The 133,737-nt window shown below is 38.5% G+C and overlaps 6 protein-coding genes, 3 long non-coding RNA genes and 1 pseudogene across 28 annotated transcripts; 4 read left to right on the forward strand and 6 right to left on the reverse strand.

Moving 5' to 3' along the window:
- The first annotated feature begins 39,149 nt into the window (after window positions 1-39,149).
- Window positions 39,150-42,565, forward strand: LOC116194949 (receptor like protein 26-like). The gene is given in 3 exon segments (XM_031523881.1): window positions 39,150-40,612; window positions 40,614-42,169; window positions 42,370-42,565. Coding segments are annotated over 2 exon segments (2,745 nt in total). The 5' UTR covers window positions 39,150-39,413; the 3' UTR covers window positions 42,160-42,169; window positions 42,370-42,565.
- A 13,141-nt stretch (window positions 42,566-55,706) lies between these two features.
- On the forward strand, window positions 55,707-57,625 carry LOC116198105. Its single transcript, XR_004155151.1, has 3 exons — window positions 55,707-56,105; window positions 56,981-57,045; window positions 57,457-57,625. It is a non-coding gene; the product is annotated as an uncharacterized LOC116198105 (long non-coding RNA).
- A 3,296-nt stretch (window positions 57,626-60,921) lies between these two features.
- Window positions 60,922-64,552, forward strand: LOC116195786 (SH3 domain-containing protein 2). The gene is made up of 10 exons (XM_031525127.1): window positions 60,922-61,168; window positions 61,832-61,954; window positions 62,049-62,118; window positions 62,219-62,370; window positions 62,828-62,929; window positions 63,143-63,343; window positions 63,435-63,497; window positions 63,584-63,739; window positions 63,829-63,903; window positions 64,098-64,552. Exons 1-10 carry the CDS (start codon window positions 61,109-61,111, stop codon window positions 64,212-64,214), a joined length of 1,119 nt encoding a protein of 372 aa, XP_031380987.1. The 5' UTR covers window positions 60,922-61,108; the 3' UTR covers window positions 64,215-64,552.
- Window positions 64,553-64,963: 411 nt separating this feature from the next.
- LOC116195785 (squalene synthase 2) lies at window positions 64,964-70,760 on the reverse strand. 2 transcript variants are annotated; one of them, XM_031525126.1, is made up of 14 exons: window positions 70,144-70,760; window positions 69,312-69,354; window positions 68,775-68,864; window positions 68,162-68,237; window positions 67,690-67,759; window positions 67,343-67,486; window positions 67,086-67,190; window positions 66,773-66,919; window positions 66,534-66,609; window positions 66,137-66,225; window positions 65,501-65,592; window positions 65,359-65,404; window positions 65,210-65,280; window positions 64,964-65,129 (listed from the first exon to the last, which is right to left on the reverse strand). In XM_031525126.1, the coding sequence occupies exons 1-13, from the start codon at window positions 70,336-70,338 to the stop codon at window positions 65,212-65,214; spliced, it is 1,242 nt and encodes a 413-aa protein (XP_031380986.1). In that variant the 5' UTR covers window positions 70,339-70,760; the 3' UTR covers window positions 64,964-65,129; window positions 65,210-65,211. The 2 variants fall into 2 exon arrangements, with proteins under 2 accessions (XP_031380986.1, XP_031380985.1); XM_031525125.1 differs by having other exon boundaries at window positions 64,964-65,280; window positions 70,144-70,759.
- A 6,306-nt stretch (window positions 70,761-77,066) lies between these two features.
- On the forward strand, window positions 77,067-78,278 carry LOC116198097. The gene is made up of 2 exons (XR_004155150.1): window positions 77,067-77,393; window positions 77,861-78,278. It is a non-coding gene; the product is annotated as an uncharacterized LOC116198097 (long non-coding RNA).
- A 1,512-nt stretch (window positions 78,279-79,790) lies between these two features.
- LOC116198096 (squalene synthase 2-like) lies at window positions 79,791-98,532 on the reverse strand. Of its 2 annotated transcripts, XM_031528436.1 has the most exons (15): window positions 98,145-98,532; window positions 89,688-90,000; window positions 89,481-89,523; window positions 82,927-83,016; window positions 82,748-82,826; window positions 82,583-82,652; window positions 82,335-82,484; window positions 82,056-82,160; window positions 81,803-81,952; window positions 81,349-81,424; window positions 81,150-81,238; window positions 80,916-81,007; window positions 80,627-80,672; window positions 80,251-80,314; window positions 79,791-80,110 (listed from the first exon to the last, which is right to left on the reverse strand). In XM_031528436.1, coding segments are annotated over exons 2-15 (1,206 nt in total). In that variant the 5' UTR covers window positions 89,838-90,000; window positions 98,145-98,532; the 3' UTR covers window positions 79,791-80,108. The 2 variants fall into 2 exon arrangements, with proteins under 2 accessions (XP_031384296.1, XP_031384294.1); XM_031528434.1 differs by lacking the exon at window positions 98,145-98,532 and having other exon boundaries at window positions 89,688-90,129.
- Window positions 92,782-96,014, reverse strand: LOC116197507 (annotated as a pseudogene).
- A 3,167-nt stretch (window positions 98,533-101,699) lies between the features above and the next one.
- Window positions 101,700-107,089, reverse strand: LOC116197970. Of its 4 annotated transcripts, none has more exons than XR_004155123.1 (4): window positions 104,359-107,089; window positions 103,777-103,894; window positions 103,118-103,187; window positions 101,700-102,004 (listed from the first exon to the last, which is right to left on the reverse strand). It is a non-coding gene; the product is annotated as an uncharacterized LOC116197970 (long non-coding RNA). The 4 variants fall into 4 exon arrangements; XR_004155125.1 differs by having other exon boundaries at window positions 103,147-103,187; window positions 103,777-103,909; XR_004155124.1 differs by having other exon boundaries at window positions 103,143-103,187; window positions 103,777-103,909.
- Window positions 107,090-115,358: 8,269 nt separating this feature from the next.
- LOC116196131 (putative disease resistance protein RGA3) lies at window positions 115,359-121,618 on the reverse strand. Of its 15 annotated transcripts, none has more exons than XM_031525708.1 (10): window positions 118,261-121,618; window positions 117,690-117,863; window positions 117,419-117,582; window positions 117,206-117,271; window positions 117,090-117,128; window positions 116,865-116,959; window positions 116,529-116,660; window positions 116,145-116,245; window positions 115,846-115,999; window positions 115,359-115,763 (listed from the first exon to the last, which is right to left on the reverse strand). In XM_031525708.1, the coding sequence occupies exon 1, from the start codon at window positions 121,534-121,536 to the stop codon at window positions 120,211-120,213; it is 1,326 nt and encodes a 441-aa protein (XP_031381568.1). In that variant the 5' UTR covers window positions 121,537-121,618; the 3' UTR covers window positions 115,359-115,763; window positions 115,846-115,999; window positions 116,145-116,245; window positions 116,529-116,660; window positions 116,865-116,959; window positions 117,090-117,128; window positions 117,206-117,271; window positions 117,419-117,582; window positions 117,690-117,863; window positions 118,261-120,210. The 15 variants fall into 15 exon arrangements, with proteins under 15 accessions (XP_031381568.1, XP_031381562.1, XP_031381567.1 ...); XM_031525702.1 differs by having other exon boundaries at window positions 117,076-117,128; XM_031525707.1 differs by having other exon boundaries at window positions 117,038-117,128.
- On the reverse strand, window positions 118,261-119,633 carry LOC116197528 (putative disease resistance protein RGA4). The gene is made up of 2 exons (XM_031527697.1): window positions 118,907-119,633; window positions 118,261-118,838 (listed from the first exon to the last, which is right to left on the reverse strand). The coding sequence occupies exons 1-2, from the start codon at window positions 119,631-119,633 to the stop codon at window positions 118,261-118,263; spliced, it is 1,305 nt and encodes a 434-aa protein (XP_031383557.1).
- Window positions 121,619-133,737: the final 12,119 nt, after the last annotated feature.

The raw sequence follows: 133,737 nt of genomic DNA on the forward strand, positions 1-133,737 counted from the left end.
GTGTGTGTATTTATTAGTAGGACTTAAATTTAGTTACTATAATGGATATAATTATTATTACAGTTGTGTATATATATACCGTATATATGTGGATAAGCTAATAGTTGGATTGGATGTGATTGTATTATTTATTTGAGTATTTGATTGTTTGCAATTAGATATATTTATTTAATAATAATTCATTTTATTTTGGAATATAGTACTCACAGAGATGCAGCTCACACTCTGCATATATTTTCAGATGAGCTAGGAGTTAGACTAGCAACATAGGAGAACTCTTTTGATATTGGGGATCAGCTCGGAGGACTAGGTAGGGACCTTAGTTATTTGATAGGTATTCTTTTGTATAAAATGTATTGAATATATTACGACCTGAAATTTTTATTTAGTTTAGTTTAGTAATGTGGTTGAGAAAAGAAAATTACTCTCTTTTGAGATGTATATTCATATTAGAGCTTGCGGGATTGGTTTTATATTTTTGGGAGTCTATGGAAAGCTGGTTTTAATATCGAGGAAATATAGGAGAAATTCAGTGGAAATTTCGGGTCGTGACAGTCAAGCATCAAATAATCTGCCCTGAATCAGCCATAGAGTTGATACATTCTTTTCCCCACCTTCATGAGCCTAGTCATACATTCTTTTGATTAATAGAGACAAATCGTTCTGGACTTCCACAGTTTAATTACTTCCCTCCAATGCGAAGCTTTTCCGTGAGATTTCTACATGTACTTGAATGCATCACAATATAGTAGTCAAGAAAGGAGTGCTAGTCCCAGAGTCAAGACTTCGACATATTCTCAAAAATAATCTCTAAAACCACTTCTCTATAAAATAATCTCTATAAAATGTATTGAATATATTACGACCTAAAATTTTTATTTAGTTTAGTTTAGTAATGTGGTTGAGAAAAGAAAATTACTCTCTTTTGAGATGTATATTCATATTAGAGCTTGCGGGATTGGTTTTATATTTTTGGGAGTCTATGGAAAGTTGGTTTTAATATCGAGGAAATATAGGAGAAATTCAGTGGAAATTTCGGGTCGTGACAGTCAAGCATCAAATAATCTGCCTTGAATCAGCCATAGAGTTGATACATTCTTTTCCCCACCTTCATGAGCCTAGTCATACATTCTTTTGATTGATAGAGAAATCGTTCTGGACTTCCACAGTTTAATTACTTCCCTCCGATGCGAAGCTTTTCCGTAAGATTTCTACATGTACTTGAATGCATCACAATATAGGAGTCAAGAAAGGAGTGCTAGTCCCAGAGTCAAGACTTCGACATATTCTCAAAAATAATCTCTAAAACCACTTCTCTACGATTATATTTCGACACCAAGAAAGGACATAGATAGAAATTTATTTACCCTAAAGCCGTCTCTCTCTTCAGTTTTTTTGGGGTACTTTTTTCCCCTAATGTTCATATTCTTACAAGTGCTTCTCAGCCTGTGGCGCCCCAGTGTCAGGGGGATAGGATCTGCTGAAGCAGAGCTTGAAACAAGGCTCCGAGTACGGCTACTGCTGGTCTTTCTCCCAGGTGATTACAAAGAGCTTGACTGATGCAGCTAATTATTACTTTACCAGTACAAAACTAAATAAAGTGACATAATTGATAAAAGAACCAAAGGAAAAGGGATGACAATAGGAGCGGCGACTGGTTACAAATCCGGTGATTGAACTCTCGTAAATCGAACAAGAGCCTTCTAACAACATGGGAGGAATTGGGTTACGATGCCAGTAGATATTCAAATGATTTAAATGGAGGAAAAACCGTCTAGAACAGAGAAACTTCATGTTTGACATTATCTCATTGTTGAATTGCCCCTATAGGTTCCTATCTGAATACCAAGTCACAGCAGAATGTTCAGGTGGAACTTGTTCTTTTGGTCACCATTTTTAGGCATCTTTAGCTTTGACGAAGTATAGACTATCAAGCACATCCCGCATCACTGTCTGCTTTGCATCAAACATGGTGTCTTGCTGTGCTGGGCTTGAGAGACGGCCGATTTTTTCCTCTCAAGTCAATGTCCTTAAAAATATGATTTTGATGTTATCTCGGGTGTAACAGACATAGACTTTTCCACTCGTTTACATGCCTATCATACATACAGACACTGCTGTAGTATATATTTTCGCTAAGAAACTCAATATCTTTCTTGATTTCCATATAAAACAAATACGCCAGTTTGTCTTAAACTTTGCTTTCTTCCCTCCGAAGCAATACCCGTTATCAGGAAAACAGATTGCTGGTTGTAAAAAATTTGGCATATTCTTGGAATTGCCTCAAGTTTGGCCATGAAAGAGTACATATCTGCAGCCAGTTCCCTCCAATTCCATTACCCAAGGACACAAAAGGCTCATGGCGGAAAGCTCATCTCTCTTCATCATGTTCGCGTACTTGTTTTTCAAACATGAATTGTGAAGGCTTAAGAGAATCCCTCATAAATCACCCAAACCCACCCATCCATAACCCACTCCATCCCATCCCTCCATAACTCATCCCATCCCATTATCCAAACAAAATGTAAATTGTACACGGCAACCCTGGGAAAGGACACTGCTGCTTCAATCGCTGCTGTTGAAGCTCAGAAACAGAGATGAACCCTTTAGAGACTTATCGCCATGATCCTTGCTTTCATATATATATATATATATATTGATTATATTGATACAATAATCATATATATTACAATGACATCGTTAAGTTGGTGTTTATGAGGAAACATACAATCTAAGGAAATATATTAACTGAAAAACAATTACTTAAAATAATTATCACAGAAAAATTAGTAATTTTCAATAGTTATCATTAATAAGACCTAATCATACCACGTTATAATCTACGCCGAATATATATAGTTTATAAATTATAAAAGGTAAAAGCGTAAGAGATAGTATTCACTTGTATTCATCATATATCTATTGGATAATGAATATTAAGGATTTGTATATCAACTCCACAAGTATCGGATTTATTACTTAGATATATACGCCTAGAGCAAAATAGAATTTTCCTAAAACAATACAATATCTAAGAAAACTAAATAATCATCAAATTAAATATATCTAATATTTATCTTTATGTATATTCGTATAGTTTCACACCATATTGAGAAAATTATTTGTGGAATTATTCGTATAATTTTGAATTTAAAATAAGTATTTTTTGAATTCTCAATATTAAATTATATAACAATTCAACAGTTCTACAAAATAGTAATTATTTTGAGCAAAATATAAAAGAATAATTAATACCCTAAAATGATAGGAATCATGACAAATCCCCTAATAACAATTTAAGCGATCCGCTCAAGAACTTTAACCAAATATAGGAAGGAAAATTGAGTCCTCTTTGTATAAATTGTTTAGCCTCTACGGAATCGACTGGATCCTCTGCCACTTGAATCTCCAACGGATGTTGAGGAGCTTAAAAAACTAATAGATTGTTACTTATCAAAAAAATTGAGCAAGATAAAACATATATATACATAGTCAGTAGAAAAAGAGAGAATCCAATAATAAAAGGGAACGTAATACTTAAAATTCTATAAGATAAATCCATATATATCATGAATAGCAAAAGGCGTAAGATATATACCTGTATATTATTTCCTTGTGGATAATATAAATATATATTCCGAAGATTTCATATCTTGGCAATTGCAATTCGAATATTTTTCTGATTTATACAAATTAAATTAAATTAAATAAATAAATAACTGTGAAATTTTCATTTAGTAACGGAGCATTCTGAAGCCATCTGCCCAGGCCCACCTCGTCCTTGCTTTAATATATATATATATATAGATATATATACACTGGCTCGCCCTTTTTGGGATTTGATTGTATGGCGTTTGTAGTAAGCTACATAAATTTCTAGTAAATTACTAATAAAGAAAGGAAATTACTAACAAAAAAAGAGTAAATTACATAGATTACAAGATAAATCTATTTATATATATGAAAACAAAGTTCCAAGTTAAATCCTTGCGCCGCCATATTATCAAAAATATAAAACGAAGCTCTCTCGCATTACTACGCCATCACTTATGCATTAAGGAAATTCATTATATTCTTTTTATCTTTAATTATGCAGTAGAATATATAGATTATACGCAATGTAGACACATATAACCCAACAAAATATATATAAGGGAACAAAATATCCAGTGAACAAAATTTAACTAAATTTTGTTTATGCACAACATGTAAAATTACTTAGATTAGTTGCAATAAAAAAATTATTCAATTGCGTCCCTGCAACACGCAGGTCATCAACTAATTACACATATTTCAAAATGAGATGTACAAATTTTGAGATACACTACCCCCCTTTTGAGGAACTTTTACAAAATTTTTTAGTAAGCAACTTAACTTTTACTCACATGCTTAATGAATTACTTGGTGGTATGGTGCAAGCAATTTTATTGATTGCACTATAGAATTTTTCTTTTTTATAAGGGAAGTTTATAAGTCTACTACAATAATAGGGAAAGTGTAATAAATGGGCACGAAAGTCCCAAAGTATCACATTTAGAGTCCGTTTGGAAGTACTTTTGCTTTTCCAAACTGGAGATTTCACATTTCTGCACGTGATTAAGGTCCGAAAATCGAGATACTAACAATATTATATACATGTAATTTATTATAATTATCTCATAGATGTATGCTGGTTATTTATGTACAAAATTCTAAATTTGTTATTTGTTAATGTACTTATTAGTCATTTCATCTTTTATCAGCAACGACAGAAGCCGTTTCCCAAACAGTTATTATATCCTAAACTGCTTTTGAGCATACGCAATTATTTTTCAGCAATTCTATTTCAGTACTTTTCTTTCGGCAACAACACTCCCAAACCAAATCTTAGACGACTCCAAGTGCGTCTGGCATTGCTTTCTGCCACCCTTGCATCAATCGCGGGTCCGAAGGTTTGAATTTGGTGTTGTGCAGGTGTAGACTTTTTCACTCGTTTACATGCCTAGTCATTGCTTTAGTAAATATCTTGGTGAAAACTAATAAGCTAATTCGTCTTAAATCGCTTTCTTCCAATCTGAAACGAGTATCGGTAAGAATTTTTAACATATACTTGGCTACATCTGTGTTGCAGTAGTAACTCAGAAGACAGATTACTTGTGGTCAAGACTTTACATGTCCTGGGAATTGCCTCGAGTTCGACCAGAAATACATACGTATCTTCTACCACTTCCCTGCAATTCCAGTATCCAAGCAAAAACACAGAAGCTTCATGGCAGAAAGCTTGTCTCTCTTTATCATGTTTGTGTACATGTCTTCGGTACTGCTTCATCTTCCTATCGCTGCTTCTCAGTCTCTGCACAAATGCCACGAGGAAGAGAAGTCTGCTTTGCTGGAAATCAAGCGAAGCTTGAAAGAAGGCCCCGAGTATTGCTACTACAAATTCTTTTCACCGGGTGATTACAAGAAGCTTGAATCTTGGAAGCCGGAGGAGGGTCAAGAAGGCGGCAACTGCTGTACCTGGAGAGGGGTCCAGTGCGACAGACACAGCGGCCATGTGATGAGACTCAACCTCGGTAATGCCTGTCTTTATGGCTCCATCAACTCTAGCAGCAGCCTTCTCCGTCTCGTTCACTTGGAAAATCTCGAACTTACAGCTAATAAGATCAGTTTCTCTCCCATACCACCCGAAATCAGCAACCTCTCGAGGCTCACCGTGTTGGATTTGAGTAAAAATGTTCTTACTGGTGAAATCCCATCTTCCTTGGGAAACCTCACTCGACTCTCGTATTTAGATCTAAGTTTCAACTACTTGACAGGCCAAATCCCTTCTTTCCTAGGGAACTTCTACAAACTCTCTCAGTTATATCTGGACAACAACCAGTTTACAGGCCCAATACCTTCTTCGTTTTGGAACTTGACTCAACTCTCTCGTTTATATTTGAGCCAAAATCAATTGACAGGCCAAATTCCGTCTTTCTTTGGGACCCTCACTCAACTCTCTGAGTTGCGTCTGAATGACAACAGATTGACTGGCCAAATTCCATCATTGTTGGGGAACCTCAGCCAACTTTCTCTGTTAAATCTCAGCCACAACCAACTCACAGGCCAGATCCCCTCTTCCTTAGGGAACCTCACCCGAATCTCTACTATAAATCTTTGGCACAATCAATTGACTGGTGAAATCCCGGATTCCCTCATTACCCTCCGGCAGCTGAAGTCTCTCTATTTGTGCTCCAACAAATTAACAGGTCCTATTCCATCTCAACTTGGAAGCCTAATCCACCTGGAAAATCTTGACCTTTCTTGGAACGGACTCCATGGCCCTGTCCCAACCTCAATCTCTCATCTTAGTAATCTTATGTACCTTGACCTTTGCGTAAACAACCTCAATGGAGACCTGCACCTGGGCATGTTTTCAGGGCTTAAGAGGCTCAAAACACTAGTCCTATCATTCAACGACTTTTCCCTGCTCCTTGAGCCCAATGCAAGTGAAAGTTATCCACTGCTCTGGGCTCTAGGTTTGGCTTCATGCAAGTTACATGAGTTCCCTGAATTTCTAAGACACCAGCATGATCCATTATTCCTGGACCTTTCCTATAATAACATATCAGGGCAGATACCTGTGTGGTTTTCAAGCTTTGTATATATGAGATCCTTGAACCTTTCTCATAACTATCTGACTGGATTCCCACAACACCTGGTGTTTCTGAATTGGACGCAGCTTGGTAGTCTTGACCTCAGGTCCAACCAGTTGCAGAAGCCACTTCCTGCAGTTCCTCTTGCAACCATTCAGTTCTATTTTGTCTCTAATAACAGACTCTCTGGAACAATATCATCAATGATATGCAACATGAGCAATGTACAGGTACTGGATCTGGCAAAGAACAACTTCAGCGGTGTGATTCCACAATGTTTGAGCAACTTGAGCAGCCCTTTGATGGTATTTAGTCTACACAACAACAACTTGCATGGAGGAATCCCTCAGTTGCATAAAGGCACTTGTAGCTTGAGGATGATAGATTTTAGTAACAATCGACTCGGAGGTCCACTGCCGAGGTCACTGGAAAACTGCACTGAGCTTGAGTTTCTCAATGTGGGAAATAATATGATTCAGGACATTTTTCCTTCTTGGTTGGGCTCACTCGCAAACCTGAAGGTATTGATTTTGCGGTCTAACAGATTGCACGGGCCGATAATGGAGCCTAAGAGCAACCTCGACTTCCCCAACTTGCAGATTGTGGACCTCTCGTGCAACACATTGGTAGGTTTCTTGCCATCAAACTACTTCCTGTATTGGAAAGCGATGAGATTTTTAAACACCAGCAGACCAAGCTATTTTGGGGAATCTTGGAATGTGCCTCTCTTTTCCTTTGTGTATTATCCCGGATACTATGATTACTCGATGACAATAATCAACAAAGGCATGGTAATGGAGTATGCAAAGATTTTGGAATACCTAACCTTTATCGATCTTTCGAGCAATAACTTCACTGGAGAGATTCCGAATTCTATTGGAAGCTTAAAGGGACTCCATCTGCTCAACCTGTCTCACAATGTACTCATAGGCCATATCCATTCTGCAATGAGTGGTCTGACCAATTTGGAAGCTCTCGACCTTTCTCACAACAAGCTCACTGGAGATATCCCCCAGCAACTAACAGAGCTGACTTCCCTCGCCGTCTTCAGCGTATCATACAACCAACTGTCAGGGTCCATACTGCTAGTTCCACGGGGCGCAACGGAAGCGAAAAAGGAACAGAAATTCAAAATTTCCTACCCGTGAAACTAATTCCAAGACCTACTAAAAGAGTAAGAGTAAATAAAAGCGTACCTGGAATATTTAAAGTTGTCGACCGAGCGTCCCACGCGTGACGCCTCTACTGGTATCCACACCGACTTTGTCGACGAGTTTTCGAGATCGGCGGTGCTAGCGACCAACACTCGAAAGAAACACCCCGATGCGACACCCGAAATTTATTAGACTAATGGACCTTATTTGAGTTGAACAATTCAACTCAAATTATATATATATATATATATATACTTATATGCACACACATGCATACACTACGTGTATATATATATATATTAGCAAATATATATGCAGCACACATATATATATATGTCTCTACTGATATCTATATATATGCACATTGCCCCCCTTTTTATAAGCAATATGGGGGGGGACAATTCAAGTCCCTGGCCGATGTGGGACTAACCCAAATTGGGTTTCCACATTACATGTGTCCATACACATGTCTATTCACGTAAAAGCCATGTGTCACCATATTGATCATGCATCAATTAGGTCCATTTAATCTAATAAATCGAGTCTAATTAATCAATAAATTTAATCTCATTAAATATCCGATTAATCGGTCGCACCATAAATCATCTAATCTCTATTAGACGATTTTATTTGTTTCAAGATATCTCTTCAATTTAGTCGTAGTGTGTGACCCTGTAGGTTCCCAATTACGTTGACAGTAATATCAAAATCTCTATTTCAATATTACAAACAGTGAGTGGCATCTAGCAATGCATCACTGTTACTCAAGTAATCGGAAAGTCAATTTCTCGACGAACCTTGTGACCTCCGTTACCGTGTAATATAATCCCTTTGTCCTCTATATCTCTATTGAGCCCAAGGCATGGTCGATGACATCCTTGTATGGCTCAATATCTCTTTTTCTTGGTTTACCGGGTAAGTCTATCAGAATAAATGAGCTCGATATCATTATATCGACTCATTTGGGTATGCATACACTTTTAGACTTAACCACCAAGTGGCCGTGAGATATCGCTCCCGTTTCGTAGGAGGGACAAATCCTATCTTGATCACTCACATTCCTCTCCATACTCTGTGGTATACCCAATAACTGTCTTTATAACCATCCTGTTACAGTGGCGTTTGACAGTATCAAAGTATATGACATTACATGCAGGAATCTATGGTGACCTCAAGTCAAAGGACCATTACACTATAGTCACTTTGAGATATGCTAATGACAGTCACGTAACAACCCATGTAGCAATCTCATGGCGGATCAGTCCTATACACATTACTCTTAATGTATACATGTGGTGTGATTTGATATCTCCATATCCATGACCTATGAGATTTGATCATCAATCAACACTTACACTAATCTAACCGTATTATCGTTGTCCTAATTAACGATAATACTTTGACTATGGACATTTAGGAATAATGTTCAGTAATTATAGGATCTCACAATCAAGTCACACTTGATGCCTATTGAACCTACTATTCCAAGGACATTATTGTGTAAAATCATATTTAGCGCAATCTACACAATAACAGATATGCCTCGTAATATAATGAAATACATGTCATATTACAGAACTGATGATAGATTGCATCTAGGGCATACACCAATTCCCAACAATCTCCCACTTGCACTAGAGCCAATCTGGCATCTGTCTAATGCCAATAGATCTAGTGTGAGCCTCGTGCTTGCACTGCACAAGAGGCTTCGTAAGTGGATCTGCGAGATTCTCATCTGTTGGTATTCTGCATATCTTCACATCTCCTCTGTCAATAATCTCGCGAATGAGATGGAAGCGCCTGAGTATATGTTTGGATCGCTGGTGAGACCTGGGTTCCTTAGCTTGCGCAATGGCTCCATTGTTGTCACAATAGAGATCCACTGGGTCTGCGATGCTAGGAACCACAACAAGTTCTGTCACGAACTTCTTGATCCAAACGGCCTCTTTTGCAGCGTTAGAGGCAGCAATATACTCGGCCTCTGTGGTAGAATCGGCTACTGTCTCCTGTTTGGAACTCTTCCAACTCACAGCACCTCCATTCAGGCAAAACACATACCCTGACTGCGATCTACTGTCGTCCTTATCGGTCTGGAAGCTAGCATCGGTGTAACCTCTTACAACGAGCTCTTCTTCGCTTCCATATACCAAAAACATCTCCTTAGTCCTTCGTAAGTACTTAAGGATGTTCTTTACTGCAATCCAGTGTCTTTCACCTGGATCTGATTGGTATCGACTCGTCATACTCAAAGCATACGAGACATCTGATCGAGTGCATAACATAGCATACATGATAGATCCAATAGCTGACGCATATGGAATCCTATTCATTCTGTCCCTCTCCTCTCGAGTAGAAGGACTCTGAGCCTTCGAAAGGCTTATGCCATGTAACATAGGCAGCGACCCTTTCTTAGAATCCTGCATGCTAAAGCGCCGAAGCACTTTATCTATGTATGCACTCTGACTAAGGCCAAGCAGTCTCTTGGATCTATCTCTATAGATCCTAATACCTAGCACGTAAGTAGCTTCGCCTAAGTCCTTCATAGAGAAACACCTTCCCAACCAAGTCTTCACAGACTGTAGGGAAGGAATGTCATTCCCAATCAGAAGTATGTCGTCTACATACAACACCAGGAAGATTACTACGCTCCCACTAACCTTCTTGTAAACACAGGGTTCATCTTCATTCTTGATGAAACCAAACTCTTTGATTGCATCATCAAAACGAAGATTCCAGCTCCTAGAAGCTTGCTTCAGTCCATAAATAGACCGTTGTAGCTTACAAACCTTTCCGGCACAATGTGGATCGACAAAACCCTCAGGTTGTGTCATAAACACATCCTCGAGGAGCTTCCCGTTCAGGAAAGCAGTTTTGACATCCATTTGCCAGATCTCATAATCATAATAAGCTGCAATTGCAAGCAAGATCCTGATGGATTTAAGCATAGCTACCGGGGAAAAGGTTTCGTCATAGTCAACACCATGAACTTGTCTGAAACCTTTTGCCACAAGTCGGCCCTTAAAGGTAATCACATTACCGTCCATGTCAATCTTCTTCTTGAAGACCCACTTACATCCAATGGGTTTTGCCCCTTCAGGTGGATCAACCAAAGTCCATACTTGGTTAGTGTACATGGACTCCATCTCAGATCTCATGGCCACCAGCCATTTCTCAGAGTCAGAGCCTATTACGGCTTCCGCATAGGTTGTAGGCTCATCATTATCTATGAGCAATACGTCATTATCTTGAGTCACGAGAAATCCATATCTCTCGGGCTCATGACGTATCCTACCAGACCTACGAGGCTCCTGTGTCACTTGTGCAGAAGATTGTGCCACAACAACTTGTGGTACTTGTTCTGCAACATCGCCCGTCGATTGGTCAATGTCATTTTGTGGTAGAACTTCCCCAAGTTCTAATTTCCTCCCACTAGTTCCTTTGAAGAGAAACTCTTTCTCAAGGAATACCGCAGTTCGAGCGACAAACACTTTGCCCTCGATGGGATTATAGAAATAGTATCCTCGAGTTTCCTTAGGATACCCCACAAAGTAACATTTGTCCGATTTAGGGCCAAGCTTATCCGAAGACAATCTCTTCACATAAGCTTCGCAACCCCATATTTTTAGAAAAGACATCTTGGGACGCTTCCCATACCACATCTCATATGGTGTCCTTTCAACTGATTTCGACGGAGCATTGTTTAATATGAGAGCAGCTGTCTGTAGAGCATATCCCCAGAAGGAGTCAGGTAAGTTTGCATGACTCATCAAAGATCGAACCATATCTAATAAAGTTCGATTCCTCCTCTCAGCTACACCATTCCATTGTGGTGTTCCAGGTGGAGTCAGTTGAGATAAAATCCCACACTGTTTAAGATAGTCAGCGAACTCATAGCTCAAATATTCACCTCCTCGATCTGATCGAAGAACTTTAATGCTCTTACCCAACTGATTCTCCACTTCATTCTTAAATTCTTTGAACTTTTCAAAGGATTCAGATTTGTGTTTCATCAAAAACACATATCCAAATCTACTGAAATCATCAGTAAATGTAATGAAGTAGAGATACCCACCTCTAGCAAGCTTGTTCACTGGTCTACATACATCGGTATGTATGAGAGCCAAAAGATCACTAGCTCGCTCACCTTTTCCGGTAAAAGGGGCCTTAGTCATTTTCCCCATTAAGCAAGGTTCGCATGTCTCGATCGATTCTAAATCAAACGAGTCCAGTAATCCATCCTTATGGAGTCTAGAGATGCGATTCTCGCTAATATGGCCTAAACGACAATGCCAGAGGTAAGTCGGGTTCGAATCATTAGATTTGAGCCGTTTGGTTTCCACATTATAAATAGGCGTATCTAGATCAAGAACATACAGACCATTACTTAAATGTGCACTGCCATAATATACATCATTCATGTACATAGAACAACACTTGTTCTTTATAGTGAAACAAAATCCCTTCTTGTCCAAACAAGAAACAGATATTATGTTTCTACTAATAGCAGGTACATAATAACAGTCGTTAAGATCTAATACAAGCCCAGTAGGTAAAACTAGGTGATAAGTCCCTACAGTTAATGTAGCAACTCTTGCTCCATTTCCAACTCGTAGGTCCACCTCGCCCTTTGTCAACGATCTACTGTCCTTTAGGTCCTGCATATTTCCACAAATATGAGTACCACATCCGGTATCTAATACCCAAGATGTAGAAGTAGTAGATACATTAATCTCTATAACATGGATACCTGAAGTGGAAGTCTCACTTCCCTTCTTCTTCTTCAACTCTTCCAGGTATATCTTACAATTCCGCTTCCAATGTCCAGTGTTGCCACAATGGAAGCAGTAATCATTCTTCGCCACCTTGGCTTTAGGCTTCAACGCACCCAAGTCAAAATTGGATGCACCTTTAGCCTTCTTGCCTTTACTCTTGTTCTTGCCCTTTCTTTTGGTCCCTTGGACCATTAGAACGGACGTCCCCTTACTGATATCATGCTCAGCTGTTCTCAACATACTAAGCAGTTCAGGCAATGGTTTATTGTAGTCATTCATATTATAGCTCATAATGAACTGACTATAACTGCTGGGCAGCGACTGTAGGACTAAATCTGTGGCCAACTCTTGACCAAGAGGAAATCCCAGTCTTCCCAGAGTCTCAACGTACCCAATCATCTTGAGTACATGAAGACCCACCGGGCTACCCTCAGTCAACCTTGCCTGAAAAAGTGCTTTAGAGATCTCGAATCTCTCATGTCGGGCCTGCTCTTGATAGAGCTGCCTGAGATGCACGATCATATCGTACGCCTTCATGTTCTCGTGTTGCTTCTGAAGCTCCGAGTCCATGGTGACTAACATGAGACATCCGACGTTTACGGCATCATCATGATGCTTACTATAAGCATCTTTCTCAGCTTGGGGGGCATCGTCAGGCGGTGGCGCAAGAAGAGGTTGCTCTAAGACATATAGCTTCTTTTCTTGGGTGAGAACAATTCTCAAGTTTCGATACCAACCAAGGAAATTATTCCCTGACAGTTTGTCCTTATCAAGGACGGATCGCAAACAGAAAGTACTAGAAGTGCTCCCTGCCATGGTAACTACCATAGAAATATACAAAATAAGTATTATGACACATCAATATTTAATGAGGACTTTATAAATATTGCTCCCACTATTTATATCAAATCAATGACCCTCAACATTGATTTAGAGAATATCATTCTCATAGTAGCTCAAGATCCATATCTCACCAAGCTCTGAGTCAACGAGGGCTGATTCACCCAGAACTGGCTATTTAGGTAGGGAACTCACTTTCCCAATTGCATCACATGCAACTCTTGATTAGTTGAGTGAATAACTCCTTATTCAAATCTATCTTATAGATCGATGCCCAACTACATGCCTCTGAACTCCTAATCCTATTAGGCTTGCTCAGTTAAGTCCGATCCACTGGTAAACACAACGTCTTACTAGGATAGATAAGGGCATCCTGCGAAGGCAAGGTCTACACACTCATCGATCTTGGTCTTGACGAGCGTTACACGGTGGAAGGATATGGACTTAATATTTTGAGGGATTTGATTAACATTTAATCGATCTCACTATACACTATTATGTAACTATTACATAATAGTCCACACGTATAACTATTATACTAACACAACTAGGACATAGTCCATGTCTAACAGTCATGCACCGCAAATATCAAACATAATCATACCAGTACCAAGCATAAAATCATATTTTATGCTATTATCTACTCAGATTCTAACTAGCTAGGCTCTGATACCAATTGCTAGTTCCACGGGGCGCAACGGAAGCGAAAAAGGAACAGAAATTCAAAATTTCCTACCCGTGAAACTAATTCCAAGACCTACTAGAAGAGTAAGAGTAAATAAAAGCGTACCTAGAATATTTAAAATTGTCGACCGAGCGTCCCACGCGTGACGCCTCTACTGGTATCCACACCGACTTTGTCGACGAGTTTTCGAGATCGGCGGTGCTAGCGACCAACACTCGAAAGAAACACCCCGATGCGACACCCGAAATTTATTAGACTAATGGACCTTATTTGAGTTGAACAATTCAACTCAAATTATATATATATATATATATATACTTATATGCACACACATGCATACACTACGTGTATATATATATATATATTAGAAAATATATATGCAGCACACATATATATATATGTCTCTACTGATATCTATATATATGCACATTGCCCCCCTTTTTATAAGCAATATGGGGGGGACAATTCAAGTCCCTGGCCGATGTGGGACTAACCCAAATTGGGTTTCCACATTACATGTGTCCATACACATGTCTATTCACGTAAAAGCCATGTGTCACCATATTGATCGTGCATCAATTAGGTCCATTTAATCTAATAAATCGAGTCTAATTAATCAATAAATTTAATCTCATTAAATATCCGATTAATCGGTCGCACCATAAATCATCTAATCTCTATTAGACGATTTTATTTGTTTCAAGATATCTCTTCAATTTAGTCGTAGTGTGTGACCCTGTAGGTTCCCAATTACGTTGACAGTAATATCAAAATCTCTATTTCAATATTACAAACAGTGAGTGGCATCTAGCAATGCATCACTGTTACTCAAGTAATCGGAAAGTCAATTTCTCGACGAACCTTGTGACCTCCGTTACCGTGTAATATAATCCCTTTGTCCTCTATATCTCTATTGAGCCCAAGGCATGGTCGATGACATCCTTGTATGGCTCAATATCTCTTTTTCTTGGTTTACCGGGTAAGTCTATCAGAATAAATGAGCTCGATATCATTATATCGACTCATTTGGGTATACATACACTTTTAGACTTAACCACCAAGTGGCCGTGAAATATCGCTCCCGTTTCGTAGGAGGGACAAATCCTATCTTGATCACTCACATTCCTCTCCATACTCTGTGGTATACCCAATAACTGTCTTTATAACCATCATGTTACAGTGGCGTTTGACAGTATCAAAGTATATGACATTACATGCAGGAATCTATGGTGACCTCAAGTCAAAGGACCATTACACTATAGTCACTTTGAGATATGCTAATGACAGTCACGTAACAACCCATGTAGCAATCTCATGGCGGATCAGTCCTATACACATTACTCTTAATGTATACATGTGGTGTGATTTGATATTTCCATATCCATGACCTATGAGATTTGATCATCAATCAACACTTACACTAATCTAACCGTATTATCGTTGTCCTAATTAACGATAATACTTTGACTATGGACATTTAGGAATAATGTTCAGTAATTATAGGATCTCACAATCAAGTCACACTTGATGCCTATTGAACCTACTATTCCAAGGACATTATTGTGTAAAATCATATTTAGCGCAATCTACACAATAACAGATATGCCTCGTAATATAATGAAATACATGTCATATTACAGAACTGATGATAGATTGCATCTAGGGCATACACCAATTCCCAACACATACCTCGAGTCAAGCAATTCAATACATTTGACAACAGCTCCTACAAAGGGAATGCTGGACTATGCGGAGATCCTTTGTCAAAAAAATGTGCAGGCCTAGAGAATGTGGCACCACCAGCACCTGCTGGAGATGATCATGAAGGCTCAAATACTTTATTTGAGTTTGACTGGAAGATCATTCTGATTGGGTTTGCTGGTGGACTAGTCCTTGGTGTGGTTCTAGGACAAGGCATAAGCATTGGAGAAGACAACTGGTTTGTGAGAAAGTTTGGCCGGAGATATCAAAAATGACATGCATAGATCATAAAGGGTTGGGTGATTACGTGCTACTTGGTGAAGTTTAGATTTTAAATGTATTAGTTTGGACAGCTTTTCCTGTGTTCTATACCATATAGAAAAGTAAGCCTATGATTTCAACAATACTGCCTGTTTCTGTAATGCTTTTATTGTCTAAAGTCTTAGTTTTCCATGAAGCATCGTAGGTGACCTTCTCTACTGTGTTGCTTTACTTGACAGAATGAGATGTGGAGGAGAATCTTGAATCTTGGCAGGACCTTTTCATTCTGCAGCTGGTATTGCTCTAGTGCTATATTGTGTTGCTCGATTTCGAGGTTTCTTATGAGATTAATATTGTAGCTAAGGTCTGTTCTGTTCTGCTCCTTCGCATGTTTTCCTCTCGCTGTTGTTGTATAGTATATTGTCTTGCAAGCGCCTGGAACCTTTCAATGAAATTTTCAGCCACATGCCAAAGGCTGACCAGAAAAAATCAGCAAAACACTGTGATTTCCGTAATAAGCATAAATATAACTCAGTTGCATCCCCAATCGCGCCCCTATGAAAAAAAAATCTGGCTACGTGCATCACTAAATAGAGTTTCATACATTACGTTGAAATCGTGGTGTGGAGTAGTTGGCAGACTCTGTTATATATGCATGAAGTTAGCCGCTGCTGAGTACACGCTTTTAGAAACCATTGGTAGCACATCGTATCAAGATAAAATATTTTCTGATTAAGGAGACTTTTCCAAATAGTCTGCCTTGAATCAACCATGGAGTTGGTACGGACTTTTCCCACTCCTTCACGAGCCTAATCACGACTCATACATACAGACACAACTTGTATAGTTTCTCGATTAATAGACGCAAACCTCTCTCGACTTCCACAGTTGAATTACTTCCCTCCAGTTATCCGAAGCTTTCCCGTAAGATTTCGACATGTACATGGATGCATCACAATATAGTAGTCAAGAAAGGAGTGCTCGTCACGAACCAAAATTTTACCATAATTTCTCCTAAAATTCTCATATTCCATTCCAAGCATCAATCTATATTATAAACTTGCAAATATAATATATATCTTGACCGACCAACGCTGGTATACATATTATTAGAAAACCGAGTACGTGCACAGCAGAAACTTTAAAAATCGGTAAAAATCAATTTTTTATCGCATGCTCATTTTTAATCAAAACTCAAGATCAAATCTTGAGACGTAAAATCACCTTTTAACAAATAGATAACAAGATATAATGAATTTACAAGAAAGTTGCTACCTTTATCTTTACTCTTGCGGAATTCAATTTGTTTCGATCGATCGATGGAACCGTCCAATTGTACGGTCTCTAGCTCATCCACACAAATGTGTTACCACCGAGAATAGCTACCTCTCGATCCGTTCACTCCGATCTAGGCCACCAAACTCGAACGGAATCGCCACGGAAAGAGGAGATCGCTTTAAGGATATCTTGGACAACTCCGACTCACCGAACTAAAGCCAGGATGTCTTTCGATCGGTAAGGGAAGGTGATGCGGCAGAAGACTTGGCAAGTCGGTACCTAGAGAAAATTAGGTTCTGATGACCCTATTTCGAAGGAAACGACCTCCTGAGCAAAACTCACAGTCGCTGTGATTTTCGATATTTAAGGCAAATTCCATCGTTTAGGGCCTCAAACATGCAACTTTATGTTGATTAGGGTGTTTTTGCAATTTTAGGAAAGTTTCTTTCTTTTTATAAGTTTTGTGTAAGCCCTAGGGCTGAATCAGTTAATTCGGATTTATCAATAAAGTTCAGAGCTTTCGTGCTCTTTGTCCAATCTCGAAGTCGATTCGAGTTTGATGCCCATTTCTTGATATTCGTAGAATCAACAGGTAGTAAAAGGTCGTAGTTTCGGTATTCGTGCACGAATCAACAGGTCTGTGATAGGTTCTTTGCGTGTCCGCTGCGTCAGTTGGTATCAGAGCTGCGTTCGTTCTTGGATCAACGATGCCGCCCAGGAGGAGGGATCGTGTGGAAGATGTTCATGACTGTGAAAATCTGCGACATCTGGAGCAAAGGCTGGATCAAATGGATCAGAGGAATTAAAGGGATCAGAGGATGGATCGTATGATGTAACAGCTAACACAGCAGGTGGCTGCACTTATGGAGAACCAGAATCGGTGAAACCCTAACCCGAATTCAGACCTTGATCGAGAGGAAACTGAAGAGGAGTCGGAATGAGAGAATTAATTTGCTGATATTCCAAGAAGACAGCAAATGGGGCCAATCGAGGGAGACAGCCAGTGATGGGAGGCGGGCATTCGGACCGATATTCCTGAATTCTAAGGGGGCTTGCAGCCAGAAGAGTTCCTAGATTGGCTAGCGACATTAGAAGAGATTCTAGAGTTCGAGGGAGTACTTGATGCTAAGTGGGTACAGCTTGTGGCGACTCGGTTGCGTGGTAGGGCAACGACTTGGTGGCAGCAGGTGAAGCTTACCTATAGCAGGATGGGCAAACGTAAAATCACGTCGTGGGAAAAGATGAGGGCTACCTTTCTGCCCTATAACTTTCAGAGGATCATGTACCAACGCCTGCAGAACTTGAGGCAGGGCATAGATCGGTGGATGATTACACCAACGAGTTCTACCAGTTGGTTGCTCATAACGAGCTTCAGGAAACCGAGGATCAGCTAGTGGCGAGATATATTGGCGGGCTAAGAGTGCAACTACAGGACACAGTTAATTTGTTCGACCCTGTTAACGTGTCTTCCGCCCATCAAAGGGCCCTGATTGTCGAAAGACAGCAGAAGCGAGCGGGCAGCGGGGTGTTCGGAGGAGGTGTTACCGTTGTAGGAACCGGTGGGGCCGTCCGAGCTGGCGGTAGTAGTGCTGTTCCTGGACGTCCGACGAGGCCTGCCAACATTGGGCCGAGCAATAGCGGGGCGAAATGCTTCAAGTGTGGAGAGCCTGGGCATCGGCAATCTAAGTGCAAAAAAGGGGGAAAAAAAGGCGATGTTTATTGAAGAGGAATTGTCTGATGACGCAGTTTATGTAGCTGGAGGCGATGGAGAGGTCGAGTTTGACGAGGAGGAAGAGATTGTGACAGGAGATGGAGTGCCCAATCTAGTGATGAGGAGGTCTTGTATGACCCCGAGAGCTGCGGACGAAGAATTGCTGCGTAACAACATCTTGCAGTCCACCTACACCATCGGGAATAAAATTTGTCATTTCATGATAGACTCGGGCAGCTGCGAGAACATCGTATCTGCTGAGGCCGTGCAGAAGTTAAGCCTCCGAAGTGAGCCACATCCCAAATCGTATAAGCTGGCATGGCCGAAGAAAGGAGGTGAAGTGAGTGTGTCGAAGAGCGCGCTGGTTACCTTCTCTATTGGCTCTCGGTATAAGGACTCTATGTGGTGTGATGTTGTCATGATGGACACGTGTAACTTGTTGTTGGGAAGGCCCTGCCAGTTTGATAGGAGTGTGAGCCATGATGGACGGACCAATAAATACAGCTTCACGCATAAGGGATTAAAGATTGTACTGGTACCGAACAGAGATAGGGACACGATCGAGCCTGAACCTGCGAATCCGGTTACCGCAACCAACTTGTCGTCCCTTGCCCGATTTCAGGAGGAGTTGCATGATGTAGAGTTTATGTTTGCTCTCGTGGGCAGGGAGGTTGTGGAGGAAGGTCTTACGTCTTGTGAGTCCTTACCGATCTTGAAAGAATTTCAGGATGTCTTTCCTAAGGAGCTGTCAAATGGCCTACTACCCTTGCGGCACATCCAGCACTATATCGACCTGCAGCCTGGCGCGGCCCTTCTGAACATACCACACTATAGGATGAGCTCGGCTGAACATGAAGAGTTAAGGAGACAGGTCAGGAAAGTATGAGCCTGTGTGCTATCCCGGCACTTCTAGTGCCTAAGAAGGATGGATCATGACGTATGTGTATAGACAGTCGAGCCATCAATAAGATAACGATCAGGTATCGTTTTCCCATTCCTCGCTTGAATGATCTGCTTGATTAGTTGAGTGGTGCTAGGATTTTTACGAAGCTGGACTTGAAGAGCGGCTATCACCGGATTCAGATTCGTGTTGGAGATGAATGGAAGACCGCATTCAAGACTAGAGAGGGGTCATATGAATGGCTGTCAAATGCGCCGAGTACGTTCATGAGAGTGATGAACCAGATTCTGCAGCCTTTCATTGGTCGGTGTGTGATTGTGTATTTTGATGACATCTTGATCTACAGCGCCGACCCCGAGCAACACCTGGCCCACTTGCGCGAAGTCCTCTCTATCAGTCGACGCGAAAAACTATATGCGGCGTTGAAGAAATGTGTTTTTATGAGGTCAGAAGTTCTTTTTCTTGGTTATGTTGTTGCCGCTGATGGTTTGAGGGTTGACTCATCCAAGGTCGAGGCAGTCAGGCAGTGGCCTAGACCAACGAGCATTACTGAAGTCAGGAGCTTCCATGGGTTAGCCTCCTTCTATAGGCGGTTTATTCCCCATTTCAGTAGTATTATGGCTCCCTTAACTGACTGCATGAAGGGAGGCAAATTCGAGTGGACTAATGGGGCAGAAATGGCATTCCAGAAGTTTAAGAAGCGTTTGACGACAGCCACGATTCTTGTTTTGCTTAATTTTCAGCAGCCCTTTGAGTTGCATTCTGATGCATCGAAGGTGGGGATTGGAGCAGTCTTGAGCCAGAACAACAGGCCAATTGCTTTCTTCAGTGAGAAGCTGACGAGGGCGAAGGTGAGATACAACACCTACGACGTGGAATTCTATGCTGTAGTGCAGGCGGTGAAGCATTGGCGACATTACCTTTTCCACAAAGAGTTTGTTTTGTATACCGACCATGAGGCCTTGAAACACCTCCATAGCCAAGATAAGGTGTCAGCTCGTCATGCATCATGGGTGGCTTAACTGGAGCGTTTTACTTTCGTGGTAAAGCACAAGAGCGGAGTCACTAATCGCGTGGTTGATGCTCTTAGTTGTAGGCGTAGTATTCTGAGCAAGATGACAATTGAGGTACCTGGTTTTAGTTCTTTTGCTGAGTTGCTTGAAGTCGACCCCGATTTTTTCGTGACGCTATCTAAAGTTTGGGCTGGAGAAAGAATGGAATACGTGTTGCAGGATGGTTTTCTTTTCAGGGGAAATCAGCTCTGTATTCCTGATTGTAGTTTGCGAGCCCACATTATTCAGCAGCTACACGGCGAGGGTCATGTGAGGAGAGACACGACCTTGCAGCTGGTCCAGTCATCGTATTTCTGGCCTACAATTCGTAAAGAAGTGGAGAAGTACGTGCAGCGCTGTAAGGTTTGTCAAGTGTCTAAGGGTACAACAACTAACGCGGGGTTGTACATGCCCCTGCCGATTCCCTCGCAGCCATAGGTGGATATCAGTATGGATTTCGTCCTCTGCTTGCCCCGTACCCAAAGAGAAAATGATTCTATATATGTGGTTGTCGATAGGTTCTCCAAGAGGGCACACTTTATTCCATGCAAGAAGACCATTGATGTTGTGCGAGTTGCTCAGTTGTATTTTCAGGAGGTATACCGTCTGCATGGTCCGCCAGTCTCTATTGTGTCTGATAGGGACACCCGCTTCCTGAGTCATTTTTGGCGGAGCCTTTGGAAGATGGTGAACACCCAGCTAAACTTCAGTACGTCGTATCACCCGCAGACAAATGGACAAACAGAAGTGGTTAACAGGTCCTTAGGCAATCTATTGAGAGGTTTAGTAAGGGAGCACGTGAAAAGCTAGGATCAGAAGTTAAGTCCGGCAGAGTTTGCGCACAATCACGCTGTTAATCGTAGCACTGGTTTCAGTCCCTTCCAGGTGGTATATTCTGTTACTCCTCGGGGTCCCCTTGATCTGTTACCCGTGCCGGATAAGACCAGGGTTCATGGTAAGGCGGCTGACTTTGTTCACGGGCTGCAAGAGATTCATGAGACTGTGCAGAATAATTTGAAGAATGCTGCCATGAAATACAAGGTTGTTGCTGACCGAAGGAGAAGCATGTGGAGTTTGAGGTTGGCGATTTTGTTTGGGCTGTCCTTACGAAGGATCGATTTTCTGCTGGTGACTATCACAAGCTCGCTGCTAGAAAGATTGGTCCTGTGGAGGTCGTTGAGAAGATCAATTCGAACGTCTATCGGCTTAAACTTCCCAGCCACATTCGTACTGCCAATGTGTTTAATGTGAAGCACCTGATTCCTTACACAGGTGATAGCTCGGATGATGACGATTCGAGGGCGAATTCTCTCAATTCAGGGGAGAATGATGTGGGAGAATACCTGGCAAGTCGGTACCTGAAAAAAATTAGGTTATGACGACCCTATTTCGAAGGAAACGGCCTCCGAAGCAAACAGGCAATTTTATGTTAATTAGGGTGTTTTTGAAACTTTAGGAAATTTTATTTCTTTTTATGCAATTTAGGTTTTCTTAAACCCTATTTAAGTTTTGTATAAGCCCTAGAGCTGAATCAGTTAATTCGGATTTATCAATAAAGGTCAAAACTTTCGTGCTCTTTGTCCAATCTCGGAGTCGATTCGAGTTTGATGCCTATTTCCTAGTATTCGTAGAATCAACAGGTAGTAGAAGGTCGTAGTTCCGATATTCGTGCGCGAATCAACGGGTCTATGATAGGTTCTTTGCGTGTTCGCTGCGTCAGAAGGGTGCGACTGAGTTAAAGCTCCCTCGGCCCACTCTCTCTTCTCTTTCTCACTTTCGGGTCTTGAGAATAATGACACCTTTAATGTTAAGCGTAAGACTATATCTATATATAGTTTCTTAGATTTACCTTAGGGATCTAATTGCAATTATTAATTATCTATATTAATTAATTAATCACAAATTAGTCTCGCATTTTAGGTCATTTAATGACTTGCCCTCCAAGTGAGAAAGAAAATCAATATTGCCATCGACACAAGTTTCCATTAATAGACAATCTATTTATAGAAACTTTCCAAATAAGAAAACTCTCGTATTTCCTTAATTAGATGTATCCTTGATATTGAATTTGACTTCAGGATGCGCTAGCACCCTTGCAACCGCATTGCAAGTCTCATCTAATAATTAAATTCTAATTAACTTCCTTAATTAGAATTAATTCTTTTATCGGCTTAAACACGCTCAATGTGTATGACTAACTAGGTTCATCTCGAAGTGGCAATAGGATTATAATATCAGCTCATTTGACATTATCAGAAACTCTTTCTATAACCAAAAACATAATTTCCAAAATGTTATCAGTTCCCAAAGTTCATGAGTGACGTCTAGCAGCATATCATGACGATTCAAATGATGACCGATGTATAATTATAACATTCTAATTAACATGTGATCGTATATACCATGCACTGAGTCCCTTCACTATAATATCCCAATCTAGCCAGGGCCATGATAAATGTCAAACCCTATAGCTGATCATATGGATCATCTGATTTCATTCTTAGATCTGTAGTACTCAAACATAAACTCTTTTTAATTCAAGTCTATCTATCTCGGTCGAAGATTTCTCAATCCAAAATAAAACTTATATCCATAGGATCTTTTCCCTATTTACTCAAGTTAGTGAATCTCATCTTGATCATATACTTTATAACTAACTATAACCATTATCTGACGAATACTCATGCTAAACACAAATATATTAGCAGTAGCAAATTCTAATTACCCATACATCAGATAGCGTTCCATCTCAGGTCTAAGGACTATATACATTAATACGGTCTAGAAAATATTCATTGACATTAGTAAATTACCATATGAATATTATCTAAACGTCACGTTCGACTACTTATCATATATGCATCCACATATCTGTCATGACAATAATTATCAAATAGCATGAAACTCACTACTTCATCTTCATTAGTATTTATATACTAATCATTGATACAGACAGAAGTGACGATCTATTCGGAGAAATAATGTCCAATTACGTCTTCTACACAGGCGAATAGTTTAAAGATACTCTTACCAAACTACTCCGTTACTCATATTCTTAACTCTTTAAGAATGAAGCATTCAAAATATCTTAAGGACTTTATTCTAATAAACATAGATAATATATGAATAATAGAATAAACTTCATTGCCATAAAAGGAATTATCTGAATATATAAGCTGGCTCTATGGCATATCACTAACACACACACACACACACATATATATATACACGCACATCTCAAGTAAGCCAACCTCGAAAACGTCTAATGGTCTTCACAAACCTACATAGACCGACTAAATAAATGTTTTTAGGTTGCGATGTATTTACAACATTCTACAAGCACTTACTACGTATATTATGAGATAGGTCTAACTTCAAAATCCTTCGCGCTGCTCCCCAATGTCAAAAGGTTTCGTCTACGATGCTAATTCTAGCCTCTAGCTCATCGATAAAAAGAAATATGCATGGGTGAGTTGCATCTCAGTGAGTAGTAAATTCCACAATAAAATGAAGCTTTGGTTAATTACTTGTCCAATCAATATTCACAACAAACACTTATATCATTTACTATACAAGACTTGTCATGAAAACAATTAATAACATACTTTTTACTTGTCAACTTCAAATCTCGCTATCTTACTTCAATATCATTAATCTCAAACAACAATTTTAATACCACATAGACTAGCCATAGGGTCACATTCCCTCACGATAGAGTTATGACGGTACCGTGACCCCTGCACCGCAATCAACTCACCCTTAATCGGTCATATCAATAACGCATCAGTGGGGGCTGCCTATTATTCTTCGGCAATAGGAGCCTAACATTCATTTTATATCCCCGCCCAATTAGCGACCCGATCGTCCATTTTATATTATACTAGTTTAGCGGCCTAATCGTCTGATTTATATTCCGCCGGATCAGTGGCCTAATCGTCCATTTTATATTTCGCTGGATTAGCAGTCTGATCATCCCATGGCCATAATGACAACAATATCACTATCACACATCGATCAACCAAACTCAATTTACCTTCATCTTAAATAAATAAGATACCAAAAATACTTATATCGTCTTTATTCAATTTAGCCCATCTAAATAATCATGAATATGATTAACCTAAATTTAGCTCATTCTATAGTGGAACAAAATACTCACAAAGACCCCACAAAACGATAACTCAACGAGCGGAGCCTTCCAGGTGTATAAGTTCAGTCTCCTTGGCCCCTATCAATCATGACCCCAAAATCAATTAATATACGCAAGAATAGCTTACAATGCACGTGCCAACCTTGTCATGTTGATCTTCTACTTATATAAAGCCCAATATTGACACTTCCACGAACAAATCCACCTAATCTAGCCAAACCAGTACATTATCCTAGAACAAATGTATATGTATATACACAAACAGTATAAAATATTAAGCATATTCAATAAGAAATCCTACCTAATTTCAAGGTAATAGAACAATTCTTTGCAAGATTTCCACTCTGACCAACTCCAAACAAAGCAACAGGAGTCAAAGGATTCAAACTAACAGTACAGAGTAACCCCACTCATTATTAATGGAATTTCAATTAATTACTTTACATAATCTAATAGGAGATAAAACCAATATCAATAACTCTGAGCATATGACAAGCTTCTCTAATTGCTTTACGAACCCATTTCATCCCTCAAGCCAATTTATACCTTACAATTCATCCAAAAGATAAATGAAGTGGTTTGATGAAAAATAAATCTAATTAGGCAACTCTAACAGCAAGAATAAATCTGGAACTTAAACACTGGAAAGAAGTCAGCTTCCATGCTTAGTTATTAATCAACCAAAAACCCCGTAACTTCAGCCAATTAACATTCCCATTTCCCAAATCATATAAGGAAGATTACGTCGAAGTATATATGCTCAACCCCAAGGAAAATTCGAAAATTATCAGTACACCCAAACTAATTAGCAATCTAACATCTATGGCTCTTTGTTACACTCCCTGCTTAAGAGGCTTCCATCAAACCTTAACCAAGCTACCACTACTGACTTCATCATTTTAGTAAATGAACTAATTCTTTTTCCTAATTCATCAAGGAAAGAACACGATTAAAAAAAGAACCTCAACACAAGCACAAGAACAACTGTGAAAACAATTGCATACCCAAATAGCTTGTTTACTATAAGGCAAGCTAAACTCCTCCACCCAAATTGGTGTCCAGTTCAGTACTTTGCCCGACTCTATTATGAAATCTCCCTCTCTCTCGAGTTCTTCCTTTGTTCTCTCTCTCTCTCTCTCAGTGTCCGATCCTGCTCAAGCCTTCACTCAGTCTCTCCTCTTCTCTCTGATTCGGACTGACAGCCACGTAATCTCCAAGGAGGAAAAAAAAATGTAAAAAATTGAAGAAGATTATTTAAGATTTATCTTTCATTGTACTAGGCCTTGAAGCTCATTTATAATAAAAAAATATATTGAAGAAAATGAAGAGGCGATAGGGATATAGCATGGTTAAAAGAAAAAATGAGATTAATGGTTCAATGGGCTTTAAGGCCAATCAACTTTATAAGCCCATGATAGATCATATATAAATATATAGAGAGAGACACACACGCGCGCACAAAAAAAAAAAAAAAATATATATATATATATATATATATATAGATGCAAGAATATATGTGCGTGAAATGCATGGTGTTCACGGTGCTAGTCGTAATCGAGAATTCAACATATTCTTCAAAATAATCTCTACAGCCACTTCTCTATGATTATATTTTGATACGAGAAAAGACTTACATAGAAAGTTATATACCCGCTCATCATGTAGGGGTGCTTTTTTCCCCTGATGTTTCATACTCTTACCAGTGCTTCTCAGCCTGCGGCGCCCCAGCGCCACGGGGATAAGAGGGTCTGCTCGAGCAAAGCTTGAAACAGGGCTCCGAGTACTGCTACTCTCGATTTCTTCCAGGTGATTACGAAAAGCTTGGCTTATGCAGCTCATTATTACTTAACCAAACTACGGACGCTAAGTTGGTTGCTAGCCGAGCCACAAAGGCCACTAGAGAATTATTTGTGTATCTGTTGTAGCCTTAATAGCTTAAAGTTAATCTGTTTCTTTCATTTTCTGCACAAACCTCGAGAAACTGACAAAATTAACAAAAGAACAAAAGGGAAGTCGGATGACAATAGGAACCGGGACTGGTTACAAATCCGGTGATTGAATTTCAGTATATTGAACAAGGGCCTTCTAAAAACATGGGAGGAATTGAATTACACTTCTGCTAAATCCGATGACTTAAACGGAGGAAAACCATCTAGAACAGAGGAATTTCCACATTTCACATTTTCTCGTTATATTGCATTATTGCCTGTAGAAGTTCCTAACTAGATACCGGGTCGCAGCAGAATATTCAAGTGGAACTCGTTGTTTCTGATACAATTCATTATCTTTATCTAGGCCAAGTTTAGATGACTCCAAGCACGTCCCGCATCACTGTCTGCCTTGCATCAAACGTGGGGTCCCGCCGTGCTTGACTTGCAACGAGAGACGGCCAACTTTGACTCTCGAGTCAATATCCTTAAAATATGAATTTGATGTTGTCTCGGTGTGTAACAGACATACTTTTTACATGCCTATCATACATAGAGACACTGGTGTAGTATATATTTTTGCTAAAAAACTCAAAATCTTTCTTGATTTCCATATAAAACAAATACGCCGGTTCGTCTTAAACTTCACTTTCTTCCCTCCGAAGCAATACCCATAATCAGGAAAACAGATAACTGGTTGTAAAAAAATTGGCCTATTCGTGGAATTGTCTCGAGTTTTGCCATAAGAAAGCACATATCTGCAGCCAGTTCCCTCCAATTCCATTACCCAAGTAAGGACACAAAAGCTTCATGGCGGGAAGCTTATCTCTCTTCATCGTGTTCGTGTACTTGTTTTCCCTACGGTTTCATCTTCTTGCCGGTGCTTCTCAGTCTGTGCCCCAGTGCCATGAGTTTGAGAGGTCTGCTTCGCTGCAGCTCAAGCAAAGCTTGAAAGAAGGCCCTGAGTATTGCTACTTCAAAATTTTCTTACGGGGTGACGACAAGAAGCTCGAATCCTGGAAGTTACAGGAGGATCAAGAAGGCAGCAATTGCTGTACCTGGAGCAGGGTCCAGTGTGGCGGACACACAGGCCATGTGATCGGCCTCGACCTCAGCAATGCTTGCCTTTACGGCTCCATCAACTCCAGCAGCAACCTTTTCCATCCTGTTCACTTGGAGAGTCTCAAACTCGAAGCCAATAACTTCACTTTTTCTGTCATACCACCCGAAATCAGCAACCTTCGAGGCTCAACTTGCTAATTTGGTTGGGAATGTGCTAACCGGTGAAATCCCATCTTCCTTTAGTAACCTCACTTGACTCTCCGAGTTATATCTGAGCAACAACCAGTTGACAAGCCGAGTCCCTTCTTCCTTTCAGAACTTGACTCAACTCTCTCGTTTATCCTTGCGCCAAAATCAATTGACAGGCCAAAGCCCATCTTTCTTCAGGACCCTCACTGAACTCTCTCAGTTGGATCTGAACAACAACCGATTGACCAGCCAAATCCCGTCATTCTTGGGAAACCTCAGCCAACTCTCTGCATTGTACCTCGGTCTCAATCAACTCACAGGCCAGATCATCTTCCATTGGGAACCTCATGCGAATCTCCAGTTTAGTTCTTTCGCACAATCAATTGATAGGCCAAATCCCGGTGCCGTCATGAACCTCCAGCAGATGGAGAATATGTACTTGAACTCCAACAAGTTAACAGGTCTTATTCCATCTCAACTTGGAAGCCTCATCCACCTGGAGAGTCATGAACTGTCTTTGAACAGATTCCATGGCCCTGTCCCAAGCTCAGTTTCTCATCTCAGTAATCTGGCGTTCCTCAACCTTTACGCAAACAACCTGAGTGGGGACCTGCGCTTGGGCATGTTTTCTGTTCTTAAGAGCCTAAATACACTAGTCCTATCATTCAACTACTTCTTCCTGCTCCACGAGCCCAATGCAAGTGAAAGTTATCCACTGTTCAGGTGATTAGGCTTAGCTTCATGCAAATTACATGGGTTCCCGGAATTTCTACAACACCATCATGATCTAATATGGCTTGACCTTTCCTACAATAACATATCTGGGGAGATACCTGAGTGTTTTTCGAGCTCTGTATATATGAGAGTCTTGAACCATTCTGGTAACTCTCTGGCTGGGTTCCCCCAACGCCCGGTGTTTCAGAATTGGAAGCAGCTCTTAGGTCTTGACCTCAAGTTCAACCAATTGCAGGGCCTTTTTCCTGTAGTTCCTCGTGTAAGCATGCAGTTCTACTTCGTCTCTGGAGCGATATCATCAACAATATGGCCTCGCCAAAGGCTTATCCTCATCGCGGTTCTCACTTCTTCGATCCAAGTTGCACGTGGAGCACTCCCCGTATAGGGAGTAATAGAGTAGTCAAAGATTGTAGTTAATCGTCATTATATTTTACCTTGTATAAATCATGTATTTTAGTTATGTATAGATAAGTCTCCATAGATAGAATATTGTACACGAGTATATCTTCTAATACAAATCACCTCACACGGTAATATGAAGAATTCAGTTATTCATACTTTTGTGGAGCACTCCCCGTACAGGGAGTAATAGAGTAGTCAAAGATTGTAGTTAATCGTCATTATATTTTACCTTGTATAAATCATGTATTTTAGTTATGTATAAATAGTCTCCATAGATAGAATATTGTACACGACTATATCTTCTAATACAAATCACCTCACACGGTAATATGAAGAATTCAGTTATTCATACTTTTGTCTTTAGATACCATGTTTGTGTTATTATAGTGTTCCATCTCTTGATCAATTTTTGGTGTGCATCCCGGTATCCGGAATATTCAACATATTCGTGAAAATAATCTCTACAGCCACTTCTCTATGATTATATTTTTATACGAGAAAAGACTTACATAGAAAGTTATATACCCGCTCATCATGTAGGTGTACTTTTTTCCCTTGATGTTTCATCTTCTTACCAGTGCTTCTCAGCCTGCGGCGCCCCAGCGCCTCGGGGATGAGAGGGTCTGCTCAAGAAAAGCTTCAAACATGTCTCCGAGTGCTGCTACTCCCAATATTTCTCCGGGTGATCACAAAAAGCTTGGCTTATGCAGCTCATCATTACTTAACCAAACTGCGGATGCTATGTTGGTTGCTAGCCGAGCCACTAAGGCCACTGGAGAATTATTTCTCTATCTGTTGTAGCCTTAATAGTTAACCTGTTTCTTTCATTTTCTGTACAAACCTCAAGAAACTGACATAATTAACAAAAGAACAAAAGGGAAGTCGGATGACAATTGGAACCGGGACCGGTCCCAATTCCGGTGATTGAATTTCAGTATATTGAACAAGGGCCCTCTAACAACATGGGAGGAATTGAATTACACTTCTGGTAAATCCGATGACTTAAATGGAGGAAAACCATTTAGAACAGAGGAATTTCCACATTTCACATTTTCTCGTTGTATTGCATTATTGCCTGTAGAAGTTCCTATCTAGATACCGGGCCGCAGCAGAATATTCTGGTGGAACTCGTTTTTTCCGATACAATTCATTATCTTTATCTAGGCCAAGTTTAGATGACTCCAAGCACGTCCCACATCACTGTCTGCCTTGCATCAAGCGTGGGGTCCCGCCGTGCTTGACTTGCAACGGGAGATGGCCATAGATAGAATATTGTACCCGACTATATCTTCTAATACAAATCACCTCACACATTCAGTTAGATAACATGTTTGTGTTATTATAGTGTTACATCTTTGTATTCCATCTCTTGATCAATTTTTGGTGTGCATCTCGGTATCCGAAATTTGAATGGGCTTTCGGCTAATCCAGTCGAGCTGGATCGACAACTAAGGGTAAAATTCTCTCACATGAATTTTCTCGATTCACAAGACTCGAATCCGATATCTTATTCGAGAAAAACAAGCGCCGAACCGCTTAAACAATCCCTTCATCAATTTTCTTCTAAAAGAAAATGCACCATTCTTCGTAGGATGCTACTGGGAAGTTTCGTCAATGCCGAAATGCATAAAAAGGGAAATTCTTAGTTCGCGTGATAATTTCTCCCAATCTTCTTCACAAAGACAGGCATGATTATGACCATCATGAGGTGATCTCTACCTACTTACGCTTTTACAAAGTTCATCTTGATAGCACCAGCTCACCCATTTGACAACCACCAAATTAATGGCTTCAATTATTGTCTTTGAGCATTTAATTCTAATAATTTAAATCAATTTAGGAATTTGAAAAATTGGGGTCACGTTTGTTGTTGTTCAGACCCAAAAGTAAAACAAGAAGATATGTAGGTTCATAATCACATTGGTCATTGTTGAATAACTTATAATAGCAACAATTATTAGATAACACAAACATTTAACATAATTGAATTTGTATATCATTATCATGACAATCATAATGTAGCATTATTACACCAATTTTCATTTATCTTGGCCCACGGGGCATAAATAAAGGAAGGTTTCACGTGCATTGCACGGGTAAATTCACTAGTATATATATATATATATATATATATATAATATACATATGATTATATATATATATATATTCATTACACATTTACAGTATACGGACATACATATATACCAATATGTATATATTGTTAATATTATTAATTTATTATTTATTTTTGTTCGTGCATTATATGAAATGGGTATAATGATAAAATAATATGCCTATATTATTCCACCCCATCCTTTTTTGATGCTACCCAAACATGAATTATGAAGGGTTAAGAGAATCCCCTCATAAATTACCCAATCCCACCCATCCATAACCCACCCCACCCATCCCTCCATAACTCATCCCATCCCATTATCCAAACAAAATGTAAATTGAACAAGGCAACACTGGGAAAGGACTCTGCTGCTTCAATCGCTGCTATTGAAGCTCAGAAACAGAGATTAACCCTTCAGAGACTTATCGCCATGATCCTTGCTTTCATATGTACATATATATATATATATTAATATATTGATTATATTGATGCAATAATCATATATATTGCATTGACATAGTTAAGTTTGTGTTTATGAGGAAACATACAATCTAAGGAAATATATTAACTGAAAAATAATTATCACAGAAAAATTTGTAATTTTCAATAGTTATCATTAATAAGGCCTAATCAGACCATGTTATAATCTACGCCGAATATATATAGTTTATAAATTATAAAAGGTAAAAGCGTAAGAGATAGTATTCATATGTATGCATCATATATCTATTGGATAATGAATATTAAGGATTTGTATATCAACTCCACAAGTATCGGATTTATTACTTAGATATATACGCCTAGAGCAAAGTAAAATTTTCCTAAAACAATATAATATCTAAGAAAACTAAATAATCATCAAATTAAATATATCTAATATTTATCTTTATGTATATGCGTATAGTTTCACACCATATTGAGAAAATTATTTGTGAAATAGTTTTGAATTTAACATAAGTATTTTTTGAATTCTCAATAGTAAATTATATAACAATTCAACACTTCTCCAAAATAGTAATTATTTTGAGCAAAATATAAAAGAATAATTAATGCCCTAAAATGATTGGAATCATGACAAATCCCCTAATAACAGTTTAAGCGATCCGCTCAAGAACCTAACCAAATATAGGAAGGAAAATTGAGTCCTCTTTGTATAAATTGTTTAGCCTCTACGGAATTGACTGGATCCTCTGCCCCTTGAATTTCCAGTGGACGTTGGGGAGCTTAAAAAACTAATAGATTGTTACTTATGAAAAAATTTGAGCAACAGAAAACATATATATACATAGTCAGTAGAAAAGGAGAGAATCCAATAATAAAAGGAAACGTCATACTTAAAATTCTATAAGATAAATCCATATATATACATATATATCATGAACGGCAGAAGGCGTAAGCTATATATATCTATATATTATTTTCTTGTGTATAATATAAATATATATCCACAGATTCCATATCTTGGCAATTGCAATTCGAATACTTTTCTGATTTATACAAATTAAAATATTTAAAAAATAAAAAAAAACTATGAAAATTTCATTCAGCAATGGATGATTATGAAGTTATCTGGCCAAGCCTACCTCGTTCTTGCTTTCATATATATATATATATATATGCTGGGTCACCCTTTTTGGGATTTGATTGTATGGTGAATTGTTTTTTAAAGTTACTCCAATTTGTAGTAAGTTACATAAATTTCTAGTAAATTACTAATAAAGAAAGGAAATTACTTACAAAAAAGAGTAAATTACATAGATTACAAGATAAATCTATTTATATGTATGAAAACAAAGTTCAGAGCTGAATTCTCACGCTGTCATATTATCAAAAATATAAAATCGAGCTCTCTCGCATTACCACGCCATCACTTATGTATTAAGGAAATTCGTTATATTCTTTTATCTTAATTATGTAGTAGATTATATAGATTATATGCAATATATACGCATATAGCCCAACAAAATATATATAAGGGAACAAAATATGCAGTGGACTATTATTAATGATTATATTTATGTCCTATATATCATATAGTGGAATTTAGACTATTATTTTTTGAAATAAAAATTTCATTATATTGAAATTTTATATTCAATAGGGTATATCCTTAATAATTGTATGACCTTCACACTATATATAACTGTACATGTTTATTCGATATACTAATACCAATATCTTACATTAATTTGATCGATTCGCAAGATTTCATCAATATTTCACTAGTCTTTGTCAGGTTTTGTCGAAATTCATGATCACCAAATTTATTTATTTTGTAAATATAATTAATTTGTTTAGGATGTTATCTTTTTAATTAGACATTAATTTATTTGGTGCATTTGATATTTGCTTAGAATCGATCATTTTTTATCTTTTTAATTAGACGTTAAATCTTTTTATCATTTTTTAATCTATACCTTTATAGATTTTGAGGTTGTACAATGGTTTATGACATATTTAAAGAATTGGGACCGGAAGAAGTAACAAAATTATCGATTTTAATATGATTTTTTTATTAAGAGGAATACTCTATGTGTTTGACTAAGTATATTATTTTATCAATCAAAATTGAATTATTATTTAGTTTATTATTTCTAATGAAATTAGGATTCATTGATGCATGTAAGTACAAGAAAGTCTTAGATTGATCTATTTCGGGCCTTACTTTGAGAAGAAGCTTTTATACAATTAATATTTTCAAGTGAGTTACACTCCCATCAAAGTATCATCCAGCTGATGTTAAGTAAAGATATTGTTTTTGCTCAATCTATATGAATGATTTTTTGTAATGTATTGATATCCTTAGCATGATTCATTAGGTTTAACTAAAATTTATTTATGCATAACGTGTAAAATTATTTAGATTAGCTGCAATAAAAAATTATTCAATTGCGTCCGTACAACACGCGGGTCATCAACTAGTTACACATATTTCAAAATGAGATGTACAAATTTTGAGATAAATTACACCCATTTTGAGGAACTTTTACTTAATTTTTTAGTAAGCAACTTAACTTTTACTCACATGCATAGTGAATTACTTGATAGTATGGTGCAAGCAATTTTATTGATTTCGCTATAGAATTTTCCTTTTTTATAAAGGAAGTTTATAAGTCTAGTACAATAACAAGGTAAGTGTAATAAATGGGCACAAAAGTCCCAAAGTATCTCATTTAGAGTCCGTTTGGGAGTACTTTTGCTTTTTCAAAATGGAGATTTCACTCGAGGCTCATGGTCTGCATGTGATTAAGGTCCTAAAATCGAGATCCTAACAATATTATACAGGCGTAATTTATTACAGTTATCTCAGAGATGTATGCTGGTTATTTATCTCATCTATGTATGCTGGTTGTTCATGTACAAAATTCTAAATTTGTTATTTATTAATGTATTTATTAGTCATTTCATCTTTTATCAGCAACAGCATAAGCAATTTCCCAAACACTTATTATATCCTACTGTCACTTTCAAAAGATTCAGAAAATAACATACCTGTGCGCATTCGAATTTCGTCTCGTCGAGGCACGCATGCGCGCACCTAAATGCAACGCGGCTTGGGAGTGTCCACCTTCTCGGGGACGCGCGACGGACGCACGTGAGAAGGAGTCGCCACTACCTGTTTACGACCAGAAGGTCGAGGGCCGATGAGTCGCCCAGGTCTAGGGGTATGGATACACCTAGTTTGTTAAGGCAATGGTCTTGTACGGAACCGAAATTCCGAATTCGGTGGTTCTATTACGTGTGGGCCTATATCCCACCCTTTCGGTACTTTAGCTTGCTAGGCTTGCCATTTTATTTATTTACCGCATGATTTAGGGTTGCACTTGACTTGCCCGTTTTGACACCATAAATTCGAAGAAACTCTCCGACCGTCAGCAGCTCCGACCGGGATTATTACATGAATAAATATACATCATAAACCCTTATATTGTTCTCTCAAATAAATAAAAGACAAGCTACAATGACTAAATCCCGGTCGGTTCGCATTCGACCATGATTTCACTCATGCTCACCGTATGGTTTTGGAAAAGACCGAAAATTAAATTAAATGCGCACTCGGTGTATGGGGAGATTGGACCCCGTGATCGACGGTTAGGGCGTTAGACCCAGTGTGAATCGAGTCCTAAAGGATCGGGCTCAATCCGCATAACAAACAAGTGCAAAATGTAATCAAGCAAGCTCAAATAAACAAACAATGGGGTTTCTTATTATCGCCGAATTTACGTGAATTAACTGATTATTAACCGGAGTATATTGGCATACAAATCCTACCTTAAAACAAACAAAAGGGATAATGGATAGAGTATGTAGCATTCGGCATTATTTAAAACGGACCCGATAGACATGACGTCTGTAGTCAAGTCTCGAATGTGTGGATTATTAGATTATTCTGTATCGTGGCAATATGGCTTTTACAGATTAAGAGTGTTTTCACCTAAAACCTAACCCTCTACTTGACTATTTGCCCATGTTGATTATGCCGAGTTTGTGATTAATCCGTTTTCCCATGTTTTAACCCGTTCTAAACACAAACCTACACTAGAGTGACGGCAGGACAAGAACCGGTAATCATGCCCTTGAATCGGTAAATATGTGTGTGCATAAAAATCAAGATTACGCTATACGTATCTCGGTACTTTTGAAATTGTGAATTTTGAAAAGTATTTGACTAACAGTTCTTGAACTGTCGATGCGATTACAAATTATTAATCAGTTCGTACAATTTATTTAAAAGAGTTAAGTGATTTAATTTAGCCAAATTTAACGTCTCGATTACCCCTTATGTAGAATTTTAGGTTAATTGGAAATTTACCGAATACTTTGGTCTACGGATTTCGAGTCGTTGAGATAGCCATTAGTTGACCGCCCGATAAACTCTAATTTCCGACATGGTCACGTTGTATACATATAATTACAAAAATAAAATATTTAAATGGGGCACATACATTGTCGGTGGGTGATCCAAGTAGGAAATGGTCGGATATTTTTAGGAAATGTCCAGGGCACTGAATTGAACGATTTTAAAAGAGCAGACACTAGTTTGAAAATTCGGATAAAGTTTCTGGGGACTGATTTGAAAATTCTGGAAAACTTTGGGACTGTGTAAAAATTACTGAAAATGACCCAGGACTTGTTTGAAACGAATTTGAAAATTTGGGCTGATCTGAAAAGTGAAAAAATGCCCCAGGGACTGAACTGAAACGACTCGAAGAGTTCTTTGGGGTGGTTGGAAAATTCGGGAAAATTCAAGGACTGATTGGAAAATACTGTAAATGGCTGGGACTAGACTGAAACGAATTTTAAAATTTGGGGCAGATCTGTACAGGGCGAAAAAAGGTCCCGGGACTAAACTGAAACAACTCGAAAAGTTCCTTGGGATGTTTGAAAAATTCTGGAAAATTCAAGGACTGATTGGAAAATGATAAAAATGGCTGGCACTTGGCTGAAATGAATTTTAAAATTCGGGCAGATCTAAAAAGGGCGAAAAATGGTCCCTGGACTATACTGAAACAACTCAGAAAGTTCCTTGGGATGTTTGAAAAATTCTGGAAAATTCAAGAACTGTTTGGAAAATGATAACAATGGCTGGGACTTGGCTGAAATGAATTTTAAAATTCGGGGCAGATCTGAAAAGGGCGAAAAATGGTCCCGGGACTAAACAGAAACAACTCGGAAAGTTCCTTGGGATGTTTGAAAAATTCTGGAAAATTCAAGGACTGATTGGAAAATGATAAAAATGGCTGGGACTTGGCTGAAATGAATTTTAAAATCGGGGCAGATCTAAAAAAATAAAAATGCATCCTCAGGACTGAAATGAGACAAGACAAAAAGTTCGTAAAATCGAGTTCATGATAAATCCGATCACCCACGCAACCCAATAACGCTCATTTCACATCATTTCCATTCAAGCAAACATTAATATTCAGAAACGGAGCCCTAAACATGCCACTAAGTCGGGAATTTACCTAGTTCAGGAAGTTGAAGGGTCATTCTGTAAATTAAAAATAAAAATAAAAATAAAAATAAAAACGTCGGGGAGTTGGGCTGCTGAGAGAGGATTGGGCCGGATTGGATTGGGCCGAACTGGGCTGGGCTCCGGACTGGGCCGAGCTGGGCCGACGCTAATGGGCTGCCGCTGGGCTGGGCCGATGAGGGGGCGGACTGGGCCAGGCTGGATCCCTGCTGAGTGTGCTGCTGGAGGACCGGGCTGGGCTACTGGACTGGGCCGCAAGGCTGGGCCGGGCCGATGGCTCGAGCTGGATCGGGGCGGCGTGCCTGTTCAACCCGCAAACGGCGGAGCCCCGGTTAGAAAGAAAAAAAAAAACGAAATAGAGAGAAGGATAAGGTGAGGAGCCGAGGGATAATTCGGATCGGGCGAGCTGGGGGCGTGAGGAGGACGAGCTGAGAGTCTTCGAGTGAGAGCGAGCCGAGGGAGAGCCGAGGATGAGTTGAGGAAGAGAGAGCCGGAGCTGAGGGAATTTTTCGGGTAAGTTTAAGGAGCCGAGCGGCAGGTGTCGGGGCTCGGGGAGCTGTGGGCGTCCAAGAGGATAAACGAGCTGAGAGTTTACGAGTTTCAGCCGCTCCAGACTCGAGCTACGGGTGTCCTTTTTTAGGAGAGAATCGGCCAAATCAAACTCGAGCTGGGGGTTTCTTCTTCGGCTCCGTCCGCGAGCTAAGAGGTAGCGGGATGCTTTTAATAGAAAATCGAACTGCGAGTTTTTTTCGAGCGTCCGTGAGCTCCGAGATTTTTTTCTTTTCGGCCGTTGAGGGAAATCCGGCGAATCCCAGGATTTTTTCGTTCGTGAGCTCTGGTTTTATCCCGAAAAATCGAGAGAGAGAGAGAGAGTCAGCGTGCACGGGATCGGTTGGCGTGTGCAGAGGGAGAAAGGACGATGGGAGCAGGGCATGCGTGCGGGCTTCGGGTTGCAGGCTCGGGTCCAGTCGGCAGGGGAGCAGGAGAAGAGAAGAGAAAAAGAAAAGAGAAGAAAAGAGGAAGAAGAAGAACAGGAAAAAGGAAAAGAAGAAGCTTTTCCCCTTTTTTTTTCTTTTTTCTTATTTTTTTTCAAATTTGACGCGTGTACAAATTGAAAATTTCGTCTTCTTGATCGGACGTTGAAAAAATAATTTGAAACCGCCATCGTGCTCAGAAAAAATTCGTTGACATTATGCGATAAAATTATTTTCAATCTCGAATTTTATCTCGAATTTTGAAAATTGACGTCAATGCGCGCGAAATTCGAAAACGTCCTAAATAGTATTATTTTTGAAAAAAAATCATAAAATTAGTGTTAAATTAGGAAAATGTCATATTCAAAAAGTCGTGAATACTCACGTAATTAATTGGAAATACTTCCCTCACGGGTGGCAAAATGATGATTTCGCCCTTCTGGAACTGGTGAATCAAAATTGGGTGCTGACAGCTAAACGCCTAAACTGCTTTTGAGCATAAGCAATTATTTTTCAACAATTTTGTTTCAGCACTTTTCTTTCAGCAACATCACTCCCAAACCAAGCCTTAGACAACTCCAAGCACGTCCTGGCATTGCTTTCTGCCAGCCTTGCATCAATCGCAGGTCCCAAGGTTTGAATTTGGTGTTGTGCAGGTGTAGACTTTTCCACTCGTTTACATGCCTAGTCATTGCTTTATTAAATATCTTGATGAAAACTAATAAGCTCATTCGTCTTAAATCGCTTTCTTCCAATCTGAAGCGAGTATCGGTAAGAATTTTTTACATATACTTGGCTACAAATGTCAAGAATTTACATGTCCTGGGAATTGCCTCGAGTTCGACCAGAAATACATACGTATCTTCTGCCACTTCCCTGCAATTCCAGTATCTAAGCAAAAACACAGAAGCTTCATGGCAGAAAGCTTGTATCTCTTTATCATGTTCGTGTGCATGTCTTCGGTAACGCTTCATCTTCCTATCGTTGCTTCTCAGTCTCTGCTCAAATGCCACGAGGAAGAGAGGTCTGCTTTGCTGGAACTCAAGCGAAGCTTGAAAGAAGGTCCCGAGTATTGCTACTACAAATTCTTTTCACCGGGTGATTACAAGAAGCTCGAATCTTGGAAGCCAGAGGACGGTCAAGAAGGCGGCAACTGCTGTACCTGGAGAGGGGTCCAGTGCGACAGACACAGCGGCCATGTGATCAGCCTCAACCTCGGTAATGCCTGTCTCTATGGCTCCATCAACTCTAGCAGCAGCCTTCTCCGTCTCGTTCACTTGGAAAATCTCGAACTTACAGCTAATAAGATCAGTTTCTCTCCCATGCCACCTGAAATCAGCAACCTCTCAAGGCTCACCGTGTTGGATTTGAGTAAAAATGTTCTTACTGGTGAAATCCCATCTTCCTTGGGAAACCTCACTCGACTCTCGTATTTGGCTCTAAGTTACAACTACTTGACAGGTCAAATCCCTTCTTTCCTAGGGAACTTCTACGAACTCTCTCAGTTATATCTGGACAACAACCAGTTTACAGGCCAAATACCGTCTTCCTTTTGCAACTTGACTCCACTCTCTCGTTTATACTTGAGCCAAAATCAATTGACAGGCCAAATTCCGCCTTTCTTTGGGGCCCTCACTCAACTCTCTGAGTTGGGTCTGAATGACAACCGATTGACTGGCCAAATTCCATCATTATTGGGGAACCTCAGCCAACTTTCTCTATTGAATCTCAGCCTCAACCAACTCACAGGCCAGATCCCCTCTTCCTTAGGGAACCTCACACGAATCTCTACTATAAATCTTTGGCACAATCAATTGACAGGTGAAATCCCGGATTCCCTCATTACCCTCCAGCAGCTGAAGTCTCTCTATTTGAGCTCTAACAAATTGACAGGTCCTATTCCATCTCAACTTGGAAGCCTAATCCACCTGGAAAATCTTGACCTTTCTTGGAACGGATTCCATGGCCCTGTCCCAAGCTCAATCTCTCATCTCAGTAATCTTACGTACCTTAACCTTTCCGTAAACAACCTGAGTGGAGACCTGCACTTGGTCATGTTTTCGGGGCTTAAGAGGCTGAAAATACTTGGCCTATCATTCAACGACTTCTCCCTGCTCCTTGAGCCCAATGCAAATGAAAGTTATCCCACTGCACTGGGCTCTAGGTTTGGCTTCATGCAAGTTACATGAGTTCCCTGAATTTCTAAGACATCAGCATGATCTATTATTCCTAGACCTTTCCTATAATAACATATCAGGGCGGATACCTGTGTGGTTTTCGAGCTTTGTGTATATGAGATCCTTGAACCTTTCTCATAACGCTCTGACTGGATTCCCACAACACCCGGTGTTTCAGAATTGGACGCAGCTCGGTAGTCTTGACCTCAGGTCCAACCAATTGCAGGAGCCACTTCCTGCAGTTCCTCTTGCAACCATTCAGTTCTATTTCGTCTCTAATAACAGACTCTCTAGAACAATACCGTCGATGATATGCAACATGAGCAAAGTACAGGTACTGGATCTGGCAAAGAACAACTTCAGCGGTGTGATTCCACAATGTTTGAGCAACTTGAGCAGCACTTTGGTGGTATTTAGTCTACACGACAACAACTTGCATGGAGGAATCCCTCAGTTGCATAAAGGCACTTGTAGCTTGAGGATGATAGATTTAAGTAACAATCGACTGGGAGGTCCACTGCCGAGGTCACTGGCAAACTGCATTGAGCTTGAGTTTCTCAATGTGGGAAATAATATGATTCAGGACATTTTTCCTTCTTGGTTGGGCTCACTCGCAAACCTAAAGGTATTGATTTTGCGGTCTAACAGATTGCACGGGTCGATAATGGAGCCTAAGAGCAAACTCGACTTCCCCAACTTGCAGATTGTGGACCTCTCGTGCAACACATTGGTAGGTTTCTTGCCATCAAACTACTTCCTGTATTGGAAAGCGATGAGAGTTTTAAACACCAGCAGACCAAGCTATTTTGGGGAATCTTGGAATGTGCCTTTCTTTTCCTTTGTGTACGAACCCGGATACTATGATTACTCAATGACAATAATCAACAAAGGCATGGTAATGGAGTATGCAAAGATCTTGGAATACCTAACCTTGTTCGATCTTTCGAGCAATAACTTCACGGGAGAGATTCCGAATTCTATTGGAAGCTTAAAGGGACTCCATCTGCTCAACCTGTCTCACAATGTACTCATAGGCCATATACCTCCTGCCCTGAGTGGTCTGACCAATTCGGAAGCTCTCGACCTTTCTCACAACAAGCTCACTGGAGATATCCCCCAGCAACTAACAGAGCTGACTTCCCTCGTCGTCTTCAGGGTATCATACAACCAACTGTCAGGGTCCATACCTCGAGTGAAGCAATTCAATACATTTGACAACAGCTCTTACAAAGGGAATGCTGGACTATGCGGAGATCCTTTGTCAAAAAAATGTGCAGGCCTGGAGAATGTGGCACCACCAGCACCTGCTGGAGATGATCAGGAAGGCTCAAATACTTTATTTGAGTTTGACTGGAAGATCATTCTGATTGGGTTTGCTGGTGGACTAGTCCTTGGTGTGGTTCTAGGACAAGGCATAAGCATTGGAGAAGACAACTGGTTTGTGAGAAAGTTTGGCCGGAGATTTCGAAAAAGACATGCATAGATCATAAAAGGTTGGTGTTTACGTTCACCTAGTTTCGATTTTAAATGTATTAGTTTGGACAGCTTTTCCATTGTTCTATTCCATATCGAAAAGTAAGCCAATGATTTCAGCAATACTGACTCTTTTTGTAATTTTTTTTGTCTAAAAGTCTTTTAGTTTTCCGTGAAGCATCGTAGGTGACCTTCTCTACTGTGTTGCTTTACTTTGCAGAATGAGTTGTGGAGGAGAATGTTGAATCTTGGCAGGACCTTTTCTTTCTGCAGCTATATTTTGTTGCTCGATTTCGAGGTTTCTTATGAGATTAATATTGTAGCTGAGTTCTGTTCTGTTCTGCTCCTTCGCATGTTTTCCTCTCGCTGTTGTTGTATAGTATATTGTCTTGCAAGCGCCTGGAACCTTTATATGAAATTTTCAGCCACATACCAAAGGCTGACCAGAAAAAATCAGCAAAACACTGTGACTTCCGTAATAAGCATAAAAATAACTCGGTTGCATCTCCAATCGCGCCCCTACAAAAAAAAAATCTGGCTACGTGCATCACTTAGTAGAGTTTCATATATTACGTTGAAATCGTGACGTGAAGTTAGCCGCTGCAGAGTATACGCTTTTAGAAACCATTGGTAACACATCGTATCGAGATAAAATATTTTCTGATTAAGGAGACTTTTCCAGATAGTCTGCCTTGAATCAACCATGGAGTTGGTGCAGCCTTTTTCCGCTCCTTCACGAAGCCTAGTCATGACTCATACATACAGACACAACTTGTATAGTTTCTCGATTAATAGACGCAAATCTTTCTCGACTTCCACAGTTGAATTTCTTCCCTCCAATTATCCGAAGCTTTCCCGTAAGATTTTCACATGTACATGGATGCATCACAATATGATATTCAAGAAAGGAGTGCTTGTCAAGACCCGAAATTTCACCATAATTTCTCCTAAAATTCTCACATTCCATTCCAAGCACCAACCTGTACTATAAACTTGCAAATATAATATATATCTTGACCGACCAACATGCACACATCTCAAGTAAGCCAACCTCGAAAACATCTAACAGTCTTCACAAACCCGCAATGTATTTACAACATTCTACATACACTTACTACCTATATTCTGAGTAGGTCTAACTTCAAAATCCTTCACGTTGATCCCCAATGTCAAAAATTTTCTCCTACGATGCTATTTCTAGCCTCTAGCTCATTTGTAAAAAGAAATATGCAGGGAGTGAGCTGCATCTCAGTGAGTAGTAAATTCCACAACAAAATGAAGCTTTGATTAATTTCTTATCCAATCAATATTCACAACAAACACTTATATCATTTGCCATACAAGACTTGTCATGAAAACATTTAATAACATATTTTTACTCGTCAATTTCAAAATCTCGTTATCATGCATCAATCAATATCACTAATGTCAAAGAACAATCTTAATACAACATAGACTAGCCATAGGGTCGCATTCTCTTGCGACAGAGTTATGACGGTACCGTGACCCCGCGCGCCTCAATTAACTTAGCCTTAATCGCTCATATCAATACCACATCAGTGGGAGTTGCCTATTATTCTCCGGCAGTGGGAGCCTAACGTTCATTTTATATTCCACCAAATCAGCGGCCTGATCGTCCATCTTAAATTCCATTAGTTCAGCGGCTTGATCGTCCATTTTATATTTCATCGGATCAGCAACCTGATCGTCCCATGGCCATATTGACAACAATATCATTATCACACATCGATCAACCAAACTCAATTTACCTCAAATTAAATAAATACGGTACCAAAAATACTTCTTCTTCTTTATTCAATTTAGCCCATCTTAACAATCATGAATATGATTAACCTAAATTTAGCTCATTCTATAGTGGAATAAAATACTCACAAAGACCCCCACGAAACAATAACTCAACAAGCAAAGCCTTCTAGGTGTATAGGTTCGGTCTCCTTGGCCCCCACCAATCATGACCACAAAATCAATTAATATACACAAGAATGGCTTCCAATGTACATGTTAATTCTGTCATGTTGATCTTCTACTTATATAAAGTTCAATATTGACACTTCCATGAACAAATCCACCTCATTTAGCCAAACTAGTACATTATCCTAGAACAAAATTATATGTATATACAAAAACAGTACAAAATATTAAGCATATACAATAAGAAATCCCACCTAATTTCAAGGTGATAGAACAATTCTTTGCAAGATTTCCACTCTAATCAACTCCAAACAAAACAACACGAGTCAAAGGACTCAAACTAAAACTACATAGTAACCCCACTCATTATAAACGGAATTTCGGATTAATTACTTTACATAATCTAATAGGAAATAAAACCAATATCAATAACTCTGAGCATATGACAAGCTTTTCTAATTGCTTTACGAATCCATTTCTTCCCTCAAGCAAGTTTATACCTTACAGTTCATCCAAAAGATAAATGAAGTGGTTTGATGAAAAATAAATCGAACATAGGCAACTCAAACAGCAAGAATAAATCTGAAACTTATACACTAGAAAAAAGTCAGCTTCTATGCTTAGTTATTAATCCACCAAAAACCCCAAGGAAAATTCGAAAATTATTAGTACACCCAAACTAATTAGCAATCTAACATATATTGCTCTTTGTTACACTCCCTGCTTACTAGGCTTCCATCAAACATTAACCAAGCTACCACTATTGACTTCATCATTTTGGTAAATGAACTAATTCTTTTTCCTAAGTCATCAAGAAAAGAACAAGATTAAAAAAGGAACCTCAACACAAGCACAAGAGCAACTGTGAAATCAATTGCATACCCAAATAGCTTGTTATATACTAGAAGGCAAGCTAAACTCCTCCACCCAAATTGGTGTCCAGTGCAGTACTTTGCCCGACTCTATTCTGCAATATCCCTCTCTGTCGATTTCTTCCTTTGTTCTCTCTCTCTCTCTCTCTCTCTCTCTCTCTCTCTCTCTCTCTCTCTCTCTGTCCGATCCTGCTCAAGCTTTCAGTCAGTCTCTCCTCTTCTCCTGTTTCAGACTGACAGCCACGTAACCCCCAAGGAAGAAAAAGAACATATACAATATTGAAGAAAATTATTTAGGATTTCTTTCATTGTACTATGCCTTAGGCCTCCTTTATAACTGGGAAAAAAATTGAAGAAAATGAAGAGGCGATAGGGATTTAGCATGGTTAAAAGAAAAATGAGATTAATGGTTCAATGGGCTTTAAGCCCAATCAACTTTATAAGCACATGATAGATCATATATAAATATATAGAGAGAGAGACGCACAAAAAATTAGATGCAAGAATATATGTGAGTGAAATGCATGGTGTTCACAGTGCTAGTCCTAATCAAGAATTCAACATAATCGTGAAAATAATCTCTACAGCTACTTCTCTATGATTATATTTTGATACGAGAAAAGACATCCATAGAAAGTTATATGCCCGCTCACCATGCAGGTGTACTTTTTTTCCCCAGATGTTTCATCTTCTTACCAGTGCTTCTCAGCCTGCAGCACCCCAGCGCCACGGGGATAAGATGGTCTGCTCAGGAAAAGTTTCAAACAGGTCTCCGAGTACTGCTACTCCCGATATTTCTTCCGGGTGATTACAAAAAGCTTGGCTTTTGCAGCTCATTATTACTTAACCAAACTGCAGATGCTATGTTGGTTGCTAGCCGAGCCACTAAGGCCACTGGAGAATTATTTCTCTATCTGTTGTAGCCTCAATAGCTTAAAGTTTATCTGTTTCTTTCATTTTCTGTACAAACCTCAAGAAACTGACATAATTAACAAAAGAACAAAAGGGAAGTCGGATGACAGTAGGAACCGGGACTGGTCCCAATTCCAGTGATTGAATTTCAGTATATTGAACAAGGCCTTCTAACAACATGGGAGGAATTGAATTACACTTCTGGTAAATCCGATGACTTAAATGGAGGAAAACCATTTAGAACAGAGGAATTTCCACATTTCACATTTTCTCGTTGTATTGCATTATTGCCTGCAGAAGTTCCTATCTAGATACCGGGCCGCAGCAGAATGTTCTGGGGGAACTCGTTGTTTCTGATACAATTCATTATCTTTATCTGGGCCAAGTTTGGATGACTCCAAGCCCGTCCTGCGTCACTGTCTGCCTTGCATCAAACATGGGGTCCCGCCGTGCTTGACTTGCAACGAGAGACGGCCAACTTTGACTCTCGAGTCAATATCCTTAAAATATGAATTTGACGTTGCCTCGTTGTGTAATAGACATATACTTTTATTGATTTCGATATAAAACAAATATGCCGATTCGTCTTAAATTTCGCTTTCTTCCCTTCGAAGTAATACCCATACTCAGGAAAAACGGATTACTGATTGTAAAAAAATTGGCGTATTCTTGGAATTGCCTCGAGTTTGGCCATAAAAAAGTACACATCTGCAGCCAGTTCCCTCCAATTCCATTACCCGAGTAAGGACACAAAAGCTTCATGGCAGAGAGCTCTTCTCTCTTCATCATGTTCGCGTACTTGTTTTTCCTGCTATTTCATCTTCTTGCCGGTGCTTCTCAGTCTGTGCCCCAGTGCCATGAGGTTGAGAGTTCTGCTTTGCTGCAGCCCAAGCAAATCTTGAAAGAAGGCCCTGAGTATTGCTCCTTCAAAATTTTCTTACGGGGTGATGACAAGAAGCTCGAATCCTGAAGTTACAGGGGGGTCTAGAAATTCCTGTACCTGGAGCGGGGTCCAGTGTGATGGACACACTGGCCATGTGATCAGCCTCAATCTCAGCAATGCTTGCCTTTCTGGCTCCATCAACTCTAGCAGCAGCCGTTTCCAACTTGTTCAGTTGGAGAGTCTCAAACTCGAAGCCAATAACTTCACTCTTTCTGTCATACCACCCGAAATCGGCAACCTTTCGAGGTTCAACATACTGAATTTGGTTGGTAATGTGCTAACTGGTGAAATCCCATCTTCCTTTAGTAAGTTCACTCAACTCTCCGAGTTATATCCGAGCAACAACCAGTTGACAGGTCAAGTCCCTTATTCCTTTCAGAACTTGACTCAACTCTCTTGTTTATCCTTGCGCCAAAATCAATTGACAGGCCAAACCCCATCTTTCTTCGGGACCCTCACTAAACTCTCTCAGTTGGATCTGAGCGACAACCAATTAACCGGCCAAATCCGTCATTCTTGGAAAACCTCTGCCAACTCTCTGCATTGTACCTCAGTCTCAGCCCAACTCACAGGCCAGATCCCACCTTCCATTGGGAACCTCATACAAATCTCCAGTTTAGGTCTTTTGCACGCCAAATCCCGGTGCCGTCATGACGCAGCGTACACATGAGTAACCTATCACAGACCCGTTGATTCGTGCACGAATACCGGAACTACGACCTTCTACTACCTGTTGATTCTACGAATACCAAGAAATAGGCATCAAACTCGAATCGACTCTGAGATTGGACAAAGAGCACGAAAGCTCTTAATTTATTGATAAATCCGAATTAATTGTTTCAGCCCTAGAGCTTACAAAGTTTAAATAGGGATTAAGAAAACCTAAATTGCAAAAAAAAAAAACTTTACTAAAATTGTAAAAACACCCAAATAACTATAAAATGCCCGTTTGAGACCCTAAACGATGGAATTTGCCTTAAATATCGAAAAATTATAGCAAAGCGGTGAATTTTGTTTCGCACGCCATTTCCTTTGAGATAGAGTCATCATAACCTATTTTTCTCCAAGTACCGATTTGCTGCTACCTCTGCTGCATCATTCTCCCCTGGGTGGAGAGAATTTGCCCTCGAATTGTCGTCGTCCGAACTGTCACCTGTGTAAGAAATCAAGTGTTTCACGTTAAACACATCGGCAGTACGAATGTGGCTCAGAAGTTTAAATCAATAGGCGTTTGGATTGATCTTCTCCACGATCTCCACAGGACCAATCTTTCTTGCAGCGAGCTTGTGGTAGTCACCAGCAGAAAAACCATCCTTGGTAAGGACAGCCCAAACAAAATGGCCAACTTCAAACTCCATGTGCCTTCTCTTTCGGTCAGCAGCAGTCTTGTATTTCCTGGCAGACTGCTCCAAATTATTCTGCACAGCCTCGTGAATCTCTTACAGTCCGTGAACGAAGTCAGCCGCCTTACCATGGACCCTGGTCTTATTCGGCATAGGTAACAGATCAAGGGGACCCCTGGGGGTAACAGAGTATACCACCTGAAAAGGATTGAAACCAGTGCTGCGATTAACAGCTTGATTATGCGCAAACTCTGCATGGCTTAACTTCTGATCCCAGCTCTTAACGTGCTCCCCTACTAAACCCCTCAACAGATTGCCCAAAGACTTATTAACCACTTCTGTCTGCGGATGATACGCAGTACTGAAGTTCAGCTGGGTGTTCACCATCTTCCAAAGACTCCGCCAGAAATGACTCAGGAAACGGGTGTCCCTATCAGACACAATAGAGACTAGCAGATCATGCAGACGGTATACCTCCCGAAAATACAACTGAGCAACCCGCACAGCATCAGTGGTCTTCTTTCACCGAATAAAGTGTCCCATCTTGGAAAACCTGTTGACGACCACATAAATAGAATCATTCCCTCGCTAGGTCCGGGGCAAGCCTAGGACGAAATCCATGTCGATATCCACACATGGCTGCGAGGGAATCAGCAGGGCCATGTACAACCCTGCATTCGTTGCAGTACCCTTGGACACTTGACAAACTTTACAATGCTGCACATATTTTTCCACTTCTCTACGAATCGTAGGCCAGAAATAGGATGTCTGGACCAGCTGCAAGGTCCCGTCTCTCCCCACATGCCCTTCGCCATGTAATTGCTGAATAATGTGCACTCTCAAACTACATTCAGGGATACAAAGCTGATTTCCCCTGAAAAGAAAACCATACTGCAACACGTATTTCGTTCTTTCTCTAGCCCGAACTTTAGCTAGGTCACAGCAAAATAGGGATCGACCTCAAGCAACTCAGCAAAAGAACTAATACTAGATACCTCAACTGTCATCCTGCTCAGAATGCTTCGCCTTCGACTAAGAGCATCAACAACGTGGTTAGTGACTCAACTCTTGTGCTTTACCACGAAAGTAAAACGCTCCAGGTAAGCTACCCATGATGCATGACGAGCTGACACCTTATCCTGGCTATGGAGGTGCTTCAGGGCCTCATGGTTGGTGTACAAGATGAACTCCTTGTGGGAAAGATAATGTCGCTAATGCTTCACCGCCTGCACTACAGCATAGAATTCCACGTCGTAGGTGCTATATCTCACTTTCGCCTCCGTCAGCTTCTCGCTAAAAAAGGCAATTAGCATGTTGTTTTGGCCCAAGACTGCTCCAATCCCTACCTTTGATGCATCAGAATGCAGCTCAAAGGGCTGCTGAAAATCAGGCAGGACAAGAATCGGGGCAGTCATCAAACGCTCCTTAATCTTCTGGAATGTCGTTTCTGCCCCCTCAATCCACTCGAATCTACCTCCTTTCATGGAATCAGTTAAGGGAGCCATAATACTGCTGAAGTGGGGAATAAACCACCTATAGAAGGAGGCTAAACCATGGAAACTCCTGACTTCTGTAATATTCGTAGGTCTGGGCCACTGTTTGACCACCTCAACCATGGACGAGTCCACCCTCAAGCCATCGGCAGAAACAATATAACCCAAAAAAAGAACTTCCGACCTCATAAAAATACAGAAAGTTCGGAAGTGAGTCAGATGTTACACGGGGTCGGGGCTGTAGATCAAAATGTCATCAAAATACACAACCATGCACCTACCAATGAAAGGCTGCAGGATCTGATTCATTATTCTCATAAACGTACTCGGCGCATTTGACAGCCCGAACGGCATCACCAGCCACTCATATAACCCCTCCCTAGTCTTGAATGCGGTCTTCCACTCATCTCCAACACGAATCCGAATCTGGTGATAACCGCTCTTCAAGTCCAACTTAGTGAAAATCCTGGCACCACTTAGCTGGTCAAGCAGATCATCCAAGTGAGGAATGGGAAAACGATACCTGACCGTTATCGTATTGATGGCTCGACTGTCCACGCACATACGCCATGATCCATCCTTCTTAGGCACTAGAAGCGCCGGTACAGCACACGGGCTCATACTCTCTCGAATGAACCCCTTCGATACCAGCTCCTCCACCTGTCTCCTTAACTTCTTATGTTCAGTCGGGCTCATCTTGTAGTGTGGCCTGTTCGGAAGGGATGCACCAGGTTGCAAATCGATATGGTGCTGGATGTCCCACAAAGGTGGTAGACCATTTGGCAGTTCCTCGAGAAAGACATCTTGAAATTCTTTCAAAATCGGTAAGGACTCACAAGACATAACTCCCTCCTCCACAACCTCCCTGCCCACGAGAGCAAACATAAGCTATGCATCATGCAACTCCTCCTGAAACCGGGCAAGGGACAGCAAGTTGGTTGCGGAAGCCAGATTCGCAGGTCAGGGCTCGTTGGTGTCCCTGTCTCTGTTCGGAACCAGTACAATCTTTAACCCATTATGCGTGAAGCTGTATTTATTGGTCCTCCCATCATGGCTCACACTCCTGTCAAACTGCCAGGGCCTCCCCAATAGCAAGTGGCATGCATCCATTATAACAACATCACACCAAATAGAATCTCTGTATCGCGAGCCAATAGAGAACGTCACCAGGGCACGCTTCGACACGCTAACTTCACTTCCTCTCTTTAGCCACGCCAACTTATACGGTTTGGGATGTTGTTCAATGCACAGGCCCAACTTATGCACGACCTCAGCAGACACGATATTCTCGCAGCTGCCCGAGTCTATCATGAAATGACAGACTTTATTCCCGATGGTGCAGGTGGACTGGAAGATGTTGTTACGTAGCCAGTCTTCGTCCGCAGCTCTCGGGGTCATACAGGACCTCCTCACTGCCAGATTGGGCACCCTATCACTTGTCACAATCTCTTCCTCCTCGTCAAACTCGGCCACTTCATCACCTCCCGCTACATAAATTGCGTCATCAGACTGATCATCTTCGATAAACATCGCTCTCTTTTCCCCCTTTCTGCACTCAGACTGTCGGTGTCCGGGCTCTCCACACTTGAAGCACTTCGCTCCACTATCGCTTTGACCAATGCTAGCAGGCCTCGACGGACGCCCTGGGACAGTACTAACACTACCAACCCGTACGACCCCACCAGTTCTTGCAACGGTGACACCTCCACTGAACATCCCGTTGCCGACTCGCTTCTGCTGTCTTTCAACTATCAGGGCCCTCTGATGGGCGGAAGACACGTTGACAGGGTCAAACAAATTGACCGTGTCCTGTAGTTACACTCTCAGCCCGCCAATATATCTCGCCACCAGTTCGTTTCAAGCAACCAACTGGTAGAACTCATTGGTGTAATTGTCCACTGACCTACTGCCCTGCCTCAAGTTCTGCAAGCATTGGTACATGATCCGCTGAAAGTTAAGGGGCAGAAAGGCAGCCTTCATCTTTTTCTTCATCTTCTCCCACGACGTGATCTTACGTTTGCCCATCCTGCTACGCAAGTTTTTCAGAATCGCGATTGTAGGTAGAATCGGTCAAGGGTCGTAGAATCGTAAATCGCGATTCGAATCGTGAATCGTAAAATTCTACCTGTAATTAAAAAAAATAGCATCTATATATATATGTAGTATACTTTCCTGAGCAAAAAAAATAAATCCTTGTTCATTCAAATAAAAACCACAAGCCAACAATAAGTCACAAAATGATAAAAACACAAAATATCGTTACAAATTATCGAAATTCGAGGTCCAAAATTCCAAATCAAACTCCCGAAATAAAAAGTTAACAACATAAGTCATAAGTCATAACTTATAACATAAAATGAACGAACAGATCAAATCTCATCCAAATCTTCATCATCACCAACATCATCATCATACAAAATATCAAACTCATCTTTTTCAGGAAGTTCCAAGTCATCAACCGTGCCATGCTCTTGCGTGCGCATATTCTCTGCATGTTCATCGCCAATTTGAATACCTCCACTTTCTTCATCACCATTATCCCCACGACCAAGAGAACGCAAGTTAAAATTATGACTTAAAGTTGCGGTATTCTCTGTCTCATCTTCGACAATCCATTCATCATCGGAAGAAATGTCATCCACTTGAAGATCAACTTGCTTCCTGATCTTCTTATCTTTCAACTTCAAATTGTACATCACAAATACTAAATCATTCATCTTCTTTTGATGCAACCAATTTCTTCTCTTTGTGTGTACCTAAGCAAAACAAAACAGTTAGTAGATATATTAAAATGAATTATGATAAGGTAACGGAATCCATATTCATAAAATACCATTTCAAAAGCATTCCAATTACGGTCACATCCCGAAGAGCTACAGGTCAAACTTAATATCCTTATACTAAATCTTTGCAACTCTGGGGTATTGGCACCATATGATTCCCACCAATCTGCCGGTATTTTCTTGAATCTCATAGACTTTGCAGATGAGAATCCAAAGAGCCCTCTTTCATGTTTGAATTCCTCTAGCTGCAAATCAACCTTATCCCTCTCTTCATCATCTAGCATCCAATCCTTAACCTTATATAATCCACGCATAACTTCTCTATCAGCTCTAAATTCAAAAGAGAAATGCAACTGGGGATTCAGGTAATAAGCAGCAGCATGTAGAGGCCTATGAAGTTGAAATTGTTGATTGTTTTTGCTTGCTTTGAATGTTCAAACTTCTCTTCTTAAAGAAACTAGAAATTTCAACTATTTCATTTCCCTTTCTCTTTGTACCAACCCTTGCATCTTCATCATCATTATCAACATCTACAACATTATCACCTTCCAAACCACAACTACTAGCTTGTTTTTTCTTCACTGAAAAATCCTCTAAACCCATACAAATAGCGAGCATATTGTTCTTTAACATCACTAGGAACAGCAGGACAAGGTGCCACGTTAATCTTCGTACATCCCAAATGATGCTTTAACCTATAAGGACCTCCAGAAACTACCTTGTCACAATATTTACATTTAATCTTCAGCCTCTCTCCTGGAACTTCATAACCGTGTGCCCATGTCTGATCATCTCTAGCTCCAGTAGCATTTTTTCTAGATTTGGCTACTGCCCCGGTATTACTAGCCGATGCACTCCCAGATCCACTTGCAGAAGCCATCTCTGTTCAACCCAAACTTAATAATCACTCACTCAACAATTACAGCGCAATTCCAATTTCCAACTAGAAAACAATTGATTGAATTTGCAATAAGCAATTTCAATTTCAGTAGATTCAATTTGCAATAATTTCCAACTAAAAATGCTAGGCGCTGGGCAATTACAAAGAGCACAAAATATGCAACAACATAAACAAGCAACAGATTCACGCTGTAATCAGAAGTAACAGAACAAACTGTTGGTTAGGGCCTATCAATGCAGTCTGCAGAGCATTATCACATATTCACAGATTGAATCTGGCAGTTGGGCAATTCCAGTTGAGCATTATCACATATTCACAGTCTCCATGAGCATTATCACATATTCACAGATTGAATCAGTCTCAGATTCACAAGTATTCCAATTCCAATTTCAAACGTTGGGCAATTCCAATGCAATTATTCAACCAATTTTCAATCCCAATTTCAGTAGCTACCTGGTCTGGAGTGGGCGGTCTGCGGTCGAATGTCGGGCAGTGGGCAGTAGGCAGTGGGCAGAGGCAGAACCGAGAAATCCTAGACGCTTGGCGATCGAAGCTCGGGCAGTGGGCAGAGTCTGGACTCTGGACCAAGCAACGGAACCGAGAGATTAGCTTGGACGGAAGTCGAGGCATAGTCAGCTTGGATCAGATCCTGGACACTGGGCGGTCTGAGGTCGAGGCACAGTCAGCTTGGACAAAAGTCGGTTGAAGCTCGAAACACCTTGGGCGAAAGTCGGAACTACGGACTCATGCTCGTTGGAGACTTGGCGGTTGAAGCTCGGGACGATCGGAGGCTAGTGGATTAGGGCACAGACTTGTCGGGGACTCGGGGAGAAAGGGGATTTTCGGAGAAGAAAGGGAAAAGGAGGGGGAAAAAATCAGTCGGGCTCAGGGCCAATGGGCTGGGCTTCGGCCCGACTCTGGCCTGCCCTTCTCCTAAGGGCCGGAATGAAGCCTGGGCTTTGCCTGAGTCTGGGCTGAATCCGGAATCGCAGAATCGGCCCGATTCCGCGATTCCGCGATTCACAGCCCGATTCACTTACGATTTCCGAATTTTCAAGTCACCCCCCTGAATCGGAATCGTAGGACCCCCTTTGAATCATAGAATCGTAAGATTCTACGATTTGAATCACGATTCTGAAAACCATGCTGCTACGAGTAAGCTTCACCTGCTGCCACCAAGCCGTCGCCCTACCACGCAACCGAGTTACCACAAGCTGTACCCGCTTAGCATTAGGTACTCCCTTGAACTCCAGAATCTCTTCTACTGTCACTAGCCAATCTAGGAACTCTTCTGGCTGCAAGCCCCCTTGGAATTCAAGAATATCAGTCCGAATGCCCGCCTCCCATCGCTGCATGTCTCCCTCGATTGGCTCCCTTTGTTGTCTTCTTGGAATATCAGCAAAATAATTCTCTCCTTCCGATTCCTTTTTAGTTTCCTCTCGATCAAGGTTTGAATTCGGGTTAGGGTTTCGCCGATTCTGGTTCTCCATAAGTGTAGCCACTTGCCGTGTTAGCTGCTCCATCATACGATCCATCCTCTGATCCCTCTGATCCATCTGATCCAGCCTCTGCTCTAGATGTCACAGATTTTCACAGTCACGAACATCTTCCACACAATCCCTCGTCCTAGGCGGCATCGTTGATCCAAGAACGAATGCAGCTCTAATGCCAACTAACGCAGCGTACACGTGAGTAACCTATCACAGACCCATTGATTCACGCACGAATACCGGAACTACGACCTTCTACTACCTGTTGATTCTACGAATACCAGGAAATAGGCATCAAACTCGAATCGACTCCGAGATTGGACAAAGAGCACGAAAGCTCTGAACTTTATTGATAAATCCGAATTAACTGTTTCAGTCCTAGGGCTTACAAAGCTTAAATAGGGATTAAGAAAACCTAAATTGCAAGAAAAGAAATAAACTTTCCTAAAATTACAAAAACACCCAAATAACTATAAAATACCCGTTTGAGGCCCTAAACGATGGAATTTGCCTTAAATATCGAAAAATCATAGCAAAGCGGTGAGTTTTGCTCCAGAGGCCATTTCCTTTGAGATAGAGTCATCAGAACCTATTTTTCTCCAGGTACCGATTTGCCGCTACCTCTGTCGCATCACGTCATGAACCTCCAGCAGCTGGAGAATCTGTACTTGAACTCCAACAAGTTAACAGGTCTTATTCCATCTCAACTTGGAAGCCTCATCCACCTGGAGAGTCTTGACCTGTCTTCGAACAGATTCCATGGCCTTGTCTCAAGCTCAGTTTCTCATCTCAGTAATCTGACGTTCCTCAACCTTTACGCAACCTGAGTGGGGACCTGCGCTTGGGCATGTTTTCGGGTCTTAAGAGCCTAAACACACTAGTCCTATCATTCAACTACTTCTCCCTGCTCCACGAGCCCAATGCAAGTGAAAGTTATTGTGAGACCTGACATTTTAATTTCAAATAGATAACATATATATATACTTACATGCTTATATATATACATATATATATCATACACGTTGTTGGAGCCAAAAAAAAAGAAAAAAAAACAAAGAAAGAAGAAAAGGTTAAATGGGCTCCACGTGGTCTTGAAGACCACCCCATTTTTCCACCGCCATTCCTTTCTTTCTTTTTTCCTTCTTGTTCTGCTCTGTTTCAACGGAGGAGGGGGAAACGAAAAAAAAAAGGAAGCAGAGCAATAGATAGAGAGAGAGAGAGAGTTGAGTTAAGAGGATACGGTGGAGAAGAAGATGATGAAGGATAAGTTCGGGGGAGTTCTTGATTGTAAGTTGATTCTCCATACTTTAGACATTCTCATTGCGGAGTATAGAGGCTGATTAGTTCATATTCAGTACATTTCAGCTCATGTTAAGGTTTGGTGTGCTTGGGGAAACGTGTTTGGTTTGCTGGAGATTTGTTATTAGTGAATTGGGTGACCTTATGCACTGAGTTTACATGTAGATTAGGGTCTTACCTCAGTTCGTTTCAGCTCATCTCAATCTATGTCTGATTTGTTTTCGAGTTTAGTTGATGAAGAGCTAGCTGAAATCAATTAGTTGTTTGTGTTGCAAGTTTGCATTTATGGCATAAGCATTCTTATTTGTCGAGTTTAGAGGCTGATTAGGTCATATTTCCTTTCGTTTAGCTGAGCTTATGGTTCCATGTGTTACAAAAATAAAATTAAAAAAAAATAAAAAAATGAATTAGTTTATGCTCCAAAAATGTTCTTCATGGCTTGGGCGTCATTGGACATTAGGCTCACCTATAATTAGGGGCTTAATTTAGTTCAATTCAGCTTAGTTTAAGAAGTGTATTGCTGCTGGAATTTGCTTAAGGAAGTGGGTTGTTCATGATTTGCTTGGGTAAATCCAGAATGTTGCCGTAATGAAAAGATGATATATATATATATATGTACATGTTGCTAAGTTGAGTTGACATTTGTGTGAATTGGTTCCGTGAAAGTTGAGTGAGATTGGTTCTAATTACTACAAAAGTCATGGTAAGTAATATGATGGATACAAACGTGTGTATTTTGATGTGAATTATCCTTGTTGAGTTGAATTTCATCACAAGAACTCCATGGACAGATTAAGTTTGAAAAAATAAGCATATGTATATTTATTTATGCGAGATGCACTAACTATGTTTATAATTTATAGGAGCTAAGGAGACTGAGTCTATACAACCTGAGACTCTTCTCGTTGAATAAATTTTTGGGAGCACTGTGAGTACCTTATTCCATTGTGAAATGATATAAATATATGTGTGTGTGTGTGTATAAATATATATTACGTTAAGTAAATGGTAATGTTGGTGGGATTAATATGATTGATTATAATAAGAAGATTTGATAGATGTTTTATGTTTGTGTTGTAATCGTCTGTTTGAGGTTATGTGATTATTATAATTATTGCAAGAGCTTTAGCTGGTAATAATTGTATGGAGTATATGAATTGATTTATGCGAATATAGGATAAGTGATGGATTCTGACGTCATTTATGAGACATGAATTGTACGGATGTTATTATTATAGGAAATATTGTAATAATTTAGGAATAAGAATTTGGTGTGGGTTTATGATGTGAGATGGCATGATTGCAGTTGATTATGCTTGTGATTGTTGTTTGACTATAGCCATGGGACCACTGGACTCGGCGGAATACAAAATGGGCCAAATCGGCCACTGGACCCCAGCGGAATACAAATATGGCATGATCGACCGCTGGACCCAGCGGAATATAAATAGGGCATGATCGGCCGCTGGACCCGACGGAATACAAATAGGGGCCAGATCGGCCGTTGGACCCGACGGAATAAAAAAAAGGGGCCCGATCGGCCGCTCGACCGGCGGAATATAAATTGAGATCAACTCTTACCGCCAGAGGTTAATAAGCGGCCCCCGCTTATGAGACATGGATATTGGGAGTTGAGGATGATATGAATAAGATGTGCGGGGTCACGATACCGTCATAACTCTATTGCAATGAAATGCAACCCTATGTCTATATTGATTTGTTGTGTTGTATATTGTTTATCTAGTTTGATTGCTGTAAATATGATGATTGTTGAGATTATCGGAAATTGTTCTGTGAAAATCGCGTTGTTTGCTGATGCTTGATTTAGTCAGTGTGTGATTGTTGGGTGATGTTGAGTTAATAGTTAATTTTAATATTATTATATGGTTATAAAGATAATTGATTGGTTATGAATGAGTTTGGTAATTATTTGTATGTATTGTATAATATGCTGTGTTGGTGAATTAAATGATAGACTTTGGTATGCTAATATTATTTTTGTTTATTTAAAAATATATTTTTAGTTAATAATAATTCATTTCACTTTGGAATTTTGTGCTCACTGAGATGCAGCTCACACCCTACATATATTTTTCCATATAAGCTTCTAGTTGCTCGGGAGAACCATTTTTTATATCGGGGATCAGCTCGGAAAACTAGGTAGGGACTTTAGTTATTTGATAGGTATTCTTTTTGTATAGAATGTATTTGAATATGTTACGACTTGAAATTTTTGTTTAGTTGGTTTAGTGAAGTGGCTCTCTTAGAAAATATGTGTGTGTGTGTGTGTGTGAGAGAGAGAGAGAGAGAGAGAGAGAGAGAGCTAGCTAGATTGGTTATATGTTGTTGAGAGTTATGAAAAGCAGGTTTTATATGAATAGTTTATGTGACAACGGATATCGAGGAAATATAAGGGAAATTCTGACAGTTATCCACTGTTCAAGTCATTAGGTTTAGCTTCATGCAAATTACATGGGTTCCCGGAATTTCTACAACACCATCATGATCTAACATGCCTTGACCTTTCCTACAATAACATATCTGGGGAGATACCTGAGTGTTTTTCGAAGTTGGTATATATGAGAGTCTTGAACCTTTCTGGTAACTCTGACTGGGTTCCCCCAACGCCCGGTGTTTCAGAATTGGAAGCAACTCTTAGGTCTTGACCTCAGGTTCAACCAATTGCAGGGACTTTTTCCTGTAGTTCCTCTTGTAAGCATGCAGTTCTCTATGTCATCAACAATATGGCCTCACCAAAGGCTTATCCTCGTCGCGGTTTTCACTTCTTCGATCCAAGTTGCTCGTGGAGCACTCCCTGTACAGGGAGTGATAGAGTAGTCAAAGATTCTAGTTAATCATCATTATATTTTACTTTGTACAGATCATGTATTTTAGTTTCCATAGATAGAATATTGTATACGACTATATATTCTAATACAAATCATCTCACACAGTAATATGAAGAATTCAATTATTCATATCATTGTCTTTAGATACTATGCTTGTGTTATTATAGTGTTACATCTTTGTGTTCCATCTCTAGATCAATTTTCGGTGTGCAACCCGGCAACCGGAATTTCAATGGGCCTCCAGCTAATCCAGTCGAGCCGGATCGACAACGAAGGGATAAAATTCTCCCACATGAATTTTCTCAATTCACAAGACTCAAGCCCGATATCTTATTCAAAGAAAACAAGCGCCGAACCGCTTAAACAATCCCTTGATCATTTTTCTTCTAAAAGCAAATGCACCATTCTTCGTAGGATGCTACTGGGAAGTTTCGTCAATGCCGAAATGTATAAAAAGGGGAATTCTTAGTTCACGGAATAATTTCTCCCAATCTTCTTCACAAAGACAGGCATGATTATGACCATCATGAGGTGATCTGTACGTACTTACGCTTTTGCAATGTTCATCTTGATAGCACCAGCTCACCCATTTGACAACCACCAAATTAATGTCTTCAATTATTGTCTATGAGCATTTGATTCTAATAATTTAAATCAATTTAGGAATTTGAAAAATTGGGGTCAGGTTTGTTCTTGTTCAGACCCAAAAGTAAAACAAGAAGCTATGTAGGATCATAATCACATTGGTCATTGTTGAATAACTTATAATAGCAACAATTATTAGATAGCACACATAATTGAATTTGTATATCATTATCATGACAATCATAATGTAGCATTATTACACCAATTTTCCATTTCTCTAGGCCCGCGGGGGCATAAATAAAGGTCCAATTATTACAGCCTATAAGATTTCTGTTGGTCGACAAGTTACAACCTTAAAATTGTCTGCGATTCTTTTCCTGGAAACAAGGAATACCACTGAAAATGCCCTACAATTAAAATTGTATACGTTAATTCCTTTTTACCCTTTAATTTTTTTGACGTGCATCTTGGTATCCGAAGGTCAATCGCCCGACTAATCTAGTCTGAGTTGGCTGCCCACTGAAGGGCGAATTTTTTCTATTCACAATACTTGAACATAAAACTTTATTTAAGGGGAATAAGCGCTAAATCACTTGAACCAATCACGTTACTCTTTTTACCAATTTTAAATAATTCGTCCATGGAGAGAATTTGCAGTGAATCTACTCGTCAAGTGACATCTATTAGGCGTTAAATTTGTGAAAGTTGCGATAAATATTATTATCTATCGTATTATTACTTATTATCATTTTATGATTTTATTTTTTCCTCCCAACTTCATTGTAAAATAGGATAATTAAAATCTTTTCCGTATATAAAGAGTTAATTTGTAATATGCCCGCAGATTTTGCCATGGACTGCAGCCGTAGACTGAACGAGGATAGCACGACTATATATCTTTCTCATACATAATAGTGAGCTAAATTTGACCTCGTTTGGAATTCAGTAGAGAACTCTCGCATCTATTAAGACCGAGTCAATTGTATGTCTTCTCATTTCGTTTTTAATAGTCGGTTGGACCGAGAGAAAACGTTCTGCATTAGCTCGTAAATGTCAACTAAAGAAACCAGTAAGAAAAATTCCTTGATGTTTCCGTCGTTTATAATGCTCATTTAATCAAATGCAGTTAATAATTTGAGGTGTGATGGATGCTGGGGCCAAGTTGAGAAAGATCTCCAAACAATAGGGATCAAAATGAGACAAATCAAAACTATGCAGCGCAGAACTGCGATCTCCCCGACAGGAGGAGATGCTTCCTGTAAGCAACCTTACGTGTCGGTTTCCTATTAGTAGCCCACAGTAAGAATAACGTGACCTAGCACAGAGGAGTGCTTCCCCCCCTTCCGTCGTCCTGTTTTTCAAAATCGCCATTTCTGTGTCAGACGAAGCTCAAAGCTTCAAACTTCTCTTCCAAAGGGCTTCTCTTCCAAAGGGCAAAAAGAAGTGTTACAACCCAAAAGGTCGCATTTTTTCTCTCTCTACCCGTTCGCCATTGCCGTCGAGCTCGGACACAGACAGAAAGAGAGGAAGGGGAGAAGGTAGGTCGGAGCAGCTTGAATGGAGGCTATCAGGAAGCAAGCCACTCGGCTCAGAGAACAAGTCGCCAAGCAGCAACAGGTTAACCAGAACGAGATGGTTTCTTATACCCTCTCCTCGTTATTCCTGCTCGTATACGTTGGATCGTGTCGAAGTGTTCTCTGTTGTATCTCCTTTGGCCTGTTATGCTGTTGGATTCTGAATTCCGTCTTGTCTCATTGGCACTTCCGTGTTGATTTTAGCAAATATTAGATTTAACATTGTCTGGTGCATAATCCGAGGTCTCCGTTTGTTTCACATTGTGCGAATTCGATCTATTGGTTGGGAATGTGCTGGAAAAGTGAGGGTCTTTGAGCCAAATGATCGTAGCTTGAGTAATGGTGATGCCAATAGATGTTATCATATAATGGGGTTAGTTGCTTTAAAAGCTTGTGAGACTAGTAACTGCGTATACTTGGAGCCTCGTAAAATCACCACTTGGTGATGTAGGGCCTCTTCATTGTGCTAAGAAGTTGAATAGCATTCAAGCCATTAGTGAAGAATTTCATCCAACGTTGAAACCGTAAATAAAAGAACTCTATTTGAAAGAACATCAAACTTGGTCTGAAGGGTGTCTCATGGATGTCCAATGTGATTGGAGCCACCGTTGAGAGAAACAGTGTAACGAAGAGTTTGGGACATTTAAGACAACCAACAGCTCCTGATTTTACAGAAGTGTTTAATTTATCTGCCCTGTTACTCTAGGCGGTCTTGAAGCAATTTGGAGCTGGGGGATATGGGGGATCAGATGGCCTGGCAACTGATGAGCAGCAATTCCAGCAGCACCAGAAACTTGAGAAGCTTTATATCTCGACACGCGCCGGAAAGGTTGCATGCTTGCTGGCTGGCTCTTAACTGGTTTTGTCATGTTTGTCTGATCCTTTATTTACTATGTAAGTTCAAATTTGTGTTGCTGTTTCAGCATTTCCAAAGAGACATTGTGCGTGGAGTGGAAGGATATATAGTCACTGGGGCTAAACAAGTTGAGATTGGTGAGTTGGTAAAGCAACAAACATACCTTAATATCTTGTACTTTGTTTGCAGTGCTGTTCAACGTTTAAATTTTATGCTTTCTCCACTTGTATGTAACAGGTACTAAGTTGTCAGAGGATGGCAAGAAATATGGTTCTGAAAGTACTTGCACCAGTGGTAGTACTCTTAGCAAAGCCGCAATAAGTTTCGGGCAGGCTCGTGCTCAAATGGAGAAAGAGCGTGGGATTCTCTTGAAAGCTCTGGGGTCACAGGTTGGTGCAAGCAAAGCTTCCCTTGGTAGTCACTTTTGTCTGTTACCTGAGCAGGATCTCTTTCTGGATTAGATGTCTGCTTTCTCGAATTATGGTACTGAAGCTTTTTGTATATGACAATGCATGCACCCTGAGCTATTCATTTATTTAAATTTACTTTCACAAATGCACTACGCAGGTGAAGTTTGCATTGCAGCTTGTTGATCCCTTCGCCACAGCAAAAATAAGTTTCTCAGTTGATACAGACAAAATAATACGCTGGAGAGGCATTTGAGTGAAATTTGCAAATTGCTAAAGAGAATTTGAGTTATTAGCTTTTGGTAGTATCAATTTTAAAAGGGCATTTCTACTCCAGTAACTTTGCATATTATTGGCACCACAAGGGGGGTTCTGCATTCAGATACTTTGTTAGTCATGGGTACATGCTTTAGAATCAATTTTGATCATTCCTTGTCAGGTTGCCGAACCATTAAGAGCAATGATTATGGGATCTCCATTGGAGGATGCAAGGCATCTTGCCCAACGATATGATAGAGTGCGGCAAGAAGCTGAAGCTCAGGTATTCATTGATGCATTAGAGTCTTACATATACTGCCTCGCTTTTGAAACCCTTTTGCATAGACATGCTTGGAGTTTCCTTAACCTCTGATTGGAATAGCTTCATTTCTTTCTTTACCTGTGCTTTAAATGTCTTCCAAGTACCACCAAGAGAAATGCTTTCCAGATTGTGCCTCGTGAACCAATAATCACAACTCCCTTTTAACTTAGCCAGGCTATTGAAGTATCAAAGCGCCAATCGAGAGTAAGGGAAGCACCAGGTAATACTGAGATCATTATGAAGCTAGAGGCTGCGGAAGCAAAGCTGCAAGACCTCAAATTGAGCACGGCAACACTGGGAAAGGAAGCTGCTGTTTCAATGGCTGCTGTTGAAGCTCAGCAACAGAGATTAACCCTTCAGAGACTTATCGCCATGGTAGGCCTTTAGTGTAGCTTTCCTTAACCCAATTTTGTTTGCAATTATCTTCCACTGAGAGCGAAAATTATTGCTTCACATGAAATGACAGGTGGAAGCTGAACGGACTTATCACCAGAGAGTCCTTCAGATACTTGATCAGCTGGAGAGTGAGGTAAGCAAATGCATCATGTATATCCTTTTTCGCCATTTTTTATTGTTCAAACTGAATTATTGATCTTGTTTTGTTGTATATAATAGATGATTTCAGAAAGGCGAAGAATTGAGGCACCTCCCAGTGCAACTTCTGATAATATCATGTCTCCACTTCCATCATATGAAGAATCCAATGGTGTATACGCTTCTCATCACACATCAAATGGATCCATGGACATGATGAGCTACTTTTTAGGAGAGGTCAGCTGCTTCCTAAGTGCCCATTTAGAGGTAAATAGTATCAATCTTTTTTTGACTTATATTAGTTAATTTGTTGTTTTCGCATGCAGGTGGTGCATCCATATCAAGCTGAATCCGATGTGGAGTTGGATCTTTCAATTGGTGATTATGTAGTTGTCAGAAAGGTTGGTAGAGCTTACTTCATCTGGAAGTTTTGGTTTACGAATAACCATAATAAACTCCTGGGTCATATGTCGATTTTGCTTCTTTGTAATTCTAGGTGTTCGGTTTTGTTGTTCTAAGTAATTTATACATGTTGGCTTTTCGTGATGTATCATACAGGTTGATGATATAACATTTGAGATGTCATTTTGAACAGGTGACTAACAATGGGTGGGCAGAAGGCGAATGCAGAGGAAAAGCGGGTTGGTTCCCATTCGGATATGTCGAAAGAAGGGAACGCATTCTTGCAAGCAAAATGGCCGAAGTCTTTTAGAAGATTTATGATCAAAGGGTAGGCTTCTAATTGGAAGGTTCTGTGTGTAAGATAGCTGCTGCATTGTGTCTTGGGTTCTCGAATGCGGGCGAAGAACACATCTACTCTTGCCTGGTTTTTGTGTGTTGTGTATAGATTTAACCGTTAACCTTTTTCGTTGTTGACCGATCTGGACATGTCTTGCTTGTTTTTGCGTACTTTTGCCCCCTTTCTTCGTGTAGAAAAGAAGCTAACCCCTCGGTTATTGGCTTATTTTACTATATGACAATTGGTTTTCATAGAACCGTTGTTTGCCATGGAAACATTTTACCAAACGAGAACAGAGTTGTTATTGATTAGATACGTTCGGCATTCGGTGTGCTATTACTTCATTCGACCAGAGTTGTGTTGCTATCAATATGCTACCAGAGATGATTGCTTTCATGATATCTTATCTGCTGCAATTCATCGGTAACAACAGACTTGCTAAACTCTTCGTTCAGTTGATTGCACATGGAAATTGACTGAATCGATAATTGAAATGCCTTCTTGATAAGGGATTTAATTACACTTCAACCTCCATATCGTGTCTTTCAATGGCCTAAGAATTATTAGTACTACCACTCCATCATGCTTGGACTTTCTTCGTAAACAAGTAGTACGTTCGAGGATTAGTCCGTACTTTCAGAGGATAAATTCCATGTTCAGCATCAAATGAACCAAGCCTATTTGCATGCTATCTGGAATTTGGTAGGACCAAGAGAGAGAAATAAAGCGAAATAGAGAAAATCAGAGCCCTTCTAAGACATCATTTTTAATGAGTGCAACATTTCGAATACAAACACTGAAAAGGAAAACTTCAGTACTGAGGACGGCATACATATGTAACAAAGGCAGCCTTCTTCTGGCCTCTTATCACATGTAAGCTAAAAAATACTGCACATTAGAATAGATATATCAAATGCTGCAATGTTACAAGTACTTCGGACCCGACTTCATCTCAAAAAGGTACTCACTCTCAGTTGTTCTGTCGGTTGGCAGAGAGATAAGCAAAGATAATAGCAAGAACGACAAGCAAGAAAACAACCTGCACCAAGAAAATAATTAGATGACTACTTTCCTCTTCCGAATGACGATTGACATGAATAAAAGGTCGGGGATTTACCAGAACAGAATTGTATGCAGGTTCTTTCTTAACAATGTAAGATTTCCTGGAAAATGCCAAGAAAAGATGTAACTGTAAGGAACACTATTTTCTTTCATTTGGTTGAGATGTGCAATGGGAGATTCGGAGTACTGAGACGAACCTCTTGTTCAGAGCACCCCATTCTCTGCAAGCTTTCTGTACTGCTTCGAGCCTACTCAGAGTTTCTGTAGCATTTGGATCATTCTTGTCAACCTGCCACAGCAAAAGATAAGATTTAATAAGCAAACCTAGGAGAACTTTATGTTGAATATGGGAACTCAAGTGCCTAAGCTTTGAAACCAATGAAAGAAAATTTATGACACCGTCGCAGATTATATACTGTAGCCGCACCAAAATCTCAGAGAAGAAGGTAATTTCTCATCTTATCCTTTCAGGTTGCTTGTTTGGTATCTAAAGAAGTTAGTGCTACGTGATGTTTTGCATCAAGTGTCAGTTTAAGTTCATTAGCCTAAGCTCGCATATGTCCCACTCTTCGGTCGAGGACTCTCCTTTTCCTTTAGCCCCAAACGAAGCAATTGAAGATATCACTCCAATTATCTTGTACTAGTTTCCATCAACTAATCAGCTAGACAAGTCCTCATGCATAACAGATTCTATGGCTAGCCTCTCGCAAAAAAAGTTTTTTTCCACATTGATGATTCAGGTGCTCATTCAGAGTGAAACCCCCAAGGCATCAAGCTTAGAAAATGAACACACACACACACACACACACACACATATGATGTTTGCGTTGTACCTTAGGCTTCATCATGCAAGCAAAATCGTAGAAGGCACCATAGACATCAGCCATGGTTTTAGTCCGGTCAATTACTTTGGCAGTAAGACCTGAAAAACCAATGTAAACAAAGATTGTATTTTATCAAGTCTAGGATATACATACACAAGAAGAAAATAACTAAAGATGATAAACTAGGACTATCGAAGGTTACATCAAATTTCTCGTAAAAACATTAATTTAATTGTCCAGAGAAAATATTAAAGAAACTCCTAAAATAACTACTGTCAGATACTCTTTGTAATTGAAAGGTCCTTAAGTTCATTCATCAGCAACAAATTTAAGGAAACAACTTAACGCTTTATTTCTTAAATTCAATAGCAGAATCAAGAGTTGTATCCATTAGAACATGTCTTACCTCGCCTCATTTTGACGACTCCTCGGAAAACTTCAATGTTGTTATAGCATAGAGCAAGAGTTCCAATTGCCATGATCTGTAATTTTAACGTCCGAAACTATTCAGCAAGCTTCCTCCTTTGACAAATCTTTATGAATATAAAGTAAAAGCAAATTTGGCAGCTCCAAATGGGTCAAATTATGACTAAAACATGTCAGGTAGAAAAACATGAAGAACCTGAACAACTAAGGATTTTATACCTGAGGGATAGCACAAAACCGAAATATGGAGGGATCTCGGAGAGCGGCCATATATTTCAAACAATCCTCCACATGTGTAAGAGCATTAGTGACCATGTCATTTAAGCATTCCACTGCCTTAACTGAGTTCTCCTCATACTTCAGATCCTGATGAAGACAGCAAAGCCCAATTAACAGCAAATTACACTGCATTCTAATACCCAATACATTTTCCAGACAATTTCTGGAATCTCTTTTTTCCTATAAACAGATAGAGAAGAGGTATGAAGGAGCAAATTGACTAAATGAAGTGAAACAAGACATAGAACCGCACCTCGAGTTTGTTCACATATTTACTCCAGATCTCACGGGGCCAGAACATGCGTGACTTTGGTATCTCATTGATATCCTCCAAGTAATCACGAATAATATTTGTTTTCTGCAAGTCATCAAAAACAACCACTCTTGCAGTTAGAAAACGAAAGCTGATCAGGAAAAAAAGCAGTCTAATCTGACAGCAACTAGACCTTCCACATAATAGAGAATATTGAAGCAAAACAAGTTTGTTCCAGTAATAGCACATTAAAGTACCTGAAGAAACAAACCCATTGAGTTCGAAAGAGAATCCAGAGCCAGATCTTCTGAGCCCGAAGCATGAAAAAGCTTAGACAAACCTAATCCAACGAGTCCTGCCACGTAGTGGCAATATTCATCATAGTCATCACTAGTTTCTACCTGCAGGATAAGATATACTGTCAGATATCAAATAGACATAACCTCCCTGAAGTTCATGTCAAACAAAGGATTAATTTGTTCAGCCTTGAGAGGACGCACGGTTGCACCAAATACTGCTTACTACTTATTTGGCCTATAATGTAACCTGCACAAAAGTATTTGCAGCCTTTACACCTCAATGATATTAACTGCAGCCCACTAACCTCTTTGCAAATGAATTTTGCCATCCCTGCGCCCATCCGTTTGGTTATGTCTTCAATTGCCTCCTGGTAGCTGAAATCATTCCAGGCATGGGCTTTATAAGAAAAATCTTCCACAAAAAAAAAGAAAAAGAAAAAGAAAAGAAAGAAATAAAGAAAGAAAAGCTTCAGAAAGAAAAGAAAAGAAATGGAAAATTCAGTGTATCTCAGATCCCATATAATTTAACCTCTACATTATTTAATTTCTTCAACAAAGACCATAATATTCTCAAAGTATAGCTTCTGAATCTCCATATGCGTGGATTGTAGCCTTTAAATCAGATTTATTGTCACTCTCTCTCTCTCTCTCTCTCTCTCTCTCTCTCTCTCTCTCTCTCTATCTTAGATACGCGAACAGAATTTGTTCTCTCAGGTGGTCACAGTTAGAACATCATAAATGTTTGAGGGGATAGAACAATCTATAGATAGTGAGTACCCTTTCTCAAGCTCCAGAAAGGCCTTTGAAACGTGGTGAAACTCATCCATGAGGACCTTGTACTCCTTCGAGCCGCCTTTGACATGCAAAAGTGAAATTTAGTAAGATGAACAAATTTCTATCAACTACTTGCCAAGAAAAGAGTATTAACATAATGGTTGTCCTGCCAACAAAAGTTATATGAGTGCTTCATGGAACTAGAAAATCTAGAATATACAAATAGTTCATGTAGAGTATTAAATGTAAAAAATGTTCTGAGGCAATAATATTGTACTGATACTGAAGCAGAAGAGCGTACACATATATAATATATATATAATATAAAAAAGGATCCTGCCCATAATGAAATTTAACTGGTTTAGTCATTTAGTTGCCCATAAACCCCTTAATCAAATCACAAACTAAGACAATTTGAGATTTAAATCTGCCCCGAAAGCTTTCAAATGCCACCCGCGCTGTTGAAACAAACCATTCATAGACTACAACATGCTGATGGCACAAAATGCTTAAACTGCTTGCAGACCAAAAAAGATGTTTCATGTAGTTTTCACCAGATTACATTTTTAAGACAACAAAGCAAAACGAAAATAAACTTATCAGTCATGAAACTCACATGCAAAGTGCCAATCACGTTCATATATGTGCTTATGAAAGGCAATTAGAATGGGCACTTTGACATCTGTAGGTATGCTGGTGTCATCCTCTGCAGAACACAATCGGATCATCAGAGGAAACTGAAGATATATAATAGACAATAAAAGTAAATCATAATAACATGCTCTTGAGACAGGACAAACAAACGTGAACTACGTGAATTGGTAACAGGAATTATGATATAATTATATCCATTCCATTACGGTCTGATCACCAGTTTGAAGTTTATTAGGGGTTATGTACTGTGAAATCAACCATCTCCTAATAGTCAGAGATTCAGTAAACATGCAATAAAGTCCAACCCAAATTTATTAATTCATTACCAAGCAAGCAAGTTGCAGTCATTATTACCAAGCATGTTAACAATAGTATGTCAAGGATATGCCATGAGTCCATATTAAACCTGAGTAAGTAATGATAAGAAATTTGCAGTATATGTGATAAAGCACTTCAATGGCACAGAAAGAAAATCAGAATTTAAGTGATAGGGACGAACCGACAGTGTCAAGAGCTCGAAGGACCAAATAGAATATGCACACCTGCAGAGCACAGAAGACACCTCGGAAAATCAATTATAGGTATAATTGCCATTAAAAACATCATTAATTTTTTTATGGTATGAGCAAAATTACGTACATATCAAATTTAACACGAATTATTTACACAAAAATGATTATCATACAGTAGGCAAAATTTAGAGTAATCACAGAAAATAACTTGCAGAATATAACCTCGACAACCAAGGTGATTAACTATTTACATGACCAGATAAGGGAAACTATACGATTATAAGAAAGCATGTAATAGATTCACGCAAAACTCGGACAGAGCTGCACACACCACGAAACGAGAGATTAGCTGTGCATTATGATAGGCGATTCTCGAGTATTTTCAACAAAACACATCATTTGCTTCAAATTAGAACGCAATTCGGCACATGTACTACTTAGCATGAAATATTTCCCAAAAATGCCAACAGCCCCTGTGAACAGTTATCTGCTTTAGCAGAAAGGGTCAGCTTTTCACGGGCCGTATAAGACAACGGTGATCAGAACCAGGAAGCTCCGACAGAGCAATAAAAGAAGGAAAGACGAATTCCAATCAAGTCATTCACTCAATCTCCCATCGGTTAATTAAGATGCCACGCAAAAGCTGCAGACCCGTATTTGCATTGAATGAAGGGTCGTTTGTACGAGGAGAAAAGGAGAAGAGAAGATGAACTAGATGCCCAACAAAATGCATAGATAATAAAAAATCCACAAGCTTTCCATAAACATACAGACGACCTAATCGCGAAGAGAACCGGGGGAAGTGGGAATCGAACTCACGGCGTTGCGGAGATCGGTGTCGAGCTGCTGAATGACGAGGCCGAAGCTGCGTGAGACCTTGTGGAGCATGGTGTAGCAGAAGGCCCAGTGGGGCTCCGGCGGGATCTGCTTCTCGGCGTGCCGGGCGGCCATCTTGAGCTTCAGCAGCGGATAGAAATCATCTGGGTTCTTCAGGATCGCCCCCAAGCTCCCCATTTTTTCCTCTCTCAATCTCTCCCTAACCCAGAAACAGATCGCGGGAAGCAGAGATGAGGAAGACCCAGAAGAGGAAATGGGGGTGGGAGGACAAATGGCGGGGTTGCTTCGTTTCTTGGAGCAAATTCGCTGCGTTTATGATTGTGCGGTGGGTTCGGTCCAATGTGGCGACTGAGGGCGAGAACAGGGGGAACGGTTAAAAAGTCGTATCGAGAATCAATAGCCAAAGAATTGGATCTCGGGGGGGCCAAAAATCGGATTTTTATATTGGGAAAGAGGCAAAGGAGGGGACGGGATGCGGGTGGAAAGCGACCCCTTCTGAAAATGGCGGATAGTGAACGAGCAAGGAGGAAGAAGAAGAAGAAGAAGACGTCGAAAGCTATGGTGGGGGATAGGCAATTGAGGAGGGAGAATGATTTGTTTGACGGAGAAGGTGAATGGCGAGCACTGAGTCGTACTCTCTACTGCTAACCAGAGAATTTATTATTTAAAAAAGAAAATAATAATAATAATAATAATAATAATAATAATAATAATAATAATAATAATAATAATAAAAAGTAGAGAAAGGGTAGTCTGTCTTGCTGAGTCCGAAGTGAAACCGTGTCGAGTGCGGAGTTTCCTATGTTTGAATTGAATTTTTTTTTCTGGCCAAAAAAAGAAAGAAGAATTGAATTTCTTTTTTTGTCCTTTTCTTTGTCTTTTATTCTGTAAATAGATAATATAAAATATTTTTCATCACCACAAATATACTTTCTATTCCCCTCGCAGGAATTACTCAAACCATCTTATTAATATTAATTTTAATATAGAAGTTAGTAATATGTCGTGATCTCACTGAAAAAAATACATTTTTAATTAGCATGGAGAGTTGTACTTGAGTATTAACTCGGAGCAAAGGTTAAATTTGAACTTTTCAAGTCGCATTGTGATGTCACATGGATTTAGCATAATCAAGTCTGATCCGTAAGATCTTTACCTCGAGTCATATATATGTCTCTTGTTTCTCATAAATTGATATAATGCATGTCAAAAAATAAGTTTAGTGAAAATTGTATGCTTGTGAAAGACGAAGCGATGTCAATGTGGGTTGAATGGGAGAAAATATCCTATTTGATTTCATTAGATAGCCTACTTAGAATGACCATTGTATTTCAAACTAAAATAAGATGGAGAAAAAAAAACCTTTGACTTTGACTAAGGTTACGTTTGTTTGCAATTTAGTGAAATAAATACTTGAAAATTAGTTACATAAGAAAATGAATATGAAAGAAAGAGAAAAATGAAAAATAATGATCATATCTATTTAATCATCAAGTCAAAAACTACCTAATGAATAAGTACAAAATTTTTAATAAGTCATTTTTCACTTATTAATGCTATTTTCCTCTCACAAAATATTTTATCATCATCATCATCCCTCTCCTCTTCATATACATTTGTTTCTTTAACTATTTAAATGCTTCATTTTTAAGTACTTAATTTATCAAATAGCACCTGAGTCTAAAGAGTATCGACAATTAAGAAGTTGACAAATTTTAGTAATTATATCCATCCGTAAATGTATGCATGCATTGTATAGGTTCATCGCTTAAAATTAATGTATCCTTCCGGGAAAAGAATAATGTAAGTGGATATGGTACTACGAACATAAGAAAATTTTTAATCTGCAGTACCCTGTAAGAGCTTTTATCTAATCTTATATAATATATTAGAGATCTTGATAGTTTAGGAAAGATTTTCACAATCATATCTCATTTATATCTTTCCAAATTATTTCCATGATTTGCTCATCTTCTTCCCAATTGTATGTACATTCCGTTTTGTACACTAGACAAGAGTGTATACATGTAACACTAGCTGTACAGTACGAGCATGAGCAATTATACAGAGGTATTCTCCATTCAATTCCATGTCAATTGATTCTCTAATATAATAAGTTATTATTTGCCTATATGTCGCATGGGCATTTTCTATTAATATTTTTCGTAATATTTGTTTATTGTTCAGCAACCACACACGTTCTTATGCTTCATAAAACAACAACAACGTTTAAGATGCGAAAAAATACGAGCCAAAAAAAAAAAGATGATGGATCGCATTAGGTATATGAAGAAATACGAGTACAAAAGAAGATGATGCATCATATGAGTTTTTATATGTTTCGATTTATAGAATACTTAGTACATTAATTTTCGATAAACATTTTATATCTCGAGAATAAATTTTAATCTATCGCGAAAACCATTAATTTTTTCAAACAATTCTAATTATATTCCTAAACACAAATAACATAAACGATATCAAAAATATATTGAACATAATATATATATATATATATATATTAAGAACATGGACTAGATGAGGGACCAATGACATTAATGATAGAGATTCGATAAGTCCATCAAATAAAGAGCTGAAGATTTATCTAAAAGATTATCGTGGCACTTTCTCATCACACTCGTTTGCTTTTATATACTTACATGAGTTCAATAGTGTGAAAATTGATTAGACTAATGCTGGTTACAATCACATGCAATATGGATTTTATAAAAACTATATCAAAAAAAGATTGTATAATATACAAGTACAAAATCATTTTCACATTGTTAGTAATACTTCGCAGATAGTTTTAAGTCGGTAGATGAAACGGTCGACCTCATCGAGGCAAGCGGAATTTGACCAAATAGCCCACAGAAGTGTAACATTGTTGACTAAGGGTTGGAATTAAAAAAAAAAAAAAAGCATTGGCTATTGGACTGAAGAGATATATTACGTACCTGACAATTGAGCCTTTCCGTCTCTATTTTTTAGTCTCTTTATGGGTTCATATACATATTAAATAACAAAAAAAAAAACCCAAACTACTCTTTAAAAAAATATAAAATGAGGTGAGGGGGAGGGGTGGGGAAAAGCTGCAGCTTTGAGAGATGCTCCAGCGTGAGGTCTCTGACCCCGGGCATCTCTCTTGCTGCCATGTCAACATTAGAGACGCCCTAGAGAGCCACGCTAACGTAGTCTTATAAATATGAAAACTATAGACCACAACACTAAATTATAGATTTTTTTAATTATAAGGAAAGTCTATAATTTAATAAAATAAATAAATATTCTAAATATTTAATAAGTGTGTACGAATAGTTTTACTTGAGTATCGAATCTGAATCAATATTTTAGTTATCAATCGAGAATATGCACCACCACCCAATAACTTCTTTGATCACTAATTTATAGGTATTAGTAGACTCATCCAAAAAGAAGGAATACCCCCTTTCATATAAATATCTTGTTTGAGCAATAAAAAAAATACTTATCTTTATTTATTTATTTATTATTTTTACAAGAAAAACTCCTAAACTTAACAAAATAGAAATTTTAATAGCTAATATAAGGACATGAATAATCTCACCATAAAAATTTAAAATGAAATCTATCTTATTACTAGTGAAGGTCGTGTACCAATATGCTACACTATATTTCTCTCTGAAGTCAAGTATATATACATAATCTTTTCGCTGAATATATATATACATAATCTTAGTATGCATAGATTACGACACAGATATATTGCTGACTTAAATGTTTTTTTTTTTCATTGTGCACTCTGATAGTCAAAGCATAATGGCCCTCGATTATTTAATTCAAGCAGCGTCAGCTTACTAAAAGGTAAAACTCTTCCATTATAGATTTTTTTGCATTCACAATATTTGATTTTGAGATTTTGCTCGAAGAGAACTGCTTTAACAAACTCTCATCGGTTCCTTAAATAGCTTTTTGAGAGTGTTGGCTTACCTATTTCATAAAATTAACAAGTTATATTTGGGACCCGCAGAGATTTTGGTATATTCGGTATATATCTTAACTTGTTAATTACTTTCCCTCATTTTCGTGCACAACATCTTGTATCCTCTTCCGCGTATTCTAACCAAACCCATCATTGTGAATATATATCACACGCATAAAAAAGAGAGTAGAGCAGTAGAACACGTGTGGGCACTTGTCTAATTGCTTGGGCTAGAGATTATTGATGATGTGATCTGCTCGAGCTCGTGAATTGGTACCTAACTTATCCTCCTCTGGGACGTCGATGTTGACTCGATGTGAAATATGAGAATTGTGTGTGGGAACTGAAACTGAAGATTTCTGACGGCCCCACAGCATCACATCACGAGAAATTCTTCCATCGACATCCAAGTTTATCAAACGGAAAAAAGATTATTGAGTAATTAATGTAACTGTTCTTGGTCATAATAATTTCACCGTATTATATATTGTAAGGTAAACCGTTTAAGATTTTTTCTTTTCCCTCTTCAGCCATTAACATGATGGGACGAGCAAGAATTAGTATAATTCTAATTTACGCACGTAATAGACATCTTATTGGTAGGGGATATTATTGGGATCCATATACTTTTTCTTTGCATTTCTTAGTCCTTGTACTTTCGGTTTTAGAACGCTTCTCCAGAAAAAAAGAAAACATCGTAAACATTTGTAATAATTTCCACCTGGAAAGTGATCGAGGTTATCGCAACTTATTGCCATGAAATATTTCCATCAGATGAACGCGTAATTCATTATTTATTATTTTAAGCTCATCATATATACTTGAAACCTGTATGATTGTATACAAAATTTCGAATTTGCATTCACATATTACGTAAGTTTTTTAATATTACGTAAATTTATGAAAGTACTGTACTTAAATGTTCCAAAAGTTTGAGCTTATTTGACGGAGGCGTGATTAATTTATTATTAACTACTTAATAAATAGTAAGCATTTCGTGAGATTCTAACAGCAAATATGTTTTCCCTGGTTATATGCAGTAGTTTCGACACAATATGGCCTTCCTTATGATACTGCTACGTGCAAGAAAACCAATAAATTTAGTTCTTCATCGCTTTCACCATCATAACTCATAAGTTTCCCGAGCCGAAAAAACGTACATTGAGAAAGAATTATACATCATTGACGCATCTATCAACATAAGAAATTCGTTTGCGGTTTGATTTCAATACAAAACAGGTGCAGCGATGTCTGGGTTGTGGATACACTTTTGTTGTCCACAACATAAGAACGGTTGCCTCTAAAAGCCTTCAACTGTACCAACTGCACTGATTATCATGACGACCAATTCGTTAAGATTTTACAGTGCAGTAAAGTCAGATTCAAATTAACTGCATAACGCTGCCTCTTGTATCTCATTCGTGCTTAGGCGACCCAACAGTCGACACCCGTCACACCCTAAAAACACAAACATGCCCACGGTGGGAGGTGGTCCAACGATGTTAACCAAAAGCAAACAATAATTGAGTCCCGGACGTTCGAGGTGTCCAATACATTGGCTTTCATTAAGATTTCTTCATGTGTGCAATAAATTGATTAATCTTCTTTTGCTATATATATATATATATATATATATTGCGATCACAAGGGAGGCTCTCGAACAACTGTTGTTTTTTTCTTTTTTGGCACTTCTCACATTGCTTCTATTATTTGCCCAGAAGCATTAATTTTCTACCACAAATATTTAATTTACAATTTACAAGTAGATATTTGGCTGATAAATAAGCACAGATTGATGCGAGCACCGACAGCCCCGCAATCTACAGTAAGACAAAAAAAAGGAAAAAAAATGAATAAAATCATAATTGTAACTGAGAAGACTCCATCAATAAAATGCGGGAAGGGATGTATGTGTTTATCCAAATAACCAATTTTAAACTCTGGTACTTGATTTACCAAAAAAAAAATCCAATTACCCAAAAAAAGAAAACACTTTGATTTGTCCTGATATAACGATTTGGAGTCGGATGTTTTGATAAGACAATTAAAACGATAATCTATATATATATATATATATTTAAATAAAGTACGAGCCGAATTCTTACGCCTAGGGGTATGCATGGATACCGAATATACCTGAAACCGGTTTGAATCTACCCGTTAGGGAAGGATCGGGATAGCTCGTATTGAAAATAGGGTATGATTCAGGTATTAAAATAAGGAACCAATAAAAAACGGTCCTAATTCCCGCTCTTGCATATAGGGTATCCAAAACCAGAACCGGAACCGATACCCGAACCCGGATAATAATTTTTCCCATTTTATATAGGGTTAATTGCCTAAAAAACATCAACTTTTCACATTTTATCAATTCTAACACAAACTTTTTTTATTGATCTAAAAATGCACAAATTATCAATTTGATATCAATGTTAGCACGAATTCCATTTTTTCGATCGATGGGTCTCAACGACAACCACCACCCTCTCGATCAAGGTTGCCCATGAAGGCAAAGGTCTCCGGAGACCCTAATTAGGAGGACGGTGGCTACCGATGAGACTTCCACCACCTACCCCTTCATTCTTTTCTCGATTTTACTTATTCTTTTTTCAAATTCGGGCAATGAGGGCAGCATCGGGGCCCATCGCCACCCCTATAAGGTCGCCGGCGACCTTGGCTACCTCGATCGGAGGGTGTGACTACAGATTCTCGTTTAAATTAACGGAAAAATTGAGGCGTGATAAAGTTGATATCAAACAAATAGTTACGTGCATTTTTAGGTCAAGAAAAAAGTTCATGTTAGAATTGATAAAATATGAAAAGTTTATATTTTTTAGGCAATTAATAATTACATATATATAGTTATATTTAGATATATATATATATATTTATATTTATATATTTTTAGGCAATTAACCCTATATTTTAAAAATATAATCACTAATTTAAAAAAAATCTGAAACCCTAACCTATTGTTCTCTCTATCTCTTCTCCCTTTCTCTCTACCCTTTCTCGAACTTCTGATTTGAGCTTCAACCTACTGCGATTGCTTGAGTAGGCCCAAGCGATCGCTGAGTCGTTGACCGAGAGGATTCTGAGCAAGCATTGTTCATCGGTCTCTCTCCTTCTCTCTCTTCCTCACCTCACTAACACCGGCCGACCTTGAAGCTCCACGACAAACTCGCAAGTCGCGCCTCGCCACCTCCTCGCAAGCCATTGCTGCCTCATCCTGTCGCGAGCCGTTGCTACCTCCTCCTCCATGAGACTGGAGGTTCGATTCGTTTTCATTGTTTTTTTGTTGGTCGGGCTTTCGTAGACCTGAAAAGATGGAATCTTTCAGCCTTCCTACTTCACCTCTTTTCATGAGATTTTCGAAAGCTAAATGCTTGATTGTGAGCGATAGGATTAGCATGGGATACTTTCATGATAAATTGGAAAATGATGGGAAAAGTATTATTTGACTTTTATCCACAGAAAAAACACAATACTCAAACTATACGATACTTACAAGTTACAACATCAGACTTAGAACACTTAATACCATGCGCAAGTGCAGAGACATAAATTGCTGCTCCCCATAGGCCACTGGGTTTCCTCCCTATCTATTATAATTCAATCTTAATCAACATTCTTAAAGTCAAATTATAGAAGAGATTACATTTTGGTTTGTCTTTTAAGTGTTGGTTTTAATAGATTAATTGATGCTTGATATGATTATTTGCTTAAATTTTATTGCAGATGGAAATTTCGACTAACAAGACCACCGCTGATAATGAGTTTGCATGTAAGGTATCATCGACCGAAGTATGCTCTAAGAAGTCAAGGTCTGAGGTTTGGGATCATTTTCATAAGGGCAAAGATGAGAAAAATGGAAATGATGTTTCCATTTGTGATTACTGCAATTCACCTCTTGCTTATTGTTTTGATTGAGGTATTTCATCAATGTGGAATCATTTGAAAATTTGCTCAAAATATCCCCAAAGTCTTGACAAAAAGTAAAACTTGATATCATCATTTTCTCAATCTGAGTGTCAAATCAATCACCTCTTAGAAATATGATGAAGATTATTATAGGCACATGTTGGCTCGAATGGTTATTGTTGATGATCAACCATTTTCTATTTTAGAGAAAGAAGGCTTTAGTGGTTTTGTGACAGCATTGCAGCCTTTATTTAAACATGTCTCGAGGTTCACAATTGTTAAGGATTGCATATAACTCTACGTTTGTGAGAAAATGAGCCTAAAAGATAAGCTAACATCTCTAAAATCAATGATTGCTCGCGCTACGGATGTTTGGACTTCCATTTAGAATTTGAGTTACTTATGTCTCAATGAATGGAAGTTGCACAAAAGAGTTATTAATTTTGTTGTTATGCCTAGCCATAAGAGTAAGGAGATTGGTAAGATGGTTGAGAAATGCATCAATGAGTGGTATATTAAAGATCGTATTTCCTCTATTATAGTGGATAATGGTAGCTCCAATGATTTTGTTGTGAGTTATTTGAAAGATAAGTGGAAGAATGTGTTTGTCATAGATGGAAAGTTCTTTCATATGAGGTGTGCAGCTCACATATTGAATTTGATTGTGAAAGATGAGTTGAGTGAGGTTCGCGATTCTATTAATCGAATTCGAGCTGCAGTGAAATATGTGGAAAGCTCTCCAAGTAGAGCTTAGTTGTTGAGGAGGAAATAATTTATAAGAGCTCTGTTTGTCTTGATATCTCAACTTTGTGGAGTTCTATTTATGTGATGTTGGAAACTGCACTTAAGTTTATACGGGTCTTTATTAGACTTGAAGATGATGATGTTGCTTTTATCAATAAATTTGATGGTGGAGTTCCAACTAATGAAGATTGGGATAATGTATTTATGTTATGTTTATAACATAATGGAGTAGTACTAAAATAGGCAAGACAAGTGAATTGGTGAAGCAACCAACGGATTGGAAGAAGACAATGGCTGGTAACTGTAAAAGAGACTGAGCAATAGCGTGAGGGCGGCGGAGAGGGCTGTCAAAAGAGTGGCTAGGCGAGTAAACATCGAAAGCATGAAGGGAGAGCTGGCTACAAGGGAATCGTTGTGAAGGCATGAACCATTGAATGGCGTGGCGGGGCTTGGTTAGGGAGAAGCAACCAACACGGGCTATGTGGCGTGCATTTTCTAGGGCAGATGAGGGGGCATGATGGTTGTGATGGTGGTGGCAAGGCCAGATGGTGGAGTGGTTGTTTGAGAAAGTACGCAAAAGGCTAGACGAAGTGATGGTTTTGGAGGTTGGGCAAGGATATGTATCCGACGCGAATCAACCATTGCCAAAGAGAAAAGTAAGTCCAATAGAGGCGACTGATGGAAGGAAGGTAGGCAACAAGGGAAGGGGGCAAGCAAGGAGGCGGATGGGCATATGTATATAAGGAGAGATAAGAGGGAAGAAGTTGGAAGCGAAAAGTTTTTGTGGGTGGAAATCGAATGGGAGTAATTCCAGTGAGCAGGGGTAATTTTGGAATTACAAAAATATGGGATTATGCTAAATTATGGGATTAGGCTTCCACTTTTTTCGGTGTGAATCTTGATATTTAGATGTCAAATTGGGCCCCGATTAATTCAGTTAAGTCGGGTCGGCCCACTAAGGAATAAAACTCTTCCGTAGTAGATATTTTACATTCATAAGGACTGAAACCAAACCACGTTGGCGATTAGCCTCCCACTTTATATTGTAGGGTAGATTAATGGGAGCAGTGTACATGTTTCAGTTTTGCAAAACTTTTAGTACAGAAAAGGTAAATAGCGCATCAATTCCAAATTCATGCAAGTCACTAATTTGTCTTGCGAATCATTTTACATAAATTAGCATATAGGATGAGAAGGAGCTGGCGCAGCCGTGAGTTGGAAGTCATACAGTTCTGCATTCGATTATCATCAGCAACATTTCTCGTATCCCTTTATTCACTCGAGACATATTAAGCCTTGATGTGACCTCTCTTTGAAGATTTCCTAGGCAAATGAAATGCTAAAAATTAGAAAATAGAAAATTATCAAAGTTATTGCACTGCTACTGCTACTCATAGTAGAAGTAAGCAAAACTATATATATATATATATAAGCCCATTTTTTCTAGACCCCATAAAACTTACAGACAATAAGATGATGAGCGGATAAACCAGCAAGCACTGTCAGAAGCACGGACAGCCCCGCAATCTGCAACGGACAAAAATCAGAGATGAATATATAAAATCATACTTTCGAATTAGAAGGCTTCATTAATAAAATGCAAAATGACGTATTAGAACCTTCAATCTCCATTGTAACCGAACCTTCAACCTTCATTGTAACCGAAAAAATATGCAAAAGGGACTTGATGTAATTTACTCTAATAATCAATTTCACGTATCAGGGCTTGCCCAAATATTAACTGCATATAGTTGGAGTCACTCGAACTATGATGGTTTATGTTCTAGTACAAAGAAAAAGTAATCACAGCAATTCAGCATAAGTACAATAGAAACTCACCAGAGCCGGATTATAGCCTTCCAAACTTCTCATGATATAAAAATTCCTGGAGAGAAATTGGAAATTAAATCATCAAAAAACAATGCCAGCGATTCATCGACTGCGCCATGCGAGAATAACTGCTGCATAAACACAATAATGAAGACAATGATACTAGACTGTCCATTAGCATTACAATATTAAGGTGCCAAGCTATAACAATTTATAAAATTACGTAGAAAGGAAGATGAAATTGTTCGGTTCTCACCATAAATTATTAAAGACGTACATATTACATACATACATGTACCTGTAATTTAACATTCCTGAGTTTATGCAGATGTTCTGTATGGCATCAAGTCTTCTCAGTGTTTCCATCGCACTTGGGTCATCTTTATCTACCTACATTAACTATATATATTAGTAACTAAGCATAAAAAATAATTTGGCTTTTGTAGCATTCCAGCGAAATTAATAGTAATTATATGTAACAAAAAATAAATGAATATGTTTATCTTTGAACATTGATGAACACTTCAAAGACCTTAGACTTCATCAAGCTGCAGAACTCGAAGAAGGCACCATATACGTCAGACATTGCTCTCGTTCTCTTGAAGATCTTCAATCTAAGACCTGTAAATGTACATGTAATTACATACGGAGGCAAATGTTGAGATAAAATCATGACCAAGCAAAAATAGTGCAAGGAAGAAAACAGATTAGAGGAAATGGTCACTCGTTACCCAGTCTCAGTTTCACTTTGACTTTGAAGACATCAATGTTGTTGTAGCTTAACGCCAATGTTCCAAATTCCTTGACCTACAGAAATCACGGCAGTTTGGTTAGGAATATCGGATGAAATTTATGCGATTCAGTCCTATTTCTAAATCATTGGACGAGCTTGGTTAGATATATACAGGTTCAGAACTGTGACATGAAACACACCAGAAAATAAAATTCGAGATAATATATGTACATTGCTGTATATATAAAGCTTGAGATCAAATCCAAATTTCCAGCCTGTAGCTTGATGTAGAAACTACAATGACGAATCTAATAGAGAGCTTGCATTATCGAGGAAACACTCTCGAACATAGTCTAACTCCTGAACTAAGGAAAACTCCCACGACATATTATATATGTGAACTCTAAACATTGAAAAGCAAAACGCATTCAGCTTAAATTCTTCTCACGTACCAGAAGGACTGCGCAAATCCGAAACATGGCAGGATTATATTCCAAAGCTGACAAGTACTTGAAGCAATTCTCCACATGGACAAGACTGCTCATGACCATCTCGTTAAGGCATTGAACTGCCTCGACAGAGTTCTCTTCGCACTTTAAGTCCTGAAAACATTAGGTCGGAAATCTGAACTTCATTTCTTCAAGAAGCGATTCACAATGCATAAAGGTGTACCGATACAATATCTGTATATACTGGCGTATGTACCTCCAGTTCATTCACGTACTTGCTCCAAATCTCTCGGGGCCAAAGCTTACGTGGCCCAGGAATGGCATCTATGTCTTCAAGATAGTCACAAATAGCATCCACTATCTGCAATATTCTCAATGGTTTATGAGGGAGAGAAAGAGAGAGCAATTTTTTGTAGTAAAGTAATTTCTATGGTAAAGTAAGAGCGCGTACGTAATTTTCTATGGTAAAGTAAAATTATGGTAACTACTCCTATTGTTGTACTATGCCAGAGGCTGAAAAAATTATGGTAATTACCTGCAAAAATGAGCCAATGGAGTTGGCGATCAGATTATATTCCGAATCTAAGTCCTTTAATCTGGAGGGGGGAAACATTGTGAAGGCAGCAGCCGTCATAGATCCAACAATATACTGGCCATACTCATTCAACTCATCCATTGTCTCAATCTGCGAATTATTCCCAAACATGTCTGAAGATTTCCAACTTAATTATCGAGCAGAAAGCTTAATTTCAACGAAACAAAAGTACAGAAAATTGACCAAACCTCCTTGTCTACAAATTTCGCCATTCCTGCTCCCGTTCTTTTAATAACATCCTTGATTTCCTCTTGATGACTGCAAATGTTACAATTTGTAATGACTAGTGAAATCAAACCATCAAACTGATAGGATAAATGTACACTTCTGGTTACAATATTCTCATGTGCAACCTTTTATTGAGCTCCAATAAGGCTTTCCGGACGAGATGGAATCGATCCATGAGGACTCTGCAATTTGATGATGAACCACCTGCAGACAGAATGAGATTGCACATGTTAAAAGATCAACGCGGGCATTTTATTAACTTGAAGAAGTTGATCTACAAGAACTGGAACTGGGAAATGCTCACTGGGGAAGTGCCAGTCACGGTCGAAGATGTGTTCGTGGAAATTTTTGAGGATCGGTATTTTTACTTCTGAAGACAATCCCATCTCATCTTCTGTCATTAAAAGAAGGGAAAAAAACAAACAGCAAACCGATTGTCTAATCAATCTTAACGTAGTCAAACAAAGGGGTGAATGTGGCTTCTCTTGGAAAAATTCTCTCTGTCCAGAGACTAGGAATGGAATAATTTCGAGCTGCTATATAATGATTTTGAAACTAATCCCACTGAAATTGACATAATATCCAACTTACTGGCTAGAAATGGACCCACCCTAGGGGCGAAATTTTAAGATAAAAGATTATCCGCTCTATGTGCATAATTCTAAGATAGATATTATTTTCTATTATTTTGCTTATATTTTTAATATTGAAATTAGTTTGATTCATTTTTAACACTAAAATGTAGAAAATATAAAATTAAAAATAGATAAAAAAAATCAGCGTGGGAAGACGCATTCATGGAGAGAAGGTGAGAAAGAGGGGAGAGAGGAAAGTAAGGCCTGCAATTTTTGACACGATAAAATAATATGACATAGGTACAATATGGACGTAAGTGAGTTTTGGTTGAGACTAATTGTGTTTCGTATCTAAACTGATCGAACCCGTTTAGATACGTTAAATAATCATGTTTAAATGGGTTCGACCCTTATAACCCGTTTAGACACTCTAGATCCATCACGTGTTTACCATGTCAATGAACTTGTTTCACATATTATATCAATTTATAGAAGAAACTACAATAAAATCGTCTAAATTATAAGTTTATATAAACTATCCGTATATGGTATTTTTATCATGTCAATCGTGTATTACTATGTGTTTATAGTTAATAGTGTCATATCGTGAAGTTAATATATATATATATATATATACACACGTTATGGTAATAGTGTCATATTGTGAAGTTGCATACGTACATATTTAGACACGCTTAATAGAATGGGTTAGAAGTGTCATGTTCGTATCAACCCATAATTAAACACGTCGTATTCGTGTTTGAAAATCTTGACCCATAAATGTGTTGTGTTTGGATTTAGAACTTTCTAACACGAATCCATTTAGACACGACATGACACGACACATATTGCCACCCTTAGAGAGGAGGTAGACATGGGTGGAAGTTTTTCTGAAGTTACCATTCTAATTTTCAATCTAACGTAACGGCTGTCAGGAGAAGGTATAGCGCAGTGACGCACCTCTCGCCTGGTGACCAATAGGTCCCAGGTTTGATATTCAGTGAGACCACCCGTGCCCCTTTATTAGATATTTAGAATTACTATTTCAATGTACTAGGTCCCATGGACCTCCCTTGTAATCGGAAAAAAAAAATCTAATGTAACGGCTCACATTAATTAAGATTTGTACACTATGGAATTTTTTCGAATAATAAATGTTAGACTAAATACTTTTCTTCTCCCTTTTATAACAAGTATTGATAATGGGAGAAGGATTAGTGCGAAGAGGGGACGGAGTGTGCAAACACCATCCACCACTATCCCAAATTTGTTCTCTGTTGGAGAGAGAGATGGTAGTTACGACTGCCACCGGGCCACTATCCCCCTTCTTCCCCTCCTTTCTCTTGGAGGAGAGGAAGGCCACGGACAAATTTCGGGCGTTTGGGTATCAAAGCCGGACACACCACCGCAGTAGCAGTAGCCGCACGACTGCCCCTGTCCCCTTCTATGTCGAAATCTAACCCATTTGTTAAAAAATATTTGAGAATACTTAACATTTCGTTTTTGTTTCAATTCTAGTTCACCGTCAATTTTCCATCCAAAATTAAGGAAAGAAATCTGACGTGAAACCCGACGGAAACACTCCTATCAAGAGAAAACAGACGGAGTGTGAAAGAGATGAGAGGGAGATTTGGATGAGGTCGGGCGTGTGATGGCCGGGAGGGCATGAGAAGATAGTGCTAGAGGGAAGAGTGATATTTTGAGATGACCATAAACGCAAGCACCAATAGGTTAATCTTATGGGTAGGGGATTATCGCCAGTCACCAGCCACCATGCACCACTAGGTCCCCAATGATAACTGAGGATGCCAACGACCTTATAGGAGGTGGGTGCTGGCTCGTGCTGACCCCTATAGATATCTCTCTCTTCTCTCGCTCTCTTTTCTCTCCCTCCTCAATAAAGGTATCATATCAGGGGATCTCGGGGTCGCCAGGGTCTAGAATCCACCCCCACAAGGTTACCTTACACTTACCAATGGCCTTTGTTGGGACTGATCTTTATATTCCTTCTTCTCGCCCGGCTCTTTCTATTCATCTCTCATTTTGACCATTTATTGCTTCACAGTTTCCATCAGTTGAGTTAGACCTTCAATATGGTATCTCATCAATTTTTGCGGACCGGTTTTTAGATTTTAGCATCCATTGCTTTAAACATTTGATAAAGTGTTTGGGCCAAAATCTATTAATTGCTCATTTTCAATATTCATATTGCTTCAACACCAGTTAATTCATTCTTTGTTTTCAACCAAGTTAGGCCTTCCATTTAGATAAATCTCTTGTACTTTTTAATATCAATTTTTTCATTATTTATTTATTCTCCCTGAAATAACATACAACCGGTTTACTTTAGTCATAACAGCAAAAATTAAAAAATCCCTCTGCAACTTATGCCTTTTGCTTGCAAACTTTTGGGTTCGTTTATTTATATGATTTTTGCTTGCGAACTTGTGGCTCTAATTATTCATTGATCTTTTTCGTCATTTGTTGCTTCACAAGTTCTGTCATACATCGTCACAATCGAATTAAGCCTTCAGCATACGTAAGTATAAATGATCTATTTTTCTGGGCCGCTTAACATTCATTACTTCATATGATCGATAAAATGTTTCTACCAAGGTATAGATCTTCAGAAATCATTTTAAAACATTCATTTCTTACCGGCTCAATCATTCTTTGTCGCAATCAAATTAGGCGTTCCATTCAATCACATCTCTTATATGCTCCAGACCAATTTCTTTTTCGCTTTTTTTTCCTTTCCTCTCCTCTATTTGTCTACCTTAAAAAACATACATCCTTCCCGGGAATAAAGGGAAAAAAAGTTAATATTAGACTCCTCTCCGCCCTGGTGATATTACCACGGTCCACGGACCATTAATGAACAGATATTTTTTGCTAATTATTTTTCATAATTTTTGTCAATAATTTGAGTTTTTTTCTAATTTTTCCGAAATGAAAAATATATATTTATTTCAGTTTTTGTTTTTCTAAAAGTTCTTCCAGGATAACTTGCCAAATTATTCAAAGAAAAATATTTCAATTGAAAATTTTTTCTTAATACAAATTACATGTTTTAACTTATTGTATTTTTATTGTTTTTCTTATAGTTATTTTTTTCCATGACAAAGAAAGTTCATGGGCGTAATACAATGGAATAGAAATTTTAATAACTAGTAAAAGAACACAAGTAATCAAACAACAAGTATCAAACTTTGGTCATCTTAGTTATCAGGCAAAGACGTAGGCCACAGCTCAACACTGATTTCTTATATTTACTTTAATATAGTATTAAATCGTTTTAGTGTATATATTATTAAATTCCTATTATTCACATATATTTATATATAGTATTAGTATTATTAATCTTTTATTTATATATATTATTCATTTTATTATTGTTAAGTATATGAAAAATTTTGTTATCAACTCTAGATTTCTCTTAGTATTTTTTCAATTAAATTGATTAATGTAATAAAATTTTATATATGAATATCAATAATTATTTTATTACCCCTTTCGTTACTATTATTATTCAATTTTTATAACATATAACAAGGACGGATTTACACGAGAAACTGATTGAGATTCGTCTGCAAGGACATAAAATTTTGAAAAATAAGGTTCAAATGGAATTACCAGCAGAACCCTCGTCATAACATCGTCAATAAATCTGTCTAGAGTAGTCTACTTGCGACAAGGATATGTCTAACGAACAATGGCCGGTCGGAGTTTAGTAAGGAAACATACTTTTGGATGGAGTTAAATGGAGTTAAGTTTAACTTAATTTAATTGCGCTTTACTTTTCCCTCAATTCAACAACACAATCATTATTTTTTTTATATTTTTCTTCAATTTAATAATAAATTGACGCATACTTTTTTATTATCTATCGTTACAATTAATTTTTTAATACTAAATTATCTCAACTATTCATTATTTTTCCCTCAATTCAATAACATAGTCATTATTTTTTTATCTTCTTTTTCAAATTAATAATAAAAATTTTAAACTATTTTTGTCGTTATCTCGTGAAATCAGATAAAATCATAATCATACTCCGTTACCAAACGCAATATTAATTGTTTATGACAAAATATTCCATTGGAAACAACCACCTTAGTTCGTTCTTAAAAGTTTAAATTATTTCCCGAAATGCCCATTCAATCTAGGTAAGCAAATCTTCTTATGCTCAATCCGTCATCTACGTGTAGTTTTAACATCCAATCTCTATTTTTTTTTCTGGGTCAACTAGATGTAGACCCGTTCTACGCACCAAATTCATTAAATAATTTTTTTCTTATCAAGTTCAATATTTGTAATGCATTGTAATTTTTTCATCAACCTTAATTAGTTGGAAAAATATGTTCTGCCTGATGGAAATATAAAAACTTGATCTTGAGAGTTAAATTAATTAAACAATTAAACAAACTGAAAAGTGAGGAAGTTATGCACATAGATAGGACCGGAAATATTTGACACGACAAATAACATGATATGAATACGACACGGAGTTAAGCGAGTTTGGATTAAGGCTAAAAGTGTTTCGTGTCTAAACTAGTTCAACCCTTGTAACCCGTTTAGACACAGTAACCCATTTATATTATGTGTTATCGTGTTAATAAACGTGTTTCACATTTTGTATCAATTTATAGAAGAAAGTACACTAAAATCATCTAAATTTGTTTATATAAATCACCCACTTATGGTGTTTTTAACATGTCAATCCTGTAATAATATGAAATTATAGTTAATATTGTCATATCATATATGTATAATAATTACCTAAAGATAATATGCTATATTGTATAGGTAAGTATACATACACATTTAGACACACTTAGTTAAACGGGTAAGACGTGGCTTGTCCGTGTCAGCCCATAATTAAACGTATTGTATTCGTGTTTGAAAATCTTGACATGTTTATCAAACGTATCGTGTTCGAGTTTAGAGTTTTCTGACACGAACCCGTTTAGACACGATCCATTTAAACACGATACGACACATATTACCCCTTTAGGAGAGTGTTAAAAGAGAGAGAAAATGAACTTTAGGAGAAAAATGTGAGTTGAGAGAGAATTGGGAATGTAAATTTGTAAAACTGACCTTGTATCTTTATATCCAATGGCTCACATTTTCTAATCGAATTGGAATAAGGATATTTTGGGAAACTGAATGTTAGACGAGAAAAACGTGAAGTAGTATAGATAACATCTAATCTCTCATTGTATGTGTACAATTTCTATGATTTTTTTTATTTTGTTTATCTTGAAATTGCTTTGCGCATACATCCACACTTAGAGAATTAGTTTAAAGAGAAAATTTTACATCATATTGCACATTCTTTTGCCTTTTCTATAAGACAACACAATTTTCTTTGATTTCACAAGATAGTATAAAGCTTTTGAATTTTATCATATGGTACAATGTTAATTTTTCAAGAAAAATGTGACGGAATATTAACATGAATTTATTTTATTTTATTTTTTTACATCCTTGCACACGTGGAAAGTAGAATTGTGCTGGGTAATGTAAATTTTTCAAAAATTATGCTAGCATATACAAAAAGTGTAAAAACAATAATTATCCAGTGTAATTCCCTAAATAGACCTGGCATTCGTAGTTGGCAGCTCTTGCAAACATACAGTGTCACTCATCTTTTTGGCACATTTTTTTTTACATAATTAATGTTGTACTATATGGTAAAATTTCAGAATTTTCTTACTTTTTCATTAAATTAAAACAAATTGTGATTTATCATGCAGAGTGGCCAAAAAATGTGATTTATGGTGTAATTTTTCCTTTTATTCAATCATTTTTCATCTAAAGCCTACATATTTAACTGTTATATCTTCTTGATCGTGCACGAACTTATATGTCAAAGATGAAAATCTTGATTATATTTTAAGGAAATAAAATTATAAATTTTCCTCCAAGAATTATAAAATATTTTTAGAATTCAGATTTTCTTTTTCATATTACCATGCCTTTCATTGATGACATGAAAGTGGCCGCCACATTAAGTCGATTCAATAAATATATATATATATTATTTATTTCTGTTAATTTGTTCTTGTTTTACCATAGTATAACTAGACAAAATAAAAATAAAAATACTAACTACTTAGCAGACTTCCCTTATTCTATGCTTCGATCTATAATCCTAGATCTTTATGTTTCTATTAATAACACTTAACTTTTTTGTTTTCTAATATTATATATATGTTTATTCAATGGAAAATTATACAATAAAACGAAATTACGCTTGAAGATTGGATGAGGAACGAACCTACAGCATCGAGAGCACGAACAACCAAGCCGTAGATCACCGCCTGTCATGCGCATGACCAATGAAAATATGTTATTCTTTTTTGTTTTCTGGCAAAAAAGAATGAGATTTTTTCTTGGCCAGAAAAAAAAAAAAGAAAAGAAAGAGAGAGAGAGAGAGAGATTAAATCCCATAGTTTGTGTTTGTGTAATGTAGTCGGTCACTCACAACATACAGCATCTCAGGTTCGATGCTTAAAATTACGAACGGAATGGCGGGGACAATGTCGATGAAGTAATCCATCTTCGGGAGCGTCCTGAAGCAAAATGCCCATTGCGGCTGAAGGGTTCGTTTCAGTATCTCCCAGATACCACCCATCACCACTGATTTCTCTCCCTTCCTCTGCGCACACGCCCCGACGATGACCTCTTGCTTCTTCGCCGAGCCAGGAGATCAATTGAACATATCAAAAATCGCAATCCTTGGGCGTATATCCTCCGACCGTCTCTTTGTTGAGACCTTCTACTGGTTTTCTGGGAAACTGCAATGGTAGATCGAGCCTAGAATAAGGTTAGATTGAGCTCACGGGTTTGGACTTGGGTTCAAACCTAACAGGACCACTTTGTTTCTCTGTGTGACGGGAATAATTATTGGGAAGGGTCTCTTCGAATAGTATTAGAGTGCAATAGCTCCTTTTATATAGAAGTCTTCCCCTTCCTCTACTTGTTCACTTCTCTTTACACGTATATACACACGTATAAAGAAACTTACCCGATATATTATGCTTGTATATATTTCTTATTTCACATATACATATACAGAGATATATATTATCATATCAAATCACGCCCCACATGCTTGAAATGATATGTGCTAGCTAGCTTTGCATTCCGTGGTTTGCACGGATTAGTTTGACTGACTATTATTTAATTATCTTGTCAATATAAAACATAAGATAAAGATCATAACTGGAAGAGATAAACAAAAATGAGGAGGAATATATATGTTATCTGATATTTCTTTGGTCACTAGTTTACCCTTTTTTTCCTTCTTCGGATGCATCTTGGTATTTGGAATCCTATTAGACCCCAACTATTCCAATTCCAGCCTAATCGGCTCAAGTAAGGGTAAAACTCTCATAACACGGATTTTCTCCGGTTACAATTCTCGATCCCGAGAGTTTATTTAAGGAAAATAAGTGCCGAACCACTTGAATCAACCCACGATATGTAAAAAATTTCAATTTATCTATAGAATATTTTTTTTCAATAACGCTTCAATAGTTATTCGGAATTGGAGAAATCTTTTTTGTTTTTCAATTAAGCATTTAATATTTATTAACGAATCGAATGGCTTGTTTCATTTCTCCATATAATAATTAATTATGATCTATACCGCAGAGTAGTCGAAGAGCCATTAAACCACGAGAAGAGAATATCGGGAAAATACTGGTGTTGTGCTTCCGTATTGCTCTTGTCAACTTTTATATGTTATAATTGCTTGATTTATGTAATTATATTAATTTGTTTATATAGTATAAATCGATGCACTATTTTCTTTTTTGGGTGTACAATCGATGCACTATTTCGAAGTCCTTTTTGTGCGAGGGTGCACTTAGTCCAGTTTTTGAAAATTTTCCATCATTTTCATTTCTCAGGCTACTCGCCCCAGTCTTTTCTGCTCTGATTCAAGTGTGCTTTCCTTTTCATTCCATTTTGGAATTTGGAATTTGGTTTTATTTGTTGATTTTATTGGAAAAGGTGGAAAACTTTTCTCACACTCACATTTTCCTTTTACCAAAGTAATATATGTTTATAGTATTAAATTTTTCTTGAGTTAAGTTTACGTAATCTTTAAAGACGTGCTTTTAAAAATTTTTGTGATCAACTCTTTCTGATTTAGTTTGATTGTTTCTAATTGTCAAGTCTATATGTAATTAATGCGTAAAATTGCAAGAAGCTCTGTAGATCTGGATTCATTAATTAGGGCATTAAAATTAAAATTCTAAAGTGAAATTTACTCTATATATATACAGCTGTAGATGCGAGCAATAGAAGCTATTGATGTTATATTATACTAATTAAAAATTCTATAAAATAAAATAATAATTAGAGACAGAAATGTAAAATCAAAGAATCCAAAAAAAATATTATATATTTAATTTAGCTTGTCTGGATAGCATGCCGAGAGCAGACATTGGCTCAAGCTTGGCTTGTCTCATTTATACATCGAGCTTCTCTCTTTTTCAAAATATTGAATCGACTCCGAGTTCTGTTCGAATAGACTCCAAGTAGCTCGCGGTTTATGCTTGACTCGCTTATGCCTCTCCCTTTATAGAACCACCCCCCAGAGGCTAGTTTCAATGTAGTTTTATTCGTGAGTAATACGTGAACATTGTAGCTGATGAGGTACCCAAATCCCGCATTGGAAAGAGGCAAGGGTCTTGACCTCTTTTTTTTTTTTTTTTTTTTTGTGAAAGTCTTGACCTCTTTATAAGATCACGATATGTTTTTTTTTCTCTCTAGATGCATCTTTTAATGGTAAAATTGTGTAGGTCAGGTTCAAAGCGGATAATACCTCTTGGCTAGCCTTTCTGTGGCGCTGATTAGGGTCACATCCTCATCATTGGCGCTGTATGTGGAAACGTATGTGCCAAACTTTCCAAGCCCCTTGTCTCTTGCGTCTGAGCCACATTATCATCAGTAACTAGTTTATTCCGCTCTCCCCTAAGTAATACGTGAACATTGTAAAGAATAATTATTATGCGACTACAAATCAGTTGGCAAAATAAAATTCTTTTTTCTTTTCTGTCTAGTACTTATCGACTTTAGAGATTACATCGATTTCTCTTGAAGTATAATAACTTACAATTATGAAATTTATGAATTCAGCTTTGCTTTTCGCCTAACCATAGATTGCGGGATTGTTGGTGCTTTCTTTCAAAGATTGATAGACAATTTATTTTCTACGGTTTAAATGTGAAAGGATTCCGTTAGACAAAGTGAATCAACTGACTTTTGGAATTAATATATTGTTTACCTCTTGAAATATTGAACAGGAACGTACAACCGAAATTATCATACATACATAAATATATATATATATATATATATATATGGCTCCTATTCAGGATAAATAAAGATCAGCAAAGGTGGTGAAGTGATTTGCTCCTCTTCTTACGTAAGGTCGTCTCCTGTGTCCATATTTAAGAGTAGCACTAGCACTAGCACCGTGCCATTCACGATGACTTAAACTAATGCCAGCTAAGTAAGGGCTGTTATTGGAAGTCAAAGATTCTTCCTTTTATTCTTTTTTCTTTTTGTTTTTGATATAATTCTTGCTTTTTTAACATAGACTAAAGTCCATGCCTGCGTTACGTGCGGCCATGAAAGTACTTTTCAAGTTTTCCAATACTTTGCATCGTTAAAATTACAGCATGACTATTAGTCAAATAACTATATAATTTGAAAGGTCATAATTTTATGGTAAATTGTATGAGAAGAATCTAAAAAAAAAAACGCGGTTTTCTCATATATATGACAGTGAGGAGAGGGAGAGGGGGGACGAGGTGGCCGTGAGAAGAGAGAGATATGTGAGGAGAGAGAGAGAGAGGAAAAGAGTAGAGGGGTTAGTGTGTGGGTGCTTATTACTGTTTAGTTACCATAAAAACCTCAATCTAGTGGTCCACAAAGATTGAAATTTATGTGATAAGAGCATTTTGGGGACTTGAAAAAGTGAGACCAAAGAGAGTACTAAGGCCCATGAGCTAGCCACCTTTATAACCCGGGAAAAAAAAAAAGAGAGATCAAGGAGAGGTTTTGAATTTGTACAATAGTATAGATAATATAATGTCAATTAGCAAAATATTTGCTAAAAATCTCAAGACGTTTGAGTTAGGTAAGCTCTGGAAACCACTCAGGTAAAGCCTTCAGATCCCGCAAGATTCGATTTTTAAGCTTTCGAGGTTGGTGAGGTGCTGAATCCACCATCGGAGAGTCTCCATTTTAGCAATCCGCGCGAATTCCAACTCTCGGAGTTTATAAGCTGGTCGTTCAGGCATGTCTTCTTGATATCCTGATTCCCCCGTTGATAAGTCAAGTTCTCGACAGTAGGATATCTTCAACGACTCGAGGGCAGTTAGGTATCGGAGGATCGCATTCACAGGGAGAGCTTTCAGGCGAGGGCAATAACTGACTGCTAGAGACTAGAGAGATGGGAGGGACTTAAGCAGCTCCACCAGTAAGTGCTCTGAGTCCTCCACCTCAGAAATGGTGAGGCAGGTCAGTGCGAGGAGAGATATAGAAGATGGGGAGATCAACGTCACCATCATCCTCGACGACGACGATGATGCTGAAGCATGGCGTATAGTTACATTCCTCAAAAGCTGCTTTATAATTCTGGTTGAGGTTTTCCTCAGATGCAGCTCTTGACCATGCATGTATGAGAATGTTGGGCATCCAGATGGGTAGACCTCGACCTTGTCAGAAAAGACGGGGAGCATCAATAAAGAATCATCCTCCTCCTCCACCTCCTCCTTAATTCTACTGCTCCTCCTCCTGCTCCTCCTCCCCTCCCATCCCCTAAATTTAGGCAAATTATACAGCTTTATTTCTTCTAAGGATGGAAAGGAATTAGACTGCGGCGTCCCACTCTCACTCTCCGACAATTCTATCCACTGCAAATTATACAAATAATATAAGTTGATTCTTTTGAGTGAATGCAGCTGGTCTAGAGGTGGTAGACGCACGCAGTTACAACAAACACCATACTCAATTTCGACTAGTCTATGAAGTTGAGAAATCCAGGATGAAGGCTGGACACCAGCGTATCCGAATATCCTTAATTTCTTTAGATCTGGATGGGGCCGAAGTCTTTCTAAAACTTCTTCATCAGCCTCCGTAGCTTCGACAGGGCGCCATTTTAGATCCAATGATTGGAGAGCTAACTTCTCAATTGAGAAGGAAGCTTCCAACCCGCTCGGAACACTTCAGTCTTTCCAAGCATTGGATAGTTAATTCTTTCCTCAATCCAGTAAGTTTGCTCAACTCATTCAACCCTGCAGCATCATCTCGAATCGAATCCTTCCCCACCTTAAATGTACGTAGCATTTGCAGATTAGTCAACTTCTCAATCCCCCTTGGCATATGTGTTAACTCATCACATCCACTCACATCAAGCTGCCTCAAATTAACCAACTTCGTCAAGCCCATTTCTCTAGATGCTGACAACCTCTAAGATTAAGCGTCTCTAGATTGCACAACCCGCTTATCGAGTTTGGGAGATACTGAAAATTATTCCCTGATAGATCGAGGCTCCTCAAATGCTTTAGTTTACAGATTGAACCGGATATCACATTTATGCGTGCATTACGAATACGTAGCGCTCGTAGGTTTCTGAAACATGAAACATCCAAATAAATATCAGTGCAGTTTATCTTGTTGGTGAAAAGCAGGGACCTTATTCTTCTGTCTTTCTCAAATCGGCTTTTCAACACATCCAGATCATCGGTGGATACATGGCGATCTCCTTGTGGTAACTTTTTCTCATGGGAGCTGTCAATGGTGATGCAATTATCTCTTGCAACCGACCGTGCGAGGTCATGCATCAAATCATGCATTTTGCACGTTACGATGTTGCCATAAAGATCTTCTTCTATGTCCTGGAAAAAAAATCTTGAAAGCAGCTCCATGAAATAATCATGGCCGACTTCTTCGAGCTGGGTCTTCCTATTGTCCAGGGGATTGATAAATCCCTGTGCCATCCAAAGATGAATGAGCTCAGATGGGTCTAGCTCGTAATCTTTTGGAAACAAGCAGCAGTAAGCGAAGCACTGCTTCAAATGTGATGGCAAAAAATCATAGCTTAATTTTAGCAATAGCATGATGTCACCTTCCTCCCGATTTATTCTCGATAACTCTTTGTTCTTGAAGCTCAACCAGTCTTCCTCCGTATTTCTCAAAGATACCAACAGTAGCCCAATCGTCCTATTGCAAGGGGAACTCCACCACACTTCTTTAGAATTTCTTTTGCAATCTCTTCTAAATTCTGAGTTTTCCACTCATATTCTTGCTTCCTTGCCATTCGCATTAGCAAATCGAGCGACGGATCTTCAGGTAAGCCCCTCAACTCATGACATGTTGGTGTCATAGTTTTGGCCACACTAAGATGGCGAGTGGTCACTAGTATTTTACTGCCTTTTGCACCATTCATAAGAGATCCTTCAAGGTCCAACCACTTAGACCAATTGTCGTTCCATACATCATCTAACACAAATAAAAACTTCTTCCCATCGAGCTCTTCTCCCAGCTCTTTTGTCAACTCAGCCCCCTTGAGATCTCTATGTTCCCTGCCAGGAGTGGATTCTCGCGCTATCTTCCTCATAATTTCCTCCGCATCGAAATTTGTGGACACACAAACCCAAAGCTTAATAGAGAAATATTCCTTAATGCTGTCGTTGTTGAATACCTGTCTTCCTAAAGTTGTTTTCCTGAGACCTCCAATCCCAACTATAGGTAGGTGATGCGGCAGACGAGCTGGAAAATTGGTACCTGGAGAAAATTAGGTTTTGACAACCCTGTCTCAAGGGAAACGCCCTCCGGAGCAAAACTCATGGCCTATGGCCATGAAATTTCGAAATTTTAGGCGAATTCCATCGTTTAGAGCCTCAAACAGGCAATTTTATATTAATTATGGTATTTTTACAATTTTAGGAAATAGTTTATTTTTAAGAATATGTCGATATTTTATAAGATAGTTTATCTTTAAGAATATTTTGTTAGTTTATCTTTAGGAGATATTTTGATATTTTAGGATATTTTGTTTCTTTCGATTTATTCTCGTTTTCTCTATTTAAACGTTGTAAGCCCTAGGGCAAAAAGGAGTTGTTTTTTTTCCATCAGTGAATAAAATTCAGAGCTTTCGTGCTTTGTCCAATCTTGGATTCGAGTTTGATGCCTATTTCCTGGTATTCGTAGAATCAACAGATATAGAAGGTCATAGTTCCGGTATTCGTACGCGAATCAACGGGCCTGTGACGGTTACTCGTGTTATACGCTGCGTCAGTTGGTATCGAAGCCTACGGTTGATCTTGGATCAGCAATGCCACCCAGGTGGAGGGATCGTGTGGAAGATGTTTATGACCGTGAAAATCTGCGACATCTGAAGCAGAGGTTGGATCAGAGGGATAAGAGGGAACAGATGATGGAGCAAAGGGATCAGAGGATGTATCGTATGATGGAGCAGCTAACACAGCAGATTGCTGCACTTTTAGAGAATCAGAATCGGAGAAACCCTAATCCGAATTTTGACCCTGATCAAGAGGAAATTGAGTATGATTCCAATTCTAAAGGGGGAATGACTTTGTTTTCCGAAGAGAATACATCCGATGAAGCATTTTTTGTAGCAGGAGATCCCAAGTTCGACGAGGAGGAGGAGATTGTGACAGATTTCAACATCAATGATAGTGGTCTTCAAGGATCAGGCTTCCATGAGGGCGCTTTTGACGACTGCTGGTCTGCGGCCCGTGCAACCGTCAGAATCACTGGAGGAATGGATTGTTTTAGTTACAAGATTGTTTCAGTGCAGCCAGTTGACATGTCTGACACTCCTCCCGAAGATCAGCATCTTTGGGAGAAACCCAACACAACTTTGATTTCGGGAGCATAGGAAAATTCTTAACCGCAGGAAAATTTTCGGATTATGGTGAAAAGTTCGAGATTGGTGATACAATTGTATGTGCTCTCGACATTGAGAGTGCTGGAAAGTACTCAGATTATGCTAACATCGATTTTCGGTCAAGTATGGAAGATGTGTATGTTTGTGTGGATAATTTTATCTCCAGACTCCTAGGGCGAATTCGAGGGTGAATTCTCTCCACTCAAGGGAGAATGATGCGGCAGATGAGCTGGAAAATCGGTACCTGGAGAAAATTAGATTTTGACAACCCTATCTCAAGGGAAACGGCCTCCGGAGCAAAACTCATGGCCTATGGCCATGAAATTTCGATATTTTAGGCGAATTTCATCGTTTATGGTCTCAAACAGGCAATTTTATGTTAATTATGGTATTTTTACAATTTTAGGAAATAGTTTATTTTTAAGAATATGTCGATATTTTATAAGATAGTTTATCTTTAAAAATATTTTGTTAGTTTATCTTTAGGAGATATTTCGATATTTTAGGATATTTTGTTTCTTTCGATTTATTCTCGTTTTCTCTATTTAAACGTTGTAAGCCTAGGGCAAAAAGGAGTTGTTTTTTTCCATCAGTGAATAAAATTCAGAGTTTTCGTGCTTTATTTAATCTCGGATTCGAGTTTGATGCCTATTTCCTGGTATTCATAGAATCAACAGGTATAGAAGGTCATAGTTCCAGTATTCGTGCGCGAATCAACGGGTCTGTGACGGTTACTCGCGTTATACGCTGCGTCAGTAGGATAGATACATTCTCCTCAAAATCAGGATTGAGTAAAAACTTGCTGACTTCTTTTATGTCTTCATCTCTTCCAACCACATATTGTTCATGCTTGTCCGGATGCTAATCCGGAGTATTACCATTATTTACCTCGGCCTTATAAGCGGACTTATCACTGTTAATGGCATCGATCCTCTCTCTAATCTCCTTGACTCGATGTGCCATCATACTGGCATAAACAAGCTGATTAGAAGAGGAGAGAAAGATACGGACCTCATTCAGAACTCGCTTAACTCCTCCCACCACTCTCCGACGACGGAGGGCTTCAATGGAGAAGTCATCCAACAGATCGTCAGCATCGTAAACCACAACTTTCAGCTTCTGAAGCCAGTCTTTCACGACCTCAGCCTCGATCCGTCCCTTTTTAGCATCACGAAGCAGAGCAGCAATAGCAGTGACAGTGCCCTGGAGTTTCTCGAGCTCGCATTTGACACCGCATGCTAACCCAATCTCCTGGGCAATGAGGGAAATGAGATATTCGGTGATGGAATCCACGATGCTCCGAGGATCAGCTCAGCCATGGTTTCTATCGGCCTGGAGAAAGAGATTGAGAATGGAGGGTGACAAAGGAAAACTTGGACTCTGAATAATATGGGGGCACCATGCCATCATGGATATGTGGAGATGTACCAATTACTTTGCTTTGAAGGCAAGCAATAAAATTCCAACATACTCTTTATAAAAGAAAAAGAAAAGAGAAAAGGAAGATGCTGTTTGCAATGGATTCTTATCTTAACAAGAATGTGACATTTGTGCAATGCTCAGATTTGGAATGACGTGCGATCATTGTTAACTAAGCAGAATCGCCCGACATCCGGAATGGCTTTGACACTAGGACTCATTCATAAAGCAGCCCACCTTTTTTTTTTTTTTTATCATGTACAATAGAAGAGATTCATGGCCTCAAGTACTCGGACGGACTGCTGCTTCTGAAGACATGTTTTAGCATCTGATCTTTCTTGGAAAAAGCTTCCAATGTTAATGCAAGTATTCCTAACCGTACTTTCATCTGTAAGACAACTCGCTGTACTTTCCCTGCTACCCAATACTGGTGATTCTGTTCGCACCGGAAGGAGATTTGCATCATCTAAACTAATCATTCAGGCACTGATGCTGAGAGTGAAGGAAAAATGGTGATTTGCATGCCCTCAAGTTGGCAACTTGTCATGAAACACTAATCTTGGTTCGGTGAACATGCACATCGTTGATCTGGAACTCCAAGAAATGCTCTGAATTTGTCTCGGCTTCCTCTCTAAATCCCGTGAATGGATCAGACCCATAGAAAAATGGAGACCTTCACATGCGCTTTAGCATCCTGAAATAGACAGCTTCCTGATGCTGCGTTGCCTATCGGATCATTGCAAAGTCAGTTTGTGACACATCACGGAGCTGAAAGTAAAATTCCACCCGTGTTGGTGATTCATTCCTCACCTCTCGCTACGTATTGACTGATGGCATGCTGAGGACAGTGGGGAGGAGAAGCATAAGTTTATCAACAGAGGAAGTGTGGCTACGGAATTTTCTGGCATACTTTGTTGGTATCGGTGATGGCATGCTCAGGTTCTTCTACATAATTCTATCTGATGTTTCTCCGAGTCTGAGTTGGTGAATTTAGACGATGTATATTCAAAAAAGCTTAGAAGCAGACCATTGCTTGTCCATGAAATAGCAATTCAAGGTCTCAATTATACAGACTCTGATCGACCTGAAGAGCAAGAACTTTATCACATGTACTGAAGAGGGAAATAAACCTTTCTTCTATTAATGTTTGTGTTCGCCGCATCTCCTACGGTAAGATCCACTCCATCGACAGAAGCAGAGGGTGGAGGTGAAGCTGAGGGAGGGTCGAAACAAGTCGAGGCTGAGCTGCAGGGGGCTCTGGCCAACCTGGAGAGGCAGAAGGACCAGATCGCGTGCAGGCCCTCGGCTCCCAGATTGCTGCAGCAGATAAACTTAAAGCCCCAATGTCTGTAATTTCTTCTGCTGTGACATACAATCACTTGTAATTTGTTCTTTCATCTGCCAACATGATGTTCTAATAAAGGATTGATTTTTTACATAGTAGAGTTTCTGGTTCGACTTGTCCCTCGAGAATTCTTTGTAGTGTTTGCGTGGGAGCAATAAAACGGTCGGGTTCCAATCTGGATAACACGTTTCCCTTCGACCGTCTATAGTGGAACATTTCTCTATGTCCTGAGATCCATGGGAGGACTTCACGCGTTCTCAAACGCGAGAATGAAAGAAATAACTTTGTTTTGCTTTATGGTGACCCTAAAATCCATCGCGCGAGCCTATGCTTGTGGATTAATCATAAGATCAGTCCAATCTCGGTTACGGTTACGACTTCCGAGATTCACAAACCCAGAAAAAAATCATTAGCCAGCGCAAATGAGGTTTTGTTATTGTAGCTTGAAGACAGAAGAGGAGTCGGTCATAATCATAGCTTAACGTAGCTTTTTTGCTCTTTTGATATGATTCTCCTTTGGGAGTGCAATTGAATTGAGTGTGAATTCAAATCCTTGTTCCATTTGAAGATATTGTAACATGCCCGTATGGAAGTCTGCTGCAATTCCCAATTTTTTAAATTAATTTCTTAAAAAAAGAAAATAAAATTATGAGCTGATAATTGCAAGTTTTTGGTAACAATAGTTTAATTTCTTATATCTATATCAGGCATTTTTGTCAATTGGGTAAAAAAGCGAAAGGAAAATTCATATTTTGTCAATTTTATTTAATCTTATGTTTATAAAAAAACATATATATAAATAATTTCCTATGTTTTGGGTCAGTTTAAAAAATATTTTAAGAAAAAAAAAACAACGACAAGGATCTTGGGATGGGAGTCACCGTCGCCTTCCACCCACCCCATGAAGTCATAGTTGACCACTGATGCCGTTGACGACATAGTTGGCAACGACCGATGAACCCTCCTAAGTCCTTTGTTGACCCTTGGGAAATTTTAAGGAAGAGAGAGAGGAGAAAAGAGAGCCCTGAGAGTTGGGGGGTTGCCCTGGCCACCATCAGCCCCCATGAGAGCATCAGTAGGCTCATTGATCGCCGGTGACATCTTGATCGTGACCAGTGGCCAATGGCGATCCCCAAAGCCCCCTATTGAGAGATTGCGAGAGAGAATAGAAAGAGGTAGGGAACCACCCATCCCCACGAGGTCGCCAACAACCTCAACAGTTTCCGGTGATCTCGTAGCGGTGGGTGAGAGCCGGCGGCAACCCTTTTACCCCATATCTCTTCGCTCTCTCCCTCTCTTTTTCTTAGTACTCTCAACTCTCTAGACTCGACAAGGGGCTTTGCTATAGTCAATCATAATTTGAAATACAGGAGTAATTAGGGCAAGTCATCCAACGAGAAAATTAACTTTGACAAGTAAGTTGAAAATATATAATGATCTTTTTTTTATAAAAAAAAAAACTTCTTAAATCTCGTCAGACCAAGAAAAATTGGTGGATGCAATTGGAAGCCCCTCCAATTGTCATTTTCGCCTCTTTAAAGAGTGGATTCTCATACATGTACTTTGTGAGATTAGTATTTTATGACGCAGGTAATATCTCGGTAATTAATCCGATAATTTGCAGCACAAGAAACGGTGCCTTCCGAATTCATTTCTTACAAGAGTATATGCACCGTCTGATCACCCAACGCATCAAATGGACGAGGCCATCATGTCCCCATCTTTTGTTTTCAATTTTTTGCCGAATATCTGAATTTTCATCACCGATGGTGTCCGATGTGGTGGGATGTCACAATCCGAAATTTCAGTTAAATTTCCCCTATAATTCTTCGATATCCATTATCACATAAACTATTCATATAAAACCTGCTTTCCATAACTCTCAACAACATATAACCAATCTAGCTAGCTCACACACACACACACACACACATATATTCCAATAGAGTCACTTCACTAAACCAACTAAACAAAAATTTCAGGTCGTAACATATTCAAATACGTTATATACAAAAAGAATAGCTATCAAATAACTAATATCTCTACCTAATTCTCCAAGTTGATCCCCGATATCAAAAATGGCTCTCCCGCGCAGCCAAAAGCTTATCTGCAAAAATATATGCAGGGTGTGAGCTGCATCTCAGTGAGCACAAAATTTCAGAGTGAAATGAACTATTATTAACTAAAAATATATTTTTAAATAAACAAAGATAATATTAGCATACCCAAGTCTATCATTTAATTCACTAACACAACATATTATGCAATACATACAAATAATTATCAAACTCATTCGTAACCAATCAATTATCTTTATAACCATATAATAATATTAAAATTAACTATTAACTCAGCATCACCTAACAATCACACACTGACTAAATCAAACATCAACAAATAATACAATTTTCACATAACAACTTTAGATAATCTCAACAATCATCATATTTACAGCAATCAAACCAGACAAATAATATACAACACAACCAATCAATATAGCCATAGGGTTGCATTTCCTCACAACAGAGTTATGACGGTACCATGACCCCGCACATCTCATTCATATCATCCTCAACTCCCAATATCCATGTCTCATAAGCGAGGGCCGTCTATTAACCTATGGCGGTAAGAGTTGACTTCAATTTATATTCCGTTGGTCAAGCGGCCGATCAGGCCCCTTTTTCTATTCCGCCGAGTTCAGAGGCCGATCAGGCCCTATTTGTATTCCGCTGGGTCCAGCGGCCGATTTGGCCCATTTTGTAATCTGTCGGGTCCAGCAGTCCCATGGCTATAGTCAAACAACACTCACAAGCATAATCAACTACAACCATGCAATCTCACATCATAGATCCGCACCAAATTATTATTCCTAAATTATTACAATATTTCATATAATAATAACATCCATACAATTCATGTCCCATAAATGACGTCAGAATCCATCACTTATCATATATTCGCATAAATCAATTTATATACTCCATATAATTATTACTAGCTAAAGCTCTTGCAATAATCATAATAATCACATAACTTCAAACAGATGACTATAACACAAACAGAAAACATCTGTCAAATCTTCTTATTATAATCAATACTATTAATCCCACCAACATTACCATCCAGTTAACGTATTACATATTTATATATACATATACATACATACATATATGATATATATATATATATATATCATTTCACAATGGAATAAGGTACTCACAGATAGTTCTAAAAAATATGCTCACCCACTTGAGTCATCGGAATGCAAAGCCTCTCAACCTCCTCAATTCCTAACATAATTAATATAGCAAAAAAAACAAACCCAAATTATAAACAAATATCACATCATTATATCAACAATCATGCTCTTTGACAATCCATTTGTTCCCCCTAAAATTACAGATTCGCAACAAGACTTAACCTGAACAAAAATAAATTATTCATAACTCACTCTCCCCAAAGTTTTAAATACTAAAACAATAAAAGCAGGTAACATCATTCAATAAGGAATTTAACTCCAATTTCAAGCAATACTAGATGCGCAACAAATTTCTTCTTAAGTATCACCATCCATGAATAATATACCCTTATTTCAAAAAGAACCTCAAAGTCTGCCAGATGGACAATGCTGAAGATATTCTTTTGAAACAAAGAAAAGTTTCTTGCAAAACATTCATGGCTTTGAAGCCACGTACTGAGGTGTTCATCGTATCACCGAGACCAAAACACAATTAAGAACCCCCTTTTTTTCTTTTTCGAAAAATACTAATTATTCCCGAAAAATCCTGAAAATTTACAGAAAATAGTATATTTCGATACGAAATCATAGGCGCAAAATTCATTCAAATTGGAGATCGGAGCAAGCTGAATAAGCCTTACAAAATGACTGTTCGCTGAGTAGAATTTGCAGTTGCAGGCAGCTCACAGTCTCGACTTCTTGAGCTCAGTTCTCCCTCTCCTGACCTCCAAATTTAGTGATTTCGGTGTCTATAGAAACCTTGGATAGCGAATTCTACATTAGAATCAGAATCGTGCAAAATGATGAACAAATGAGGTCGAAACATTGCTCCGAATATCGCTGTTCATCAAAGGATGAAAATGAAATCCCTTCCTTCTCTCCTCCTCCTTATGTCTCTGTGCGTGAAAATGATTCATCAAAGAATGAAATCCCTATATTTGAAGAAGCATTTTAATTCTTACCCATAATACTTTCTCATTTTCCTATTAATATGTTCGCCCGCCAATTTTAACGTTGAGTGACTAAAAATTCATTCCAAGTATTCTGCCCGTTTCAATTCTTCCTTTCTCGTTCTCTCACCTGTTCTCTCTTCTATTTCTATCTTCTACAATTCTACCTAGAGCTGCAGTAAAAATCCATTTTCCTCACTATCTTTGTTTCCCATTGTTCCTGTTTCCGAAATCCCAACCAACAAAACAAAAAAAAAAATTCACACTACATACCCGAAATTAGTCGACAATCGAACCAGAGAGCAAAGTCGAGCTCTTCCTTGTAGGAAGATTTCCTACCCCGACCCACCCACCCACCCACCCCCCCCCCCGTTTTCTCTATTTCTCTAATGCTCTGTTTCTTCCTTCGACTTGCCCAGCAGAAAACAGAGCCAAGAAAAAGAAGGAAGAAAGAAACAAAATTAAATGAATAAGAAATGGCGGTGGCATGATGGCTTAAAGGGCAAATGAGGGCCACGTGGGGCCCTTTTCACCCATTTCTTTTTCTTCTTCTTTTTTTAAATCTCAGCCAGATAAATTTAGTACGGGATATGCATGTTTATTACGTAAGCATGTATATGTATATGTATATATACATGTCGGAAAAAGAAAAATCAACCCGTGTCTCACATGGGACATTAATTCTTAGGATTTCAATTACGTTTGTGATCTGAGTATGGGAAAGTGTCTGGATGTCCGACGGACAAATGCTCCCATTATCCTCAGCACTTAACAGTAACTACCCCTATTCTTTTTAATGAATTCAGCATTAAATTACCCGCTCATACTGGAACTACTTTTCTATCCCATATATTGCATGGATTCGTTATCTCATTATCTATAATTTTTTATGATAATAAAAAAAATAATATACATAAAATAACAAAAGCTGGGTCGACTAACCAAATGATACAAACGTAGGACGAAGGAGAGCTATCGTCTATTGACCTTTTGCATTACTGCAAATAACAATTTGATAAGTTTCATTGTATCGTTATACCACATCGCTTTTAAATCTCTATCTTTTGGTTCGGTAATATCTTGAAAATATCATATTTTGGGGATATTATTGATAGAGATTATAGGAAATATTACGTTGAGAGAGAATTGGAGTCTATATATATATCGAGAGCTTTCATGTAAAGTGCGGGGAGAGCGTTTAGAGAGTGGGAATATTCCTGAAATGAGATATTTCTACGAGAAGGTTAGGGTTCCTCGTTTGTGTTTGGCCATTGTGCCTGTTAGGGACGCATTCGTATTGTACTTCACTTCATATTTCTTGCTCAATAAGAAGTCACCGTCAAACCTCCTTTGCCTGTGGATATTTCCTTCAAAAGTTTTCACCATGTTTGAGGGTTTACCACGTATATCTTGTGTGCAATTTCTTCTTGCTTCCGCATTATCTTCGTCTATTGTTGAGTCGATTCCCAACAAACTGGTATTAGAGCTAAGGTTATGGCGTTTTTGTAGTCGACTCAATTCCAAGTGGCTACAATGAAGTTCGACATCGAGAAGGTCGTGGACACAATAAGATTCAACTTTTGGCTTCAGGAGAAGACAACAAGGGTTATGACGATTATTCCAATTGTCTTGGCTGGTGTGCAGATTGAGCATGGTGGTGTTCGTATCGCTCTCGAAGTTTTGGAAAATTCAAGACAAGATGGAGATTGTTGAGAATTGTATCTCAAATTTGTTGAAAATTCAAGGTCGTATTATGTTTGGAGAGCAAGCTAGAAAAACCAGATGGATGACAGCCCATTCTCCTCTGAGCAGTCGTATGCACGAAAAATGATCCTAAGTAATAACTCCGCTTTTGGAACAGCTAACCATAGGAACACAAATAAGAGCCAAGAAACCAGATCATAGGGAGACAACTAGCAAAAATATGCCAATCTCTAGTAGACTGAATCAAACTCCTCAATGAAGGGTCTAATTTTACATCCGTTCCCAACTTTCCGTCTTTGGATTTACGATGAAAACGAAACAATACGACGAAAAACCATTACTCTTTGTGGTTTGTCCCTGTGTCTACCATGTTAGACATATCTCCGTGTTCTCACCCGAGCAAACCTATTTACAAGTTCGAACAGGGCTGAATGTGATCTTTACCCCCATGTATTGATCAAGGATGACGGCCCCGCATTTCTCCTCTGTTGGCATCACCACACCAACCACTTTCTTGAGAACAAATTCATCACTGATCATTTTCTGGAAACGACTACATGAGCTGTTAGATAACTCCACAATACTACCAAAGAACCTCTTCCCGTAACATGTTGTGCTTCTGTAACTCGCCATTAAAATCCCGGGTGAAACTACTCAATTATCTCGATTCTGGTTTCTTTCTCGGGAACTTGCAGACCAGCAACCAAGGTGAAGATACCCCCCGGACATTTTTTGCAACCGGGGGTGATCCTAAGACGATTACTGTCAGTAAATTATATGCAAATTGCAGCCATTTGAACGCTGAGACTACTGGTAAGTGGCAGATTGCAGGCTTGCAGCTCAATCCACACATTGACTCAGAGAGACAGAGAGAGAGGGGGTACCAGGGCTTGGGGAGGTTAGCGATGGAAGGGAGGTCGGAGACTCCGATTTCCCACATCTTCTGGAGCCAGAGGGAGTAGATGATCATGCCGATGCCGCAAAGAGTGACCACTATGTTCATCACCCCCATGGCCTTCCGGAGGCAGCACCTCGCACACCTCACCATTCCCCCCACCAGTCCACTCCCTCTCTCTGCTACGCTTCAGCCAGTCGGGGGAATCCGGATTTTGTACTCATTCAGGTGAAGTGAGAATCTCTCACTACTTGAGGGGAGAGAGAGAGAGAGGATATGGAGGAGGGGAATGAAGAAGGAGGGAGAATGGAATGGGGCATGCGTTGGCCGCCGGTCGGTCTTGGCTGGGGGAAAAGGGGTTGTGAACTGGTAAGTGGACAGGTCCCGCGTGTCACCGATTCGACGTTCAGTAATATGCGGGAATGAAATAAAATTGAAATAAATGGATTTTATATAAGAAAATGTAATGATATTGAGTGAAAATTTGTGATTTTCTTTAATACTTATTATAAAAGGAAGGAACGAATATAATTATAATATTAAACTTATTCAAGAAGATATCATATTATATATATTCTTAAATATATAAATTAAAAGAATATATATAATAGTATAAAATGAGAGAGTAACCATTCTTTTTTTTATTTAAGGGAATGCTCATTTCATCAAAATGAAGGAAAAAATGTGATAATCAGGGAATGTTATTTTCAACTAATGAAGTGAAATAAACAAATGGCCATTCCATTCCGTCTATCAAACGGGATCTCAAGCCCCACTCTTTGTTCATTCATTGTCTTAAATTTGAGTCGCGGTGATTTGATGGCTCTTTTATATGGTTTTTCCATCTGCGCGCAGACAGATTTCCGTATCTAAACCAAGTTCGCAATGAAACGGGATGGCATCCGGGAAGTTCAACCCTAAAGGGGGTTGCTCAGATTCTTACCGGTTCAATTTTCCGATATGATGGCCCAAACCTGATAAGTTTTTGATTTCTTTTGCGGATCATGCTAGCAACATCATATATATATATATATATGTATGTATATATATATATTTTTTTGTTTAACATATGATGATATATACTTATAAAAAAAATATTTGTTTAACAAGTGCTTGCATGATGTGCCAATTGCTGTTATTGAATTGATTCCTTCAAGATGTGGGAAAGGGATTGGATATACTTTTAGTACTCCATGTTTTGATGGTTTTTGGAGTCTTTGTTGAATGGTTTTAGCAAGTGCTTGCTCTTTTCTTCTTCATATATATGATGTCCGAGAAACCGTAGCCAAAATACGTCTTGGATTGTTGAAAGGAATTTTATCTTTTCAAAATGTAAAAAATCTCCCCGCTTATTCCCTTTAATTAGAGTATCGAGTTCGAGTTTTGTGAATAAAAAAAAATTTAATTGGGAGAACTTTATTCTTAAGTGAATCCACCTGATTTGACCGGATTAATCGGACCTTATTGAACTTTCGAATACTATGATTCACGCCAAAAAAAAAGGGAAGGATTTTGACGCAAAACCTACCGGTCTTATGACATTCTCAGGTTGATTAACTGATCTGCTTCAATTTTGGTAGTGTCTTTGAGGCGGACGAAAAAGTCCAGCCGTTATGAATGTTCTTTTGGATGTTCATTGGCACCACAAACGTCCTTTTCTGCTTCTGCCGACAAATAAAAACATCATTTTCTTGTGTCCTTAGTGGAAATTCTACTATGCATCACTAAAAATGACGGCACGTAAACTCGAGAATTTTACTAAACGTTTAACTGAAATCTTTTTAAAATTCTTACAATTTACTGATGTTGTAAGTAATTTTTTTTTCAAAATTCTTATAATTTACTGTAAATATAAGTCATCTACCAAAAACTTAAGTAATTTACCCACAACTAATTTTTTAAAATACGTGTAATTTACTCGGAAGAAGAATAATTTACTTTATTTTATTACAATTTTAAGTAATTTATTTATGTGTATGTTGCAATCACTTCTAAAATGATTGCACTTTAGATTGTCCTGTCTTTTTTTTTTCCCCAAAAAGCTATCATATGGCTGCAGGAGATAATTACAATTTTCTTTTGTTTTGAAATTATTATTATTATTTTCTGCTGAAATTGTCTTTTTTTTTCCTACTTTCAAACATTAAAAGAAATTATATTATAGACATTTTCTTATTATTACATACAAAATAATCACGAGGTATTCGTAGCAAAAAGGTGGAGATTGACTTTTATTTGTGCATGAAACTCGGGCCTGACTATGAAGTTCTTTCTTTCAATACATTTTGAATCGTTACCCCCAAGAGATTTGACTTGACGGTTAAAGAGGAGTTTATATATTCATTCGATCTAGGTTTGAAATTCTTTAGGGCCACTGGAGCGCTTTTGGTTTAATTACCCGCTCCATGCGGCACCCAAGGTTCATGGAGCTCAGGGGATTAGCGAGCCCGGACAGGCTGGGCAGCCAAACAAGAAATTTTTTTGAATTGTTGAACTAAATTTACCCACTTAATGCAGTTTTGGCCTCGCCCCCCACAAACCCCCCCCCCCCCCCCCCCCCCCCCCCCCCATCAAAGTGGTACATAAACTTTGATATTGAAATCATCTTTCAGTGTTTGGTCTTGTGGTAAATATTTGCAGGGAAAAAGAAAAAAGAAGAAGAAGAAAATATTATAGATTGTGTGAATCATTGGAATGAAAGGAAAAATTATGCAACAATTGTGACCGTATGACATGCTTCCCAACCGGCCTCTCTCCCTTAACTTCATACTAATATTATGTCAGAAAAAAATTATACCTGTTGTTTTCTATTCATTCATTTATTATTAATATGAAAATAATAATTCCAAATATCTCTATCCTCTTGGACTCCAAAAAGATATGCAATAATTGGCCCAAAATTAACCGGACCTGACATTTTCTTCATTTATTATTGGTGTAAATTATTTATATTGTTAATAATTAACAAAAATTGAAAAGGGGGAGAGAGAGAGAGAGAACAACATCCTAATTGTCAATGCCCACAAAACTCCAAGGGAAGATAGAGAATAGGAGCAGTTATTAGGGAGAGCTACCCACTTAAAATATCGATGACTTAGATAACGTTTCAATGAGAAACTCCTATATGTAATGGGTATATTGGGTAACATATAGCACAAGTCAATAAGATTTTCTCAATTCAGTATAGGTTTTTACTAACAAAAATATAAATTTTCATGTCTTGTGACAAAATACCATGTAAAATATCAGTTATACACAATACCTTCTCATTTGGTACGAGGAAATCTATGTACCAGCGGAGTGATTATCTAAATTACTCGTAAGTTTATCAGTAATCTATAGTAATCTATATCAATATATATATATATATTTATATAAAATAAAATGTGGAGTTGTAGTGGGCTCGGCCATATAGCTTCAAAATGCTGAGATTACTTAACGGAATTTTCTCATATTTTGAATTTTCTTATTTTTTTATATTAATCTTTTAGTAAAAATTATTTTAAAAAATTTTAAAAGATAAGGTATTATGAAATCCGATTTTCTCCTTTTTTGAGTCCTTAAAATTTTATGATAGTTTTTAATAAAAACTATTTTTAAAATTTTAAAAGATATTTTTTGACAATTAGAGTAAACATAATTTTTTTAAAAATTTTCAAATACGATATTGTTGATTACACAATATTTAATTTGATAAATCACGAATATTTGAATTTTAAAAATAAAATAGATATTTTTTTATAAGATATTGACATAACAGAGTATGTTTGAAATTTAGAAGATTCTATCATCTATATAGTACGTGATAATCTTGAACTTTTTGTTTAAGATAAAAATTTAATATCTAATCACATAAATATTAGAATCAAAATAAGTATTTATTAAGATATGTTTATATAATATAAATATATATTTCTTCTGATAGTATATAATGCCACGCAACTATCTCTCACATAGCTAATTGTTTAATTTATTGAACACCTCCAGGACAACCCTTAAAGAATTAAGATCACCCTTGATAATAATCAAAAGATCATCAGGAAACCCAAGGTGGGTTGGCTGAATTTTTTTACAAAAAGGATGATATGCCAGGACACCTCTTGCAGCAGCACTATCAAGCAGTTTGGAAAGAACTTCAACAGCCATGACGAAAAGATTAGGGGACAGAGGGTCACCTTGCCTTAGACCCTTCGAGCCATTAAAATAACCTTCTAATCCCCCGTTTATGTGTACTGAGTAACCAGGACCTGTACTGCATTCAGTGATCCAATTCTATTTTTGCTTCCGTGAAAGATAAAAGACAAGAAAGGCAAGATTGTTTTTGAACCCCATAATCTGTCCTACACCAGAAATGGAATGGGAACTGCACAGGAGGGATTAATCTTGTAAACCCACTGAGAAAAGGTTTAAGAGAAAACACTTCAACGAAACTTACACCGAGCCGTCCAAGCCAACTTGATCTTCAACATCCCACATATCTGAAATTGATTAATGGAGGACCCTGCTCTGTTAAAGCAAAGTAAGTCAAGGTGTTAAACTTAATGTTTCAATCATCTAAAACAAAGTAAGTTGCAAACATTATCATCGCAGTGTCGTAATCTACAACTTTGCTAGTTGTAGGAAAAAAAGTGGAATGTTCCTTGACATACTAGGCTATGAATTATTTAAAGGGATTCAGTGATCAACTTACAAGCCCATGGACTATTTCCGGAGCCATGTTGTGGCTGAAGCATTCATTAATCACATTATCACACTCCTCTTGTATTAATCCCATTTCAACAAAAAAAAAATTCAATGTATAAAGATGAGAGATTGCTTGTGAAGGATACTCCGCCTGTAGGGATAAACAAATGTCATCTGACAAGGTCAGGAAATGAGGTAGAGATATCGAAGTAGCCAGAGTGCATATGAATAGTTAGTCGGCTTGGCCATTTCCATGAGGCCACACCATTATTCTATACAAGATCAATTTAGATCATTTCTAGCACCTTACATATTCTTTTGATGAGAGGACTCTCTAGAACTTACAGATATTAAGAAACATGAGTTATCCTTGTTCGTGATAACACAGAGATCTATAAGGTAAACCAGGCCTGTCGGATGACAGAGCTTGGGATGAGACAGGCAGCTTGTTTCTTTGGCTTGTTGGGCTGCTTCAATAAAAATCAGAGAGAAGACAGCAGGTTCGAAAAGACACTGAAATCAACATGACATCGAGAGTTGCTGGACGATGTTGCAAAGGCTGAATTTTGCGCGAACCCACAAAGAAAAAAGAGAAAACTCCTTACGAACCCCAAACCATGCCCACCATGCCACTCTAAAACATCCCAAAATTAAGAGGTTAATCCAGGGGAATCTGCCACCGATCCCAAATCTATCTCCCTCTTACTGACCTGCTCAACCTCTATGAACCATCCCGTAATGCAGGCTTCATGCAGTGTCAGCCATGTGTTTTTAATTGAGCGTCCATTCACATCATTGCCTGCAACACCACTATCCCATTAATGATGACTAAATTATACAATAGGATGAAAATTGAGGAGTAATGTCGTTCCATGAAGGCACGTTGGGTATATAGTCAAGACAAAACTGATGGGTGGGTCGGCTGGTGCCTTGCCTTCACACTGGCTGCATTGACAAGGAACAATGAGTGCGAGCAAGATAAAGTGCAGAAAAGCATGGAAAGAATGTAGTTCGGGAAGTTACACTATTTTGCCCCGGAGAACATCTCTCCATGCATCCGGCCACCTAACGAGTGACAAAGCCTTTCGATCCATCAGAAAATAAAGGACAAAAATTGATAAGATTATTTCTTTGTACTGACCATGTCAACATCATCGAATGAGGAAAACATAATGGTAAGAAGTCAGAGACGGCAGAACAAGAAGAAGCTATCCCTGGAAAGTAAATGATGATGTTTAAGATAAAACTTATCCAACCCTCTTCACATATTCTAAAGTTCGGAAGTTGGTACAGCAAAATTAGCAAGCCACATGTCCCTCTTCCAGAAACTCTACTTGAGAAGATGAATTTATGAGCTCGGGATAAAATGATCTCAACAGCTTACTGCAGGAAGTAATGTACTCCCAGTTTTAAATTTGAGGCAACTGAGGGGAGATCAAACAGACCATGAGTCAGAAAACTTGCTATCTCGGTTACTCTTTTAACTATCAAATGTCTAAAAGTCTTTTAACTTCATATTCGAAAATGTACGATATATACCTGGACTGGAGTGGAGTAAGAACAAGCCCCGTTGATCAAAGTAAATGACACCCTTGTCCACTCTTGACAAAACTGAACCTCGACAGTGAAGATCACCCAGCAATTTAACAGCTTGAGGTATGTACTGTAAGTAGGTTGGAGTGGAGGCCCTTCATATGTATCATCTGCAAATTGAGGTTTTCCCTGGAAAAAAAAATGAAAGGAAACTTACACCCCGTTTGGTTTTGCAATCTAATTTTAAGATTTTAACTCTAACTTTAACTCTACTCATTACACAACAAAAATCAACTCTTTTAATTCAAAAAGGTGGGCCCCATATATAAATCCACAATCGTTACAACCCAATTAAAATCAAAATCCAACTCTACTTAAATTCGGTAAAAGAACGATGAACACAATGCAGACAGAGTATTGATGACAGCAGATTCTTTCCTGCTTTTTCCTATCCGTGAAAATGTAAATGGGTACAGTCGAGGAACAATGCAAATGAGCCTTATCGATCCTTTCCTCATTCTTTTTAGTTATTGTAGTTAATGTGTGGGGGCAATCCAAATGGTTAATTCTTTGAGGTTGGAGAGGTATTGGAACCACCCAAGCAAACAACTCATCTTATGAATTCCTATGACTGTAATCCGGCCAAGTTTGCAATAGCCTTGCAGCAGCAGCTGTTGATCGTGTATGCCTTCACCTCCGCCATCGTCGATGGATAACTCAAGCTCTTTGCAATCGTCTCGAGGGCAGGGAGAGCTTTCAGGCGAGGGCATTCACTGATTTCAAGAGAGTGGACAGATGGGAGGGACTGAAACAACTCCACTGGCAAGTGCTCTGCATCCTCCACACTATGTATGAATGGGGAGGGAGGTCAGTGCAAGGACACATATCGAAGATACGGAGGTCAACGTCATCGTCATCCTTGACGATGATGACAATGATGGATCATGGCGTCCAGTTGCATTCCTCAAAAACTGCTTTAAACTGGACATGATATACCCATTCCTATAATATATCAAACACTATATATGTATTATATATACCTGCCAAATAAAAATTACAATACATATTTCATGGCATCAAAATATATGTATATTCCTATAATACAATATTGTGTGTCATTTTTAGATTCTATTATATATTCCATATATATCAAATCAAATATATATAAAGGTGGTGTTTTGGCTAGTTATGGATATTATCAAAAGAATGTTATTAATATATTTTGGTTTGTCGTTTAGTTGTTCAATTTTTATAATATAAAAAATATTGTCATTGCTTTCCTCATAAGGCTAATAACGAAATATTCCTTTCTCTTATAAGAAAGGTGATACATAATTAAAATGACGACGTGGCTGTGCAAAAGATGTGGTTGTCCGGTAGAACCTGATAAGGTTGACTACCCAGGGCCTTGCCTTTCGCAAAAAGAAAAATCTCCATTTGCTAGTCTCTTAGTTCAACTCGTGATGTAGATGTGTATATATATATATATATATATATATACACACACAAACAACACAATAGAAACGGTAATATAAACAAACAATATTATATAAACGAAAATTTGATTGAGGTTAAGATTATAAGATGTTAATATTATAAGAATATATATTTCCCATAATGCAAAGGACAACTTTGAAAATATTATAAACCCTTGTTCGTTAATGTTGGTTTTCAACTCTATATTTTGTTACAATATATATTAACGGTAATTCGATTACTACAATATAAAAAAATTTCCTAAATAGTAGCTCATGTATATAGTATATATTTTGTTGAGTTATATGCAAATAATATATATTTTACTACATAATTAATGATAAAAAATTTCGTCAATACATAAGTAATGACTTGATAAAGTGAGAGAGATTCGTTACTTATTTTTTATGATGTGGCGGCATGAATATTCTATTCGATTTTTATTTTCATATACTTATAGATGGTTTGTTTTTATATATTTCTTTTATATATATTTGTTCCTGCTTTCACATATGTCTTCTAATTATTAATTGTCTTCCATATATTGTTTCTTTCCTATTGTTTAAAAGTAACGTGTGTATCCCCATAATTGGGAATATCTCCTACATAAAGATCAATATGTTGTATAACAGTAAACATAAAAATAATTACTCGAGAAAATTCCATAAAAATTTATTATGTTTAATAAATATATATGTTTATAGACTTTATGATTCCAAATATGATCATCGTATTGACTTCTATAGGAGACTATTGTAACATCCAACGATTTTTTGATAATTTCTAAAGATAAATAATTTAATCGTATTATCTTCAATTGGAGATCACCATAGTATTAAAAAAGTTTTATGGTATTTTCGATTTTTTAAATTGAATATTATAACAAAAATAATTCATGAAGATTTTCTTGATAATTTTATAACAAAAAATAATTTTAAATTTAAAAAACTCAAAAAAATCGAGAAAATTCTATTCCAAAATCGAGCATTCTAAGGCCATCTAATTGGACCCACCTCATTCTTGCTTTCATATATATAGACATAGATAAGATGATTTGTCGAATTTCTGTCCAATTTTTACACAAATCAATCGCATAGAAATTGCAAACGAGATTTAATTAAAAAAAAAGGCAAGAAATAGTTAACCAGCTCTCACAAGATATGAGGAGCTGATCAACAAACGGAATGGGAAAAGTTGAGAAAAATTAAAAATTAATAAACATTTTTAACTAATAGCCTGCACATACAAACAGAGGGATTCAGCTCCACAGCAGATCAACTTAGCCTCCAATAAGATAAAGCTGCTTCAGCATCTCAGCTGGTGTCTTCAGGACCAGATCCATCGACAAGGAAGAATGAGCGACAAATGGGTGCTGCCGTCGAAGTAACTACAAAAGATTTACGTAAGTTATCAAAACTCTCCATATAAATAAAAGCATTGGCTGATGTTCATCATTGGGAATTCCATACCTTTGAAAGGTCTGAACATGAATTCGTGGTTCTTCTGCTGACAACTCGGAACGGTTGTCCCCTTTTGAGGGGAAGGATGATTGAGCTGCTAGATGCACATCTGGATGGCATCGAGAGTTCTGCAAATTCGGATTCTATCTTTGCATACCATAATCTGTCCTACACCAGAAAGAGAGAATATGAAATGGGACTCGCCCAAAAGACGGATGATATTCCAAAAGATCCAAAATGGAACAGGAACTGCAGATGGAGAGATTAATCATTTAAACTCAATGAAAAAAGGTTTAAGAGAAAAAAACCTGAACAAGACCCACACCAAGCCGGCCAAGCCAACTTGATCTGCAATGTCCCACTCCCACATATCAAAGATTAATTAATGGAGGACCCTGCTCTGTTAATCCTGTTTCGACAACCAAAATTAAGTGTAAAGATGAGAGATTGCTTGTGAAGAATACTCCAGTGTATGGATAAGCAAATTAATGTCGACATCTGATGAGGAGGGGAAATGAGGTAGAAGTATCAAAGTAGAATCGTGTATGAGTAGTTTGTGGGCAAAGCCATTTCCATAAGGCCTTGCCATTATATTTATCTCTACACAAGCATGAATTATCCTCATCTATAATTTCATTCTATTCATTCAATTCACAGTTCCAGATGACAACCTAGAGATCTTTAAGGTATACCAGCCTGTCGGATGACCGAGCTTGGGATGAGACAGGCAGCTAGTTTCTTTGGCTCGCTAGGTTGCCTTAGGTGGAGCTTCAGTGAAAATCAGAGAGATCATGACAGCAGGTTCTCTAAGGTTCAAAAAGACACTGCATCAAAAAGACAACGAGTTGGTGGGCGACATTGCAATGGCTAAATTTTGTGTGAACCCGCATAGAAGAAGTTAAGGAGAAAACTCTAAACAAACCCCAAATTGCGCCCACCAAACAACTTCTCTCTAAAACATCCCAAAAGTAAGAGGTTAATCTAGGGGAACCTGTCACCGATCCCAAATCAATCTCCCTCTTACTGACCTGTTCAAGCCTCTATGAACCATCCCGTAATGCAGGCTCCATGCAGTGTCTATCAGGTCTTTCAAATTCTGATTGAGCGTCCATTAATATATTCCCTGCAAGACCAATATCCCGTTAATGATGACCGCAACATAGAATAGGATGAAAATTGACATATATAGTAATGTTGTTACATGAAGGCATGTTGAGTATATATATATATATATATTACAGTTAGGAGACAACTGATGGGATGGGTGCGCTAGTGCCTTGCCATCAGACCGGCTGCATTGACGAGGAACAATGAGTGCCGGCGAAATAAAGTGCAGAAAGCATGGAAAGAACGTAGCTTGGGAGATTACACAATTTGTCCCCGAGAACATCTCTCCATGCATCCGGCCACCTAACAAGTGACAAAGCCTTTCCATCTGTCCGAAAATAAAGGACAAAAAATGATAAGATTATTTCTTTCTACTGACCATGTTAACATCGTGGGATGAGAAAATCTTAATGAAAAGAAATAAGAGGAGACAGAAGAACAAGAAGAAGAAATTTTAAGATAAAATTTATCCAACCTCTTCACATATGCTGAAGTTCGGAAGTTGGTACAACAAAATCAGTAATTCATCAGTCCCTCTTCCAGAAACTCGACTTCAGAAGATGGATTTGTGAGCTTCAGATAAAAATGATCTCGACAGCTTACAGAAAGTAACATACGTCCTGTTTAAATTTGAGGAAACTGAGGGAAGAAGAACGGACCATGAGTCAGAAAAATTGGTACCTCGATTACTCGTTAAATATCAAAGAAGTCTTATAACTTGCCATTTGCAAATGTAGGATATATACCTGGAGCGGATTGGAATTAGGACGAGCTTCATTGATCGAAGTTATTAAATGAGACATTTAAACTTCCTCCTCTTGACAAAAGTACTAAACCGCATCAGTCAGATCATTCAGCAGTAAAGAGCTTTTTAGCCAAACACCGGAAGTAGAAGGAGAGGAAAAGGCCCTTCATATTTCCTGCAGATTGAGGTTTGCCAGAACTTTAGGAAAAAAACAATGGAATTAAACTCAATTCAGTAACAGAACAATGAGCGAATGCAATGCGAAGAGAGTATTGACGACATGACAGTAGATTCTTTCCAGCCTTTTTTCTATCCGTAAAAATGTAAATGGGCATTGACGAGGAAAGAATTTGTGGTGCAGGAAGGAGAAACTCAGATCAGATGTGACAGGGATCAACAATCTAATCGCCAAGATCTACATTCGAACTCTCCATGAAGCAACGCAAATTAGTCTTATCGATCCTTTACCAGATAACATGTGTTAAGGAAGGAAGCATTGGTTAAACAGGTGAGTGAGAAATGTACAAATATTTAAGCAAGAACCATAAAATTGAGAGTGAGAAATCATTGACCTATGGAGCCCAGCCCCTGCCCCCATCTATGTCCGGGATGTGAGAAATCTTAGGCCAGTCCTCTCCGATGTCCCTTCTGCACCTTCTTCTCAGCTTTTCCCCGGAATTAGAAATCTCAAGACGTTTGAGTGAGGTAAGCTGTGGAAACCACTCGGGAAAAGCCTTCAGATTCCAGCAAGATCTGATTTTTAAGCTTTCGAGGTTGGTGAGGTGCTGAATCCACCATGGGAGAGTCTCCATTTTATCAATCCGCAAGAATTCCAACTCTCGGAGTTTATAAGCTGGTCCTTCAGGCATGTCTTCTTGATATCCTGACTCCCCGGTTGATAAGTCAAGATCACGACAGCGATATATCCCCAACGACTCGAGGGCAGTTAGGCATCGGAGGATCGCCCACACAGGGGGAGCTTTCAAGAGAGGGCAATCCATGATTGCAAGAGACTGGAGAGACGGGAGGGACTGAAGCAACTCCGGTAAGTGCTCTAAGTCCTCCACTTCAGAAATCGTGAGGCCGGTCGGTGCGAGGAGAGATATAGAAGATGGGGAGATCAACCTGGCCATCATCCTCGACGACGATGCTGAAGCATAGCATGGCGTATGTTTACATTCCTCAAAAGCTGCTTTATAATTCTGGATGAGGTCAGACGCAGCTCTTGACCCTGCATGTATGAGAATCTTCGGCATCGCAATCTGGTGACCTTGACCTTGTCAGAGAACACGGGGAGCATCAATAAAGAATCATCATCATCCTCCTCAGTAGCTTCTTCCTCTTGTTCAATTCTACTGCTGCTCCTGCTCCTCTCCCATCCCCTAAATTTAGGCAAACTCTCCAGCCATATTTCTTCCAAGGATGGAAAGGAATTAGACTGCGGCGTCCCACTCTCACTCTCCGACAATTTTATCCACTGAAAATTACTCAAATAACTTAAGTGGATTCCTTTGAGTGAAGGCAGCTGGTCTAGAGGTGGTAGACGCACGCACTTCTCACAATCAAAAAACCTAATTTCGACTAGTTTATGAAGTTGAGAAATCCAGGATGAAGGCCGGACACCATGGTATCCTTGTATTGACAATTTCTTTAGATCTGGATGGGGCCGAAATCTTTCTAAAACTTCTACTGCATCAGCCTCCGTAGCTTGTAAAAGGTGCCAGCTCAGCGTCAGTGATTGGAGAGCTAACTTCTCAATTGAGAAGGAAGCTCCCAGCCCGCTCGGAACAATTCTTTCCAAGCATCGGATAGTTAATTCTTTCCTCAATCCAGTAAGTTTGCTCAACTCATTCAACCCTGCAGCAGCATCTCGAATCGAATCCTTCCCCACCGCAAATGCACCTAGCATTTGCAGATTAGTCAACTTCCCAATCCCCCTTGGCATATGTGTTAACTCACCACAGTCACTCACATCAAGCTGCCTCAAATTAACCAACTTCGTCAGGCCTCTGGGTAATCTCTCTAGATCACAACAACCTCTAAGATTAAGCGTCTCTAGATTGCACAACCCGCTTATAGAGCTCGGAAGATACTGAAAAGGATTCCATGATAGATCGAGGCTCCTCAAATGCTTCAGTTTACAGATTGAACCGGATATCTCGTTTATGCGTGCATTACGAATACGTAGCGCTCGTAGGTTTCTGAAACATGAAACATCCAAATAAATATCAGTGCGGTTTATCTTGTTGGTGAAAAGCAGTGACCTTATTCTTCTGTCTTTCTCAACACATCCAGATCATTGGTGGATACGTGGCGAGCTCCTCGTGGTAACTTTTTCTCATGGGAGCTATCAATGGTGATGCAATTATCTCCTGCAACCGACTCTGCGAGGTCATGCATCAAATCATGCATTTTGCATCTCACAATGTTGCCACAAAGGATCTTCTTCTATGTCCTGGAAAAAGGATCTCGAAAGCAGCTCCATAAAATAATCATGGCCGACTTCTTCGAGCTGGGTCTTCCTATTGCCCAGGGGTTTGATAAATCCCTGTGCCATCCAAAGATGAATGAGCTCTGATGTGTCTAGCTCGTAATCCTTTGGAAACAAGCAGCAGTAAGCAAAGCACTGCTTCAAATGTGATGGCAAAAAAATCATAGCTTAGCTTTAGCGATGGTACGATATCACCTTCCTCCTGATTTATTCTCGATAATTCATTATTCTTGAATCTCAACCAGTCTTCCTCCGTATTTCTCAAAGATACCAACAGTCGCCCAATCGTCCTTATTGCAAGGGGAACTCCACCACACTTCTTCAGAATTTCTTTTGCGATCTCTTCTAAGTTCTGAGTTTTCCACTCGTATTCTTGCTTCCCTGCCATTCGCATTAGCAAATCGAGCGACTGATCCTCAGGTAAGCCCCCCCTCAACTCATGACATGTTGTTGGTGTCATAGTTTTGACCACGCTACGATGGCGAGTGGTCACTAGTATTTTACTGCCTTTTGCACCATTCATAAGAGATCCTTCAAGGTCCAACCATTTAGAGCGATTGTCGTTCCATACATCATCTAACACAAGTAAAAACTTCTTCCCATCGAGCTCTTCTCTACCTATCTTCCTCACAATCTCCTCCGCATCGAAATTTGTGGACACACAAACCCAAAGCTTAACAGAGAAATATTCCTTAATGCTGTCATTGTTGAATACCTGTCTTGCTAAAGTTGTTTTCCCGAGGCCTCCAATCCCCACTATAGGTAGGATAGATACATTCTCCTCAAAATCAGGATTGAGTAAAAACTTGATGACTTCTTTTATGTCTTCATCTCTTCCAACCACATATCGTTCATGCTTGTAAGGATCCGTTTCCGACCTAGGTTGGTTCTCCACCAAAATTCCAAGGGTATTACCATTATCTACCTCGGCCTTATAAGCAGACCTATCACTGTTAATGGCATCGATCCTCTCTCTAATCTTCTTGACTCGATGTGCCATCGTGCTGGCATAAACAAGCTGATTAGAAGAGGAGAGAAAGATACGCACCTCATTCAGAACTCGCTTAACTTCTCCCACCACTCTCGGACGACGGAGGGCTTCAGTGGAGAAGTCATCCAACAGATCGTCAGCATCGTAAACCACAACTTTCAGCTTCTGAAGCCAGTCTTTCACGTCCTCAGACTCGATACGTCTCCTTTCAGCCTCACGAAGCAGAGCAGCAATAGCAGAGACAGTGTCCTGGAGTTTCTCGAGCTCGCGTTTGACACCGCATGCTAACCCAATCTCCTGGGCGATGAGGGAAACGAGATGCTCGGTGATGGAATCCACGATGCTCCCGAGGATCAGTTCAGCCATGGTTTCTATCAGCCTGGACAAAGAGATCGAGAATGGGGCTTGACAGAGGAAGACTTGGACTCTGAATAATATGGGTACATCTGAGATGTACCAATTACTTTTTATAAAAGAAAAAGGAAAGAGAAAAATGAAAAGGAAAACGAAAAAGTTAAAGGAAAGATAAATATATATTTAATTGGGTATGGCTTTCGCGCGTGCAGTCACTGTTGCGAGTTTCGAAGTGCTTTGGACAGTGCAGACAGATAACGGGCGGCAATTTTGTCTTGTACTTCTACTATGGTAATAAAATACATTATACATCATCTCAGGCATAAGTATATTTCTCCAGTATTTTATTATTTATATAATATGACATGATTTTTGTTTATTATTTTATATTCGTTATTATATTATTAAATTAATGTTAATTTTTCTTCATACCGAAGAAAAAAGAATATTACTTATGTTAATTACTACATGATAGCTCTTTTTACGATCCCCTGCATGTTCAGATATAATAATAGAAATTGACTTATCATTTTGTTCTTGTTATATTTTAATTCATGTTTGATAATTCGATTGAACTTTTTATTTAATAGTTAGTTATATTGTCCTAACAGTCCTCCAATAACTGTGCTTGATGCATGCATTCGCAACGAAATATATTGCATTAGTTGAATCGAATAACTAACGTATTATATATGAAGCATAAATTATTAATTTTAGTATGAATATATATCTGATAAATATATATTATTTTTAACCAGATGGTAGAAATTAGGAAGGGCTTTTTTTTACAGCACACGGCTTCTGAAAAGCACTTTTGCTGTACATAGGATTATCCAGTTTCTCATTCTCGCGTGTGCCCTTACACCAATATCACCCGTATGGATAATCGCCACGTGGAGAATCCTGTGGGGCCACCTCATGCAAACGGTCGCGATTGAGTTGAATTCCTCGTCAATGTGCTCTGTACCGTTAACTCTGACCATGGAATAATGCCGTCAGCGTCTCGTGACTTCAGCTTCTTTAAAGACTTTCAACTCTTTTCAAGCATAGTATTCGAAAGTTCAGTGTGCTATCCATTCAAGACTGTCGGGTTAAAACTCTCCCAATTAAATAATATTTAATCAATTCTCGGCTTGCCCAGTTCCTCCCCCCGGGGACAAAATAATCTCCTCGGGAATTTTGGGAACGACGAGGAATATCCATTGATGGGTTTCCTTCGACCGTAACTGATAAAGGGTTGCTTGTCCTGCCGTTACTTTTCCCACTGAATATCCCGATCTCATTTTGTCGACTCGAAGCTCAGTCAGCTCACCATTTTTGTTTGGGCAAAAAAGAAACGCAAGGAAATGGGTCATGGGAGCTCCAAAGAGACCAATTCGACACCTTCTTCCCGCACTTCCCGGTTCCGCAACTGGCTCTGCCACCCCCACCGCCACCTTATGCACCGCCTCAGCCGACATGGCAGCAGCGGCAGCTCCGTCAACACCTTCGCCGAGGACTTCGCCGGGATAGCTCTGCTCACTTTACGTTCAGTAACTGCTTTCACATTCTGGAATGGCTTCGACACTAGGACTCATTCATAAAGCAGCCCACCTTTTTTTTATCATGTACAGTAGAAGAGATTCATGGCCTCAAGTACTCGGACGGACTGCTGTTTCTGAAGACATGTTTTAGCATCTGATCTTTCTTGAAAAAGCTTCCGATGTTAATGCAAGTATTCCCTCCTACCCAGTACTTTCATTTGTAAGATTACTTTTCCTGCTATCCAGTACTGGTGATGTGCATGCCCTCAAGTTGGTGACTTGTCATGAAACACTAATCTTGATTCGGTGATCATGCGCATCACTGATCTGGAACTCCAAGAAATGCTCTGAATTTGTCTCAACTTCCTCTCTAAATCCCTTGAATGGATCAGACCCATAGAAAAATCGAGACCTTCACGTGTGCTTTAGCATCCCGAAATAGACAGCTTCCTGATGCTGCGTTGCCTATTGGATCATTTAAAAGTCAATTTGTGACACATCACGGAGCTGAAAGTAACATTCCACCCGTGTTGGTGACTCACTCCTCATTGATTGATGGCATGCTGAGGACAGTGGGTAGGAGAAGCATGAGTTTAGCAACAGAGGAAGTGTGGCTACGGAATTTCTGGCATACTTTGTTGGTATGGACGATGGCATGCTCAGGTTCTTCTACATAATTCTATCTGATGTTTCTCCGAGTCCAAGTTGGTGAATTTAGACTATGTAGATTCAAAAAAGAGCAGAAGCAGACCATTGCTTGTCCATGAAACAGCAATTCAAGATCTCAATTATAACAGAATCTGCTCGACCTTTATCACATGCACTGAAGAGGAAAATGAACCTTTCTTCTATTAATGTTTGTGTTCGCCGCATCTCCTATGGGAAGATCCACTCCATTGGCAGAAGCAGAGGTGGAGGTGAAGCCGAGGGAGGGTCGAAACAAGTCGAGGCGGAGCTGCAGGGGGCTCTGGCCAACCTGGAGAGGCAGAAGGACGAGACCACGTGAAGGCCTTCAGCTCCTAGACTAAACTTAAAGCCCCAATGTCTGTAATTTGTGTTTCCCCGACTAGATATTCAGTTAGTGTTATCCATTCACACTATAGATAAATAAAAATCAATCAGAATATTTGCAAGTGGAGAATTTTTGGGGACGATATTAATTTTTCACTTATAAGCATTTTGATTATGTTATTCATTCACAATATTTGCTCGTGTCTTTCAAGATCTCAATGTGTGTAATCATTTCAGTATGTACCATGGTGTCTAGAAGCCCAATGGGCCCTAACTAATCAAGTTCCGGCCGGATCGGTCCACTAACGGGTAAAGCTTTTCAGTCAAGGATTTTCTCAATTCACAAGACTTGAGCCCAAGGTCTTATTTAAGGGGAACAAATGCTGAATCGCTTGAACCAACCCTTACTGGAAATGATGAATAATTTCCATAAAAGTGAATTGATTTAAGATATCATTATTTAATTTATTCTTCCCTTAAATAAAATTTTGAATTTAAGTCTTGTAAATTAAAAAAATTTAAATCAAGAAATCCTTACCTTTTTAGGGGGTCGATTGGGCTTGATCCATTTGTCGGAATTTATAGGGCTTCTCAATATTAAGTGGTGTATATTGAAAAAAAAAAAAAAGAAAGAAGAAAAGTTTTATGTCACCCCTTTGCTGCTTATCCTTGCTCTCGGATTAAGTTAGGATTCCGGAATTCCGTATCGAAATAATTACTGATTCTTTATGGCCAATAGGAAATTACTGATTAAGAAAATGATTTCTCATGAAATATATATTGTTAACGGCTATTTATAGCTCCATATATCCACATTCTAGAGACCTATCCAAAAAAAAAAAAAGCCACACTGTAGAGACCCCGAACATCATTATAATATCGAAAAAAATAATATGTAGAATTCTATTGCCTCTTCAGTTAATGTTACTTCCTAGCATGTACTTCAGTACTATAAGCACATAAGAAAAGTAACTAAATATTAGGTTTTAGATAATAAACTCTTACTCATCCGATAAAATTCACTTTTTAGAATAGAATAGACAGTTGCATCACAACTTTCACAATAAGAAAGTGAGGATTGGTCCATTATTTTGATCACTTCCTTATGTATTAAACAAAACAGTATAGCACTCGAATATCCAACCTGTTTATTGAAAAAAAAGAGAGAAAGAAGTAGAAAATGAACCTTATAGATTGAATGTTATATCTTTTTATCCGAGATATCTATCAGAACTGCTGCATTATAGTCCACTCAAAATGGTATACTAACGCATCCAACTCAAAATAGCACGCGGTGAGTTGCAAAGGACCTCTTAATCACTAAATTAAAGTCACTTAATAGTAATTCAAGAATCGAGTAATTGATGGATCTAGGAATTTTAGGAATTTTGTCCAAGGGGCGAAGTCGAAAGGAGTTTTGTATCATAAAATTAAGAGGGGCAAAATATGATAATTCCATCAAAAAATGATAAATCGATAAAATTAAATAAAAACTTTGTAACTTTTCCGAGTCTCGGGGGAGTGCCCCCGGCGCCCCCCATTCAATCCATGCAAGTATACTAATGGCGGATTATTCCTAACCACGAACGGGATGGTTTCTCTACTACCCTATGGACAAACGGAAAGAAAATTCTATATGATGGCAAGGATTTGGATGATATTTTTTTCCCCGATTACAGGGGAGGCCTATAGACATAGTAAAAGGTGGATGACATTTTCATAATCCTTACCATTACAATAATCCACGCTCTTAGCATGCTTCAAGCTGGGGCCTGGGCTTGGGCCTGGCCTGATCCCATTTTCATTTAAGGATGCACTATTAACTTAATTTTGTGTCCGGAAAAGATTAAAAAAAAAAAGCCTAATACCATTTGAATAAGAAAACCTGGTCAATGAGGGTCCCAAGGACATAGAGTTTCTTGATTAAAAGAAAAAAAAAATCTTAGGACGGACTGCAGAGTTGATCAGCTGTCCAACTAGTTTCATGCAAATATTGAAATATATATGCCGACCATAATATAATAATATCGCCATGCATGAAATTCTGTGAGAAGGTAAAAATAAAAAAAACCTCATGACATGGGCTTTTGAATTAATTACGCTCGAGTTGTACTGAGCTTATAGAACTTACCCTGGACTACAAAGATAGACACACGATTGAGCTCGCAAACTACTCATATTCTGAGAGCAAGTGAGGCTTGAGCTCGACTCACTCCACTAAGAAGCTTGACATGAGCTCAACGAGACCAAGACCTTATCGAGCTTCCAGTCAATTTCGTGTATCTGCGAGGAGGCTTGGTTACATCGTTAATTACCTATGAGAGACTGTATCTGCAGAGCGTGGAGGTTCAATGGACCACATTGTTGACCTTTGGAGCTAGTGAAAGGGCAAGATCTAGAACACGGTCATGAAATTTTGTAATAAGAAAGTAAATTCTCGTAACATGGGCTTCTGTTACGTATTTTCAGAGGACAGAACGTGAAAAAGAGCATATTACAGAAGAAATGATATTCATCAAGTGTACTATAAGAATATATTATTTATTGACCACCATCATATATGATATATTATCTTAAAAACTTCATGTGTGAATGACATATATTAAAATAACGAGGTAACATAAATAAAAGCTCGATTCACTCTGCAATGAAATTCCAACAGAATTATGGAAACACATGTATCGTCGGCTGAGGTTCCTCGAAAGACATTAATATAGGAAAGCAATAAAAATAAATATCATACGTGTTTGTCTATATATGCCTGTCTATGTATACCTGTGTGGGCATTTGAGCAGTCTGCAATTGATAGCTAGATGATTTATGACTGAAATATGAAACCCTATAGTTTGCAAATTGATTCATCAAGGAAGAGGACATCGCTAATAATGTGATTTATTAGTATGACTGCTTAATCAAGTCATTTGATCATTGGAGACTACGTCCATAACAAAAATGTATGACATATAAACTCTAATAATGTTCAGTTCATTTTCCAACCAAACAACAATCATGGTCAAATAAAACAATATATATACATATAATGCAAATTCAAACAATTATTTGTATTTTGTAAGATATTAGCTATTGTCATATATATCTGTATGTAATGATGGGCAGATATGTGCGCACCTGATACGTGTTAATATTTAAATTTCCAGGAGAAAATCTTGGCATATCATACCAAGACAATCTCAAGCAGTTTGGACGTATAGCTAGATCCAGTAAACGTATATATACATTTTTATTTCCTTTTCTGAACACACACACACACATATATATAAGTGCATTATCCAAATCAATAGTTCACTGAAAAAAAAAATCAATGATTAACAAGCTATTTGTTAAATGATAGGCAATACTATCTTTTCTAAGAAAGGAAAAAATCTTACATGATCCTACATCTCTTTGACGTGATGAGTAAGAATTAATAAGATTTCTTCTATGAATAATAATTGTGGCAGAGTGAGTAGCACTAATTTCTTAATTTCATGCACTTTAATTGATGTTTTCTCACATCACGTGGCGAAGTAGGATTTCTCAATGATAAGTCAAGTCAAGAGGTCCATCGAAAAAAGAAATCGGTCCATTGCAATGAACAGTCTGTAGGAAAATAAATTATCCGTAATAAGTAACAAATTGAACGAAAACTTCGAATAGCAAGATGGATAAATAGAATGCTATAAAATTAAATGAATTTCACTAGTATAAGAACTTGAAAATTCAAACTGATACAAAGACGAAATCGGAAGATCGGAAGACACGAGAAAGTCAAATCCTGTGTATCACACAAACCCCTTGAAACATATTTGTCCCCTTAGGGCGTGCTCAAGGTCACGTGGATGTCTATTTTCCAGGATAAAACGGTATCGAATGCAGCTAGCAACATGAGTTATCCGCATCCCAGTGAACCAGAAAATGAGGTTGAACACTCTAACTTAACTATTCAATTCTCTTCTATTTTAAGAAATGAGGGGGAATTTACAATTTATAGACAATCGATGGTGTCCTTTCAATTCTTTGCACCCGTTCAACTCATAATAATTAATGGTGTTCTTTCAATTCCTTGCACCCGTTCAATTGATAACAATTGATGGTGTCCTTTCAATTCCTTATACCCGTTCAATTGATAACAATTGATGTTGTCCTTTCAATTCCACAAACCACCATTCAATACATTCATTTCATTAATGAGAAACAATTTCTCATTCACCAATGCCATTATTTTCCAATAATCCCCCACATGAATGAAAATTATTTTTTTTAACTCACTGAAAGTGTTCAATAGTTGAACCATGTATAGGATAGGTAGGTATCACCACCTTTGAACCCTCCCTTGTGAAATGCATGTACTTTACTAGCTGTCCAGTAGACATGATGTCCTTGAACTGTCTTGCTATTTTGTGTAAAGATAACACACACCTCACATAGGAATCAACTAACTTCCCTTCGATTCTCACTGTTGTGTCCATTTTGGCCATGGAACACCATCCTAGTTCTGCGAGAGTTTCTGAAGAATTAAGTCCATAGAAATTCTCTTCTGAAGCAGCCCCATTGCTCTCTCACATAGGTGATTTCACATATCATTAAAGCAATTTATAGTGCTAGCCTTATTCGTTTGTCACTGTTTCATCAAGGAATGGTCCAGGGATTTTCTCCCCTGCAGTGATTTAATTTCGGTTCTATAACTTGGTTGTCCCATTGAACCTAGATCTTGGGATCTCCAGTCAGCTAGGTTGGGTGTCTGCTATAAAACCTTTCCTCTAACGGACTTCAAACCCATTCCCTTTGACAACTTTTCAAACTGTTCTTTACTTAACCCTTTGGTTAGCGGATCCGCTATATTATCCTTTGACCACACGTAGTCAATAGAGATAATTCCAGTTGAGATCAGTTGTCTAATGGTATTATGTCTACGACGTATATGTCTAGACTTACCATTATACATATTACTATGTGCCATTCCAATTACCGTTTGACTATCACAGTAAATATAAATAGGTGACACAGTTTCCATTTAGGAATGTCCTCTGAAAATGGCACGGCCATTCAGCTTCTTCTCCACATTTATCCAAAGCAATAAACTCAGATTTCATTGTGGATCTAGCAATAACCGTTTGTTTCGAGGACTTCCATGATACTGCTGCACCTGCTAGTGTGAACACATATCCACTAGTAGATTTCGAATCCGTTATATTATATATCCAGTTTGCATCACTATATCCCTCTAGGACAGTTGGATATTGTGAGACCTTGTATTTAGATACAAATATACATACATATATATGTATATTATATATTACATGTATGTGGCTGTGACAAAAAAAAAAGTAGAAAGGACCCACGTGGCCCAACATTCTCCCCCCAGCACATCCCATTTTCCACCACCATTCATTCCATTCCTTTTATTTCTTTCATTTTCTTTCTTTTCTTCTTTGTTTCGTTTGTTCTTCCTTTCTTTTTGCTCTGTTCTTGGGCTGGTGCGAAGAAGAAACAGAGCGAGCTAGAGAGAGACTCGGATAGTAAGGGGGAGCGCCAAAGGCTTGATTTCCGTAATATCTGGTGAGACCAGTGATTCGACTCCATCCTTCGTCCGAGCTTTTCTTCTCGGGTATTGTCTACTCTCCTCTTCATTATATTTGATTGGTCTTTAGCTGCAAGTAATACATCACCAAACAGAGGTAATGGATCAATTGAGTTGGATAGGGTACAAAAAAAAATGAAAAAAAGCGGGAAATTTTCTATTATTTGCTTTCGTTTGTGATCATGTATGGAAACCCTTTTCCTTCCTTGGTGGTTCCAGTTACTAGGCTTAAATTTGAGCTAAGCAATCTTTGAAATTGATAATTTAAATGTTAGAAATTGTTTGGCTTCAAATTCCATCGATAATGATTCTTTTATGTTGCATTTTGGTTTGTCTATATTCTTTATTTTTCTGGCCAGCCTTTAATTGTCTATTTTAGGCAAAATTTGTGTTGTGGGTTATCCTGTAATCGCGGTCTAGGTATTTTTTTTTTCAGTTAAAGGGACTGAGGTGTTTGAGGTGGAATAAGTTATGATTTTGTCCAAATTAATCATTATTAGTTTGTATTCTTCAATTCCTTGCTTGAACGAGTTCTTTTGGTTTGTTTCGTAGGAAAAGTTTACTAAAACATTCCTCGGGTACCTTATGTAATATAAATATGTTCTTGAAAGATTGTGAGTTCCCCATGAAATTTAACCCTTAAGCGTTAGATTCAATCTTTATTTAGATGTATGTTTGGCGAGATATGAAAGTCCTTATTATAATATAGTTCTTATCTGTCGATAACTTTTAGCTTTTCTTGATTGAATTTTAAGTGGTGGTGAGTTCTTGTTCCTGACTTTATTCTGCTAGGTTTAAGTGGTTTGGTGTATTTAATTTACACGGCTGAGTTTCTTATCATTGGATTGTACAAATTAGTAGATTTCACTTCTAGTGGATTAGTTAAGGTGATCTGAATAACTGTGATGATTGGATCTTTATGGGATTGATTATGCTGTATATTGCTTGTCTGATATGATTGCTATGTTGATGTGTGGAATAAGGATTCGTTAATGTTTGGATTTCTGTTGAATAGTGATTAATTGAGTACAGGAAGTTGTCTTTCTAGAGTTTACTATCGAAATTCCTTATTTATTGGTATGGTTTTATAAAAACAATGGATTTAAAAATTTTCTTAATTAATATGTTGAAAAGAAATATAGGGTGGGGAATTGCTTTAGTGGTGATTCGAGGAAGATTGAAACCGGCTAATGTTGTAAGTTAGTTTTGTCAAAGGAGAAAGGTACCTCGTCACTGGTGGTAGTTGGGACAAGGTCCAAGTTGGAGATTATGAGATTACTTTCTTTAGATATTTAGGATATGTAGGCTGATTTAGTTAGTTTGAATTGATACCTCAAAATACATATACACGTTATGATGGATCAGTAATCCTGATAAATTACCTAGAGTAAGAGTTTAATAATAAGAATTTTGTTGCTACCTTATAATGTTTGGTGGCTAGTGTTATTATTGTGTTTATATTTTAGCTTCGTTGATCCTCTAAGGCCATTGCGAGATTATTTAGTATGAGAATTAGTGGAGAAAATGATTGTTAGGCATAACTTATTTCAGGCGATACTTGTGATTGATAGGAACAGAGGACATCGATTATGCACCCTGAAGGTCAAGTTTGGTGAATCATTTTTTGCGTTAAGTGAGTACTTCATTCCATTGTGAAATGATATATATATATATATATGTTAGGTGAGTACTTTATTCCCTTGTAAAATGATGTATTATAATTATATAAATTATTTAAGAAGAATATTATGATAGTTAGAGATTAAGAAGTCGGTCTTGCTATTTTGTGTGAATTGATTTGAGAGATATTGTCATTTTATGTTTTATTTTTATTCGAGATATGCAGTGTGATTATGTATGCTGATTTTGTATGAGATATGTTATGATAACATGCTGCCATTGTAATATGATTGGGCTTGTGGTTGTGTATGATGATATATGAGGTGAGATTGCATGGTTGCAATTGATTATGCTTGTGTTGTTGTTTGACTACAGCCATGGGACCGAAGGGCCCAGCGGATTATAAAATGAGCCTGATCGGCCGCTGAACCCGGCAGAATATAAATAGGGGCATGATCGGCCGCTGGACTCGGAGGAATATAAATATGGGCCAGATCGGCCGCTGGACCCGGCGGAATATAAATATAGGCCAAATTTGCCGTTGGACCCTGCGGAATAGAAAAAGGGACCCGATCGGCCGCTCGACCCGGCGAAATATAAATTGAGGTCAACTATTGCCGCCATAGGTTAATAGGCGACCCCCGCTTATGAGATATGGATATTGGGAGTTGAGGATGATATGAGTGAGATGTGCAGGGTCATGGTACCGTCACAACTCTATTGCGAGGAAATGCAACCCCATAGCTATATTGATTGATTGTGTTGCATATTGTTTGCCTAGTATGATTGTTGAAGATGCGATGATTATTGAGATTGCTGGGATGTGATGATTCTTGAGATTGTCCGAAGTTGTTCTGTGAAAGCCGTGTTGTTGCTAAAGTTTGATCTGTCAAGTCATTGTGTTGTGAGTTGCTATGGATTGCTAATGAAGGGATATTTGATGTTTATGTGATATTGGATATTAGAGATATGGTTGGAAGAGTTGTGTGTGTTTGTTAGTAGGATTTAAATTTAGTTATCGTATTAGATATAATTATTATTATAGTTTGTATCTATATATATATCGTTTATGTGTGCGAATGAGTTGATAGTTGAATTGGATGTGATTGTATTAATTATTTGAATTATTAGGTTGTTTGTAATTAAATGTTTATTTAATAATAATTTATTCTGCGCTGGAATTTAGTATTCACTGAGATGCAACTCACACTCTGCATATATATTTTTTACATGAACCAAGAGCTATAGTTGCAGTACATGAGAACTCTTTTGATATCAGGAATCAGCTCGGATGACTAGATGGGAACCTTAGATATTTGATAAGTATTCTCTTTGTATAAAATGTATTTGAATATGTTACGACCTGAAATTTTTGTTTAGTTCGGGTTGGTGGTTGGTTGAGAAAAGAAAATTACTCTCTTTTGGGATATGTATATATATATATATATATATATATATATATATATATTAATTAGAGCTTGCTGGATTGGTTTTGTATTTTTGGGCGTCTATAGAATCCGATTTTATATGAATAATTATGTAATAATTGATATCGACGAAATTTAAGGGAAATGTTGCTGAAATTTCGGGTCATGACAGATATATAGTATAGTGTAGCCCGTAATCTCGAGTATATCTAAGGTATCTGAGCTCCATGACAATCATGGTTGTCAGAATCGCGATTTGAATTGTAAAATCGTACAATTCTACGATTCAAGAGGGGGTTTCCGATTCCGATCCAACGGAATGAATCAAGATGGTGCAATCGAGCCTGAATCGCGTGTTTAATCGCTGAATCGCAGAATCGGCCAAATTCTGCAATTCTGGATTCAAGCCCGAGTCAACCCAAATACGGGCCCGGAAGCGGGCCGAAGCCCAGTCCCAGAAGCCCTTTTTTTCTCTTTTCTTTTTTTTCCCCTCCCTTTCTTCCTTCTTCCCATTTGGGTTTTCAGTTAACCCTAATTTCTTCCATCGTTGATCCTTCTAATCCGAGCTTCTCGTTCGACCATTGCCCTTAAATCTTCAAGTTTCAATGAGTTTTGCCCTAAATCTTTCATCCACCTGCTATCGTGAGCTTCCATCCACCGGCTTCTCCCGTTCTCCGAGCTTCCATCCACCTGCTATCGATTTTGTATCTGTGGTATGTACTTTGTAGACTCTGTACATAATCATACGAGCTTCGATTCCCTTTATGTCTGCGTGATTTTGCTATTCTAATGCGATTCCCCAGTTTAATTTTTCAATTTCTGTCAATTGCTCGGATCTTCTCTTGATCTATATAGTTCTGTCCTTGGACTGTTCTGCAGTCAATTATGACTTCTCTGTGTTCTCCATTGGAATGGATGGCCATTGACGGATTGAGCATTTTGAAAGATGAGTTCAATTAAAGTGTGTGTCTGCTTATAATTTGATATGTTGTGTGTTGTTCAACTTTCAGGGAGAAGCCTTAGCCGCAACCTCTACTCTGATCCCCTATGT

This window comes from Punica granatum, chromosome 2 (assembly GCF_007655135.1).
Source record: "Punica granatum isolate Tunisia-2019 chromosome 2, ASM765513v2, whole genome shotgun sequence".
NCBI lineage: Eukaryota > Viridiplantae > Streptophyta > Magnoliopsida > Myrtales > Lythraceae > Punica > Punica granatum.

Bases quoted from the DNA above. Each gene is read 5' to 3' on its own strand.
- LOC116195786 (XM_031525127.1), top strand. From the start codon at position 61,109: ATGGAGGCTATCAGGAAGCAAGCCACTCGGCTCAGAGAACAAGTCGCC. The intron at 61,955-62,048 runs GTTGCATGCTTG...TTGCTGTTTCAG, and splicing joins TCTCGACACGCGCCGGAAAG to CATTTCCAAAGAGACATTGT. The intron at 63,904-64,097 runs GTTGGTAGAGCT...CATTTTGAACAG, and splicing joins ATTATGTAGTTGTCAGAAAG to GTGACTAACAATGGGTGGGC.
- LOC116195785 (XM_031525126.1), bottom strand. From the start codon at position 70,338: ATGGGGAGCTTGGGGGCGATCCTGAAGAACCCAGATGATTTCTATCCG. The intron at 68,238-68,774 runs GTGAGTTTCATG...TGCATGTCAAAG, and splicing joins ACGTGATTGGCACTTTGCAT to GCGGCTCGAAGGAGTACAAG. The intron at 65,281-65,358 runs GTAAATCCCCGA...TTCTTGGTGCAG, and splicing joins CTGCATACAATTCTGTTCTG to GTTGTTTTCTTGCTTGTCGT.
- LOC116198096 (XM_031528436.1), bottom strand. From the start codon at position 89,837: ATGGGTGGTATCTGGGAGATACTGAAACGAACCCTTCAGCCGCAATGG. The intron at 82,485-82,582 runs GTTTGGTCAATT...AATAATTCGCAG, and splicing joins CGAAATTTGTAGACAAGGAG to ATTGAGACAATGGATGAGTT. The intron at 81,425-81,802 runs GTACGTGAGAAG...TGATTTCTGTAG, and splicing joins GGATTTGCGCAGTCCTTCTG to GTCAAGGAATTTGGAACATT.
- LOC116197528 (XM_031527697.1), bottom strand. From the start codon at position 119,633: ATGCCAAGGGGGATTGGGAAGTTGACTAATCTGCAAATGCTAGGTGCA. The intron at 118,839-118,906 runs GTCTGACCTCAT...GCTATGCTTCAG, and splicing joins CATGCAGGGTCAAGAGCTGC to CATCGTCGTCGAGGATGATG.
- LOC116196131 (XM_031525709.1), bottom strand. From the start codon at position 121,536: ATGGCTGAACTGATCCTCGGGAGCATCGTGGATTCCATCACCGAGCAT.